The sequence below is a fragment of the Cyprinodon tularosa genome, unplaced genomic scaffold, assembly GCF_016077235.1.
Source record: "Cyprinodon tularosa strain WSP-4 unplaced genomic scaffold, ASM1607723v1 ctg976, whole genome shotgun sequence".
Lineage (NCBI taxonomy): Eukaryota > Metazoa > Chordata > Actinopteri > Cyprinodontiformes > Cyprinodontidae > Cyprinodon > Cyprinodon tularosa.
The window spans coordinates 1-127500 of record NW_024039758.1 but is presented as its reverse complement, the minus strand read 5'-3'; the positions used below and the strand labels follow the sequence as shown (position 1 = coordinate 127500).

The following is a 127500-nucleotide window of genomic DNA, read 5'->3' as shown; positions in this document are numbered from 1 at the left end:
ACCGATAGGGGATTGATTATATCGCGCATCCCTAATATATATATATATATATATATATATATATATATATATATATATATACACACACACATATACATACACACACACACACATCAATTTCAAACAGATGGTATCGGCCAATTCTGCAAAGCCAGGTATCGGGTATCAGGGCCAAAAAAATGGCATCAGTGCAACACTAATTCAAAATAAAGAAAACAATGTGCCATCTTATTATTTATAAAATACTTGTAGCCTTTTACAAAGAAATTTTAAGTTTCTGAATACAAACTTATATTGTGATAATAAAGCAACTGAGTATACAGGTGCTGGTCATAAAATTAGAATATCATGAAAAAGTAGATTGATTTCAGTAATTCCATTTAAAAAGTGAAACTTGTATATTATATTCATACATTACATACAAACTCATATATTTCAGATGTTTATTTTGTTTAATTTTGATGATTACAAATGACAACAAATGAAAATCTCAAATTCATCATATCAGAAAATTAGAATATTGTGAAAAGGTTCAAAATTGATGGCCCCTGGTGCCACACTCTAATCAGCTAATTAACTGAAACCACCTGCAAAAGCCTTTAAATGGTCTTTCAGTCTAGTTCTATAGGCTACACAATCATGGGGAAGACTGCTGACTTGACAGTTGTCCAAAAGACGACCATCGACACCTTGCACAAGGAGGGCAAGACACAAAAGGTCATCGCTAAAGAGGCTGGCTGTTCACAGAGCTCAGTGTCCAAGCACATTAATAGAGAGGCGAAGGGAAGGAAAAGATGTGGTCGAAAAAAGTGTACAAGCAACAGAGATAACCGCACCCTGGAGAGGATTGTGAAACAAAACCCCTTCAAAAATGTGGGGGAGATTCACAAAGAGTGGACTGCAGCTGGAGTGAGTGCTTCAAGAACCACCACACACAGACGTATGAAAGACATGGGTTTCTGCTGTCGCATTCCTTGTGTCAAGCCACTCTTGAACCACAGACAGCGTCAGAAGCGTCTTGCCTGGGCTAAAGAGAAACAAGACTGGACTGCTGGTGAGTGGTCCAAAGTCATGTTCTCTGATGAAAGTAAATTTTGCATTTCCTTTGGAAATCAAGGTCCCAGAGTCTGGAGGAAAAGAAGAGAGGCACTTCATCCACGTTGCTTGAAGTCCAGTGTAAAGTTTCCACAGTCAGTGATGGTTTGGGGTGCCATGTCATCTGCTGGTGTTGGTCCATTGTGTTTTCTGAGGTCCAGGGTCAACGCAGCCACATACCAGGAAGTTTTAGAGCACTTCATGCTTCCTGCAGCTGACCAACTTTTTGGAGATGCAGATTTCATTTTCCAACAGGACTTGGCACCTGCACACAGTGCCAAAGCTACCAGTACCTGGTTGAAGGACCATGGTATCCCTGTTCTTAATTGGCCAGCAAACTCTCCTGACCTTAACCCCATAGAAAATCTATGGGGTATTGTGAAGAAGAAGATGCAATACACCAGACCCAACAATTCAGAAGAGCTAAAAGCCACTATTAGAGCAACCTGGGCTATCATAACACCTGAGCAGTGCCACAGACTGATCGACTCCATGCCACGCCGCATTGCTGCAGTAATACAGGTCAAAGGAGGTCCAACTAAATACTGAGTGCTGTACATGCTCATACTTTTCATGTTCATACTTTTCAGTTGGCCAACATTTCTATAAATCCTTTGTTTTTATTGGTCTTCAGTAATATTCTAATTTTCTGATATGATGAATTTGAGATTTTCATTTGTTGTCATTTGTAATCATCAAAATTAAACAAAATAAACATCTGAAATATATGAGTTTGTATGTAATGTATGAATATAATATACAAGTTTCACTTTTTAAATGGAATTACTGAAATCAATCTACTTTTTCATGATATTCTAATTTTATGACCAGCACCTGTATTTGCATATCTTTGCCAGAGGTTGAGCAACTGCAGCTGCTATAACACTGAGCTTTTCTAGTATTTTATTTGAATAATTTAAACAGTGGAAACACCTCAACATTTGAAAAGCAGAGATGACACAAAACCTCCCTGTAACAAGAACAGGAAACAACAGGAATTTGGGAAGGGGCCTGCGTTTCTGCTGATTTCAGGAAATTTATAGAAAGATTAGTGAGAATAATGACTGAACCAGCAAACTCCACTATCTTATATTGTTAATGTTTATTTAGCGTTGTTATGGCAGCACAGCTAACACCAACAGGAAGTTTTTGGTAGTAGTGCTATATTTTGCAATATTTCAACAGGATAAATGTTTAAGCAAATGTGTTTTTACAGAGCACATCAAGGGTCCAACAGCAGGGACGCTTTTACTTCCAACGTAAACTATTTAAATATTAATATTAGAAAGTTCAGGCTTCTGAAAATCTTACTTTTACTCTTACCCTCTTACTTTTTCTTCATTGTGATTTGTTTGTTGAATTGAAAAACAACAACAATAAAGCAAAAAGCTTTCAGTTTTATGCAGCGACTCTGTTAGAAGTTGCAGGCCTGCACTGCTGGGGAAAAAAATTAGATTATAGAGCAACAGGCTGCCTAAATCCAATTTTCAACTAATGCATAGCGGCTGAACAGAGAGCTTTGGGCGACATTTTTGTTTGGCCATTTGGAAACCAGGTTATAATTTTAGCTCAACACAAAAATACTCTAGTTGTAATGTGAAAGTGAATGCGTCTTCACACATAGGGAGATTAAAAGCATACAGAAGGTGATAATGAGTGCTTTAAATGCAACTATCACAACAAATAGTGCAAGGGTTGTTTAAATAAAAAAAGTCAGATATTTTAGCAGTAATGTGCTTACAGTATACATTCAGACCTACTTCTGTGGATAAGTTTAGCTTTTTCACATATGATCTTTTTATAAAGTCATAACCACTACTCATCCTTTGTGATCAAAATAGAGTGTATATGAATATAAAATGACAATAATCTATGAGGTGTTTTAGCTTCAAATTTTACATACAGTATAACATGTTTCTTCACACAGAAACATGATTTCTTCACGTATGGTAGAGTCTTAACCACAATGCATCCTTTGTGATCTTGTTAACAAGATAGTTAATAGTGGAGTAAAATTCTCCACAGATCAATAAAATCAGTCAATCATTTATTTGTCTTATGTAAATAAAAAATGTGAACAAAAACAAAACTCAGATTTTAGAAAATTATCTTTAGCTTGATAAAAGAAAGAGCTCCTAAATGTCAAAAAGCTGAAGCTAGGTAGAGAAAAAGGAAGATGATTCCAAACATAGCAGCAAATTTATAGCAGCACAGAATGAAGGTGTTTAGCTGCCTCAGGGAAAGTCCACATATTAACTCGAGTAAAATGCTGCTGTGGAACCTTGAGGGGTGGGAAAATTTATGTCTGCAAATCCCAATGAACTGAAGCGTCGCTGGAAAGAAGGGTTCCTACATATAAATGTGGAAAAAAATAATTATTGGTACTTTTTGCTGCTGAAAATGGTTCTCTCAACCCTTTTAACATGAGATGTATTATGTTTTTTCAAATAATTTCATGTTTATGTTGAATTATTTGGCAACATTGTCAGAAAAAACTGTTAAAGTCTTTAAAGTTTGCCACAAGACGTGATTTCTCATAAAAAAGCGCTTTTCATTTGGTCTCTTTCTCCTCATAAAGACTGACTGTGTAGTCTGCTCTGTGTGTTTCTGTAGAATTGAGGTCAGATTTCAATCATTTTAGAACTTCTTGAAACCCAGATTAGATCCTGTAATGTAAAGCTCAAAAGGACCTAAAAAAAATATGATTTTGTAAAATGCATCATACTACAGGGACCCTCCATCCAATACAGAAGGGAAGAGCTGCACTACGGAGACTCAGGTGAACAGAAATCTAATTTAGCGTGTCTCAGCTCTGGATCAGTTGAATTACTCTGGAGGAGTCATATTTGACTGGAGTTGTAATGTCAATACTTGGATTATGATTAAACCTTCTAAACTCCACTGGAAGATAATCTAATTTCAGTCAACATGGACTCTTAATGAAGCATTTCACTCAACTCAAAGGGCAATAAAAAAGAAATTGAGCAGCTCCTTCCATAGATCACAATACATACTGCATCTTTAATGCCTCAATTCACATATAAGGTTTCAGACGACCACAAAAAGGGAACAGTGACCTACAGTATCAGAGCTATAGCTGTCAAATATGGGGTATTGCTTTTTTCTTTAGAGGATCAGCTCAAGTGAGATAAAGTGGATGAAGAGAGTCTGTGAAAAAAACAAAAAAGTTTTTAAATTCCAGTTTAGATTCATACAAAGATCTAGGTCTGGACTTTGACTAGACCATTTGAATCTAAGAATAGCTTTACACTTCAACCATTCCGGTAGGACTGCTACTTTTGTAAATCAATTAATCTGCCTTTTATTTTTCAGATTAATTGATTAATAATCAGATAACAAAAGATTCCTTAAAGAAGACTTTTTATAAAATTAAGCCAAGTGAATCTAACACTCTTCCACTTAAGGAGTTCTTGATAGAACACATTGACAGACATTTTTTTTTCATCTTAAATGGAAAATGTTTATATAATTTTTTACAATTTTGATATAATTACTGCTCTGAGTAATTATACAGTAATTGTCAGCTACAGGCATGTTTTACAGTCTCTATACTCCAGTTAACGATTATTCAATTACCGAGTTAGCTGACAGTTACTTCAATAATTGATTAATCACCATTAATCCGATTAAATGCTTCAGCCCTACATTCAGTTTTCTCTCTGGTTCTATGTTTAAGGTTGTTGTCCACATAGAAGGTAAATCTCCTCTCCAATCTCAAGTTTTGCAACCTAATGGGTCTAAGTCCCATCAATCTGCAGTATGCCACGGCAGCATGCAAATATGAGATGCTTTAGAAATATTTCACTGTTAAGGTTTAGAAATAATATGATTCTGTCTTTCTGTAGTTTAAATCTTATATCTACATCTCCATCTAAAATCCATTACGTTTCCTCTTTTCTAGCAACCTCACAGCATCGTCCAGCGGCGCCTGCTGGAGGGAAACATCACCCGGCTAAGAGGGGAGGCCCGGGACCCCACCAACAGGGTTCGCTCTCCATTGGCCGACACCAAGGATGGACCTACTGATGCTGAGGAGAGGAGTGAGAGCACGGCGGAGGATTCCACCGAGGAGAGGGAGTCTCTGGAGGAGAGCGAGAGGAGCCTCCGATCAGACGAGGAGGATGATAACAGCGAGGCTGGAGCCAGACACTCAGCCGAGAAGCCAGAGAGCACGGACAGCTCCACCCGCCTCACAGCCTTAATTATTCAATGCAAGGTACCACGCACAAACACAGACTGTCGGCATATATTCACCCACATATATCTGCAAGCAAACTGAAAACAAAAGGAGATGGGCCCCATTGTGATCCTGTGACTCATAACTTAGAGCTGATTTTCACCTCAGAACATATGAAAAGCTCTACAGGACCCAGCAGCTTTTCTGACTGCATCAGAATCACAGAATAGTGAGTCACAGTGATTAAAAGACCAAAGTTGTCCAAAATGGAGAAAAATATAACATTTACTGCAGGGGAATAAAAGCACAAATAGTGTGTGGTATAAAATTAACATTTCGTGCAGTTTTTATTGTAAAATAAAAACAAAAAATGATCAGTCAGTAAACCTTGAAGCACCAATTGGCTCCCAATAGATGTGTTCATTAAAATTCATTCAAAGCATGTATCTGGAGCAATGGATTCAAGTTGAATGCAAAATAATTTCTGGTGTTTGGGCTCATAATTTATTCTTTAAATCATTGATTTAAAAAAAAAAACACTTTTGCAAAAATAAACTTGTTATTCAGATTTTTTACTTTTTAGTAACAAAAGGCTCTCATCAGAGAATTAACTTAAAGTTACAACAGTGGTTTACTTGTGATTGCCAACCACCTGCAAAATCCCTTTGACCGCCGTTTGAAAGCTAAAGGTTTGGTTTTATGGCTAAATTGAGGGTTTTAACATATTTTGTATGTCGAATCTTCTTGATTTAAATAGTTGGAGTTCAAAGTACCTTTTTAAAGCATAAATATACATTTTTGTTTTTATGAAGTTATGGAAAATATTTCATGGTTATCAGGCTGAATGATATATGGATCAATTTATTAAAGATAAATTAAATGGATTTTTTAAAGAACAGAAATGGAAAAAAGACCACAGGTATAAATATTAATTTAATATTTTCTATAATTCAAAATAATAGATTTTAGAAGTTAGGATATCTCAGGTTTATACTCATGTTTAATGCACAGCTACAACACGTATCTACTGGCTTCCTAGTCACTACATTAGAATATTTCTTAATTTTATTTTGAAAGCTGCTGATTTACTGATTGTTTTAAAGCTTTTGCCAGAAAGAAACAAAAACCTTGATTTTGCACTACAAGATGGTTTGTCAAAACCTTCGTTTAAAATTTGAAGATATGGGCTTTGTTAATTTTACTTCTTAAAAGTACAATGTTGGGGAAAAAAGTAAGATTTGAAATGACACTTCAAAGTTTGTTCCTTTCATCCATCCTCTTCTGCAAGCAGAGATCTAGTTCTACATAGGTCCAGACTGTAGAGAGCTAGAAAAACCAGATAGGTAGACAATGCCTTTGGATATAGATATATATATATATATATATATATATGGCAGAGAGACACACCCAGCTATCATGGGGAGCTGACTCAGGATTTTCATAAATATCTACAGTTTGCATTGTATTTGCTCCTAAATTTATTATTTTATCTCTATAGATTGAGAATAAATTCTTCAGATATGTTAATTCTAAGATAATGTGCTCTGATTCATATTTTAAATCGCCTCTATATTGAAGGGTATCAGTTTAATTTAAAGACAAAATCACATGGTAAAGTCTGATCTTTTATCTAATTTTTCTTTTTTTGTCTTTGAGCTCTGATAACTTTAAAAACATCGGTAATATATTGAGACTTCAGTCGATTAGTGGGTTCCACTTAAAGCAGAAACATAAAGATCTCATATATATCTATTTCCGTCTTTAAAATAATTCATTGCTAAGATCAAACAGCTGCTTTTTTTCCTAGCTGTGATTAAATAATGCATCACTGTGAATACTGCCGATCTATGAATATCTAAAATAATTCATTCCCTTTTCCAGCAGTCTCAGCATTCCCTGTTACTCTGTCTATCGCCGTGTTTTATCATGAACTCATTAACAGCTCCGTTCCATTCTGTTACTCATTCAGTTGCTATTTTTAAACATCTGGAACTTTAGTGGCACCAGGACTGGGAGAAAAAAAAAAAAAAAACAGCCGGTTTGTGTGTCTTCTCAAGCCTGCAAGAACAAAAGCGTCTTGCCCAGCCGTCTCAGTCTTTTCAAAGTGAGGGAAATTGCAGCAGCGTAGATAGAAAGTCACTGCAGGGATGGTGGATAGATTAATAGATACATACATTTTAATAGAAACAGGGTTTAGAAGATCATCCTAATAAAATTGCACACAAACGTATGTATGTATGGAGACATCTGTGTACCTCCTTTCTATCCATCCTATAGATACCTTGTGCCCTAATGTGTCTGCTTCATATTAGACCTTATAAAAAGAGTAAAAAAGACCAAACAGCTGATCCCTATTTCTAGTTTGTGAAAATTTTTAAATGACATCCCTGCTTATCTCACACGCCTGCAGAGCCACCATATGCTCTGTATTCATCCCACAGTTTCTTTACCGACACTCTTATAGGTGGCAGAGGAAGGACCTCAGAGACGACATTCAACACAAACCATTCCTGTCTGCTGCTGCTCTACAGAAACACATCTTTGTGGCATGAAATGGCTTACAGACAGCAGAGGACTGTGAAAGAAAGAACTAAATAAATCTCTAAATGAAAATAATAAGCTAGGCCTCCTGCAGGAGCAGCTATGTTACAACCTTGGGAAAAATCAATGAAAATAACAAATGTTAATGTCCTGTGTATGCACAGTACACCGTTTTATTTTTGTGGCATCAGATGAAAAATACTTTAGATGAAAAGATAAATTATGAAGTGTAAAACATGCAGCTAAAGGCTATATTGAGGCATATATAAGGTATAATAGGGTATTATATTGATGTACATGTAAGAGGAAGGCTGTCACAATGTTTCCGTGTGCTTATGTCGCCCCAACTAAGCTAAACTGTCATGTTGTTTTGTAGTTTTTTGATGCACATGCAGAATCACACAGAGAACCAGTGATTTTTAATGTTTTATTTACAAAACCAACAAGAATGTGGAAGCAGAGAACTGCAGGAAGTCAGTTCAACTTTCTGGTTGGTTGAGGATGGCTATAAAGCTAGCAAACTATTACAGGTTTCCTGTAGCTATAACTCATTACATTTATTTTATTTTTTTTAATAAATGAAGAATCAAGCAGATATATGTTCCATAGATTTAAAACATTTAAAGAAAATGTTTTTTTTTTTGTTTAGAAAAAGGTATTTAAACAAAAAAAAATCTATATTCTCTTAACTCGCACAATACTGCTAGGCTAATAATTACCATTTATTTAAAGGCACACTGTGTAACTTTTGGCAACTTGGGTGGCTAGACCTTTAGCTTTCACGTCTAGCGCCCCTAGTGGCCACAAGCGCTGCAGCACTGTCCGAAAAGTCAACAATCAGCCGGCCGGCTTCCCGTGTTTTATAGTTGGGGACTGCACTAGGCGTCTAGTTTCAGGTGGGAGGGCATAAGAAATGCTGCTGCTCTCTGGAGAGCACCGCTGGGGCAGGCCGGACTGCACCATGTGTCTCTGTTATCTTTTGTTTGTAGCCTGCTGTCTTTTTCTGTCCATATTTTGCTTCTACTAAAAATAAATAAAGATACATGACCAGTCTGATACCAGTATAATAATAAAGTTGAGAAAAGAGAAACTCCTTTCCAAGATCTACTCTTACTCTTTCACATTTTCTCTTTTTAGCATCCTCAGAAGGTATAGACTTTTTCCTAGCATCAGCCATGACTTGTAATTAAGCAGGCGAAACAATAGTAGAGCTAAAGCCTTAGCTCCATGATTATATAAGAGCCTGTAGCCATAAAGCAATATGTTCTTCCATCACATGACCTGGCCAATGATGGTGCCAGTCCCTAGGGGGAGTGATAGCCTAGTGGTTGTGAGTTTGAATCCTGAAGTTGTGAGTTCAAGCCCCGCTCCCACAGATTGCCACACAATGGCAGCCCAATGCTCCCTAAAGGGATGGGTTAAAATGCAGGGGTAAATTTCTCCAATTTATGATCAATAAAGTTCAATTATTATTCTCCCTTCTTACATCTGTGGTATTTAAAGAGCGGAGCCCAACTTGTAGCATTGATAGTGTCAGGCACTGCATATTATAAGAATCATTAAAATAACTCATATGCATCAACTCTTTAAGTCTACCGGGGAGTGGCGGTCTAGTGATTAGGGCATTGCACTTGGAATCCAGAGGTTCTGAGATCAAGCCCCGCTCCCACAAACTGCCACTCTGAGTCCCGTAGCAAAAACCCTTAACCCCACAGTGCTCCCCTGGTGCCACACAATGGCAGCCCACTGCTCTCCAAGGGGATGGGTTAAATGCAGAGAGTTCATTTCATTGCTTTGTACTTGCGACAGTGTAATCACCTTAAAATGCTGAAAAAAAAGGCACAAGTCCGAAGTGTGCCTTTAAATTTCCATAAAACAGAAGACATTATGACATCAGTAAAGCAGTTGTATCTTTTTGTAATCAACCATGTTCAGTTTTCGAACTTTGGAAGGATCTTGCTTTCCTAATTGCATGTTAAATCCATCTCATAACCGAGCCTCTTTCAGTAACAAACCATCGGAAAACTCAGATCTAGGATGTCTATCAAAAATATGTATTTCTTTTCTCACAGTTAGAAGGTAACAATTCCTAGTTTACCGGTCTAGAAAAATTTTATATCAAACATTGACAGGTTGAAAACGTTGCAGCTGCGTTACTGATACATTATGAGAGAAACTAAATATCTCCTATCTAATAACCATTAGACTGCCATCCAGTTAAGTTTAGAATTTAATATAAAACGCTTGTCCTTGCATATTAGCCAGAGTGTAGTAAGACACTAATATATCTCTGTAATTAATAAGTTTTAAAGTTTTTTTTATCTCTACACATAACTAATAACTTGACCATTCAGGTTGACAGTCCTAAACCACAGTCTACAAAAATAAATGTATTAATTCGAAAATATAGGAATTTTCCATCATTAAAGAAAAATCAGCTTATTTGACTTAACATCTGTCAATAAACAAACACAGCTCAACCATTCAAAACCATATCAGCACATCACATTTGATCATTTTAATAGTGAAAAACGAAGGTTTTCCCTAATGTGTCTCAGTCAATACATTATGTTTTCAGAGTGGATTCTAAAGAAGCTCTCAAAGAAGCATCTCTTTAAATAGCTCTAGAGCTAATGGAGAATTTGCTGCTAATTGTCCACATTTCACTGTAATTTAATCTATTTAGATAAGAATGGTTGTGTGCGTATTGCACCAGAATTAAACGTTATTCTTATTCAAAGAAATGTTCTAAAGTTTTTATAAAGATTTGTACCACAGAGCAAATGATGAATCATGCGAAAAGGTTTTTTTCAATTGTTAAATTTGTTCAAAGCACACCTATGATTCGCTTGCTTAATTTTTCATAGTTAATGGTGCATAAAATGGAAAAATTCTAACTCTATTCAAGATGGAGGAATCAGCATCTGATGTCAGCAGTATCAGTTTTAATACTTAAGCTGAACAGCCAGAAACATCTTTAATCATACACCTATCAGTTATATTTTAACATTTATCCCTTGGCTGTAAACTCTTCACTTCTACGGTTCACATTGTCTTAAAAGCTGGTTACAGTACCAGTGCATTTTATGTTCCAGGTTTCATAAGCACACGAAAGTCATTGATTTGTGTAAAAGACGGAAGATGTGTTAAAAAAAAAACTCCCTACAGCTATATTCATGTGCTGCTGTGACAAACCGTTTCCTAGTGTACAGCAGCATCACTGAAAATTGGAAAATCCCCCTTTGACACCAAACCCTCCTCCTCTCCCTCTTCCTACAGTGCTGTGAAACTGAAGTCAAGGCATCCATCGACACTGGCAATCTACACAACCACATTTCCACCTCCTGCTGCCAGAGGCTGGGGTAAGAAACATTCAGCTTAAAAAGAAAAAACACACACACGCTACTTTTATCACATTACTTGATTTCTTTCAGAACACACAAACCCACCTCTACAAGGTCAAATTCTAATAAAAGGAGCTTTTAAATTGGCCTAAATAATTATTTTTTGAAGATCTTATTTAAGGTAATGCTTTTATATAATGGTGATTGTATTTGGTGGCAACACAGGATTAAAATATTAGCAGGTAAAAGATCTGTTTGTTAAAGAATCAGACCTCTTGCCCTTGGCTGTGCTTAGAAATTCTGTCCATAAAGGTAATGAATCGGACAAGGAACAAGGGCAGCCCTGCCAGGGTCCAACATGTGTCGGAAACAAGTTCACTTAATGCCGGCAATGTGAACCAGACTCTTGCTGCACTTGTTTAGCAACCGGATGGCCCCTAGAGAAAGGCCCTCCCAATGCCTTAATCCTGTAGTGCTCCCCACAGAACATTGGGGAAATGGTCAAAGGCCTTCTACAGGTCCACAAAGGACATGTGGATCTGGGTTAACTCCTATTATCCTTGTGCACCAAGCAGAGGTTGTAGACCTGGTCCCAGCTGTGGGACAAAAAACCACATAGCGTCTCCTAACGCACAAATCCACCATTCAGCTGGATTCGTCTCTCAAGCACCCGGGCAAATGTTTTCTTGGGAAGGCTGAGAAGTGTGATACCACTGTATTTGGAATATACCCTGTGCCCCCATCTTCTTGTGGAAGGGGAACCACTATCCTGGTCTGCCGGTCCAGGGGCACCGTCCTGGACCGCCCTCTAAGAGGCATGTATACCACAACAGCCAAATGAAATCCAGAGCCCTTTAGTATTTAGTGTGGAGCTCGTCCATCTCTATTCTGGAGTGTTTTACCATCTCTGGGACTTTAGAAAGTGTGATTACCAAGCCCGGCTCCAAGTACCAAGTCTCCAGGGTTGAGCTGATCCTCAAAGCATTTTTTCGTCTGTCGGCCAATGTTAATTTCAGCTGCTCCCTTGATTCCTCTTAAACATTCCTTGCAAAGCAGTACTTCCAGAGATGCCAGACAGGTAGCAAAACCTGCTTTGAATGCAGCCAATATGTTTTATTTTCTCCATGGTCTATCCTGAGTTTTTGCCTCCTCAGCTGCCCAGACATAAGGATTCTTGGCCTCACAGTACCTGTTTGCAGCCTCAGTGGCTCCATAAGCCAACTTGGTTCAATAATACTCCCTCAGCTTGACATTAGCTGCGTTCGACTTTATGGGATGCCTCCTCTGAAGGCCGGATTCAAAGACCACTTACGTCATAGCTTGGCGCCGAGGTCTGGTTGGATTCCAAAACTCTTCATTATGCGGCCTACAAATGCATCCGTCTTTTTGCTCGATTTGAAGGACGGGTCCGATGTATCCTATCTATCCTTAGACATCCCAGGATTCATTGCGAGACCAAGCAAGCCGGGTGTTGGGTTCATAAATGTAGGTTTGCAAAAGAAGAACTGAAATACACAATAAGGGATTTATCATACGGCTTCTGCAGAAGGCGAGACAGTTGAACCCCAGACTCAAACACACTGTCTCACATCGGACCTCCTCTGCAGAGCGTTTTATTAACAGAACATGACACATGGTTACAAACAGAGTATTGTTCTGACAGAACAATTGATCAGTTCATAAAGACAGGACGCTCCACTAGAATGACAAGGCAGGATGGTCTCCTGACTGAATCATGAGACAGGAGTGGAGCATCTCATTTCTACAATGTTTCATATGAACACACATTACTTTAATAATCATCATTGAATAAACCTAACACACAAAATAAAAAAATAAAAAAAAGCCTAATAGTTTTTCTAGATGAAAAGTTTTTATCAATCCAGTTAATTGTAATGGCGTTTCTGATTTTAGATGTGTTCTAAAGTACTAAGTTTTTGTTGGAATAATGTGAAATTTACATTTCTTTAAAACGCAATAGAAATGCCACTTAAGATTTTATTTTCAAACTTTTTAGACCCTAAAACATCTATTAGGGAAGCCACCGACTCAGTTCAACTTTTTTAACGTCGCCTAAATTGCAATCATGGCTTGTTTTTAAATCTATTGATTGATGCCTTTTATGCTAACAGTCTCAAAAATATAACATTGTTTTCTCTTTTTAATTTCAAATCCTCATTTATAGTAGCTTACAGACACATATTTTAAATACTTTTTACCAAATTGACTAATTAAAATTGATTAATATTGAGTCAATGTAAACTGAAGACCTTACATCTTTGGCTCTAAACATTCTGATTATTGATGTTATTGTGAAGGATACTATGTGTGTGTTTTCCTAGACTGGTGCCTAGTAAGGACAGTTCACCATGTGGTGTTAGCAGCACAGTGACGGGTCTGCAGCTACAGCTGGGCAGACAGATGGTCCAGTGTTCAGCACATGTGAAAGGTAAGGACATCAGTCACTGAAGTGACATAAACCAGGTTGGAACCACTTTGAGGATTTGAATGCACTTTTGGCTTTTCATAGTATTCATTTTGACAAATTAAGATGTGGATTTACTGTGAGAAAGTATGTCCCCTTAAATATTTCCTCTCTTTCAGAACAATAAGATTTTAATATCAAAGATCCAAAGCAATCTGCATGTAAAAATCACAAATAAGCTGTAATTGACTGCATTATTTAGCTTTATTTTAGCTGTTACAGTCAGGTCTCATTACTGCTACCACAAACAATTAAGTGACACTTGGTATGTAACACATGATGTTCAATAGCCTGCAGTTTATTGGACATTATGCCGTTTAACTTAATGTTCTAGTGTCCAGATAAATTTTAAGATCCTTCTGAAATTTAGAACGATTAACATTAATCCCACATCATCCTGGGGAGTTGCAGCCTAGTGGTTAGGACATAGAGCTTGGAATCCTTGGAATCAAAACCCACTTCCACAAACTGCCACTCTGGGTCTTTGACCAAGACCCCCGATTGCTCCCCGGGCGCCCCACTAATAAGCCCACTGCTCTGCAAGGGTATGGGTTAAATGCAGAGGTAAATTTCTCCAATGTCAGATCAAAAAAATTTCAATTATTATCAAAAATAGCATAATGTAGTCTACATCAGCAAAATAAACCAGTAGTGTTGTAGTCAAGACCACATCAACCAATCCTAGACATTATATGAGACCAAAAAGTACGGAGTTCAAGAAGAAGCCAAGATATTTACAGGTGGAGACCAAGAAAGACCAAAACCACATACACTTTAAAGAAAAATAATTTTTGTGTTTATTGAGACAGATCTCTCTTGTAAATAAGATCTTGGATCTCAATGAGACAACCTGTATAATTTGTAGGTTTCCTTTGTTTTTGTTTTTTTGTTTTTTTTTATTTAAGTTCGCTTTAAAATATATGCAATAAAAAATCTTTGTTTTTGTAAAAGCAACCAACTCTAAATCATATAAAACTGATTTCATTTCTTGAAAAAGGTCACGTTAACTGAACTAAGTCACAATAAACGTTTTATTTCAGAGAGAAAGAATGGATTAATAAAGAGTAAGTACTGGTTAATTTAACACTAAGTCCCAGGGATTGTGAAACTTATCGTCTATCAAATACAAATTGGATGCAAAAAAACGAAGAAAAAAATCAGTGTGATTCCCCCCAGAAGCAAAGCAGAGAACAGACTGTGCTAGTGCTGCGCATCAATTTGAAGTCACTGATGAGCAGCCGTTTTGCATAATAGTAGATATGGCAGATTGCTGCACAGTTGAATGTTTATCTGAATATTGTATGACTCCATCTACCCACTTATCTGTTTAGTTTTATTACTATGACAATAACTTAAAAAATACAGTGTAAATATGTTTCTGTGCATTTTTCTATTATAATTTTTAGCTTTTTTTTAAGTGGACTGAAAATATATGAATCAGGCTGGCAGGTGGCTGCTGCAGCTGGAGGAATCATTACACTACTAATGATTGTAGTTTTTTCTTTAGTGGTTTTTATGAGGGTCATCTTTTAAATATTATCAGTAAACCCTGCTCTTTATGAGACTGAGACAAGATGCTGTTGAAACCAAGACGAGACAAAGAACCCAAAACTCCAGACCAAGACCAATATCGAGTAGTTAAAACACTATAAACCAGTTTCCCCTAAACAATTAGCTTAGCCTCATCTTCATTAAGCTGTTTTCAAATACAATCAATAAAATAAAGCCTATACCCTAATGTAGGTCAGCTGTTTTTGGATAAAAAAGTATGGCTTATTTTGGGCTGAATTTAAAGAGTAAAGGAGTAAAAAAAACAATATATATGCACAGGTGCTGGTCATAAAATTAGAATATCATGAAAAAGTAGATTGATTTCAGTAATTCCATTTAAAAAGTGAAACTTGTATATTATATTCATACATTACATACAAACTCATATATTTCAGATGTTTATTTTGTTTAATTTTGATGATTACAAATGACAACAAATGAAAATCTCAAATTCATCATATCAGAAAATTAGAATATTGTGAAAAGGTTCAAAATTGATGGCCCCTGGTGCCACACTCTAATCAGCTAATTAACTCAAACCACCTGCAAAAGCCTTTAAATGGTCTTTCAGTCTAGTTCTATAGGCTACACAATCATGGGGAAGACTGCTGACTTGACAGTTGTCCAAAAGACGACCATCGACACCTTGCACAAGGAGGGCAAGACACAAAAGGTCATCGCTAAAGAGGTTGGCTGTTCACAGAGCTCAGTGTCCAAGCACATTAATAGAGAGGCGAAGGGAAGGAAAAGATGTGGTCGAAAAAAGTGTACAAGCAAGAGAGATAACCGCACCCTGGAGAGGATTGTGAAACAAAACCCATTCAAAAATGTGGGGGAGATTCACAAAGAGTGGACTGCAGCTGGAGTGAGTGCTTCAAGAACCACCACACACAGACGTATGAAAGACATGGGTTTCTGCTGTCGCATTCCTTGTGTCAAGCCACTCTTGAACCACAGACAGCGTCAGAAGCGTCTTGCCTGGGCTAAAGAGAAACGGGACTGGACTGCTGGTAAGTGGTCCAAAGTCATGTTCTCTGATGAAAGTAAATTTTGCATTTCCTTTGGAAATCAAGGTCCCAGAGTCTGGAGGAAAAGAAGAGAGGCACTTCATCCACGTTGCTTGAAGTCCAGTGTAAAGTTTCCACAGTCAGTGATGGTTTGGGGTGCCATGTCATCTGCTGGTGTTGGTCCATTGTGTTTTCTGAGGTCCAGGGTCAACGCAGCCACATACCAGGAAGTTTTAGAGCACTTCATGCTTCCTGCAGCTGACCAACTTTTTGGAGATGCAGATTTAATTTTCCAACAGGACTTGGCACCTGCACACAGTGCCAAAGCTACCAGTACCTGGTTGAAGGACCATGGTATCCCTGTTCTTAATTGGCCAGCAAACTCTCCTGACCTTAACCCCATAGAAAATCTATGGGGTATTGTGAAGAAGAAGATGCAATACACCAGACCCAACAATTCAGAAGAGCTAAAAGCCACTATTAGAGCAACCTGGGCTATCATAACACCTGAGCAGTGCCACAGACTGATCGACTCCATGCCACGCCGCATTGCTGCAGTAATACAGGCCAAAGGAGGCCCAACTAAATACTGAGTGCTGTACATGCTCATACTTTTCATGTTCATACTTTTCAGTTGGCCAACATTTCTATAAATCCTTTGTTTTTATTGGTCTTCAGTAATATTCTAATTTTCTGATATGATGAATTTGAGATTTTCATTTGTTGTCATTTGTAATCATCAAAATTAAACAAAATAAACATCTGAAATATATGAGTTTGTATGTAATGTATGAATATAATATACAAGTTTCACTTTTTAAATGGAATTACTGAAATCAATCTACTTTTTCATGATATTCTAATTTTATGACCAGCACCTGTATATAATATATATATAAATATATATTTTGTTTTACATATTGTAATGTGGTCATGATACACCCCAGAGCGTTCCCGAGGTGTGAAGGCTGTTCAGACGCATCTACAGTTGTTCTAGTGACCTCTGTTATATAGATTAACCAGAATCTAACTTGGAGAAAAGCATCTGTATAACATTGCTTTTCTATAACAACCCTTTGGGATAAATGGTCAGAAAAGTGAGTACAGGTCTACAGTTTGCAAAGAAAACCTATATTCTAAGGTTTGTTTCATATTTTGCCAAATACCAGCAAGTATTTTTGTAATGAAAAATGCTGCTTTATGTTAAGGACTGACCTGCAGGCATCTATAACCTCGGGAGTTGAGAGAGAAATCTTTATAGAATATGATCCCTTTTTTTCTATGGCACAGAAAAAGATTAGGCATTACACACATGCATGTCAAGAAATGGTTATGAAGCCAAGTTTTTAACAAAATCTTCAGTGGTCTTAATGAAGCCAGATGTAAAATTATGCCACCCTGTAAGGACTTAATCATTGCTAATCAGTGAAACACAGCTAATGCAGGCCAAAAATTCAGCCCAATACCCACACTCTGGGATATTAAGTTTTTATATTACAACACTAACACTCACCCTCAGGAGCACAAGCTTAACAGCTCCCATTATCATGCGAATGAATATTTTTGTAGAGCTTCAGTCTAATTTATGTATGCTAAGGTGAGTTTGTTAATTTGCTTTTAGAAACCAATTCTATTTTATTTTTCATTTTCCCTGCTTGAATTTTCTCTCCTTCTCATTTTTAGAGGATGAGGCGTTTGAACTGTGCCTAGGTCTGCAGACGCTGTTGGAACTGAATGTAAGGTCCTAATTTGCTTTGCAAATATTCTGTGACTTATAGCCAAAATGTTTAAAAAAAACGAGTTAGTCATTTATGAGACTAAAAAGCTAAATGGAAAAAGCATAAACTGCTTAAAAAACATGGAGGGAGAGACAGAGCAAATCCTGTTATCAGCTCCTCGCTCTGCAGCTCTAACCCAGATAAGAGCTAACTTTGGAAATTCTGCTAACTGACATTTCTTTTTTTTTTGTCCCTTTTAAAGCAAATAAAAGAGTGCATTTGAATGCACTGGATGCTCCTGTATTACATGCGCCATGCCTTGTGTTGTGAAAAGTCTAATTAGAAAGGGACACTAGGGTGAAAAGAATATGAATTCAGCAAGAGCTTTTTATGGAGGGTGATTTTACCCTCAGCAGCATTTTCAGAAAAATGTAATTAAACATCATTAAAGGCCTAAAGTACAAGAAGCGCAATTAGAATGTTGTTAAAGAGTGTAAATATGAAATTACTACTGCAGCTCACAGATATAATAAGATTAGAGAATCTATTCTAGAAAACCCCTTTTAGTGCAATGATTGACTGTGAGTGACAAAACAAACAGCACTGGATGATACATTTTGGTGGACCTTTATTGGCCCAGAACATTTTCAGCACTTTTATTAAGTGCCAGCCAGGTGCAGTATATAAAGCGAGTACAGCCCTTATATTTCTGTATAGATTTGTTTCTTTCCATGACACAAAACTAGAGATTTTTAACTTCTATGCACCTAAAATAATGTGAAGCTTGTATAAAAGCAGAAAATCAAACTATTTCTTGTTGCTAGCAGTTTGGATATTATATCCATTCACAAATTTAGACTATTTTAGGTACATATTTTTATTTTTAAAAACAGATTCTAATAATTTTCTTTTCTTATTTAATAAACTAAAGCCAGTTTAACATAAAACTGTTTTACTGCATTTAATTTGAAAAATTAATAGCCATTCACAGCAGGACAGAATGGAAAAATACAGTTTAAAAACTAATTTTACAGATTAAAAAAAAGTCTGAATTTATAATTTAAAGAGCATTTTGCATTTTGGCATTCATAATTATTAGACTACATACTGGTATACTATTTTTTAGGTATTGACACATGAAAAAGAGGGTATATTTTATATAAGGCATTAAAGCAAAAAAACAAATAAGGGTATAAAGGTTTAAACAACATATAACACTTTCACTTTCAGTTGTATATAGTTATACATTTGCTAAATTAAACTAATATTAGTCACTACAACATTTTGAACCATCCCTGGATTAGTCTCCTGAAGTCAGGCTGGCAATCTGTGTAAATTATTTAGTGCACTAATTATGTCTCACCCTGTGAATCCTCCCTCAGTGCTGCTTGGATCTGAACGGTCGGGTTCTGAAGCTTCAAGGCAGCGGCGAGGAGCTGCCCTTCCTGAACACTGTAACCGACGGCCAATGCCAACACGACACCAACGAAAACCTGTGAGCTGACTCCACACCAGCTGCCAAGTGGTCATCGTTAACAGGCTGCAGCTGTGTGAAACGATGCCCTTTGTTTTTTTGGACTGTTCAGTCACAGTGTCCCTCACTGCCAGATCATGGATGAGCATTCACCTCTGTCGTTCTCAAGTTAACATCTTTATGTTTGCTGAATTTTGAAATGATTTTCTGTTATATTTGTCTAGCTAAGTGGATCAAAGCGTGATCTCTGCAGGTTAAATGTATATTTTTAGATTAAGTCAGATTTTCACACTGATTCCTCTGTCCATCTGCTTAACAAAAGAAAAAAACATTTCTTATAAATTAAAGTGATTTTATAAAGAATTAGCTGGGATTTGACTGCTAAAAAATTAATTACCTCAGTCATAAATTAAACGTTTTTCCATTAAGTTTTACGTAAAAATCGGATTAAATATGTCTGTTTCAATGTTTAATAAAAAAGAATAATATTTTGGTGCCATAAAAGAGAGCCTATAAACACATCTGGGATTAAACCAGTGCTTTCCAACTATTTTATAAATCCAATATATTTACAGCTATTCTTAAGTTTTATTTTAAATATTTTTAGTTTAAAGTGGGCTCTTATATACGTGTGTAATCAGTTGGGGCACAAGAAGCACAACATATCCATACAGTGATGGTTTTAAAGCTGTATTTTAAAGCCAAATATTTTTCCTGTGTATGTTATTAAATAAAAACTTTCATCAATACTTCATTTTAACGACAACTCATCAATTATGTTGAGTTATGGTCATTACCGTCATGAAAAACAACTCATCCATTTTAGCAGTTAAAATATTTCTCAGTTTATCCTTCAAGTTGGAACAGCAATTGCATTCCCAAACTGCTGTGCTAAGCAACCAGACCAAATTTTGCAAAAAAATTATAATAAATAAAAAAAGGAAAAAGCTAATAAAAGCATTTTTCATTTTTTAATTCAACTTAGGCATTTATACAGTGAAGGGATAATAATTAAGTACAGGATGACTGTGTGGTTTAAAATGTACAAACACACACATTCCCAGGCTAACATCTATTGCTGCCTTTATATGTAGCAGCCATTTTGGAAAACCCCAAGATATATTATTGCTGCTGAAAAGTCAGTCCCAATATCCAATTACAGTTAATAATTTTAAGGAGCAATCCTTGCATTTTATTTAGAAAACTAAAGCACTTAATATATAAAATATTAACTCATCAATAGTTATTTCCAGTTATATATACAAAAGTACAATCAAACTTTGTATTGCTGTAATCCTCTCGACTTATATAGATCTGCTATGAAAAATATTGGATCCTGTGGTTGGAGATTGAATATTTACTCAAAAGGTAGAACGTCATTATAGGGCACCAAACCCACATTATAGGTGTTAATGTTTTTTCATTGCAGCAGTAGGCTAAACTCTTAAGAAAAAAAAAGTATTGTTTATGAATTCCGTAAAAATTCAAAAAATCCACTGGACTTGGTTTTCAAGATTTGAAGACGTTTCGCCACCTCTCCAGGAAGCTTTCTCAATTCAAATGTCTGGATCCGCAGTGAGTTTGAGTCTTATATCCACTGGACTTGAAAACCAAGTCCAGTGGATTTTTTGAATTTTTACGGAATGACTATGACCTGGATGACTGAGAACCTTCATCAGCATATTGTTTATGAAGTTTAAATTCTTTTTAATTCATCTGAAAATATACAAACTTTTCAATAATTAGCATCAGTTTTAAGCACTTAAATATGTAGGTATAAATGTATCTCTTCAATTATTCATTAGGTTACAGTATGAAACATTTATATCTACAGGTTTGAAATATCTTTAAATGCGCGAAATAATAATTTTGCACGTTTAAAGATTTGGACCTAAGCATTGATATCAAGTTAATCTTCTTGGATTCTTCATTTTTATCAGACTAGCTAGATTTCTTTGCTAATTTCTTTTTCTATTTTTTAATCTCTGAAATATAATATTGTCTCTTTTTGTTGGAAATCACTGGTTTAAGCAATTTAGGAAAGGTCCAAGCAAGTTTCAGAAGACTGTGAGTTTATATTCTTTGCTTTAGTGTGCTTACATCAACCATCATCTGCTACTTTGGAGACACTAAATGATTTGTCGCTACAGCAGGGTAAAAAGTTATCCCAACAAAATTACTAATTAACTAATTATTCTTTAAAGACAGGGTTTGACAAGAATGGCAAAAGGCCCCTACATTTATTTCAAATCTGTAGGAATCAGATGTGGTTTCACTTCATTTTCTAAGTAGAAAAGAACAAATTTGTATTTTTAAATCTTTAGATATCTGTGGACACGATTACAATTCTAACTCTAGCTGTTTTTTTTTTTTAAATATAACATGGCATATTTTTTCCATAAAAAAAACCCTCCCAGTCAACAGTAATATGGATTTTAGGACAGAATTTTCCAGGAAATGCCCTAAAGATGATCAAACATTGATTTGAGTCCCTTCACTGAGAAAAGTCTGAGTCAGATTCACAAGCAACAAAAATACCAAAACATTCCATCTTGCATGACTTTGTCAAGTTCAGCCTTCGTATAAATAAGTCTGCATGTGGTGTTCTAGTCAGAATATGTCACGTCGGAAGTCTGTAGGGGCAGGATGTGAGTATTTTTGTGTGCATGTTTTACATTAAAAGTCATTGCGAGGATTTTGTTCCCTTTTTCAACTCCTGTTTCACACGGGAAAAAAAAAATCTGAATTGTTCCTGTTTTTCCCCCACTGGGTTCCAAACAGAACACGCTGCCAAAAGCCAACCCCAGCTGCCTTCATTATCTGCCTCCTCTATGAGACTTACATCACCTGGCGATGGCTCAGCTCCATGCCAAGGTCTCCTCTCCATGCCTCTATTTATGAATTTCACCTTTTTAGAAATTTTTTTCTGATGCTTAATTTTGACCGATTTGTCCAGCAAAGAGTCATCATCCCTGGTAACCTGAATTGTGTGTTTTAATGGTTCAGTGGACCAAATTTTTTTTACTTTTACGGCCATCATGCTCTGCTTCGAAATTTCATGAGCCCAATCATGCTTGGATTGTGCTAATCCGCACACATTTTGACAATATTTCGTTTTAAATGTAATAGTGACCTTCTTATGCTGTGTGAAAGGAATTGATGTATTAAAAAAAATTATTTTTGGTGTTTTACCTCTTCTGAATAGTATTTTCTCTGCTTAATAAAATCTGTATTCTGGCTACATGTATTTTCTTTTATATTTCTGAAAAGTAGTTACACAATTTGCTGATTTTGTTGTGTGAAAAAGACTATCTGTAGTCAGTAAAATATGACTAAGCAGACTGCTTGTAGGAGGGCTCCACAGGAAAGACAGTCAGAGTGACCCATTACATTGATTCCCATAGACAAGCTATTTGCCCTTCACTGCCATCCTTCTATATAAAGAACAGAGAAAGCAGATGTTCCCACAGGACCGGAGGGACACGGCCATGAGCCGGCTGGAAGAACACAGGATCTCTTCTTGCTGCATGAGATTATTTTTCAGATATTTTTCACAACAGGATACACATCAAGTCCACAGGTTGTTTTCATGCTATGAAAAATTAAGATTGTTTATAAAATGATGACCTTTCACAACAATTCAACTTTCATGTTTCAAAAAGAACAGTCAATGAATTTTAGGTGAGTAGGTTTAAATTTAGAGTGAAATCTTGAGCCAATCCAGGGTTCGGATAACGTATAGGAGGTAAATGAACACACACATTCATCTTAAACCTTTATTAAATGATGCAGTTTTCCAGGGTATATTTAAGCTTTACAAAACCAACCCAGCAACCTTTCTTTATGCCTCATTGCAGCAACTAGATTCTTATTGGTAGAACATAAAAAGATGAATAAGATGGCATTCATTAGGCTGATAAATATTAAGAGATGTGGAAAAATCTAACAAAGTCTGAAGATCCAGGAGAGAAAAATTTAAATTTGGAGAAGCTTGAAAGAATTTTGGAGTCAAATCATAAAAACAATTGATTAGAAAGTGAGTTGAATGTCCTGCTACCTCAATGGATAAGCTATAGACTGTAAAAACTATCTGCATATAAGTAAAATGTCTTATATTAACCATTCTTACCCTTAATTTGAGTAGGACAATATATGATACATATAGGACACACATGATTTGCCAATGAAATTAGTATTTTTACTCTTAAAAATAAGACAATTAGACAATGTGCACTTGAAATAACACAAAATCATTCATTCATTGTTTTTTTTTCTTATTTTAAATGTAAATTTTCTTGTTCCATTGGCAAGGTTTCTCACTTACTGTACCTCCTCAATTCAAAAACAAAGGCAGTTACATGTATTGTGTTTCGATGTTTTGCCATGTTGGCCTTCCCGCAGAGCATTTTTAACCTGACTCCTCCAGATGGATTTGCTCCACATATCCATCTGGAAACCTTCCTTTGAAGTTATTTTAGGAAGGGGCGAAAATACTGGTTAGCTGATTGGCCTATGTTGGTGATAGACGGGCCAAATAAACCAATCAGATCAACGAAGCATATGACGTACTAACAGAGCGACGACGAAAACACAACCACAAGCCAGGCTACTCTTGCCGAAACCAGTCGGGAGAAGAGCAAAAACATCTTTTCCTCTGAGAAAAGCCTCCAGAGCAGTGTTTTGCTCTTCTTTCAGTGAAGAAATACTCTGTAATTCCGATAAAACTTGCTCGATAGCCACGCTAACGCTAGTTTCATCGGCTGAAGCCGCCATGTTCTTTAGACTGAACTGTCGCGCTTCTCGTTGCGTCACACCTCAACCCGCCTCAAAGCCAACGCTGATTGGACGTTCAAATTTTCTTTAACGGAGAGTCTCCAGACTGATTAGCGAGTGAACCCTTGAAAGCTCGCGAGATCAGGATGGTCTCACGAGGCTAGAGCATTTTATCATCAGATGAGACAACGATGAAGGTGTTCACCCACAATGACAAGCAGAAAGTTTGGCTTTTAAAGACAATACACCTCCTTTCAATAGGATAGCAGCAACAGTATCTTATAGTGCTGGGAATGTGTGTTTTTTCCCAAATTCTTTGATTTAATCTCAAATGAAAAGCTGGACAGTTGGAATGTGGACACGCATGGCTGTTCCTAAAGGAAAAATATTGAATCTGTTTATGCAATGATTAAAGCTAATGACAGGCTTCTAGAAAGCCTTTATCAATCACACTGAATATTTTTTGACTGGGTTTAAAAGGAGGGTATGTCCTAGACCTTATTTTAGACCTGGCACAGGGTTAGGATTAAGGCTAGCTCTAACATTTCATACTGTGCTGTTGGATCCAATATAATCTTGTCTGCCTCACCCTCAACTAGCTATAATCAACTAGCCTATAATCTGTGAATTTAGTTGGTAGAATAGAATAGAATAGAACAGAATAAAATAAAATAGAATAGATAGAAAAATCCCTTTATTATCCCACAATGGGGAAATTCTGGTGTTTACAGCAGAAAAAAAGATACACAAATGTGGACCTTAGAAAAATGTATAAGAATAACACAATAGTGAAGAGGTAAAAGATAAACAATAAAATACTGTACTGGAAAGTGTTGTAACAACATAAAACATGGATAACAAATAACCAATATACAGCTATGGACATGTTTACAGCAATGGATATTTGACAATAGCAGCAACATCAAAGATGAAAATGACAGCAGAATGTTATTTAGCTAAGGTAGAAACTTGATGACTTGCATGAATGGAACAATTTATTGAGGTTCTTGGGAACAGTGGTGGTTATAAAGTCTTCCAGCTGCTGGGAGGAAGGATCTGTGATAACATTCCCTGGTGCATTTAGGGTGCTGCAGTCTGTCACTGAAGGAGCTCTCCAGTTCTAAAACAGCTTCATGCATGGAGTGGGAGACATTATCCAACAGAGATTTTAATTTAGTTAGGATCCTTTGGTTTCCCAGCTCCTGTACTGAGCTCAGAGGGCATCCAATCCTGATCAGCTTATCCAGCCACTTTCTCTCAGCTAAAAGCCACTGCCACAACAGACAGCTCCAAAGAAGATGACTGATTCCACAACAGTCACAGAAGGTCTTTAGGAGGAACAATGTTTATTTTTGGGGATGCTTAAAATACCATTATGTCCCAAAAAAATGAATCCAATAAGCAGGAGATAAAACTAACCGGATCGGTTGAAATTTATGACACATTGGTGCCTATTCTGCAAGTGAAAGACCATTCAATTTCTTTCTGGGGAGTAAGTCATTTTATCTCTTTGACACTAGAGTTTCCTAACAATATTCAAACCGCATTTGACTTTCCAGACCTGTCAGTTGATGTGTTATTTCAGTTAGACTCCTGTGACAGCTTGCTAAGCCTGCGAGCCAGGAAATGGGGAGTGGTGAAGGGGGTTTACAGGAACACAAAGTCACAACATTGCAAGAGAAGAGCCCCCCATACCCAACCCCTCTATTGTTTTGAGTCATTTTCTACACCCACATCCTGTTAACACTGCAGTGGATGGAAAGTTCAGTTACTCAGGTATTCTTTAACAAATCACAGTGTAGTTTTATTTTTGCTTTGCAGAGCTGCCTTTCAGATGTAGCTGCTGCAGAGACAAAGTGTCAAAACCACACTGAATAAAAGAACAGGTGCAGAATTGTTTAAACAGGTTTTATGTTTTAGAGCTTCAGAAAATTAAATGTTTCAAACAACTAAGCAAATTTCGGACATAAAAGGGGCAGAAAATACAATAAGCTGTATATAGTATAGTATGCTTATGTTTATAGTATAGCAAATAGTCTGACAGTTTAGGGGGAGAAAGGGGGAAAAGAACATTACCATACACTGACCTGTTACCAGAACTAAAAAATCAAAAAATCCCTTATAGAATGATAACCTAAGTCGGAAAGTTTTTCAAATACAACAGATCTAAAGAAATTCAGTTGAGACATTATCGACATCTGTCAGTCTGGAAATGGTTACAAAGCCATGTTTCAAAAGTAATTAAGTAAATCAAGGTTAGCACCATGATCCAAAATTAGAAAAGACGAGATACAGCAATGAACCTACCTACTAAAGAGTGGTCAAGCTCTCAAAAAACTTCAAGAGGTCATCAGTGACTCATCCAAATGGCCACAGAAGAACACAAAACATCTGGTAGTAAACTAACTGTCAGGATCAGAACAAAAGGACCCAGTATTCGAGGCGGAAAAGCAGTTAGATTCAACAAAACGTTTATTTAAGATGGAACTGCAGAGAACAGCATCAGTGTCTAAGGCGGAGGATGATAATGATGCGTGAGTCACTAACCTGGCCTTATAGTTCAGCCCGAGCCCAGAGGAGGCTTCCAATGATACGCGGTGGGCACCGCCAGCGAGTCCCACGTGCTGTGTCTCAGGGGTCGGGGGACAGGCAGGAGCAAGAAGATGAAGGAAGGCAGGATAATACAGAGGACGAAGCCAAAGCCGGTGTCAAAGACAAGCTCGGTAATCAGTACCAGGAGATCAGAGGTTCGAAGAGGTTCCAAAGGGAAATACAGAACAGAGTCTGGGAACAGTTCCAAGTTCGGTAAACAGGCAGGAAGAAATTAAGTAGGAGTCAAAAATCAGGTCAAGCAAACAGATCAGATCAGGAACAGGCAGGCTCAGAGGTCCAGAGGCAGAACGGGTCAGGATCAGGCAATCACAAAACTCAGGTACTCTAGAGAACTTTCACCAAAGGCTCGAATAATTTGGCACTGATGACTGGTTTGAAGGCTGGTTTAATAGAGGCTGAAGCAGGTGGATCAGATGAATGATAATGAGAATTTGGTGGACAACCAGGTGAATGAAATGAGTAATCAGACCAGACATCAGGGCCAAGATAATGACACTAAAACCAATTCAGAAAAGTCATATTAATAATATTAAATAGTTGAATTGGTTTATGAATGCCCATTTCAAAATGTCCTCATTTGGCATTACTAAAGGACACATAAAGGTCAGTGTGGGCAGAATGACTTTAACTATATTACAGACCTCTGATATAAGCTCAAAGCTTTCTCCTTCTTGAAAACACTAATCACAGGCTGCTTACTCCCACGCCAACAAGTCTGTCATGGATGCATTTTACTTTCCTGCCACCACCTGTATCTCAGAATGTCTATTTGCCCATCATTAAGTGTTGATAGCATCACCTGCTTATTTATAAATTTCCTCCATCTGCTGAAGAGAATAAAACATGGAAAGTATAACCCCTGTGGGGTACAGTAACACCATGGAAATGACTCACAATCCAAGCCCCACGCAGTGTTTTCTGTTAGGGGGGTATCGATCAGATAGGCCTTCTGTGGGGAGGCAGCAGGTTCTGGAACATACAGTTCAAGTGTGAGAGAGATCCTCGATAAGCTATTCAAAATAAAGATTAAGAGAGCACCCTGACCAGACAGGCCTTAAAATTTCTGGCCATATTTGTAATCATGCTTCAGGGGGTTGCGCAGGACTCTGCAAATGGCACATGTACCAGTAGAAGTTTACACACAAATGTTTAAAAAACACACCAAAAGACAATAAAGCACAGTACATTGTGTAAAAATACTGTAAAAAAAAAAAAAAAAAAAATGCAACATTGGCTGCATTTAAGGAAATGTTACTCCTCGCAGCTTGATGTCAGGTTTATTTCTTTATGTTTAAAGCCTTAGCTTAGCATGGTGGCGGCAGTTCAATCTTGTGGACGTGCTTCCTGGTATGACTTCAATCTAGCTAAAACTATATGTATATATATATATATTTATATACCTTTCATAAATGGGTAATAAATGCACCGGGTCCTGCAGAATCTCTAACACTATGCTTTTTCTCATAGTAGCTTCATCTGGTCTGTTCCTGTTTGGCTGAGACAGACAGAGAAATATCAGCTGTGCTTCAATACCTTCAATGCCTTCAATACCTTTCTTTATAGATGTTCAAGCTTGGCCTGTTTTTCAGTGTAGTTCTGTTTCTCTGACTGTGACTAAGTTGATCTGCTCTCTTTCATCCTCTGGCATGGGAGCTGACTCGGAGCTCGTCTGCCTGGCTGTGTGTTTCCTGGACAGGGACGCCTTTTACAGTTGATTTTTGTATCCCTGCTTCTGTCTCCTTGAACCCCAGTCGGCCTCAGCAGATGGCCGCTCACACTGAGCCTGGTTCTGCTGGAGGTTTCTTCCAGTAAAAGGGAGTTTTTCCTCTCCACTGTCGTTACAAGCATGCTTAGTGTGAAGGATTGCCTTTGAGTCAATGAGTCGATGCAATCAGCTGGTTTTCCTTAGATAGAAAACTTTGAATCAATTTGACGTTGTGATCTGGTTGAATTGTTTCTGTAAAGTGTCTAGAGCTGACACATGTTGTGAATTAGCACTACATAAATAACTGAATTGAATTGACGAAAAATGTATCAAAGTAACATAAAAGTAAGTCTAAACTTAAGTAATTTCAGTGTCTGTTTTTTATTTATTTTTTACTCATAGATTAAAGAGTCAGGAGAAGCACCCGCAGGAAGCTAGGACGAACCTAAGTAAGCAAATGGCTTCTAGCAGTTGAGCAATTTTTAAATCTTTCGTAATTATTTCGTGAGATAACTTAGACATAAAACCCCTGAAACAAAACAATAAAACAACCATAAATTTTAAATGATTAAAAAATAGAAATAACTTGAGCTTAATTCACTAATAGTTTTACAAGGGGTTTGTGGCATGATATAAACAATCTTTTTTTTTTTTTTTAGCAAGTTTAAAAATGTCTATAGTTCCTAAAAGACCGAAAATTCAAAACAACATGGCTTCCTAAGAAGATACTAAAAACTTTGCTTCAGAAGCTTCAATAAAAATCAGGAAAGGTTTAAGCTTTCAAATCTAAGTATCTGCCTCTTATCCTAGAAACAAAAGATGCAGCCAAAAAAAAGGAACCTATACTGAATGAGAAAATGCAAACTAGTCAATTTAAATACCTCTTTTTTAAAGGGCTAGCGCTGCTTATCTTGTACTTTGTTAAATACCCTCAAATCAGCGGCAGTGCAACCATGAGGCCAGCTATATTGACACGGCCTGTGCCCTGGTGTGGTCCTGTCACAGTAAGAGACAAATGTATGAAACATATTTCATATTAAAACATGTCTGGGGAAAATAATAGAGCAAAAGTCAAAGTCTCACAGGATTTATCCCTGCAAGCTGGAGAGGTCTCTGCATACTAAACTGACATTTTGACTAGGAGATCAGAATGGAGCCAGGAGAGCATGCACATGAAGCCATGTATAGCACATCTGAGTCTCTATATTAAAAACAACAGCCTGGCCCAGAATGACCATTAAAGGTCATAAATACGAGTCTCAGTGAGCTCACAAAGGAGAAATGCACACCACTTATAAGGGCAGCTGAGGGGAACAACGAGAAGATCTGATAAAACAGCAAATGCTAATATCATAGCAACCTAATAAAATCCATTTATCTACAATAGGTGTCAATCATGTGCTAAAGATGCATATCCTTCAGGGATCCAAACATTTAGTATTATCAAATATTTAATACTGACAAGAAGCTATACAACAACCATTTTTTTTATGGGAATTTTTCATTATCTTTCTGTCCTCCACTAAATAAAATACAAATACAACCAACTAGTTAATTTTTAACCAGTGAATGATGGTTTTTGCTTTCTACAAAAAATCTTAATTCTAATCTCTTACATCTGTTTGAACATATGTGTTTTTTTTTCATCAAACCAATCACTATTGTACGGAAGACGGTTAGGGCAACTGGAAAAAAATTAAATAAGTTAACGCATCTTTTTAATATATTTATAATATGGGAGAAAAAAAAAGTCTGAATTCTGACTTTAATCTCAGAATTCGGAGTTTTTTCCCTCAGAACTCTGACTTTAATCTCAGAAAAAAAAAAAACATTGTTAGCTTTTTTTTCCAGTGGCCATATTGCTGTTCCGTAGAAAAAGGCAGAATTCTGACTTTTTTTTTCCCATATTAAACTCAAATATAATAGAAAATCAATTAACTTTTTTATTTTTTTTTTCCCAGTAGCCCTAATCCTTGTCTGTACTATTGTGACATACTAAACCTAAAACTAAACTTAATCTAAATATACGCCAAAAATCTTTTTTTCTCATGAGGATAGGAGTTCTTAACTGTTAATATTAGCTGAATTAATTAAAAGCAAAACAAGCTTTCTAAGGTAAATAAAATGAAAGAGTTCTATCGCCCAGAGAAAATGAAATCAACAAAACAAGCACCATTATCCTAAAATAAATCATTTTACTTAAAACATTTATTTTCTTTTAAATAACCTCATTTAACTAATAGGACAAAATCAAAATGGAGAGAAATTAAATAATTAAACAGATATTACAAAGCAAGAATAGGATTATATAAGAAAGAGGATTATATGTAAACAAAGCTTAATTTCTCCATGAGTCGTTCACTTTATATAGTAATTCAATTATTATAAATGGTTTTAACTTTCATTAATGTTTGGTTTCCAGCTGAGTCACAACCAGAATATTAATCTCGTTCACATCTGTAATCTCAGCACCATCAATATCTATCAGAATGATGATTTATATACAGTTAAATTCCACAACATTCCTTTATATTTCATCCGTGTTCAACTAAATTTTTATGCTTCGTAAATCCTTTTCAACCACATCCTCATCTAACTGATTTTCACCAGAGTAGAACAAAGTCGTATCATCAGCATAGAGAATAAACTGAAGACATGGATGCATTAAACATTAATGAAACATGATGAGACAGCAGTATTTTTATCTTAACAATCTAATGCTTTAATTATTTCAAGTTAATTAAACAGTTTTAAACAAGCTTTGACATCTTAGCATTAGTGAATTAAACTGTAATATTTCCATATAGTAAGATAATGTTTTCTATGGAAATTGAAGCACTTAATTATTAACGTTATTTTGAGATGAAAATGAAAAGCAGGAACTGACTAGAACAAAACGATACTCCACTTCAAGAAAAAATTGAATCTATTAGATCATCCAAAGCATTATCTGATAGATCAACGTTGTGAAATGCTTAAATTGTGATCATTACAAAACCAGCACTGTTATCTTTATTCAAATGAACGGCAATGACGATCATGAGACAATTAGATAATTAAACCGCCGCTCTGGTAAAACTGGACTTTTCATTTTGATACAATAAGATAACACATTTTTATGACAAAACTGCTGTTTAATGTGTTATTTTCATAGCGAGCAAAAGTGTGATAATCAATGTGAAATGAAAAACCAGACTATTATTTTAAGAAAAAGAAAATGAATGTAAAATTTCTATCGGTAGAATGTCTAAACAAGTGGAAATCTCAGGACAAATTTTTAGACAAATCAAGCCCTTATCTTAAGGTATAATAAAAACTAATCTATAAACACAAGAAAGTTGTAAACGTAATTCGATAAATTATTTTAAGCATACATGTCTGCAAAATGCAATCATTAGTATGGTTATATTTATATAAGGATTTTTCTCTTTCAATTAACTTTAGAATTAGATGTAATGTTGTTCACAACAGAGGAGAAGGTAGAGGGTAGAACTAAACAGTCAGCACTGGTGCAACATCATCCAGGATGCTCAGAAATCAAATATGAATGTGAAATTATAACAATTTGGATTCTAATTATAAAAGTAAAGCTTGCAGAACAATTGAGCGGAAACATTTCTCTAAAGAGCAGACCTACGGGAGATGAGAGGCTGTGGACTCCCAGCACACCTGAACCTTCCCTCAGTTAAACCAGAACATCTCATTTATTTTTCATAGGACAGAGGCAGCCAACATAGGTGGTTATAGGATCCTCTCCAGAGGAACAGTGGGTGATTCCCCCAGCCCTTCCAATCAGCGAAGCCTCCACTGCTGCTCGTCTACAAAACAACACCGCCGTCTTGCTGCCTCCTTTATTACATAACATATGCTGTGATGTAATATCTGTGGGTCTTTATGTATTTGCAAGACTTCACCAGATAAAAGAACATTCTGTAGAGGATGAAAAGGAGGAGGGACCCTGTTTTTCACTAGCTTGTCAGGGCTGATTTAAATGCAGCATCATGGCTTTTCTGATCTCCCTCACTTTAGTAAAAACATCAGGCTGAACAGGGAAGCGTTTCTCCTGCAATGTGCCTCACGCTTTTATCCCCTCGCCGCCCCCGTCTAGTTAGGAAACAACCTGGGCAGACAGAATACCAATGACAGCAGCAATGTGGAGGTCTGAGATTACAACCAGCAGCAGCTTGACTGGTCCTGCTGCAGGTGTCACACATGAAACAAGAGCAACAGCAAGAGAAACACTCTTTATTACAATATTTTTTTACATTGAGAAGAGAATACAGAGAAAATGTGTCGCTATGCTACGTCTGTGCATCCTGGTAGAGAACATTTGCCACCAGATCTCTGACTGCAGCCGAATCTTCCAGATCTGTGAGAACGAAAAGAAAAATATAGAATAGAATTCAACTTTATTGTCATTACACTGTCACAAGTACAAAACAACGAAATGAACTGTATGCATTTAAACCAATTCCCTTGGGAAGCAGTGGGCTGCCACTGTGCAGGGCCTGGGGAGCAGTGTGGGGGTTAAGGGTCTTGCTCAGTGGCAGTCTGTGGGAGTGGGGCTTGAACTCAGAACCTCTGGATTCCAGGCGCAATGCCCTAACCACTAAACCACCACTCCCCCAATAAAATATAGTATTTTCTGTTGACACTGGATGGCAAACACACATCCGAATACAAACAGGAAGCAAAGGTTTTCATATCCTAATAACTTTCAACATATTAAAATCTAGCATTTAGAAAAAAGATTATGTTTTAGCAGGATTGTACTGTATTTGACGAAGTCAGCCGCTTTGACTTTGGAGGTTTGTTAGAAGACAAGGTCAAACAGTAAAGCTTATAAAAAACTTTAAAAGAAGCGAAGCTCTCGATTTACCGGTCGATCTACGCTCCTACCCTCATCTATGGTCATGAACTCTGGGTCATGACCGAAAGAATGAGATCGCGGATACAAGCGGCCGAAATGGGTTTCCTCCGTAGGGTGGCTGGGCTCTCCCTTAGAGATAGGGTGAGAAGCTTGGTCATCCGGGAGGGACTCAGAATAGAGCCGCTGCTCCTCCACGTCGAGAGGAGCCAGTTGAGGTGGCTCGGGCATCTGGTTAGGATGCCTCCTTGACGCCTCCCTGGTGAGGTGTTCCGGGCACATACCACCGGTGGGAGGCCCCGGGGAAGACCCAGTACACGCTAGAGAGACTATGTTTCTCGGCTGGCCTGGGAACGCCTTGGGGTTCCTCCTGAAGAGCTGGAAGAAGTGGCTGAGGAGAGGGAAGTCTGGGCCTCCCTTCTTAAGCTGCTGGCCCCGCGACCCGACCCCGGATAAGCGGAAGAAGATGAATGCATGGATGGAGGAAGTTTTGTTTAAAACAAGCTTTGATTATTTCACAGAGAACAGTTTGGAAGAGCCAATAAAACAGATAAACTGTTAAGATTAGAAAATAAATGTTCCCCAACCATCTCCCTGCTGGAATGATTCTGCATGCTTACATTGACAGGCTGAATTTTTAACATTTGTTCCCAGTGAGAGACATATGAGAGCCCTTTAAACCAATGCAGAACAGGACAACTGATGGAATAAATATTTAAACTACTAATTAATCTCGCCAGTCGGGATTAATGTCACTGGATTAATAATGTAACTCCACTGCTTTAGCAAAACAAGGATCTATAAGCTCAACATCATAAAAAAATCAGTTTCTCAGAGGGTTTGGGCAGAATTTAAATTCCCACTGACCTATTTCTGGGAATTATTGCAGGACCAGAAATATTCATCTTTGATTCATAGAAATAGAAGATAAAATATATACATACATACCCATGAAATCCGAATAAAACCTCTTATTTCAGCAAATATTTGCATCTCTGACCTCATTTTTATGACTTCACCCTTTATGTTTACTTTACTCTGACTTGCATTTCACCATTTCACTGTGCATGAGAGATTTCTATCAATCATCTCAGACACACGACAGCAAAAAACTAACTGCTCTTCACAATCTATTGATTTAGAATCCATTTGGCTTTTATTCATACTAGAAATATTAGCAATTTTTTACTTTTAACATATATAGGAATAGTTAATGACTTTGTTTCTTTCATGATCTTAAATTAGTTTTAATTGGGGCATGTTTATACTTCCTTGTAATATCTAAAAGTCTACTTCATGTTGTCCGACAGGTCCCGTTTAAAAAAACTTGACTCTGCAGGCTTGGCAGTAATTGATGGAATAATTGAAACAGAATCCATAAAATACAGTTGATAGCAGAAAAATTACAATCCTAGCTGAGCTTGGATAACCGTTTTATCCTCTTAAAAATTAAACTATTATTTTAAAACTTGATTTTTATTTACTCAGGTTATTTGTTTCTAAAATTAAAATTAATTTAATTATCTAATATAAGTTATTTAGGCAAAAACAGTGCAGCCTGGAAAATTACCTCAATGCCATAAGCCAATTAAATAATAAAATCGGACTATACTTTTAAAATGTTTGTCTCTTAAATATGTATATTTCTTGTACAAAATAAAACATCGAAGATCATTTTATCAAACAGCATAACTCTTCAACTGAGCAATATCTGTAGCTGCTCTGGTTTTCTAATCCTCGCTTGTGAGACTCTTTTCTCTCTAAGACCAAATCCAATTTTAAGACGAACTCTCAGCGCTGCCTAACAGTTAAAAATATTCCCTATAAGCCCGTCTGATTTCAGCCACTTCTTTTTTCATTGGGTTTTAATTTGAGCATTGACGGCATCATGACCTTTAAAGAGAAGGAAAAAAAACGAAGTTTACAGATTAATATAAACACAAATTAAGAAGTTTTACTTGAGGAGTTTAAAGAGAAAATCTGATGTCTACTGGATTCATTTAAGGAGATTCAGAGGAGGAGCCAAAAGACAAGAGAGAACTTTACAATAGACTTAAAAAGCACTAAACTGATACATTTCAGTCATAATTATGAAGTAGTGATGGAGAATCAATAGATGGAGATAATGATAGATGGAAACATGAAAAAAGGTTAAAAGGAAACTTTTAGGCAATGATTGATGGTTGTAAACCAGGGTCAAGTTTCAAGGTTTCCTAAACTGTAGAAAAATAAGAATCTAAACAATAGACCGAAAAAAAAAGCACTTTTTATAGATCACTGAATGGCAAACTAACCAGATTTTGTGGTGGTGGACAAAAACATAACATTGCAATACCAAGTGACTGCAACATCAGGAAATAAGAACATGAGAAACTAGAGAAATACCAGGGGCTCAGAGAAGAGCTGCAGAAAACCTGGAATGCAAGGCAGCAGTGGTACCAATTGGGGCAATCAGGGCAGTGACCCCCTAAACCTGAAGAGTGGTTACAGCAGATCCATGGAAATACATCAGACATCTCCATCCAGAAAGGTGCAGTTCTAGGAACAGCAAAGATACTGCAAAGAACCCTCCATCCCCCCAGGCCTCTGGTAGAGGAGCCAAGCTTGGGTGAAAAAGAGGGGAAGACCACCCGCTACGGATGAGGAAAAGTTATATACACTCCTGATCAAAATCTTAAGACCAGTGACAAAATTTAAAGAATTTGCATTTTGCACTATTGGATCAAAAAAGGTTCTAAGAAGAGCTTCACAATGTTAAAAGAAGAAATCAGAGTAAGAGACAAAAACTTTTGAGTGGGGAATTAATTGAAGACTGCATTTACACTCAAACATGATTTTTTTGACTGGTCTTAAGTAGGGTTGTCACGATACTAAACTTTTCACCTCGATGCCGATATTCGATACTCGATACCATTTTCGATACCACAAGGATAAAAACAAAGACTCCAAAATTCAACAGAAATTTTCATTAATAATAAAAATATAATAAATAAATACAATAAACAATAAGAAGAATATTTTAAGGTTGTTTGCTGTGCACAATATTAAGCAAGCTTGGTAAAAAACTTACAAAATTAAAATTAAGTGTTCCTTCCTTGGCTATGCTTTGCACACATAACAATGACACTAGCCAAACCGGTTAAGAAATAAAAATAATTCTCAGCAGCTGCACCTGTTACAAAAAAAAGTCTGAAACTGAAAAGTGCACAGAATTATTCAATCACACAGTGTTCTGAAAGTGCATTTTCCTTTATTCTGCACTTTAGATGAATGACTGCTTAGGTTCCACTGGTGGTGGCACCAGAGATGGGAAGTAACGAAGTACAAATACTTCGTTACTGTACTCAAGTAGATTTTTCTGATATTTTTACTTTACTTTACTACTTATTTTTATGGCGACTTTTTACTTCTACTCCTTACATTTTTACACAAATATCTGTACTTTCTACTCCTTACATTTTTAAAAATTGGCTCGTTACTTTAGTTTTGAATCATTTCAATGGAGTTACCGTTATTATTTTTCACGTCATCAATACCAAATTCAATCTAATTGGATGGGAATCTACGTTGCATTTGACGCACCACTACAAGATGAATCGACAGATTCGGCGGTATTCATTCGCGGCAAATCATTGCAGCTTGGTGGCGGTGGCGTTAGCATAGTAGCATGGACGACTAGATGATTGAAAATGAATTTCTATTGGCAGACATCCATTTAAAATGTAGGCAACGGCATGAAAAAAGTGGTTTCTACTTTTACTTATATACTTTAAGTAAATTTACAAGCCTGTACTTTGTTACTTTGACTTGAGTAAAGAAGTTTAATCAGTACTTCCACTTTTACCAGAGTATTTTTTAACATAAGTATCTGTACTTTTACTCAAATATGGAAAGTGAGTACTTTTGCCATCTCTGGGTGGCACTGTATCAATACTTTTAAAAATGAGTATTGTATCCGGATATGTTTCAGTATCAATACTTTTTTGAGTATCAATACTTTTGACAACTCTAGTCTTAAGATTTTGATCAGGAGTGTATATATATATATATATATATATATATATATATATATATTTTATTTATTTATATAGTTTTAACCTTTCAGACCGCTGGCTGCTTCTGCTTCAGGTTTACTGTGCATCCCGAGAACTATTAAGTATTTATATTTAGTTCTAAATATTTAGTTCTTAAGTCTGCTTAATCTGAGATCCCAAAAAAATTTTAAAAATACAAAAATGATGACTTCCATCATATCAATGTAAAAACCCTGTTTTTTTTTTATTAGAGCTGGCTTAAACGGTTCTAGTTAAACAAGAAACTAAAACATTTATTTCTTATTAAAAACCCTGAACTACACTGTAAACCACAGAGATGCTCTGATCTATTTTAGCATTCAGATTGAATACTTATACCTGGTTTTATACACTGGAAAAACGATCTAGAAATAAGTACAAACATTCTTAATTTAAGTGTATTTACCCTTAATTTGAATATTTGAATAAGATGATCTGCCAATGGAATGAGTGTTTTTACTCTTAAAATAAGATATTTAGATAAGATGCACTTGAAATAAGACAATGCAATTGTGTTTTCTTATTTTAAAGGTAAATTGTCTTGTTCCATAATGTCTCTTTTACCTCCTGAATTCAAGAACAAATACACTTATTTTAAGAAAAAATGACTTATCTAGATTTTGATTTTTTTTCCAGTGGGAGTCAGGAGAAAGAAACACGCTGAAAGATTCTATGAGCCATATATTAAATAATAACATAAAAATTACTTATTACTCTGTGTGGAGTTGCTAAATCTGTGTAAAGGAAGCTGATATTTTAAAACATAAGGTTTCTGGAAAATAATACCTTCATAACAAGTCGTTCCCCCATGATCTGTAAATCATTAATGACTTCCCTAAATGTTTGTGAAGTGAATTGTTAGGGGAAAAAAACATTTTTCAGTCAAACGAAGCTGACTGTGACATCTGTAAGCAGGTTGTTTGTAATGCTATTGTTAAAAAGCTAATTTAATTATGGTTGTTTAGTTAAGATTGTGATGAGTGTGACGCTCTAAATCCACTAACTTCAGGGTAAAAATCCTCTCAGGTGAGACGAAAAGGCTGCTTAGCTTTTCATACTACATATCTCTATGTTTTTTTTTTTCGCTTGAGTTGAAACGAGCAGACGACTGAAGTCCTTAATCACACATTAGAAATAAGCGAGAGCAGCTGCCTGGTTTAGAAACCGTTTCAAGTTGCGACAGAAAACCAGAGGCTCTTTATAATCAACATTTGACCAAAGGGCACAAATTAAAGAAAGCTAAAAAAAAAAAAGGAGACAGCGAGAGAAAAACTCGAGGACTGCAGCTGACATTAGTTAGATTAGGGCATTTATAATCCACAGCAGAGTTGAACGTTATTTTTTTTGTGTGACAGCTAATGATATAAAAATATGTATTTTTTTTGCACTGATTCTGAGTATTCTAACTTCTTCCTTTAAAAATGGGTCTCCACTTTATCACACGATGCAGCTGACAGGTCAGTCAACCATGATGACTGAAGAATGGTCTAATTCGCGTTTTAGATAGCTTGAAAATCACTGAGACAGCAGCAAGACTAATGTTTCACCATGAAAGGCAATTAACAACAGGAAAAATAAACGACCGGAGAGGATTCAGAATAATTAACCAAGCGATGACTGAAGGTAAAAGCTGTTATGATGAAGCGGAGAAGGAAAAGCAGTCAGGGAGAACAAGATTCAGAGTTGATGGACAGACTGCAGATTTGTTTGTATCTGGAAAAGATAAATTTCCCTTCTGCCCTCCTCTGTCAGTCAATGTGAAAGTTTTATGAGAGGACTCCATTACCCTCCTATGAGCTGTTAAATGGAAAACTGGCAGCATCAGGTTAGCTTAGCTTCGGTTTGACATGGATGGCTTGAATACAAACAGCTGATGTTGACAACTCTATGCTCCAGCGTCTATTGAAAACATCTTGAAACCAGGATCTATTCTCAGTCATGGATTAAGGCCAATCAGGAAGGAAAAAAAAAATCTTACAATCAATCAGCAGCCATTTTAAAAGCAGATCTCTTTAGTTTAATATAAATCTACTGTTTAATTAGTAAATTAGAGGGTAACTGTAGCCTAATTTATGATCACACACTGGAAAAAACGATCTACAAATAAGTAAAAAATTCCTTAAATTAAGTGTATTTACCCTTAACTTGAGTAGGTAAATCAGCTAGTTTGCCAATGGAATGAGTATTTTTACTCTTAAAATAAGACAATTAGATAATATGCACTTGAAATAAGACAATGTAATCGTTTTTTCTTATTTTAAGTGTAAATTGTCTTGTTCCATTGGCAAAATGTCTCTTTTACCTCCTTAATCCAAGTACAAATGCACTTATTTTAAGAAAAAATTACTTTTCTAGATTTAGATTTTTTCCAGTGCAGACACTGCGCCCAATATATAAACAACCTCATTATAAAATACCTCAATGATGATTATCAGACCTCGAAAATGAGACATTTTTGTCTTTTTTGTCATTTTACAAATTAATGTAATTAATCCTTAATTTTCTGTTTTGGTTTATTATCTTGCTACTTAAATGGATTACAGTTTTTTTCCAACTTTAGAGACCTTTTTTTGTTCATAGTAGGTTTTATCTACATTTAATCAGTCTTAGTTGTGTTTCGGATTATATCTTCTATGATCAAATATCAATGAAGAGGGTTTAATGAAAATTTTGCTCCTGGCTCATAATCTTTGCAGTTTATAAAGTAAATATAACAGAGAACTGAAACCATAAAATACAGTCGATAGCAGAAAAATTACATTCCTAGCTGAGCTTGGATAACCGTTTTATCCACTTAAAAATTAAACTATTATTTTAAAACTTGATTTTTACTTACTCAGGTTATTTGTTTCTGGAATTAAAATTTATTTCATGATCTAATTTAAGTAAGCCTAGAAAATTTGGAAAAAGGTGCTTTAATAGCACCTTTTTCCAGAGATATATGGTAGTGCTTATACATAGAAGTTAAAGAAATATGAAAAGACACATAAAAACAAATTTTTTTTTTTAACTTTGGCAGCAACAAATAGAAATGTTGTAACCTTTTTATAAGGGCGCTGAGGGTAGAAGCAGTTGTGCATTGGAAAGAGAGCTTATTCAATAGCTTAGTAGCATAAACACTGAAGGCTGCTTCTGAACATTTTGCTCTGGAATAAAAAATAGGCCTGATTCATAATTAGGGCTCTGATTAGTGAGTGCTTTACAGAGTATTTATGACATCTTAAACCCAAGGTTGACAGAGTAAAAACCTCAGAGACGGACTAATATGATGATCTTTTTGTGTTTCTGAGGACTCCGGTAGCAGAATAAGTTTTAGTTTTAATAGATTTTTTTAAAGCCCTGTAAAAACAGCATGACGATAATGAAGTTTGCTAACAAAGGAACGGATGAACGTCAGTAGTCTGATTCTGGGAATGTTTTTTATTCTTTTTTTATGGTAAGTTTGATTTAATTTTTCAGATTCAGTCCAGGCTTCATGACAACCAACATTTCTGGGTTTGACAAAAAGTTTTTAAGCCAGTGGATTAAAGGCAAGCACTACTGATAATTTAAGGCGGAGGTCTTTAACAGGGGGTCCCCTAGAGGGGTCGCAGAGGTATTGCATCCCTCTTGCAATTTTTTCCACTAATTGAAATGTCTCTAAATAAACATTAACATGAATTCAACTCACTGTAGTAAACAGATAAATGGAGACAGAAGATGTCTTTCAGTCGTCAATCCACACATTCAGCGACACACAGGAGCTCTTTCAAGCTGGACACCGTTTCATTCACAACACCTGTCCCATCAATGAGCAATTGTAAATACTTAAATAATTCCAGGGCGAAATGACTTTTGTTACATTACTCCAAATATAATAGAGGAACTATAGGACCAGTTTGATATAACACATTATCTATAATTAGGGGGTCCCCGCTCATCTCGCCATCAGTTTGGGGGTCCTTGGCCTGGAAAACATCAAAGACCCCTGATTTAAGGTATTGTGGCTCAAAAACTTTAGTTTGGCCCAAAAACTTTATTTAGTTGAGGAAAATTAAAGATGGATACTATAACTGATCACACTCAGGACATAAACTTATTTAAGTAAAGATTACTATCATTACTAAAATTCAGGGCAGTGGGGCCTAGTGGTTAAGGCAAAGTGTTTGGAAACCAGAGGTTCAGAGTTCAAGCCCCACTCCCACAGACTGCCACTCTGGGTCCCTGAGTAAGACCCTTAACCCCACACTGCTCCCTGGGCGCCGCACAATGTCAGCCCACTGTTCCCCAAGGGATGGGTTAAATGCAGGGAGTTCCTTTTGTATCTCTGTACTTGTGACAGTGGTATGAGAATAAAAAAGCTGAAATTTTCTTTTTTATAACTAAACAATTGTGAATCACTTAGACAGATTTTATTTCTAATTTTGTTTAAACAAGTGTAAAACAAAATAAATTTCGTTTGGATCAGCTCTCTGGACAATTTCATGTGCAGCCTTGAAAAATAGTAAAAAAAATAAATAAATATACAAAAACAGTAATAAACATGTGACTGTAAATTTACAGTTATACATTTTTTTTTGTTTTTTCATATACATCATACATACATCATTTTCTATATACATCACTTATTACCTAAATAAAGAAATTAAAAGTATTTAACTTTTAGAATGTCCCATTTTGGGTTTTTTTTATCTCTTTTTTTTTGTTCATCAAAAGTAAACAAATTCTATGTATGATCCTCCACATCTGGTGGCTGAAGGCCTGAGTTGGAGACTCGTCTCCTGCATTTTTTGTTTGTGCAGCTGGTTTTGATTGGGAATTTTCTGGTTAGATCTTTGATTTTAACCCGATTTTTAGCAGAGATGTCAGTCCTGTTATGTCTCTCTGCATCAAAGCACATGAACACATTTCTGAAACTGTGAAGGAAAGTGGGCTGTAAACCCACTGCAAAGCAAGATTTACTCTCCTCCTCCTCATTACCATTCATGTCAGAGTCAGGCTGCCAGATTCAGGAACGTTTCTTGGTTACAAGCAGACAGAGTTGGTCTCCTGTTTAAATAAAACTTCCAACTGAGCCGATGTTGGCTGAATTTAATGAAGGACAATCTCATGTGAATTTGCTTCCTCGAGATGACCCCCCCGAAAACCCCCCAGTTGTTAGAGCACTCACCGACTCCAAGAGCCTTTAGCTGGCTTTTAAATTCAGGTCTCTCCTCAAGAACTCGCAACAGGTTGGTGGACTCCATCCTCTCCAGCTCCACGTTCCAGTAGATGTAGATTTTCTGGTTGAAACTGACGTAGACCAGACAGGGGCTATTTTTACCATCCTTACACGTGTACTGACCTGAAAGTACACCATTTTTAATCCACAGTTTGAACCTAAAGTTTATTTAAGACAGTACAAATACAACCTTTAAGGTTATTTAGGGACATTTTATGATGGACCAAGAAAAAGTAGATTATAAATAAAAAGAAGCTTACAAGATTTATAGTCTTAAAGGTAAAACCTGTATTCAGGCATCACTTAGTAAAAACTCTACTATTAGCTATAGTTAAAACTCTGGCTGATGTTAGCAGACAAGCTGCTACTAGAATATTATATTTGTTATTATCTGTAGCTTTATCCCTGCATTGGGTCACTGAGGGGCCGGTGCCTATGTCCAGCTGTCAATGTTGCCGGTCTACCGCAGGGCAAGACAGAGACAGACAGGACAAACAACAATTCACGCACACACTCACACCTAAGGAGAACTTGGAGAAGCCAATTAACCTAACAGTCATATTTTTGGACTGTGGGAGGAAGCCGGAGAGAACCCACACATGCAAACTCCCTGCAGAAAGACCCTGGGCCGGGAATCAAACCCAGACCCTTCTTGCTGCAAGGCAGCAGTGCTACCCATTGCTCCACTGAGCAGCACTGGTAGAAACAGTCCACTAATATTAGTCAACATACAAAAGTGTAGAATTTGCTGTTAGTATTTCATCTATTGATAGCATAAGCTAACCTTAAAGGTTATGTGGAGGATTTTCAATTTTTTTTTAAAAGACACGTTCTCTCCACTGTACAAAAACAAAAAGAAAAACAATGCACACGCACAACCCTGTAACTGCTCTCAGGAGGGAACGCCTACTTAACACGTGGGAAACCGTGCACAAGCCCATTGCTCCTCATGCACGCTCTGTTTAAAAGTTTGCATTGCTCATTCAAGCTTATTTTCCAAAAGAAGATTTGAATTTTTTTCCCTATGTCAGACTCACCAACGTGTAATGCTGAGAAAAAACCTACCTGCTGAGAAACACCTCCCCTCTCGCACACTGATGAGAAAACAGACTGAATTATGAATGAAAAGGGAACTTTTAAACATATTCTTAATATTTTCATAATTCTTATGCATGGATGCCCTAAAATTAAGAGGTTTGGTGGACAGATGAATGCAGAGAAATTCTTGCCTACTGAGAATTTTCTCCCCTGTCACGGGAGCGTGAATCACTCCAAACTCTCGCATTTTGATAAGAAAACAGATTGAAATATGAACGAAAAAATAACTTTTAAACATATTCTTAATGTTTTGTGAAAAATGATATAGAATGATGTTGATAGCAAAAGAGGGAAAAGCATCCACTGAGCAGAGAATATATTCATCGGACACTGACTGTAGCACATCGACTAAAACTTATCTCCATACAAGTAAAAATCGTATTTATTCGACCTTATCTTTCCATCAAAACTCTTAATTTTAGGGCAACCATGCATTAGAAATATGAAAACATTAATATTATATTTAAAAGTTCCCTTTTTGTTTATATTTCAATCTGTTTTCAGTGTTTTTCAGTCAATCAGAGTGCAGGAGGGGAGCTAATTCTCGCCATAGGGTTAGGTGAAAACATATCACCAGAATGATTGACAATTAGGGAGCCCATTTATTTTGATGATCCACCCGGAAAAAGAACATCTTCTATACATCTAACATATTGGCTAAAGCGCGTTAAATAGAGATCTGGATGCATGTCAGGTTGCATGTGTGCAAATAAGGTCATGTCACAGATTATGCTACTGGGACAGATTAGTACTGACGGCGCCAGGGGAACCTCAGAGGCAGCGAGGGTGTGGTTAGAATGAGAAAGGCAGCTAGCTCAGTCTAGCCTAGCTTTTATGAAGCATGGAGAATGGGCAGAAGTATGTCTCTATTAAATCATGGAAATATCTTTGGAGGTGGCAGACTTTTTATCCTCTTTTAAATCAGGCGTGGAGGGAGGCCTCATAGCTTCCAGTGGGTCAGAGCGTTATCAGTTCAAGTCACTGCCAGGATGTCTGAATGAGTTGTATGAATACCTAAATGCATTACCATCATGCTAAACACCTGTATGTACATTATGAAGCAATAGAAAAATTCAACTGCATTCATGTTTAACCGTTCAAGGCAACACTAAGGTGGTTTTGAGACAAATACTGCAGAACTACAATAAAGTCTCTCATAAAAACGTAATAAATACACAGCTTTATTAAAATGGCGCCCAATAGAACTAGTTCAAACAGTTTATCTGTCAAAAAAACAAACAAAAAAACATTGATTTTGGGGTGAGTTCCACTTTAAGTACAGTGGTTAATAGATGCAACTATTAATACAGAACATACAAAGAAATGCCCTAAAAATACACGAATGATGCAAAATCCAAAATAGACAAAAACAAAAACAGAAAATCACTTCACAAAATCTGAAACTATAGAAAATAGCTAGAAGCCTAAATGCTACAACAAACCAAGCAAATGCAAAGGAAACATCTTACTTTTAGGCACAGTTTCTACAGCTGAGAGGGTCTACAGTAGAAAGCGACTTTAAGGATTTGATCTTCATACCAGAGATGAAATAAATCTGAGATAAATGTTATTTCTTATAGATGAACTAAGATTTCTGCAAATCGGGAAACAGGTTGAACCAGGCACAAAGACTGAAGCCCAATACTGCCATCTGGTGGTCTATTTCTATTAAATAAAAGAAGATTCTACCCCTGAAACAGCACAATACCAAATCAAAATCAGCTCAAATTTGTGTGCAAAGAAAAGGAAGTCAAATTTCTTTTTTTTAGCACACAAATTTGTCCAATTAAGCTGATTCGGATTTGGTATTGTGCTGTTTCAGGTGTAGCACTCCAAACACCAAAATACAGTATTGATCTTTTTATTTTTTCCTATGACAAAGATTAAACCAAATATAATTGAAAAATTGTTTGAATTATTTCATGGCAAAATTTCTAATGATTCTCAATATTTCAGTTGATCTTTTCTGTTCATCTCCATTAAAAAAGCCAAAAGAAAATGAATACATCTACTTTAATCTGCATAGCCATTTGGGAGGATTAGATGTGTTTGTGATTAGCTGCTTATTACCCCACTCAGCAGCTACAGAGCAACTTTATTATAACTCTTATTAAAAAGTGAGCCTCAGGTTTGCTTTCAATTGCTTTTTCATTTCCAAATGTTTCCGATTGTGATGATCTGCAACTTTAATTGCACCCCTTTGGAAAGATGTCTGTAAACTAGAGAGATTAAAGTGATCCAAACCAGATGATGTTATTTGAGCTAAAAGGTTTAGAGCACACAGATCGAAGCCTCATGCAAATCATACCAAACTCTTTCTTTGTTTTCTGGGCACCAGAACCAAGATGATCTCTGGAGTTTTATATAAGCTTTAAGAAAGCTGGCTGTCTTTACTTGCAGCCATCTTGATGTAAAAAAAACTGTGCAAACATTTAGGGCCATCTCTTATTTGCTATTATTTTTTCTGAGAAGCCTTTCTGAAAATAGTGTCAGGATTGTTTTTTTTAAATAAACATGACATCTATAGCTTAAGCAGGCATTTTTGAAAAAAAAAAAAAAAAAGAACAATCAAATGAATGAAACTTGTCTGTCCCTCGCCAATAAATACAATATATAAATGAATAAAATGGCCTTAGTTTATGCTTTTATTTTAATAAGAAAATATTTCAATTAGTCACAAAAGGACACAAAATGCTGCCTCCCTTTGCTGCTTTTGTTTAAATGCTTTCTAAGCCATTTTAGTGTGGAAAACTTTAAATACAACACGGTTGTTCACCTGAGGGGCTAAACTGAGCTTTTTTTCTTTCTTTAAAAGTTTGATTGTTTGATTTGAACTTTACTAAATCCAGCTGAATACTAATTTCATATACTGACTTTAGCTTTTAGCACCAAACAAGCTAACTTATTTTCTATATGCATTTAGCCAGGGGAAATGTTAGCCCTCTGTCTCACTGTTCCCACGAAGATCCACTCAGTGACTATTAGGGACTGATGTCATGTGATGTCATTGGCATATAAAGTTGAGCCATCACCACAGATATAGTAAAAGTTGTAAAAAAAAATGTTTGGGGTAACATTTACATATTGAATAGAATTTAGCTGAGAGCAGACCCCTGAGGAACACCAAGGTTTCTAATTGGTCTTTTTTTAAATTTTGATTTATACTTGATAAATAGCACAAAGCAGTTTGTTTATCAAGTAAGATCTGAACCAATGTGTTCATTTTATGTTTGCTGACATTTAATGATTCAGAAAAGCCATAAAATAACTGAAACATCGCAGTAAAGAAACATAAGGAAAGCATATTTATGAAAATGAAACTTGATGACGAGGATGTCTTAGTACCTGCACAGAAAGCATTGACGTTCTCGTCAAACTGGAAGCGCACCACGGTCCTGTTGTGATCAATAATGTAGGTCTGACCATCCCAGGCACAGGCCACAACCTCCTCTCTACCGTCTCCCTGCAAGTTAACATCCAGGTGAACGTATTTCAATACATGGCATGGAATTGGAAGGTGGTTTATAATTGTTTTATTTAGCAGAACAACAAAACAGTCAATAACACTTGATTATTTAACATAAATTGATTCAATATATTATCACCTCATTAACATGAGTAAACATTGTTTGTTCATGCAATAAAAATCATCTCTTTAAAAAAAAAATCTGATTTATTTGGATTCAAATGGATGCTTCTGCGGTTAGAAAGTATAACTCTGGTATGATAAAGAGGAAGTGGAGGTGAGAAAAAGGCTGCAGTCGACCCTGAGTCTCTGATCTGTGAAAAACATGAAAAGTGATGCATTTCCTGCTTTTTCAGATTTCTCCAGTGCCAGAAATCCTCGTTCTACTGATGACACAGTTTGATGGAGGGCCTCTCGTTTGATTGAACATCTCGAGGCACAGGGAAGTTAAGGTCAAGCCCAAACCATCACCCCTCCAACACCATGCTTCACAGTTTGCAGATGCTTTTGCCGAAACACTGCATTTGTATTTTACAAACAGCTTAGTTTTAGACTTAACGAATGACAGAAGCGTTGTTGCTAATTCATCTGGTAGCTAACAAATAAAAATAAAGCTTTAATCTAAACCTAAGCTTAGCCGCTGTTCAAAAGGTTTTCCACTTGAGAATAATCCTGCTCCAAATGGCTCCAGTCCCTTAGTAATGTTATAGCTGTTTCTATAGCTTGGTAATGTGTTGAACATTTTTACACAGGTTGGTCACTTAATGCTTTAAATACTTTGTATAGAGGTGTACTTATTTTATTATTCTTTGCGCCCAAATGACTAAAACATGTAATATAATCTGTTAGATACTAACAGGAATCTTGCAAACTGACCACCAGCCTTCAGAGGCCAACAGATCATTTTTTTAAAGTTTAAATGGTTTGATTTTCACTACGTGTTTACCAGAGATAGAACTGGTTCATTGAGAGATTTGTAATTAAAAAAAGTGATCCAAAATGAAACTAATTATTGGTTTAACACAAATACACAAAGACTCACAGTGACATCGAGTTTCTGCAGAGCAAAGAGCTGATGATCGACCTGAACCGACCACAAGAGCTGCTCTGAGCTGTCCATCAGCTTCAGGGTTCCTGGGTACAGAAGAGGATTAAGGCAAAACATAAAAAACAGCGAGGTTTAACATGAATGACATCAATTATAGATGGTCTGATCCTTTTTTTTTTGTTTTTTGTTTTTTGTACTTTATTTTTGATAAGATTTCCCAGAATACAACACCAACACAAAAAAGAAAGAAACAAAAAAAGAAGAAAAAAAAAAAGAAAGAGGCAATATAACGATAATAAAAATAAGTGTTAACATGTATATATATAGAGAGAGAGAAAAAAAGGAAAATATATAAACAAAATTGTAAAGAGCACAGTGAAAAGCAATCGAAATAGAGAGGTCAGTGTGATCCTTTAAGGCAGGGCTAATGCCAGCTGTTTTAACATCAGTCTATCTGATATGTGATTTTCTGGAGCCGACTCTTGAAACAGATTTGACTTCTTCCATCTTGTACATGATCAAAATAAAAATGATAACCAATCTTAAAAAAGTCTCAATCAAAAAAAATCATAAAAAAACAACACAAAACATTTAACAATTGGATAACAAATGCGGCAATACATGCACCTCACAGGATCTTAAAGGAATAGTACACCCAAAACATGATTAGCCTTCATTTTCTACTCACCCCCATGCTGAACAACACTCTGGAGTACTTTTTTGATATCTCAAATGCATCTGGAGATCTGGGAGGCTTCTTGCTGTCTGCTGACATTCAAATAATGGAGGTCTATGGCGCCCGAGACAGAAAGGTCCATAAAAGTCCACAAAAAAACGTGTCAATATTCCTCCATACTGCTCGTCCAATGTATTCCAAGTGTCCTGAGTGGGTAGCATCCAGAATTTACTCGAAACGAAGTCATTTAGAATGTTTTTAGAGCATAAACAGTAGTGTATAGGATTTCCTGAAAGTGCGTTCACGGCGCTACGGAAACCGTGGCAGACCAAACCAGATGAAAGTGCGCATTCAGCTCAGCAAAGAACTCATGCTCTTCCTCAACACTGAAGTCCTCAGACATTTTTCTTTCGTTGTTTCTTTCTTTGCACAGGTAAACAGCACATTTCTTCTTCTACGCTTGCATTATCTGCAGAGCAGACGCTGAATGCGCACTTTCATCTGGTTTGGTCTGCCGGCTTCCGTAGCGTCGTGAACGCGCATGTGCGCGTTTTCAGGAAATCCTATACACTACTGTTTATGCTCTAAAAACATTCTAAATGACTTCGTTTCGAGTAAATTATGGACGCTACCCACTCAGGACACTTGGAATACATTGGACGAGCAGTATGGAGGAATATTGACACGTTTTTTGTGGACTTTTATGGACCTTTCTGTCTCGGGCACCATAGACCTCCATTATTTGAATGTCAGCAGACAGCAAGAAGCCTCCCAGATCTCCAGATGCATTTGAGATATCAAAAAAGTACTCCAGAGTTTTGTTCAGCATGGGGGTGAGTAGAAAATGAAGGCTAATCATGTTTTGGGTGTACTATTCCTTTAAAGCATGGCTGCAGTAAGCGCTAAAGAACTGGCAAAGCCTTAAATATATCAGCCAAAGCAAGAAAAACCCCACATATGTCAGCCGGGTGATGTATCAGTCTAGCTCTACTTTAAATACTACTACTATCAAGCCTCTTCAGATGATATATAATAGATCTATAAAAATCTTAGATAAAAACAGTCAGGTCCCATCACTGTGTTAGTCTGAACAATTCAAAAATGCTAAATTTTGAAAACTTGCTTGCACAATCAGGCCCCTAAGGTTTTGAGTGACTGTGTAGTTCCTCTCAGAGCTGTGGGCTCAGTCACAAGAGGAGCTAACAGTGGAAAATGTCAGGTACCTAGATGCAAAGCCTCCTTCGGACGATCAGCTTTCACTGTACAAGGCACCAAAACATGGAATTGAACTGAAGGGAGGGTCTAAGTGGGTCATTTTTAAACATAAACTTAAAGACTTTTTATTGAGAGGTCAGACATGTCAACATTAATAATCTAACTGACCTGATCTTGTATCTGTGATGTTTTAGTGTGTAATTTGTTCTGTTTATTGTGTACAGTCACCATGTTTTGTGCACAAGCCTAACTGGTGACAGGCATTGAGAATTAGCCTTAGCTAAAATGTTGTAGTGTGTGACATGATTCATGAAACATACTTGTCCCTATCAAATAAACGAATTAAAATTTTTTTTAAATAAAAATAAATAAATAAATACAAAACCAAAGCCTTGTAGATGCCTTCTAATAAGCCATTCATTTAACTCTGGTGGTTGGATTTCAGGGCAAAGCTGAAATCTCCTGCTCTTCACTAAAGTATCTAATATCTCATGATACTTTACTGGTGAACTTTGTTTGGTCAAAAAGAACAAAAATAGGTATTTACCGTCTAACGTGCAAAGTGCAAACAGTCCACGTTTAGAGGATTCCTCTTTTGAACCTGGTAAAAAAAGGAAAAACCTTAGCTAAAGAAAACAAATGCAATTAAAGTTTAAATATATATATATATATTTTCCATTTCCATCTTATTAAGGTAATCCACTTCAACAAGCTAGAATAAAAAAAAAGTGATGCGCTTTGACTCGGACAATTACCAGCGATGACAAAGTAAAATGGAAAAACAGAGAAAAGATTAAATAATCTATTATAATCCAAGATAATAGTGAATTTTTTTAAAATAATTTGATCTGTTTATTACCTTTGCTTATGCTGCCAATAAGATGAGTGGAAACATTCTTGTTGTGTATCCGCCCGCTGGTCAGGTGGAGAACTACATCTCTGGAAGGTCCCTCACTGTGGGAACACAACATGCGGCTTACCCTACAACCAACAGCTGCCCTTTCAATCTCAGGCTGACCGAGTTTACCTGCCGGGCGTGGCGGGGTCGTCATCCTCAGACTCGGTGGAGTCCTGCTGGGTCCAGGTGCAGAGCAGGATGGCGTATCCGCAGCCCGGCTGGGACACCATGAGCTCCGGTAAACCCTCAGGACCCGGGTTCACTGACAGACTGTCCACCTGCAGAACAAACACCAAAGTTCCAAACATTTCTTTTGGAAAACTTAATAAAGTAGAAGGTTTCCAAACTGGTTTGCTTTGTGTTTCTTGTAGAGAAAACAAGGAGCAAGTATATAATGCATCAGAACCAGAATGTAGATTAGAAGATAGGAAATAGCTATGAGCACAACCTGTTTGCTTTTAGTCAGTATAAAAAAAAAAAAAAAAAAAAAAAAACAATCATGAAAAGTGATTCCTAAAACTTAAACCCTAGTGTTTGACAATTATATTGATTATTTAGGCAGTTTCTTTTCAAAAGGTAAAGTAAAAATTTTACTTTTCTTTCCCTGACTGAAGGATTGCAATTGCAAAAGTTTTGGCTCAAAAATTGCCTGACTGCACTGCAAATTATTCGGATCTCACCAAGATAAGAAAACAAAAACATATATTTAGAAGTGTTCAATCATATATATTGTAATAGAATGATTCTATAGGGTATCTGGTGCTGGTCCTTAAGGTCTCTGAATAGGGTGTGTAACATTGGTTGGGCTGAAAATGGCATATTTGCTGTTCTATGAGCCCTAATGCAAGCCGGGTTAAAAGCCCTAGAATGAAACAACAGGTTTTCTTCCTTTTATAGTATGCTCATGAATATTTAGATGAGCTGTGCTCTGATTGGTTGGTTTACAAGAACTAAGCTGCTGAGCAAAGACGCATCATAGCAACAAGCACTCACTCACTGAAACATCAAATTGTTTATATGGTAGGGTGACCAGACGTCCTCTTTTTCCCGGACATGTCCTACTTTTCATACCTGAAAAAATGTCCGGGGGAATTTAAATATCACCCAGGATTTTGGTTGACTACAATGCAGCACGTAGTCGAAACACACTGAACAGAGCCGTAAGCTCCGGGGCTGGTCCGGGAACCCCAGCAGACGGGGGCAGGGTGCCAGCGGGAGACGGAGCGTCTGAACTCAACCCGGTGATGGTAGCCTGGACACAGGCGGCCCCGGGCTTCCACCCCTGCCTTACCGGCCCCCAGTCCCACTCCTCTGGCTGAGGACGGGCGGCTAATGGCTCTCTGCTGAGGTTCCATCCAGTAAGCGGCCCAGCCGTCGAAACTTCATACTCCCCTCCCTAGGAACCCCCTCCCAGTGAACCAGCGGGCCGGTCTGTCAATTTCGGGGGGTGACAAACCTACAGGCCAGAACCAAACAAGGCAAAATCCCCGAATTTATTTCGTTTGCATTTGCCCGTTTTATGGTGAAAGTTTAGAATTGTGAGATTTGCAGAGAAAAGAGGTGTTGATGGGGTTTGAACTTCTCTGTACGTCTATTTCACCCATTGAAAAATCATTATTCATCTATGACAATGTAAACTCGGATTTGCATTCTATGAACCCTTTAAGACACAGGTGTCAAAGTCGTTCCAGAAAGGGCCGTGTGGCTGCTGGTTTTCTTTCCACCCAAGCAGTAGCACACCAGACTCCATTCATCTCATCAAGGTGAGTCTAGTCTTAACCTGATGACTTGATGGGATGAATGGAGTCTGGTGTGCTACTGCTTGGGTGGAAAGAAAACCAGCAGCCACACAGCCCTTTCTGGAATGACTTTGACACCCCTGCTTTAAGACGTCGTTTCTAATTTTAAGTGTTAAACATGCTTATTTCTAGATTTAAAAAATCTTAAATCAAGAAATATTGTCAAGTAAAATGATCTTCCTGCTTGAACAGATACCTTTACTTGGTTTGAGTAGCTTTTCCCTGAGAATTATTACAGTTTTTTCTTTATTTTAGGCACCCCTATTTTGCAATATAAATCTCAGAAGTAAAACTATGAACACTGATGCATTATAAATAATGTTTAAAAGCAGTTATGTGGACCTGTCCCTCTAGGAGCCATTTCTTTAGGAGAACCAGCTGACCGAATCCTCCATCCGAGCCGTCGGACGGCTCCTCCCAGCGGAACGCTCTGACTACTCGGTCTGTGTATCCCACCACCAACTCACAGCGGCCATCTCCATCTGCGCACACAGAGATGAATACATCATGATAACATTTTGCATGAGACATGGTTTGAGTGAGACATTAAATAAAAGCAAGGGCTGTACCAATATCACTAATGAGGATGACTTTAGTGTTTGCAGGAATGTGTTGGGTGAAGAAGGGCCTCTGATCATCATGAGACAGGGATTCATGCTGGCTGGAGGAGTCTAATTTACTGGAACTGGCAGCAGTCAGATCAAAGAGGTGAAACCATCCTTCTGCTCCCACAGCGACGACAAGATTCTGGAAAAGAACTGGAGAAGCTTAAATCACCTGCAAACCTTTCAGCATCCAGCTGCCTCTGATTTTAACCTGCTTACCTTTCCCTTGTTGCAGACATCTCCAACTGCAACACAAGTTAGCTAAAAAACAAACAAAACAAAGCAAGTTAAAACATGCAAAAGATCAAACCCTTTCCCTGCACTTTTGCTATTTAATACCAACCATTCCCACACAGGTTCTTGTGATCCTAGGTTTGGATTCATCATTCTTGTAAACAAGTAGCTTTCCACTTGTATCTCCAACAATTAGCTCGTTTAGCTGTATGGACAGAAACACAACAACAAAAAAAGTTTAATTATGGATTTCCAAAAAAGTTGAAAAACAATCCACTGGAGTTTGTTTCCAAGTTTGAAGACGTTTCGCTTCCCATCCATAAAACTTTTCAACATTCAAAATGTCAGAAAAAGCTTTGAGTTTTTAACTTTTTTGCAATGAATATGACCTGGATGATTGAGAATCATCATCAGCATAATCATGAATTAGCCTCTCTCATTTCAATTTAAGAGCTGTAGTTATAAATGTTATAAGTTAAAAATCAGATTTTATTAAATAAATAAAAAGCCTAGTACTTGCATTGCACCTCAGATAAAAAAACAAACAAAACAAAAACAAGATGATATGATGAATAAAGGGGTTTGTATTATACGTCTAAATACATAAAAGTATTTCAAACAACTAATCTGTTATCACTGTTAGGTTTCTTGAGCTGTCAGTTTTGTAAATAAATAGCATTTCCTTTTTTAAACTGTAGTAATTAAAGAAATGTATATTTCCTATTTAGTATGAACACTGAACAAAAATTAGGTATTTATAAGAAATATTAGGAATGATGATCTGGAGAAAGATGAAGAGGTTTATTACTGAGTCGTTGTCTGCGTCGCCCAGGCAGATGGCGTGAGGAAACATGGTTCCTGTAAAGTCCAAACTGACCCGGTGAACAAAGTTCAACGACCGCATCGTTGTTGGGCTTTAACCCGCTCAGCTTATATGTAGAAAACTTATATTATACTTCACTAAAAGCTAAAAAATCAGGTACTGAGCCCAACTCGTCTAACGGAGGCTCTACTTCCGGGTAAACAAACCCACGTGACCCAAAACCAACGGAAGCTCGAAAGAGACAGAATAATCGAAATCGCAGAATAACTTTCGTGCTAAAGAACGATTCTGGGTGATTCTTAAACTAAAGGCACTTTTTAAAACAATGTTTTTTGTTTCTGCATTTTTTTTTTTTTTTTTATCTAATTATTTTTTCCCTTCTTGCTTTGATTCTGTTTTATTTTCCTACGTTTTAATCCTGTAAAGCACTTTGCATTGTCTTTGCACTGAATTGTGCTATACAAATAAATTTGCCTTGCCTTGCCTTTCTATTGGCCTTGCAAACTTGAAGAGAAAAAGTATAATAAAATATAAATTCTCACAATGTAATTGGTTAGCATAACTAGTCTAGTTTAAAGAGTCATAAGAAAACACACAGATTTTTTAAGACAAATTGATGTTTTTTTCCCAACTCGGCTGACACAAATGGAATTTCCATCACATAAATATTTTTCATTAATTCTAAAATACTACGATACACATAATGTTTTTTTCACTGGAAGAAAAATTTCATATATAGTTTTAACTGTTTATGCCTTTATTGTAAAACACATTTATGGATTAAATAAATTAATTGTGATGAGGACAAGACGCGAATCTTATGTCCGCCATAACTTGAGATATAGCAATGGAATCACAAGATACATTTTAAGGTGTAAATACTTGTGTTTTTAATTAAAGTGGGAAAGTATCTCCTAAGTTATGAAGAAGGTTTTAATGAGTGATTAGAATTTTGCAACAATTTATTTAAAAACAAATGGTGTGGTGGAAATTACTGGTTGTTGTGGAAATTACAATGAATGGACCATACAGACAACAAACCTTTCTTTTTAAAAATTTTATGGAACATAATAATAAATAATAATGATAAATATATTATTAAATAATAATAAATTAATTGCAGTTGTGCATAGGTGGTACTAAGGGTGGGAGAGAGGGGGTTTGCACCACCGCAAAATGCTTAAAGTTGTCTAAAAGAGTGTTATTTTATAGTATTACCACATTGTTGTAATAATAAAATGAGATACATAAAATGTGAGGGAACAAGGGCCTTGTATGTGTATCTATGAATTACGCCCACACACATAATTGTAATTTCCACCCTAGAATGCAATGTGGTGGAAGTTACAATCTGACAGAAATTGGCAGGAAAATCTATGCTAGCATCACATAATAGCTAAGAAAGGGTCTCTAGCATTTTATGTTTACAAAATACATCTATGTGTGTTAAAATAACAATTAATTTCCAAACTGAGTTGATGTTACGGCATGTTTGGAAATTACATACAATAAAAATATTTTCATTTCAGGCAATATTTACCTTGGCTTTACTTCAAAAGTTGATGGATGAAGTCAACATTTCCACCATGTCAGACTTGTGCTGTGATGTCACTGTTCATCTCCATAGCAACTACCCAAACAATCTTTCATACAAACTTTTTAAAGCGACATTACAGTGTTGTGGTGGAAATTAGGCCACTAGTGTGGGACAACTACAATTGGTTTAGAAAATCACATAAACAGTTGTATGACATTAAATACTCCAATTATAGTTAGATTTCTTTACTGATATTTTATTCAATGATATTTTAAAACATTGGAAAAAATGTTTTTTTTTAACCACTTTTATTATTAAAGATGAAAAGTCTGGGTGTGGGACAAGCACAAAACGGTAATATTTACATATAAATAAGGCTGAAAAAAAGGTGAAAAATTCCTCACAGACTACTAAGACAATGTCTTAAAACAGTTTCTTTGTAAAGATAACTATAAAGGTATGAAAAGTCCTTGTTTAAAAATTTTTCATGAAATATGATCAAAGGACATAAAAGAATCATCCTTCTACATTTTTCACAGAAAATAAATAAAACTAATAACTTGTTACCGTACATGCTTTTCTACAATTCCTATTATCATAAAATTGGGAAAAACATAATTCAAAAACTATATCAGAAGGTCTCAACATATTTTAGTACGTTTTAGTGAGTAAGAATCAAAATATAGAACAGTTCAATCTCACAACAACAACAAAAAAACACTTAAAAAAATATATTTTGAACGGTTATATCAACTTTGTTATAGCATTTTAAGTTGAAATGAGGACATCTAGTGGTCACAAGGTGTTAAAGCACGCAAACGAATATTTTTCCTTTTCATTTCCATCCTATCTCTTTCAGTAATCTAGGACAGTATATAAATTCAGCATAAATGTCACATTTGATTCATAGCTAAAGAGGATTAAACTAATTCCAAACTGCAGTCCCCTTGCAGGTCTCAAAATCCTTACATGGTTGAAATAACATAACAAAAAATAAAGTTATATACGAGATGCTTCTATTCACACCACAAAGACACACATAGACAGTTAATGGTTACATATGAGCCCAGTTTTTTTTTTTTTGTATTTATTAATTAATTATTTTTTAAAAGCATCTTTGATTGGGTTTAAATAGGTTTAGAACAAAATAAGTAAATGTTTTTCTAATATCTATTATTCTATTTGTGACCTGAATCAATTTAAAATGATCAAATCATAAATTTTCTAAACTAGCTTATTCCTAAAAGGCAAATGTAAACAGATGAGTAAATTTTTATAAAGACAAATGCAAAACCCATGGTCAAACAAATCAAATTATAAAAAACAAGAAAAAGTTATGATTCTGCAAAAGGTTAGAATCCATTGGCTTCCAGTGGAACAGTATGTGTTAGAAAACATGTAACAGTGTGCTCCTTTCCCAAGAGTGTTTGGCCCACAGCAATTAGATTAAGATGACATGAGCTACTCTTCCTGGAGGTGACTAATGACCCACTGCTTGTGAAGCTCTGTTAAGGCCAGTGTTCAACATGATTAAAAGAAAAAGACTGAAAGAAGCCACTACTTCAAAAACAGCACCTTCAAACTTATCCAGTATTTGCACATGAAAAATCCAAAAGCTTCTGGAGAAAAGAGAGCTTTAGTTTTAAAGAGTTTTATTAGAAGCTTGTACTTCCTACAGAGGATGAGGAGAGCCCACCTGCCCCCACCCATCCTCACCACCTTCTATAGGAGCACCATAGCGTTCTGTCCAGCTGTCTCACTGTATGGAGTGGAGGCTGCAGCGCCTCAGACTGGAAGAACGTTAGAGTGGTGAGAACTGCAAAAAGGATAATGGGCGATCCTCCTCCCTCCATTAAGACATTTCATCCCAGCTCTGCGTGTCCCGAGCCGGTATCATCATAACTGACGTGTGAAAAAAAGGAGTCCTGAATATTTGAAAACTGTAAATCATATACCAATCTTATGTTTACATTCGATCACCATGCTTACATTTTATGACTGCTGCACTTTAAAGTTGGAAATGTCTTGGGAGCTGTACTGAAGGAAATTTCTTTTTGCATACACTCTGTGTGTACAAAATGTCAATTTAAGCTCTCTAAGTCTAAGTTTAGCTCCTTAGCTGTATTGGCATGAATAAAGTTCGGAAGAGTCGGTTGTGGCCTTTGAATCTAAGCGCACTGCACCACTGACAGCATCCTGCTGTGGGGCTGCAAACGGATCTACTGCACATAGTGGATTGAGTTGGAAATTCCTGATCTTCTGCTTAGAGCAGCATTCAGCCAGTGGAATGTTCTAATAGGACAGGCATCCCCAAAGTCGGTCCTCGAGGGCCGCTGTCCTGCAGGTTTTAGAGGTTTCCCTGCTCCAGCACAGCTGATTTACATTGATAGTTGATTAACATGCTTTTGCTGAACTGCAATCATCAGAATCAACTGTGCTGAAGCAGCGAAACCTCTAAAACCTGCAGGACAGCGGCCCTCGAGGACCGACTTTGGGGATGCCTGTAATTGATCTGATACCAACATCCAAACTGGTTTGAAAGGAAAAAAATAGGCTTACATATAGGATTTGGTAAACCTTCCAAACAACGCAACATAAACCTTTTTGAAAACTTGAAAGCTATGTTTCAAAGACATTTCAGAATGCAACCATCACAAAGGAACTCTTTAATATGCAGCTATAATTACCTGCTGATGCCAAAAAGGATTTTTCTCAAGTACAACTAAAAAAAAAAAAAATCCATAAAATCAATGTTTTATAAGCTCGCTGTGGTTCTGATGTATAAATTGTTTTATCGTGTAAAATAAAACATTCAAAGGCATCTTTAAAAGTCCAAAATAACAAATCAGGAAAATATACCGCTAGAGGGCAGTATTCTATTATATCTTATCCTGCCAAGCAGAATGGAAAAGTTTTCCCCTAGATGAGAAGAGTACAAGTTTTTGCCTAAAGCTTTATGCATATATCTACATTTATTTTATGCATATACACATTTGTGAGATAATAAAGTGATGATAATTTTTTATGTTACAAAATATATTAATTGGCTCATCAGATTTCCTCTGTTTTTTAAAGGATTTTTTTATTTATTTATGAGAAACCAATTGGAGGGTAATCCTTCCATCCCCAACAAATTAGTTTTGGTGCTTATAACTTCCTTTGTTTATTATTATTCTCCTGGACAGTGAACCCCTCGAACAAAAGCAGGGAAAAAAACACTAAGTGGTTAAATGGGAACCTGTGCGCCCGGATGTCATAATAATTATTACACTCAGCCTTGACTGGAAAGCCTCTTCAAGTAAAGCGAGCGCCCTCCCAACCTCTGGAAGACCCACAAAGTCCGCACAAAGCGCTAATTGGAGCCTGGAAGCAGGCTGACAAGGGGGCATGGATAGGTTTCAGAAAGGCTGCTGATGGGGAAGGGGTGTGGGGGGGAAACCCGGGGACGCTGAATAGAACCCACGCCTCTTTTTCTAAACTCTCTTGCTGAGCCAAAAGGGGGGAGGAGGGGGAGAGCGAGGGGGAGGAAAGAAAAGAAAGTATAAAAGTGCATACAGGAGTGGGGGTCGCCCAATTGATCCTGAATGCCACTGCCAACAGAAAATGTGCGCAATTTTACAATTCAACTCAACAATGCGTGCGTGCACAGGCGCGCGCGCGCAGAAGCATAAAGAAAGAAAATAGAAGAAGGGGAGCATGCACATCTTATTTTAGGGAGGGGGAGTTATGCGTAAAAACAGGCTGGAAAACCTGCGCTGTTTTTTTTCTGTCTTATTTTATTCCTTGTCGTTTCTTCGGTGATGAGCACAGACCCTCCACTGAAACCCGGGTGTGTCAAATCAGACACAAAAAGGTGGATTCTCTGCGCCTTCCTGCAGATTTGCGCCTCGGTGTTCCGCCCGTGTATCTCAGAGCGATTTGCTCCCGTCAAAGATGACAATTTGGCATCTGATGCACAATTTATACTTTAATGAGGCATGTCTGGAAAAATAGTAAATGTGATTGAAGCAGCTGCCCTCAGATTAACCTGAAGGTGAGCTTCGTTTTGGAAAAAAAAAACACATCCCCAGAAACCTAAAAAATAAAATAAAATAATAAATCCCCGCTCATCTTCACTGCTGACCCGATGGATGGAGGAACAAAGTTGACTCTTGAGTCCCCCACGCCACCAGCAGGGGGCCCCAAAGAGCAGACATTCCCTCATAAATTAACCTAAAAACTTTGTAATCATGTTTATTGGAATAAAATCAACTTTCCAGTTAAATATTTTCATTAAAAAACAAAACTATATTTAATTATACTTTAGAATATAAAAACATCATTTAAGTACACGATTTTGGTTCATTTGAGTTCTGCCTGAAATAACTTACTTTTTTAAAACTTTGCATAATTATTCACATAAATAGCCAAAAACGAATCGAACTCAATTTAGAAAATGTTTCCCCTATAGAAAATAGTCAGTTTCTTCTCCCTTTTCCCCATCATCGACTCTGGAAACTTGCTGAACCTCAAACAACATGGATTCCTTTTCTTCTTACTGTCCCTCGTTATTCTGGATCTTTAATTTCCACATGAAATTAAAATTTAAATGGAGGAAAACAGTTGAGACATTTTTCTTCTTACTCGTTTAAGATACCTTTACATCATCTGTCAAAAAACAAAGTCTTGAAACAAGGAAACCCTCCTAATGGGGGGTGTAAAGGACAGTCAGATCAGTAGACACCCCGAGGTTTTTAAAGGACGAAATACTTTGGTGTTATAGGATATCAAATACTGTGATTTTTGATTTTGGTTAAATTAAAAAAGCCATAAATAATACAGAGAATCCTAAAATGACCTAATCTTTTGAATTAGTCTCTTCTGAATTAAATGAAACAAATTAACTTTTCAAATATGTTTACATTTTTGACATTTAATACTTTTATAAAAGGAAATTAGTATCTGGTGTTGATACATTTTTAACTATTCCTTATAACTTAAACATTTCAATAGGTTTCTGATGCGCAGACTTTTCATGGACACCTGCTCATCATCACAATCTTTCCTTTAAAAAGCTTTTTATGGACATCCTTCAAAATGAAGAAAAGTCTCACATTCAAAACACAAACTGTTGTTTTTGTGAAAAGGTTTCCTTCGTTTCGCCTCCTGCCAAGAAACAAACCTCTCCACCGCTGTTTGTTTAGTACTTGAAGTGGCACGCGTCAGGCGCGCGCGACGCACCGGTACCCAACGCAGGAGCCCAAGGTGTATCCACGCGACCAGTGGGCGTGGCCAGCCCTCATCCCAACGCATTGAAAAGCAGTGGTGTCTCTCTTCCAGGACACATTTCAGCTCTCAGAGGCAGACTGCCCCCACTGGAGCAAGTGCGGTCGAACCACGTGAACGGCACGAGCGGGACGCACCGCCAGGAGACTTAAAGTTTGACCGATTACCGAACTTTCTGGAGATGGACATTACAGCGAAAATGGAAATTAACGTCAGTGAGCAGCAGCTGATTCCTTCTTCCTGCTACTTTTCGGCGCAGAGCATCCAGCTGAGCCCCAGCAGCGGGAGCAGCAGCAGCGGGAAGTCCAAGCAGCCCAAGCGCCAGCGCTCCTCTTCACCGGAGCTGCTGCGCTGCAAGCGGCGGCTGAACTTCGCGGGGTTCGGCTACACGCTCCCGCAACAGCAGCCGCACGCGGTGGCGCGCAGGAACGAGCGGGAGCGCAACAGGGTAAAGCTGGTCAACAACGGCTTCGCCACGCTGAGGGAGCACGTCCCGAACGGCGCCGCCAACAAGAAGATGAGCAAAGTGGAGACGCTGCGCTCCGCGGTGGAGTACATCCGCGCCTTGCAGCAGCTTCTGGACGAGCACGACGCGGTGAGCGCGGCCTTCCAGTCCGGCGTCCTGTCGCCCAGCATGTCGCAGGGATACTCTGCGGACATGAACTCCATGGCAGGGTCACCCATGTCCTCCTATTCATCCGATGAGGGCTCCTATGACCCGCTGAGTCCGGAGGAGCAGGAGCTGCTGGACTTCACCAACTGGTTCTGAGCATCTCTGAGGTAAGATGAGGCAATTATTTCTAAAACAATAAAAGTTGTTTTTTCTTTTAAAACTCTTTTCTAACTTTCTTTCATTCTTTCTCTCAGAATTACGGATCAACTCATCCTGCTGTTGTCCGGTGCTAGGGATGGCCCCTGGAGGAGAACAAGATGCGCTGTTTAAATCCTGCGTCCTCACAGACTGACTGAAAAGTCCGCAAAGTCCTGAGAACTTTGCAAAAAAGCGCCAAAGGATTGAAGGAGACAGTGTGGGAAAACCTCAGTTCCTGTGCATCTAATAAAAAAAAAAGACCCTAACGTGAATTCATGCTCTTCAGAAAACAAAAACATTATTTAATACGCCGCTCTTCATCTATGCTAATCCAATCACATCAAGCCTTTTTTGGTTAAACTCTTAGAAGCTGAATTGAGTTCAAATGCTTCCAAGTCGTGGATTTATTCTATTAAATTCTATATCAGACGTTTTGGGAATATATTAAGATATTTTTGTATGTAAGAGATTAATAGATGTTTTGTACACATCATTTTTGTATATATTTTGTCTATATATTGCGAAGTTATTTCTAATACCTCCTGCCAACGTTGACGTGGTCTATTATTCTCTGGCTCTTCTGTTCACGAGGTTTCCAGCAGGGGTTTGACACTCCGATGTTTTTTATTATATAGCACCAATGTGTCTTATTTAACAGCAAAACCATGTTATTGCATTATATCATGTCACGATGATCAAACTTATGCAGCTATTGTCCAAAAAGAGAGTGCAATAGCCATGCATTGTGTCTTTATACTGCCAGCTCTTTATTTTCTATTCACAAGCAGATGTTAAATAATTGTTATATCCATATTTTCTACAATCTAGTCCATTAATAAAGAGATTTACTGAATTTCTTTGATGTCTTATTTGTTTGGTGTATTAAAAATGGCTCTTAGTCTTTGTGAAAACTTAATTAATAACTATATAAAGAGAATAAAAAAAGAATCGCATTAGTACAAAAGGGATTGTTTTATGTTTTACTTTTGCGCAAACTGTTGCGCACTATTTTATGACTTTAGGTTGGTGGGCGTGATACAATTAAAGCTCATTAAGGGGTCATTAAGTGAGTAAAACCCAAACATATCAGGTACAAGGAGAAAAGACCAAGCTTGGCCTCTGTTTTTAACTTACCCTTCATACAAAGTTATGCACATAGAGGGTTGGGTAGAAAAAAGTAAAAGTATTGGAGGCCAGGAATTATACGAAGAGAAAAAAAAATGGAAAGGAGGGATCGACAAGAGGAGGAGCAAGGATTGGACTTCGTTTGAGGAGAAACTTGTGCGCAAAATAACGCACACTTTACGCACAACTTTTTTTTTGATTTTCGAGGCAGGAAAGCAATAGTGAAGGCTTCAGAAATTCAGAGATAAGTAGGCTATAGTGAGTAACTAAAACAAAGGCAAAACGAAATAAAATCTGTTGTAAACTCAAAGGGGTCCACAACTGACCTTTTATTAGAAGAGAAAAACATTTTTACGGACAGCTTTGCCCCTTTGTAGACATAGTTTTGTCCTTAAGCAACCAGTGAATGGGAGAATGCAAGAAACATGAATGGAAATCCCCCCCCCCCCCCCCCCCCCCCGAATAATAATAAAAAAAACAAAACACAAAAGCACAGACTTTTTAAACATTTCCAATAAAAAACACGCAATGGCGCAGGTTTCCTTTTACTTTCCAAGAGAAAACATTTCAAACCATTTAGTAAAAAACTTTTTGTTCCTCCATCTCAAATCTTGTTTGTCTTTAGCAACACATCTGCACAAAAACAACAGCCTCCTTAATAATAATATATATAAAATAATATAAGATATTTTGATCCAACACAATTCGGGATGTTATAAAATCATGTGAAAAAAGTATTTTTAAATAGCCTATAAACATAATTATCGCTGTTATTCTGAATGCTTTAGGCAGTGTATCGTTGCAAAATATTCCATTATTCATCAGAAAACCCAACTTTAGGCTAAAATAATCTAACATCCTGTTATTCCAATTGCTGAAATCCAACAGCGGCCATAAAAGGAGGGAAAGAAGGTCGCCTGCAGTCCGCAGATGGAGGCGGTGGGAGGTTAGGTGGGGGTTCAGTTAGTTAGGTGGTCTGTGCGTTTCGGGACAACTGAGTTTGACAGGCAGGGCGGAGGCCGCAGCCAGGACGCGTGTCCGCTGTAATGAGTGAATGGGCTCTGGATGGCGGTGGAGTGGAGACACAGTGCTGAGCTGACTGACGGCGTGTGCCTCCAGTCCTGACAGCAGAAGCTGGTCTCTGAACACAGCCACTACCTGGAGATAAAAAACAAAACGCTTCTGTGTGTCTATGGACAAGTGCTTTTCAACTTTCTGTTTTAAACGTTAGATAAAACGTGTTGATAAGGTGCATTATGTTTTATAGTAGTAGGTCTAGTAATATATATATATATATATATATATATATATATATATATATATATATATATATATATATATATATATATATATATATACATATATATATAAACAGCAGAGGTGTCAAGTAACGAAGTACAAATACTTCAGTACTGTACTTAAGTACACGTTTTATTTATCTATACTTTACTCCATTACTTATTTTTCTTCCTATTTCTGACTTCTACTATTTACATATTTACACAAGTATCTGTATTTTCTATTCCTTAATTTTTTTTTAAACAAACGTTACTCGTTACTCTTGGCTTTAGTTTAATGTCTATGATTTTTTTTCCCCACGTCATGTGCGCCAACCAATGCAGATCATTGGCGCCATCCACATCTATTGAAAACTGGTGTAACTGGATGAGTCATGTAACGCAAACAATCATTGGTTAGCTAAAGGAAATCATCAGAAGCAAGCAGGTGTTCTTCAAACTGCTAACGTGAATTATCTATACCATGCTACAATGTCGGATTCACGCATTCACGCACACACTCACACACTAATGGTGGCAAGCTACATTGTAGCCACAGCTACCCTGGGGCACACTGACAGTAGTGGGGCTGCCATACACTGGCGCCACCTGGCCCTCTGACCACCATCAGTAGACAATGCAGGTGAAGTGTCTTGCCCAAGGACACAACGACACTGAAAGTTGGAGCCAAGGCTTGAACCGTCAACCCTTCGATTTCAGGGCAAACTCCTACATCCGACGCCACTGTCGCCCCACGAGTGGCGGCATTTGGCTGTTTTTTTTTTAAAGGTTACTTCATACTTTTATACTTTAAGTAGTTTTTGTAGCACATACTTGTTCACTTTTACTTGAGTAAAGAGGTCAAGTTGATACTTCAACTTTTACCAGAGTGTTTTTAAACTGCAGTATCTATACTTCTACTTAAGTAAGAAATGTATGTATACTTTTGACACCACTGAAAAACAGATATAAACTCAACCTAATATTTGAGTATAGCCTGTATTTATTCAGAAGAGTTTATAACATACAATTTGGAACAATGGTCGTAGAACAGCCTTTAGTTTTCTCCTGTTCCGAAGTTGTCCTCATTTAAATTGATTGATGTCTTGAGATCTAACTTCCAAATATGCTTTTTTTCTTTAAAATGTCCTACATTTTGGTAAACATGGATTTATTGACATACAGTGGATAGATTGTTGGTCCGTTGATGTGACAGAGATGGATAACAGACTATGTAGATGGATGCCAAGATAGACTAATAATGGGCATTGGATTGATGCAATGATGGAGGGACTCTTTATGGATATATAAGTTGAAAAGGGCCAGAAGAACAACAGATGAATGGATGATGGATGGATTAATATAGCTCAATTTAAACAAAATAAATCCTTTTATAAATGTTTTGAAACAAAAGATTGTGAAAATTCTTGGATTCTCAAACAACTTCCCAGGCAGGATTTATAAACACCTGCTGTTTGCATTGAAATCAGACATTTTTACATTTAGTTTTAAGCCAAAGATCAAAGTTCTGTCTTTACTATTGACTGATATCATATGAAAAAGTGGGATGAATGTCTTTTAACATAAACTTTTATTAGTCTTAGGACTTGTCCAAGTCTTAAACTAAATAAATGAGAAATTAAACTAAATTAAAGTTTCACTTTCTTAACAAACACTGTACAAAACTGCACCTTTAGCATTTTGTATTTGGGAACACTTCAGCCAGCAGCAGATCCAGCTCGTTATATATTCTTCACTGTAATATAAAACCAGCATGGTAATGCCTTCAGTTTAACATGCAGCTGCGGAGCTCAGAGGTGGCTGGAGTTATCGAGCGGGTTGGAGATCACAGACTTGTGGATGAGCATGAAAAGAGGCAGGTAGGCCAGGAAGTCCAGCAGATCTAGTGGGGGAATGCGCTGCAGCTCCATCCTGATGGCCGCCTCCTGCTCCATATGGATACCTCCAGCCTTCAGCTCCAGAAAGAGCTGCTCCCTGCTGATGAAGCCCTGCTGAGCTCCAGACACGTCCTGCTGGTCCTCCAGGAGTAACAGGAACAGCTGCTGCAGAGTTCAGAATACGGATTTTACATTAAAACTCTGGTTCTTTTTGGGGTTTTACTTCCAGTTTTCCTTCAGAGGTTTAGTTGTGGTTTAAAATGAACCTAAAATATGGAAAACTGGATCTGGATCTTCTCTCCCTGCTGTTTGCTGTGCGAATATGCTCCTGTGTGTTATTGTATAGCGGCCTCAGATTACCACAGTCCTGTTTGGCGCACCTGTTTGCACAGTTAATGCAGTCTAGGTAATAATTGTTGAGCAGAGGGCGGGGACAGGGAATAGTCCTTCTGGTAATTAGCCCACAGCCTCCCCCAGCAGCCTCTCCAGTTAACAACCCTATCCCTAACAGCTCTGTAATTACAAAGCCTCCCCTACCTGGTCTGGGGCTCAGTTTTCCACACCCACAGGCTTTCATGTTCCGCCAGCCTTTGAGTTGCCTGCTACCTCCTCACTCTCCCATAGACAGCTGGTATTGGCTCGTCCCAGTCCATCCAAGGAGAGCCGTGTGTCTGAGGCTGATTACAGGCTGGGGCGGAGTGGACGGCATGTTCACTGCTGGGCACTTTAATGAGAATAAGTCCGTGCTAATCTATGAAAAAGGAAAAGCGCCCCTCTTCCCTTCCCTTGCTTGTTTCCCTCATTTCCATGCATGAGGGCCGAGTGGCTCTCCAGAAAAACGCTTTCAGATCGCTCTTTAAAGAGTCAGCCTGCTTGTCTTATTGCAACTGTACCAGCAGAGCCACAGGAGTGAGGCTAAGGTGAACCGGGAGGTGATGTCTGAGGCATGAATGTCAATCTGAGGTGTTGTTGTGTTATCAAGTTCAAGAGCACAAACAAGTGGAAAGGACGGACTTGAGGGTGTCAATACCTTTGCTTTAAAGAGACGCACTTCAAGGGAGCGGAGGTCCATGTTGCTGATCAGTGATCGCATAAACTCGCTGGAAGAGAGAGGAAAGTATAACTAAGTCGAACAGAAGCTTAAAAAATATAATTTAGAGAAGACGTGACATATCTTCAAAATGTCTTATGTGCAAATGAGGGAGGAGATCTATGGGAGCTTTTTAACTGGAGTATTTTACATGTCTTCATGTAAAAAATAAAGTTTATAATAGAGTCTTTGACACTAGATTCATCTCAGTCAGACAGAAGGGAAGGTGGTGCGGACGTTGATTTTAGAAATTTGACTAAAACTCTCTTGGTCTTTGCTTTGATTAGGCCATTCTAACACATTTTCAACTTTTTGTGTTGCTTTGCTTTATTTCAACATTTCTTCTCTCTGGTCCTGAATGGCCTTTATGTTTTATATGCTTCTCTTCTCTTTGAAAAGTGATCACAGTGGTTGGATTTTCTCCTTAGCTTTAGTTCAAGTTCTGGAGAAAACAGTTGATCATTCTTTGATCAAGTCTGGAGCGCTGGCACAGGGAAAGACCCAAAACATGGAGGACAGTGACCCACTGAAATTCTATACACAGTCCTGGTTTGAGAAGTTTCTGACGAGGTGAAGATGTCTGACCTTGAAGCCATTAGTTAGTTTCCATGTACTTATACAGTGATCAAAATACAGACAGACTACTTTTGAATGCAATTAGTCGTTTCTGCCTTTATATTAGCCTGTTAATCTAACCAGGGCGGAAAAAGGTTATGAACCATGCACAATTTTCCATCTGTTGTATGGTATTTCTTAACTGGTCAATAAAAAGAAAAACGTTTGTTAAAATTATGCAAAGCCCTGACTGTGGAAAAGCTCTCTTGAAAACACAGAAGGTATTTGTGGAAACCAACACTTCTGACTTCTTTAAAGAAATAGTACACCCAAAACATGATTAGCCTTCATTTTCTACTCACCCCCATGCTGAACAACACTCTGGAGTACTTTTTTGATATCTCAAATGCATCTGGAGATCTGGGAGGCTTCTTGATGTCTGCTGACATTCAAATAATGGAGGTCTATGGCGCCCGAGGCAGAAAGGTCCATAAAAGTCCACAAAAAACGTGTCAATATTCCTCCATACTGCTCGTCCAATGTATTCCAAGTGTCCTGAGTGGGTAGCATCCAGAATTTACTCGAAACGAAGTCATTTAGAATGTTTTTAGAGCATAAACAGTAGTGTATAGGATTTCCTAAAAGCGAGTTCACGAGTCTACGGAAACCGCGGCAGACCAAACCGGAAGAAAGTGCGCATTCAGCGTCTGCTCTGCCGATAATGCAAGCGTAGAAGAAGAAATGTGCCGTTTACCTGTGCAAAGAAAGAAACAACGAAAGAAAAATGTCTGAGGACTTCAGTGTTGAGGAAGAGCATGAGTTCTTAACCGAGCTGAATGCGCACTTTCATCTGGTTTGGTCCGCCGCGGTTTCCGTAGCGTCGTGAGCTCACAGGCGTGTGCTTTCAGGAAATCCTATACACTACTGTTTATGCTCTAAAAACATTCTAAATGACTTGCCTGTGAGCAAGTCATTTAGATGGCGCGCCTGTGAGCTCACGACGCTACGGAAACCGCGGCAGACCAAACCAGATGAAAGTGCGCATTCAACTCGGCAAAGAACTCATGCTCTTCCTCAACACTGAAGTCCTCAGACATTTTTCTTTCGTTGTTTCTTTCTTTGCACAGGTAAACAGCACATTTCTTCTTCTACGCTTGCATTATCGGCAGAGCAGACACTGAATGCGCACTTTCGTCTGGTTTGGTCTGCCGCGGTTTCCGTAGACTCGTGAACTCGCTTTTAGGAAATCCTATACACTACTGTTTATGCTCTAAAAACATTCTAAATGACTTCGTTTCGAGTAAATTCTGGATGCTACCCACTCAGGACACTTGGAATACATTGGACGAGCAGTATGGAGGAATATTGACACATTTTTTGTGGACTTTTATGGACCTTTCTGCCTCGGGCGCCATAGACCTCCATTATTTGAATGTCAGCAGACATCAAGAAGCCTCCCAGATCTCCAGATGCATTTGAGATATCAAAAAAGTACTCCAGAGTGTTGTTCAGCATGGGGGTGAGTAGAAAATGAAGGCTAATCGTGTTTTGGGTGTACTATTCCTTTAAGTGGAGTGTTTGTAAATATAAGTCATGCCATGGCGGGTAATTTTTGGCGGGTTACTCCCCGGTGACCCCCTGTTTGCCAACCAGTGATGCTAAAGTGTTTTGAGTTCATTGTGGTTGCTCACAGACAAACAATGCGTCGGCACACTGAGACATCCCGCCACATTAACGGATAAAACTGATTTGGGGGACAGTGGGCGTGGAGTGGGGGGGGGGGGGGGGGGGGGGGGGAGCAGCAGGATGAGCGGGATTCGAGCGGAGAGGAATGAGCGGTCCGAGCACACTTTGGTGCAATGTGACCACTTTCAGGCCGACTAAATCTGGATCCACATAGATAATTAGAGGCAGAGTGGAGCGATTGTGTTGGGACGGACCTCTCCAGTCCAGCGTGTGGCACAGCGACGGTCATCCCATCTCTAACGAGCTCCTGGTGTTAATGAGCCCCTCCTCGCTGAACGCTCAATGGCCTGTTAGAGCAAAGAATGGCCAAGCACTAGGCCATCAAGTGCACGCCTGAGTGCTTCCAGCACTGCAATTGGACCTTGTCCTCCAAACTACGCAGCAGTCCGAGCTTTGATGAGGATGAGGCAGGACAGGGCAGCTAATGATTATTAATTGCACTTCGTTTGCAGTAAAAGAGTCCAAATCCTGGTGCACAAGCACACCGGCGTGTAAATGGCAAGAACCAACCAGCCAGGGTTTGGGGGAAGCAGCGATGATGAACTGCTGGGAGGATAATAACAGCCTAACCCATTTTCTTTTGTTGGCCCCCCACTGTGGCCAACACAGAAGACTTCTCACTTATGTTGAGCTCAACATTTTGGCGGCTAACTCACTGCAGATCCTGCAGACGGTGATGCAAACAGATTCTGACCCAGTTTGATCTGACAAAGCTTGGAGTTGTTTGGGGATATTTAAGCGGGCTGGTTGAAATCTAGTGGATGAGGAGGGGCTCAAAATGGCTCCTACTTAACTAAAAGGTCAAAATTAAACTCCTAATGTTTCAATGGAACAAGGAGCGATCTTTACATTTACATGAGATAAATCAGTGCAATTCTTTTGAGCTTCTGAGGTTTTTCTTCAGACACTTTAAAAAAAATGTAACAAGGAAAGGATTTGACTTCAGGATTGATGATAAACATCAAAATTATTTATCTTCTAGCTGGAACCAGGGGTCTTTACTGGACTTATCTCTTTCTATTTGCTTGTGCCTGGAGCCTTAGACTCCACCACCCCCAACCCAACCCAACCTACACATGTTTTCCACAAATCTGCCAAAAAAAGGCAATCAGGTTTAGAAATCAAGTATTTGCAAAAAGAGCTTTTAAATATCTTTTTGAGTTGATGTTATAATAAATTAATTCAATTAGCCACATATAAAGTTCAACTATCCTGTAAAAAATGTCCCTATATTTATATAATTTGTTAATTTAATCCTTTATTATTATATATATATCACTGCTTTACTCAGTTGTGCCGAAACACTTAATGTTTTAATTAAACTACCAAAAAAAAAAAAAAAAAAAAAGCTGAATGAAAACTGATCAAACTAATAAATACTGAAAAAACTATAAAAATATTGGTCGGGTTGTACTTTTTTTAGGCCGGTCTAAAATTCCCATATCATTGTCGGAAAATTTGCTCGTTTTTCATTTGCCATCATCACAATAAATCATCACAATAAAAATCAAGCAGTTATCCATTACATTTGTGTCACGCTTATCCCAAGCAGGGTTGCGAGGGGTGCTGGTGCTTCTCTCAATTCAATTCAGTTTATTTATATAGCGCCAAATTCACAACACATGTCATCTCAAGGCACTTTACAGTTCAACCAGATCATACAGTCAAATTGATACAAAGTTTGTGTATCTAAGGAAAACCAGTTGATTGCATTGACTCAAATACAATCCCTCACACTAAGCATGCTTGTAGCAACAGTGGAGAGGAAAAACTCCCCTTTAACAGGACGAAACCTCCAGCAGAACCAGGCTCAGTGTGAGCGGCCATCTGCCGAGGCCGACTGGAGTTCAAGGAGACAGAAGCAGCCGTCTACGGATGAAAGGCAGGGTCCACCCTGGACAGGTCGCCCGTCCATCGCAGGGCAACACAGAGACAAACAGGAGACGCACACACTCACACCTAAGGAGAATTTAGAGAAGCCAATTAACCTAACAGTCATGTTTTTGGACTGTATGAGGAAGCCAGAGTACCCGGAGAGAACCCACGCATGCTCAGGGAGAACATGCAAACTCCATGCAGAAAGACCCCGGGGCAGGAATTGAACCCAGAACCTTCTTGCTGCAAGGCAGCAGTGCTACCCAATGTGCTCCACTAACCAGCCCCAAGCACTTATCCTAATCAATAATCCTATAAACAAAACTAATGGCCTAAGTAGAGTCCAGATTTAAATCTAACAACATATGTAGCATTGCCTGAAGAGGGCTACAAATAGATTTTCATTTAATGTTTTAGGTTTGAAGAAAATATGTTAGTAGTTTTATAATGTGGGTTTTTTAATCTGAAAGACTGCAACAAAACAGGGCTGAACTATCAAAGGAAATCTTGATTCTATTCTTGTGTGTTGCAGTACTGCATGGTATTAAAGACCCATAGTTTCCTCATTCTTACTTTCTTTATTTATTTTATACCATCAACATATGCCCATAGCTATCAGAGAGCTTTAGCATTTTTAAGGTGAACGTAAAAAAAAAAAAAAGAGAAACTTTATCCCATTGGACAAATAAATGATTGGAAGAAGTTTTTCCTCTTCTGCCGTCTCACATAGATAGGAGGGACATCCAGCTCTCAACCCTTTGGGAGGGTTTTCCACAATGTTTGTCCATCCTGTGCTAATAGATTCATTTGGGTCCAAGTTAGGCAATTTCCTCCCCATCAAACTTACTCATAAAAGGTCTTTAGAGACCTTACAGTGCTTGTTCATTGTTGTATGGTCAAACTGTCTCACAAACAGTAACTGCTTCAAATGTCTCTGAATATATATGAACCCAGAAATGTTTCTGTTTTGGCATTTTTTTTTGGTTACCTCCTTTTCGTTCCGTTAAAATCCTAACCCAAACAGAGAGATGTGGTCTTTTCTACCAAGTTTATCTGCTTGCAGCTCGGTTATTCCACATGAATGCTTGCTGATTCATTCAACAGCAACAACAAGACTTGCAGTAACGCCAAACGACGATGGCTCCACTGATGGTATTTGCAAGCATCATGTCCTGCCAAACCATGTGACGCGCCCTGAGGGAATGTGACGCCGTGTGAGGGGCACAATGCAACGCGGGGACAGATGGGCCACAAGGAGCACAGAAAGGTGAACAGGAGGCGACATGACATGAAAGACATGCGACAGGTAAAGCTGGGAAGAAAGGAGGAGACATAAAAGAAATGAGAGTTGAAATAGCCAGAAACAAAAACAGGGACACCCCTCCTCAGATCTCCACATGATCAGAACGGCTGATTGTGTAACTACTGTAGCGGCTCATTTCTAAAGCAGGATTAGAGACAACAGGATTAAGTGAAACAGGTAAGAGGATCAGTTCAGTTCAGTTTGGAGGAGATGACAGAGGGATGCTTTTGTTTTCGCCTTGTTTGGGACACGGCATTCTACACGCTGATGGATCCCTTCTTATTATTGAAATTGCAAAGAGGATTTTTGTGTAAAGAGGTTTAATACGAACATTCATTATCATTACGATAATTGCCTCCACACAGAGCAGACACCCTGGTCTTTTAGTGCCAGCGCAGCAGTAAGCCTACAGACCTCCTCCAATGAACGCCACAAAGAACTGGCCGTAAATCAGGAGACCCGTGACCCTGCCCCGGCCTCGCTGAGAGGCAGCTCTCAGTCCAGGGTGAGGGCTTCGGGTGCAGGCCTTGACCTCCAAAGACCTCCACAGTGAGCTTGGCTCCACTTGCTCCTGTCTGTAGGAAGCCTTAGACCCCGGGGCGAGGACAAGGAAAAACAAAACGCTGTGTGTGGGAATCTGTGGCATATGGAGCATAACGTTGGGACACAGGGACGCTGAGGCCAAAGTTTGCCCCAGAAGAGTTCAGCCTTTTCAAAGCTGATTCCCTCGAAGTGCTTTTCTTAGAATATCGGAGAAACAGAATGTTTGAGTAACATCTGAACAACTCAAAACTATAAAGTGAAAGCAGCAGATATCTGTTCACTTCCATCTAAAAACTAAAAATGTTGATGACAAGAAAGGAGAACTTTAATTAGTAATTTATATTTTTCTCATTCATGCATCCAGGCCTTAGGCTTGATCTCCTGAAGTGGTCTGCTTTCAAGTTTACCTATTTTAACTACTTTATTTCGATCAGGTTTGCATATCTTTTCCTTTTGCTGTCGAAATAAACCCCTTAAGATTAAGACTCATCTAGATGGATAGAAAACAACCAAAACGTCAAATGTTTTCTGTGTCTTTCTTCACACATCCCATTCTTAATTTGCCATTAGTTTAAGAATGAAATGCTATCAGATGTTTATGTTATCCAACTGTCTTTAGAGCTACAGTAGCTGCAACTGTTCTCAAAAGCCTGAAAGTTTTCAGTTTATTTTTTTTATTAATTTTTTTTTTTAAACCATTTTTCCACTCCTCAAATTCCCAAATTTCAGGAAAGTTGTTAACTGGATCAGTAGATATCCAAAACAGTTTTATGAAGATGTCTATTTATTTATTTATTTATTTATTCAGATGTTTTATTTTGGTGGGATAGTGTTTTACTTTATGTGTGTTGTGGTTTATTTGAATAAAAATGACAATTAATAAAATATATTGTGTGAAATAGAATTTCACACAATATATTTAACTTTACTTTCATATAATCTGACAATTTACAAAACTTTAATTTGAATATATTTATTTTTAGGGGCCACAACAATATTATTATTTGACTGCTATCACTCATTCGCACCCTTCATCATTAACGATGCTTCCCTTTTTCCTGACAAATGAATATGATGCAATTCTAAAGCTTTTTTTCTCTTTAGCCCCTTTTTAAAGTAGTAAACGACAAGAAAATCAAAGTATTTCTTTGGTAAAAAAAAAATTAGTTAGTCAGCCTTTTCTGTCAAGCATGATAAGCTAATTAAACTCTACTGGGACTTGAACTGGGACAAGTGATTTAGTCAGATGAGGCTGAGATTGAATATCTAGAGAAATCTGATGTAAAAAAAAAAAAAAAAGTTTTTATATGTAGAAAAGCCCTCCATGCCACTCTGTTCAGTAAAGAGGAGGCTGGTGATGCTATGGGCTGTTTATCTGAACTATCTGATCTTTGAGCAGAAAAGTGATCCAAAAGATATGTTTCTATGAACAAAGAAATGGTAAACCATAAAATATAACCTCCTTCTATGGCCATCTCATCTGAAGAGTGGAGATATGTATAAAGAGAAAAGTTGCCCCATTCACCAAACGGGTTCAACAAAAAATATTACAAGCAGGCATTCCAAAAAGTCTGTCTTTTGTGCAAAAAAATATTATACCAAAGTATTTTTCCCATATCAATAAAAAAGAAAAAAAAATCTAGGGTTGGAGTTTCTTTATCTTTCTTTTTTTCTCTTTTCGTTTCAAAGAGTAAACCTTTAAAGCATTCATAACCTAATATTTTAGACATACAATCCCTTTGAAATAGTCTTTCTTTAGAATAGAAAAGTTAAATTAATACAAAAATAAATTAGTTAAATAAGCTTGAACAAATTAATACCACTTCATTTTTTCAAGAGTGAACACGCAAGAATTTGACTTATCTATATGCACGCTCATGTGTGAGGTAGCATAAGCAAGATTAGCAATTAGCCATTGTTTGTTTATCATCGTTACCCAGTTTCTTAGAAAACAAGTTAATATCACCCTTATAGAAATAACTAAATTGATGCTTTGTAGAGCAAACTCTACATAGTTAATAAAAAGATTTCCACTTTTTATATGAAACAAATTTCAAGCAGACATCGATCCTCGATTTAAACACATTTCATTCAGAGGTGGTCTAATCGGTTTACTAATATCACTACCTTTCACTGCATGTAATTCATGCTGATAGAAGCTCGTCGTTCTGTTAAGATTTTATTGCTTTGACACAGAGTGTCCAAATGATTTATGATTTCAATGACTGGTTCTGCACATAGAATGAAGTGAAATAGTTTTTTTAAAGCCTTGACCTCTAATGTAGCCTAAAGAAAAGGAAAGAAAAAATGAAAAAGAATCAAAGAGTCCCACACATGATGCTAGAATCAGTGAAACAGAGATGCATACACTCTCCCTTTCTTATTTATGGCAGTGACACTGACTCTTCCCCCAGCTTTACTGAAGATGGTGTTTGCCTTTTTCACTTACTCCATGGAGGCTATTTTCTGTGCCAGACTCGCAATCACAGCAAACAGCCTCAGGTCCACGAGTCCGTCTGTCACTCTGAAGTCCACCATCTCCAGGATCTGAATCACAGCGTTCATGTTATAGGATGGTGTGAAAAACTGCTGGAATGCATGTGATCAGGGCTCTCATCTACCCTGTAGACGTAGATCTCTTCTTTTTCGGACAGCAGCTCAGGAGGAATGATGGTTTTGAGGGCGAGGAGAACCTGCAGGCAGGAGAGGTAGCCATCCTCGTCGTTGTCCTCCTGTAAACAAACACCAAACTCCTCATACATGTCTGTTGGTTTTATTGAAACGAGCCACCATGGGGATATAAAGGGGTGATAAAAGGAAAAAATTATGCTGATTACTTTAAATACTGTAAAGCAAATCTATAAATTAGTAAAAATATCTCAAAATGAGTGTATTTACCCTTAATTAAGGAGATGATCTATGGTAAATTATAAAAAATAAATCCCTTTTTTGTCCCAAAATGGGGTAATTGTGATGTTACAGCAGCCAACGGTTATAGCAAAAGTAGTCACATAATGTGGACCTTGGAAAAGTGTATAAAAATAACAATAAGTGACAGAGTTAAGAAAATAAATAAAATGCTGTACTGTACAGTGTTTTTACAATATAAATACTCTGTATCTGGTGAATTGATAATCAATAGCAGCAACACCAGAGATGTGCAAAAAATGAAAGCAGCATTTTTTACTAAGGCAGAAACTGCAAATATCAGCCTCAGTGTAAGAACATATTGAGGTTGTTTTTAACATCGATGGTTATAAAGTCTTACAGCTGCTGGGAGGTGGGATCTGCCACTTGAAGGAGAGTTTTCACCCTTAAAATTAAATATTTGTATACTACGCAATTGAAAGTCTGCCTCTACAGATGTCCGCTCACACTGAGCCTGGTTCTGCTGGAGGTTTCTTCCTGTTAATAGGGATTTTTTCCTCTCCACTGTCGCTACAAGCATGCTTAGTGTGAGGAATTGCATTCGAGCAATGAGTTGATGCAATCAACTGGTTTCCCTTAGATAGAAAACTTTGAATCAATATGACTAGATTAACTGGTGAACTGTAAAGTGCCTTGAGATGACATGTGTTGTGAATTGGCGCTATAGAAATAAACTGAATTGAATTGAAATAAGAGCCTGCAGCTGTTTTGCTCTCATTTTACATGTAAATTGTTTTAATCCAATGTAAATGTGTCCAATATACCTATGCAATTTAAGAAAACAAATAAACACTTATTTTAAGAAAATATGACCTACTACGGTACCTTTTACCTAAATCTACCAAAAGGCCATATCATTTTATATGGGACCCCCCATTTGCTTCATTCTCTCTCTATTCTCCTATTCTGCAAAATTCTGTTAGCTCAATCTCTAACGTTATGCTCTCTCTGCTTTTCCTCAGAGTAGCTTTGCCTCATCTGTTCCTGTTTGGCTGTGACTCCATCCTGGAAAGAAACATCAGCTGTGCTGCTTCCATCAACACCCTTGTTAACAGATGCTGGAGATCGGCCTGTTTTCCAGTGTAGTCCTGTTTCTCTGACCGTGACTGAGTGGATGTGCCCTCTTCATCCTCTGGCATGGGAGCTGGCTCGGAGCTTGTCTGCCTGCCCTAATTTTCTCACAGTGTGAGTTATTTAAAGCCTAATTAAAATCAAAACCTTTTTCTTCAAGTGGGACCTGAAAAGAGCAACAAAAACAAACGAATGCATTTATACCATTATATAAAATAATCAAGTATTTTTTTTTTTTTTTTACAATAAATCGATTATTCTAAAGAGAAATAGAGAGAAACACCTTGTTCTGGTGTTTTCCACAGCTTTGAATGTGTGAACTTGCAATTATTGCAGGAGGTGGTTAATCACTTAAGGCCAACTGGTTCTCCAGATGATGTTATTTCGCCCCAATTATTTAAAGAAGCTTTCTCTGCTATAGGTCCTTCTGTCCTTGCTCTTGTAAATAGTAGCTTGTCCTCAGGCGTTGTTCCTAAAGCTCTGAAGCATGCAGATCTGCAGCCTCTACTTAAGAAACCAGCTTTGGATCCTACTGTTCTGGCAAATTATCGACCTATCTCTAAATTGCCTTTTATTTCAAAAATTCTTGAGAAGGTAGTCTGTAATCAGCTAATGGCCTATCTTAATGAACATAATATATTAGAGGTTTTTCAGTCCGGTTTTAAACCATTTCATGGCACAGAGTCAGCCCTTTTAAAAGTTTTTAATGATATACTTTTAGCAACTGATTCAGGTGACGTTGTTGTTTTGGTGCTGTTGGATTTATCATCTGCTTTTGACACAGTTGATCATGTCATTTTACTTTCCCATCTGGAACAGTGGGTGGGCGTCGGTCACATAGCTCTAGATTGGTTTAGATCATATTTGGCTGAACGTACTTTTTGTGTCTGTCTTGATGGCCATAGGTCCCCCTCTGCTCCACTGTCGTGTGGTGTCCCACAGGGCTCAGTTCTAGGCCCGCTCCTTTTCTCACTTTACCTTCTTCCGCTCGGCTCTATTTTCAGAAAACATGGGATTGCCTTTCACTGCTATGCAGATGACACACAGATATACTTACCGCTAAAGAATGTAAACTCCACCTCTCTTTGGTCTCTGTTTTTATGTCTTGAAGATGTGAAGGCCTGGGTGGCCCTAAATTTTTTAAAACTCAATGAGGACAAGACGGACGTAATGATCTTTGGCAGATCCACTGCTGATTCCGTGACCAGTCTTGGCTCCTTGGCTCAGTACGTTAAGCCGGTTATTACAAATTTAGGGGTTAAGATGGATGCTGGTCTTAAAATGGAAGCGCACATCAGAGCCGTTATAAAGTCCAGCTTTTTCCACTTCAGGCAGCTAGCAAAAGTAAAACCCATTCTTTCCAGACAGCATTTTGAAACAGTGATACATGCATTTGTGACCACACGGCTGGATTACTGTAACTTACTTTATACAGGGGTCAGTGACTTGTATATTTCTCATCTTCAGAGGGTTAAAAATGCTGCTGCACGTCTTTTAACAGGTACACGAAAATTCGACCACATTTCCCCTGTTTTAGCTTCCTTACACTGGCTGCCAGTACATTTTAGGATTAATTTTAAAATTCTTTTATTTGTTTTTAAAACTCTTAATGGCCTTGCTCCTTCTTATCTGTCTGAGCTGTTACATTCTTATACACCCTCCCGTTCCCTCAGGTCAGCTGATCAGTTGCTTCTGAGGGTCCCAAAGACAAAATGCAGCTCAGAGGAGACCGTGCTTTTTCTGTGGCAGCTCCTAAGCTGTGGAATGATCTGCCTCTGAGCATAAGACAGGCCTCTTCTCTTGCTGTTTTTAAGTCCCTTCTTAAGACTCATCTTTTTTCCTTGGCTTTTGGCACAATTTGAGAGGTTTTACTTTGTTTTATTATTTTTGTATACTAATATGTATTTTACACTCGTTTTTTCTCTATTTTATAATTTTATTGTATTTTATGATTGTGTACAGCACTTTGGTCCTGTTCGGTGTATAAAGTGCTTCATAAATAAAGTTGGTATGGTATGGTAATACTTTTAGTAAATTAACATCCCTTAATTAACATGTTTCAACTTAAAAAAATAAAACTTTTTAAATGAAATATAAATAGCAAAAGTATAACTAAATCCAGTGGATTGTTTTAAAAAAAAAAAAACTTTTTGGTATGAACTAAAACATCGTTTTAAAAGATAACGTATGAGTTACTCCAATATTTAATTTGCCTTTGGATTTAATAAAACATTTATGATTAATTGATTCACATTGATTCAAAATCATTTTTGGTGATTTTAGTTTAGCCAGTTAACTGGTTAAGATTTACTTGTCGGCCAACTTGATTTACTTTCTTCTGGGCATCCTGCAAATCCAGATGGACTCATGTCTTTGTAGGCTTAAAGTTTTTTTTTTAAACTCTTTCTATTATCAGATTGTAGAATGAGGCCACAATTGAAAATCTGAATTAATAATGAAATAAAATTATATGCAGGTTAACGCTACAAACTAGACAATTTTTGAAGTGATTTTATTTAGAGGCATCTAATTAAAAAAGAGGTAAAAACAACCAAACACTGAAGTTTGTGTTGTTTTGTGTTTTGCGTTTTGTGAAAGGTGAATAGGTTCAATTCGTCTGCAGACTCCACACCTTCTCTGTGACTGGAAGAGCAACACATACCAATGAGTGAAACAGAATCTCCTGAAAGAGAAAGAACAAAAAGGGTTTAAATCGCCCTTCACTTACTGCTTCAAAAGCCCTTTTGTACTCCTCCAACTTCTCCTGACTGAAAATGCAATACTTTGCCAGAAAGTCGACTGGAAAAGACAAAAGAAGAAAACAACATGGGAAAGGTCAAAGTGTGAGGAAGCCTTTTTGGATGTACACGTCATTTCTGTAACATGCATATAGAGCAGTGGATTGTCCCATTTAAAATTAGATGTCCACCTCTAATAATGATATTAAGTCTGTGTGTGTGTGTGTGTCTCTTTGGGGTTAGGGAGGAGGGGAAATACAAAAGAAGTCCATTTGGATGGAAAATCTAAAGTGCATGGGGGCTGGGAAGAGTCACACTTGGCTGCTGAGTTCTGTAACAAAGAAGAAAATATTGTTTTTCTTCTCATGTTTTTTTTACCTTTAACAATATATAATAAATGAAGAAGTTAATGTATTTCAGACATTCCAGTATATACATTTAGCACATACAGACATTATGCATAATAAATTATATATATAATTCCTTTTTATTTATAATTCAGTGTTTATGACTGAAACGAGGTCTGTAACTTTTTAATCATATAACATCTCCGTCATTTAGTCTTTAACATCAACGATCATCTCGATTCTTCTTTACCTCTATTCTAGTCCATTAAGTGAGCCGATAAATTTATTTCTCGACATATAAACATACATTTACACATTCACATGTGCCCACATACATCTTCATTCATACAATTATTACCCACATGACCACAACCATTAAAAAAACATCTATACACCCATGTACAGAAAGTGAAATACCTATTCATGTTCACCTTCCCCCATCCACCTTGTATAATACTCTTTCAAACCACATGCACCTGCTTACACATTTCGGGAAAAAAAGAATGTATTTTTCCTTCATCATCTGCGTACCTTTAATGATGCATTTTTCAAATTTAGTGAGCATAAGAATTGGGTTTATAACTTTGAATTTATTGTTTTTTTCCCCCTTTTTTCCATCTCATGGTTCAAATTTTACATCAAGGCAAGGCAAGGCAAGGCAAGGCAAGGCAAATTTATTTGTATAGCACAATTCAGTACAAAGACAATGCAAAGTGCTTTACATGATTAAAATACAGGAAGATAAAACAGAATCAAAGCAAGTAGGAAAAAATAAAAATAAAAATAAATAAATAAAAAATAAATAAAATAAAAAATGCATAAACAAAAAAAGAATATTAAAAACAGTTGGAAGTTTTTGTTAGATTACATTTATTTATTGGATGATTTTTTTTTTATGGAGAAGAAGAGGACTTTGTTTGGGCTAATTTTCCAGTATTTGATTTCTAATTATTTGTATGTATATTCTTTATTATTATACTAATGGTAATGCTTTTGAAATGATTAATTTAAAGAAAATATGTTTTAGTTGAACTGTTTAACTAGAACAGTCGAAGGCAATCCTAAACAATTTTCAGTCTTGATTTAAAGGAACTCAGACTTTCCGCACTTTTACACTTTTCTGGAAGTTTGTTCCAGATAAGTGGAGCATAGGAACTAAATGCTGCTTCTCCATGTTTAGTTCTGGTTCTAGGTATGCAGAGCAGGCTGGAGCCAGAAGACCTGAGTGGTCTGGAGGGTTGATACACTGATAGCAAGTATTCAAGGCTCAGTTACACACATACACCCTCACTAACAGAGTCTATAAACTCTATAAACTACTGACGGAATTACAGCTGACACTTTGATTAGTGTACTTAATAATAATAATGATAATTTGGTACAAATACTTTAAACTGACTGGTTTCCTGGTTAATCGCAGGCTTTTGAAGAGTCCTGAATTCTTGAAAGGGGTTTAGTTTGCTTTTCGTTTCCATACTACTATGCTAGAATACAATAGGTAAATAAACTATGAAATAATTACTTAATTCATATTTAGAAGAAAAGTAATTCAGGGAAGGAAAAATAGGGGAAACTGCAGGCTTTTAATTACAGTTTGTTGACTTCCGGACAGTAAAAAATTACAATGGTCCAGCTTTAAAGTAGCAAATGCATGGACTAGATTCTCAACATCACCCATGGACAAGATATTGCTGATTGTAGCAGTACTCCCGGGATTAAAGAAGGAAATCTAGAAACCTGTTGAATATCAGATTTAAATGAAAGTTCCTGATCAGAAATAACAGCAAAGTTTTTTACTTTATTATCGGAGATCAAGCTGTATGCTAATAGAACGAGTCATTGACTCGCTGATCCACACCACCAGAATCATAAGCAGGGACGTCAGAATGTCTGGAGAAATGTGGCCGAATGGGGACAAGGAGAGGGAAGGTATTCCACACAGAGGGGATCATACTTCCAGAATGCGGAATAGCAGATGTAGAAGATATCAACAAGTACCTTGGAATACCAGAGGCAAATGGCAACCAAAAGAGGCTACAAAGAAAGCTGCAACAGCCAAATAGCTGCAACAAGTAAGGCCAATTCCTAGAAATCAGCTCTATGGAAAGAACAAGGTTCAGGCAATCAACAATAAGTTGATAATAATATTAAGTTAATAAGACCAATAATAAGACCAAATAATAAGTTTGCCTAGGGAGGAAATTCCGGCTACTGATGTTAAAACAGGGAAACTACTCACCATGCATGGTGGATTCCACTTCTATTCCATTATCCACAAACTATATACTGAGCACAAAGACAGAGACATAGGCCTAGTTAGTGTCAGAGCCACCAATGACAATGAAACATCCAAGCTCCAAGAATACATCATGGAGATGTAGAGAGGGCTGGGCTGAAGGACAGCACAGAAGCACTGATCATGGCAGCACAGGAACCAGCCTCAAGGACTAGAGAAACAGAGGCCCAGATCTACCATACCAGGCAAGATCCCAGGTGAAGGCTTTGTAAAGAGGCCCCAAAAAACAATCAAACAATGTAAGATATTGGCAGGAAAGGAATACATGATCACCATACCAGGTGGCTGGTTTAGTGTACAGAAACATCTGTGCAGAATGCAACCTGGAAACACCCAGGTCAAAATGAAAGCAAACTCCCAAGATGTTGGAGAATAAAAGAGTTAAGATCCTGAGGGACTTAGAGATCCAAACAGATGAAATGGTTGTTGCCAACCAACCAGACATTGTGATCATTGATGAGCAGACATCCAAAATAATGCAAACATCAGGAAAAAAAAATGAGGAATTGAAAAAATACCAAGCCAGGAAGGTGCAGGCAACTGTAGTGCCCGTGGTCATTATAGCACTGGGGGCAGTAACCCCCACACTGGAGAAGTGGCTCCAACAAGCACCTGCAGAAACATCAGAGATCTCAGTTCAATAGCGTGGAGTTCAAAGGACAACTAAGATACTACAAAGTACCCTCAATCTTCCAGGCCTCTGGTAGAGAAGCCACTGCTTAGAAGTACAAGGGGGGAGTGAGACAGCAGTTTTTATAGTAAAATGAATTTGCCTTAAATCTATTATCTGAGGCCCTGAGAATATCATTAGTTACTTTCGCCAGTGTTGTTTCAATGTTATGATGACAGCAGACTGAAACTGTTCAAAAACATTTTTATGATGCAAGTGTTCACCCACGTGATTAGCAACTGCTTTGATTAAAATTTTAGATATAGGTCTATAAGGGGAGGTGGCAGCCTAGTAGTTAGTGCTCACACTGAGCCTGGTACTGCTGGAGGTTTCTTCCTGTTAAAAGGGAGTTTTTCCTCTCTACTGTCACTGCAAACATGCTTAGTGTGAGGGATTGTATCTGAGTCAACGAGTCAATGCAATCAACTGGTTTTCCTTAGATAGAAAACTTTGAATCAATTTGACTGAATGATATGGTGAACTGTAAAGTGCCTTGAGATGACTTGTGTTGTGAATTGGCGCTATATAAATAAACTGAATTGAATTGAAGTTAGATATTTGAATCCTGAGGTTCTGAGTTCGAGCCCCGCAGGTTGCCACTCTGGCTCTCTGAGTAAGACCCTTAACCCCAGACTGCACCTCTGGCACATTAGCTGGCAGCCTTAAGAAAAAACACAAAAACTATTTAAAAAAATGCTTGCTTGCTTTTAGGGGAGAGTGGCTGCCTGGTGGATATGGCATAGACCTTGGAATCCTGCGGTTTGGAGTTCTAGCCCCACAGGTTGCCACTTTGGCTCTCTGAACAAGAACCTCTACCCCACACTGCTCCCTGAGCACCCCATGATGGCAGCCCACTGCAGAGGTAAATTTGTCCAATGTGAGATCAATAGAGTTCAATTATTATTATAAGTGATCAATAGAAGGATCAAGAGGCAGTTTCCTAAGGGAAGGCTTAATTACAGCTACCTTAAAGGCCTGAGGTACATATCCCTGTAACAGGAATAGATAAATCACATCTAAAATGAAGGAGGAAATCATAGAGGATACTTCCTTAAATAGATTGGTTGGAACTGGATGTGAAATACAGGTTGAAGGCTAAAGTGAAAATAATTATTTTGCTAACTTTAAAAGCTAAACTGCATCAAAACAGCCAGTGTATTCTCATTATGAGTTCGTATGAAATCGTACGAAAAGTTATGCACCGTAATTTCGTACGTTTTGGACGTTTTTTTCGGTGTATGCGCATGCATATCTGAAGCACCATTCACGAACATAGAATATAAATTACAATTAGCCCTAACCCTGACCATAACCCTAAGATATAAAACAGCAAGCAACGTAGTTGGAGACATGAATAAGTGATGATTGCACTGTTTTTCTGGGTTTTTTTTCTCTCTGCCAGCGCATGCGCACTAATGTGGGTTTTTGAGGAAAAACGTCCAAAACGTACAAAATAGTGTGCATAACTTTTCGTACGATTTCATACGAACTGATAATGAGAATATGTTGAAACAGCCCAAACACAGTTCTGGTGCTATAGTAATATAAATATGATTGAATTGCTTATCCTTTGGACTGTTAACTCATTAGCTGTAAACCACAGAAAAAATATGCCCTTTTGTAATATTAATATTAGATTTTCCTCTCTGTACAACTTAATGCCACCCACCTACCCTCAGCAGTATTTGTACCATAGTTTCTATGTATCAGTTTGTAACTATAATTTTAAATTCAAACTCGTGTACAGAGTTCATATAAAAGGTTACAGTCATATAATATCCTACTATTAAAAAATAATGACTTTTTAATTGTTATAACATGAGTGGATAATTGGATTTGAAATGAATTATTTAAATAGTTAACCTTAACATCAAATGCTTAAAAAAAGATTGAAATACTCAAATAACTGCCTGAGAAAATCAGGTAATAGAGGGAATGTGGTAGATACTTATGTACAGAGCAAAACAAAATCTTTATAATTGTCCATAAATATATCTAATGAGAAAAAAATGCTAAATGTGAGGAAAACTGCAAATTTATTTCACCATCTGTCTGATAAAAAAGTCTTCAAAATAAAAGATTACAAGAGGAGGGCAAACTGAGACAGAGCATGAATATTTCATTAAGGCAAATTTGGGAGGGAGGAAAGAAATGGCTGCTTTAAAAAGGGTATTTTAAGCTGCTGCCACTTCAATTTAGGAGATGAGAATGAATCTGCTGGATAATGGATCTATTCATGGCTTTGCTGAAAAAAGAAGAGCAACAGAGTTGATATCAGTCTGGACTTAAACCTCTGGACCTCTGGGGTTTCTCTGCAATAGCAGGGGGGCCTGTTTGAATCTGCCATTTATCAGCTTAGGCCTAATCAAAACCAGGCCTCGTCTTTTCACATGCAAAATGTTACATTCGCAGCCAGTCAACTTGACTTGTTAAAGCTTGATTGATCAAAAACCTGCAGGCTGCTTTCATAGCATCTGTTTGCAAATGTCCAAGATGGGACGAGGCAAACGTGAAGCCGTAGTGCAACCTGCATGCTAACGTGACGGGATCTAAAGCTCTGACTTCTCCCTGGTGGCTGGATCAGTGGTCAGTCTGCCACAGTGAACTGAAGCCTTGTTAGAGGCAGTGAATAGATTCCCCTCATTTTAAATATGTTAGAGCTGCAGTTCACTAAACATCTGCAAGTCTTGGCAGTTGACCTGTGTTGGGTTTCAGCAGCCAGAAACACAAATATGGACACAGAAACCCTTACATATCTTTAATTTTGTCATTGATACATCTATTAAGCGTATTCTGGCTGCTAGTCATTTAGTCTTTCTCCTGGTTAGTTTTCCTTCTCGTCTTGGTCTTTGCAGGGAAACAAACAACGAAGGAGGTGCTAAATTTGAAAGACACCACAGAGGTGTGCACCTTGTTGGATAAAGTGCAAGGCTTCTGTGAGCACACTAAATTCCCTTATGTATTATTAACTGTGCTCTTATATGCTTAGATAAATGAGGCCCATTTGCCATTGGTCTACCTTTGTTGGTATGAAAATCCATTGCAGAAGTTGCAATGAAAGCTGTTTTCCCCACGCCAAAGAATTTCAACGAATCCTTACAGTAATTCATTTATAAATAAATCTATATATTTTAAACACTTCATCATTATTTCAAACAGTATTTACATTGTCCTTATTATATATTTATTACACATTCTGAGTAATGTCCAGGTTTGGTAAGAGAGAGATTTTAATCCAATTTCCTAACAATTTTTCAACATATAAAGTACCTTTTTGAGCTAATAACAATACGTACCTCGAGTTTCCACTGTGTTAAAGGGGGTAAAAAAAAAAAAAAAAAAAGCATGAGAAATAGAACTAAAGGTATAGTGGAGGATTTTCGCGAATTTTTGAAATGACCCGCCATCTCCACTTAAAAAAAGAACATGCACAACTCTGTACCCACTCCCAGGAGGAAACGCCTATTAAACACGTATGAGAGCGTGCATGAGCCCATTTCTACTTGGCAACGCTGTTTAAAAGTTGCTGTTTGCATCGTTTATAAAAGCTTACTTTCCAAAATAAGGATGAGCATGTAGGACGGCCTTATTTAAACATATCACCAGAATGATTGACAATCAGGAGGACCACTTATTTTGATGATCCATCTGGAAAGAGAAGATCCTCCACTATACCTTAAACTTAAAACATAATGCTGACAATTTTTATAATTAAAGCTAGTGTTGAACCAATACTGATACCAGTACTGGGAAGGGCCCCGACCCAGCATTAAAATGGTGGTATCGGTATCAACAAGTACCAACAAATAGGGCACAGATACCATTTTGAGAGCCAAAAGTTTATTCAACTATTGTCACCCATTCCAGGTAGGCAATAAAAAGTTCTACTGGATTCACTTTCTATTAGTATTTTTCCTGCTACACAAAGGTAGGCAGCAGCTTGACAAAGCCATGATGGCAATTATTTTACATCCAAGTAGTATAAAGTTCTTCATATATACACACACACATCAATTTCACACAGATGGTATCAGTATGGTATCGGTATCGGCCAATACTGCACAGTCGGGTATCGAGTATCGGGGCCAAAAAATGGCATCGGCGCATCACTAATTAACACTTACTAGATAAAAGATTGTATTAAAGTTCAGTAGTGACTTCAGACATTCAGTTGAAAATGGTAGTACTGTATTTTTTTTCTTTGTATTTGTTGTAGTTACTAATAAAAGAGTTTAGCTGTCAATTAATGTGTCATTCCTAGGTCTGAAACACTACTCTTGTGATTTTTTCAACCAAACAGCCAGTCATGTTTTCAATTGGCATGTTGGAGATTCCATTGAGAAGAATGTGCTTTATCTGCTGCTCATTTGGACCGATGTTGAATCAGGATCTGCTCTCAACATCAGGCCTTTCTGCTCTCTCTGCAGCTGTGTAGGGTCCCTCTCACCCAGTAGAGAGGTTCTGGAGGTGGTCCCAGGCAGAGGGTAGCGATCCGTCAGGGAATTAGTCAGACAAAAGGTGCAGTGGAGTGAGAGACTGGTGGAGGAAGCAAGGGCGGGTGGAGGAGACGGACAAAGGCAGGCAGCAAAGCCTCCTGCCTGATAGCCTTATCTGATTCCACTCCAGCGCTTGATGGCTTTTTTTCCACCCTGCCTTTAAAGCGCGCAGGTTGGGCCTTTGGTGTGAAGCCTAGCAGAAAATGTTAATCAAGAGAGGGGCTGTGAGGAGAAAGGCGAGAGAAAGGGGAGAGTCACTCTGCCAAGGCTGTAATCTGTAATGAGACCGAGGCGATTCAGTTGCAATGGAGAGAGGAAGAATAGAGCTGTGATGATGATGATGAGCAGGGAGGTTCATGCTTTCAGCAGGCGTTTGTTTTTATGTTTTGTTCCTGTTTACTCAGACTCGCTGCTTCTGCGTCCGTCTGCGGGCTGCAAAAAGCAGCAGGTCACATCTCATTTAACACACACTTGGACCTCGTTTTAAAAACCGCAACTGAAAAACAGAAAACTGCTCGTCTGAGAAGAACATTCCTCCGATCATGATTCATATTTTCCTTTTTATGGGGGCAGCGCTATTCATGCCATGTCACATCTGGCACCTGCAACTTCTAAGTATTGTATTTTTGTGTGATATCGCTTCATACCTTGTTATTATTGTAAATAATCTAAGCGTGTTAGTTGGAAAATATTTAGGCATGTTTTCACCTTGTGTCCTGCTGCTTGAAGTCCATATTTAATCGTTTTCAGACTGATAAATGTCAATATAGTTGTTTTCTATTGGTTTTGATAAACATGTCTAAATTAGTGATCAGATCTGCAAATTAATGTTTAACTGAACATTAATAAATGTTATCAAGCTAAAAAAAAATCTCAGGTTTAGTGTAATGTAATTAAAATAATATAATCTTAGTTATTTTCTCCTGTGTTTTTCTTAGAAAATGATTGAAATATTTGGAAACTCCTTTGTTTTGAATCTGTCTTAATCCTGAAAGCCTACCGAGGGACAGGGGTTACATATCAGCTTTAGATTCAGATAGAATCAGATCAGATTCTAGGAGGCAATGTTCAATGTATCTTTACCTGTTGGACAAGAAAAAGAAGTAGATGAATAAAAACACCAATCTGTACCTCTTTGATTTCTATTATAAGGCATTAACTAGCTGGTAATACTGTTTCAAACACTATGAAAAGGCTTAAAAGCAAAAGAATGTCTCTTAAGATGTTATTCGTCCAGCTCAGTATTTACCTTCACCTTGTCTGACATATCTAAGGTCCCTTTGCTTCAGTATGTGCAGGTTTCAATGATTTGATGCTTCTCTTCTCACCTGTTTTTTTTCTTTTATAGAAAGTAGGCTAAATGTGATTCCCCCTGAGTCAAAGCTCAGCCACATTCACTTCTGCTTGTAACCTCTGATGTATTTAAGTCTGCCATTCACTTTATTCCTTGTTTTTCTTTTTTTAGACCCCAGGTCCAATGCTTACATTTTTCGCTGTATCTTAACCCTGATTGGAAAAAATATTGGAGCTATTGCTTCCATTTAAGTTTTTACCTTTTCTTCTTTTTCTTGTCCTTAAAAAGCACCGCTAGGCAACTGCTTCCATTGTCAACTATGTTTTTTTGTACCACTCAAAATGACATCATGGAACAATATCGGCGCCGTTACAGCAGTTGGATTATTAAAGTTAAATGTTATTTGAAACTTAAAAGCAATTCATGATTGCTCAGATCGGGGGTGTCTCTTCTGGCATCATCAAGAATGTTTCCGGCTGTATAAATGAAACCTTTGATTTAATCATTTTATTTACAAAGAGCACACTGCTCTGTAGGGATGGGAATCGAAAACCGGTTCCTGTTCAGAACCGGTTCCGTATTTTTCGATTCCATGGCATCGTTTGGCAGCTCGCTGAATGATTCTTTTTTCGATTCCCGCAGCACCAGAGCCGAGAGCGCCAGCTCTGGGGAGCACGACTTACGTCACGTTTTTTACGTAAGTTACGCAAGTTGGAAGAACTATTCGAGGAGGAAGACAACGTGCTGCGGTCACTTTGTGAATCAAAGCCCCGTCTTTCCTTAGCCCAGAGGGTAGATCAGGAAATCCAGCTCTATAAAAGCTTGCCCTCCATCCCCTGCAGGGATAGCGCCACACTGTGGTGGTGGAACAAGCAAGATGTGCTGCCCTTGCTATCTGGACTGGCTGAAAACTACCTCTGTGTGCAGGCTTCCTCCACCCCATCTGAGAGGGTGTTCTCCACGGCTGGAGACACCATAAGCGCTGAAAGATCCCGTATCCTTCCAGAAAAAGCAGATATGCTCATCTTTCTGCAAAAGAACTGTTAATTTTCCCTACTACTGTTTTATAATTAGTATTTTTTGTTATTTAAAATAGGTTATTATCCCATCATTTGTTATTAGACATGGTTGGTTATTAAGTTTGTTCTTGTATTCATTTTTCATTTAAACACAGATGTTACTCCAGTTTCACATTTCCTGTGGACATCTTGATCTTTTTGAGTTTGTAAGATTGTGCAATAGTTAAGTAAACAAAGTTGATTCTGATAATCAAACTGTTTGTTCTCCTTTTTCCCCCAAATTGGAATCGAAAAAAGAATCGATTAAGAATCGAATCGTTTCATAGAATCGAAAAGGGAATCGGAATCGTGAAAATCTTTTCAATTCCCAACCCTACTGCTCTGGCTCTTATTTATTTATTTATTGCATGGCCATTCAGATCTACTACTTAATGTGTCATTAATAGACTCCTGTCTGGATAATTCATGGTCCTAACTAAACCAGAATACGCAGAAGGACATTGTTTCACAACTATGTAAATGGTAAGTGGCTGGTACATATGTAACGCTTCTTTAAGTCAGTTTTAAGTTGTTGAGATACATATCAGATTTAGAGCCCCATATAGAAGAGGCACAATTTAGATTTCTTTGCAAGCGAAAAAAAAACATCAGAACTTAGTCGTTCTGACAGGCATGAGAAATCGAACACTGGGAGGGGAATTAATATGTCGTGTTTGGCTGCAGGATGAATGTAGCCTCTTCTGTGAAGCTTGAGATGCAAGTGATTGGAAGTAATCTCTGTGCAGGCTTTTTATTTCTGAAACCTGGATTGTCCACCTCTGGTTTTAACATTGCATTAAGAGGAAAGATAAATCACTTTAAAGCAGAGCTAACAGCAAAAAGCATCACTCCAACAGCTGATTATTAAATTGCCCCGAAAACAATGAGTTATATCACATTTACCCCTCAATTTATTTCAGTCTGGCCGAATGTCTTTAAATGATAGTTTTATATTTCTCTTAAAAGTGTTTCAGGTATTTTATTCTGTGAACATTTTGATAAACTGTTTTATAATTAATTTAGCTGGATCTTAGGTTTATTGATACTTTTTAATGTAACCCAAATATCTCTAATGTCATTTTTATTCTTAGACAGTAGTTTGTAATTGCACCTTTATTATAGCAATGGCTAATTTTTTCAGTCTATAATCAGCTTGGACAGGACAATTGTGTAAATTGTTGATTTGTAGTCAAATTAAATCAAATATAGATAACTAACATTCCTTTAAAAAAAAAAGAAGCAATATTTTACATGATTTTTTGTCCCTTTTAAAATGAAAAACCGAAATTTTCTAAAATTCTAAAAGAGGTTGCTTATTTTTAAATCAAAGACACACTTTATACGTGCACCTATAAAACAACACAACCCTTATGCACACACAGGGAACTCTTTGTGTTTTGAAGTGTTCATTTGTTTGTTGCTCTTTCCCGCTTAATTCAAGACTTTTTTTTACATGCTCATCAACACACTGTATGTGGTGTCACATAATTCCCTCAACAAAGATTGCATTGAGCAGCAGAGAGGAGGTGACCCCCTTTTTTAATAGCCAAAGAAGGATGGAGCGTATGGCCCACATACACACAAAAAGTACATTCACATACAGAAAGATTAAGTGAATTCAATGAGTATAAAGTCTATAAGAAATGGGTTTATGGGATGGTTTATCATTAATGATAATCCAGTAGATCTGCTGCTTTAATGCAGTGAAAAAAGGGAAGAACTCAGAATGCAAATAAAAACCTGCATCGGTCAATTTAACATTTACATCAAATTTATATGTTTTTATCTTGAAAAGCCAAATGTAGATAGAAAACAACGCTAGAGGAGGCCAGCAGGAGGAGCACTAGAAGAGTCTGTGCAGACTGAAAACCATGGCAGCAAAGGAGTGATGGATGTTTAGGTTAATGTACTGAAGAAGCTTTAAAATCAAGTCAAGAGCAACAATATACATCCTTCAGTCAATTAATACAGCCAATAAAGATGGAGCTCCTGCAATAAGCTGGACAGCTAAGGGTTAATTTAATCTTTAATCTTCAACAGAAATTAAACTAAAAGTGCAGCTTGACAAATTAAGGAATTATTTGGTTAATTTCACTGCAAACATATAGATTCACACAGAATGGAACATTTCCAGAATTCATTTTTTTCTGGTGAAGTTAAAGTTTAGTTAAATTACATCTTTATGACTCGCAGGAGTTTTTTGAAAATTTAAAAATAACACGCTTCTAATCCAAGAAAGGATTTTAATGTTTGTTTTGGTTAACACCTGCCCTGAAGAGCTGTTGAACACTGATAACCTCTTCGAAGAGGATAAACCACAGAAGGTCATCCCTAAAGAAGCTGGTTGTTCAGAGTGATGTGTCCAAAATTATTGGAAATTGAGGTGGAATCAAAGTTTTCAGACAATATGAACAGGAATTATATGAAAATATATATATGTTTTAGTATTTAAGTTTAAAATCCTTAAATTAAAAGCCTTAAAATCAGCAGTTCTGCAGTCTGACCTAAAAGCATGCAGAACACTTCAGTTTTTAAAGTGGATCCTTGAGGAAGGATCTGATGAAGGAAAATTAGCTTGTTAGGTTGTTGTTAAAGGACAAACATTAGGAGGAGTTCTTATCAGCCTGGTTTGGTGAAGCAAATAAATGTAATTGGTGCAGAATTTGGCAGACCTCTCATCAATCGGCACAATATGATAGGGGGATAACTGTGTTTGGAAGCATTCTCCTGCACCCAGTGTTTTCCTGAAACAAGCATACAACTCTCCACCCCACCTCTTTAGACTTTCTCTATAAAACAGAAGAGTGTGTGTGTGCTGAGTGGGTGGAGGGGGGGTAAGTCTCTGCTAGGAAAACAAACAAAGACACACGTAACAGCCACACTCCTGTCTCTGGCCGCATGCCATCCACCTAACCACAAACCACAGCTTACGCTCACTGTACACACACGTACACATGTTGTACCAATCAGCTCTGATCCTCGCTGATATGACCCCCAGGGGCCCATCATCTGCTTTAATGCGAGAACAGATCTCCAGAGATAACCTCACAAAGAAAAATCATCCGCTATTATCGCCGTGCCGCTCCTTGACATTGTCCCATTAATAAGGCCATTGTGGAGGGCGCTCTCTGTTTGGACACCACATAATGGACTCTTTGACAGATTTACTTTGCTGTCCCTCCGTCTCTGAATGCGGCGGGCATATTCCACGCTGCCGCTCATCAATAGACAGGCTGTTTGTTTGGAGTTATTCTGGCCTGCTGGTAAACACATGATTGCAGACCATAGGCTGAGCAAACAGGAGTTGCATAAAGGCACTGTACCTGAACACACACTCAGTGTGAGGCGTTTTTGTGTTCAGGAGGATGTACCTTTACTCCTACATCCTCTCATCTCTGCTAAATCGACTTGGCTTTGTTGTTGGTGGTTGTTTATTTTTGTTTTTACTGCTTCGAAACAACTGTTAGCCTTAGTCTACGCCACTGCCTGTGCTGCAGGGTGGGGTTGAGGTGGAGTTGGCTCCAAGGCGACAGGTGCAACTTATCAGCAATGATATTCATCACCAAACCTCGAGTCCCTCATGTCTCTGCACAGCCCCGCTCTGTCCTGACGAAGCACAATGGAAACCACAGCCTCATTTTTTGCATTTAACAGAGAAAAACTAGGAACCTTCCACAAAAACAACAAACATTAGGTTTGCACTTTAGGAGAATATGGACTTTAGGTTTAATAAGGAGTTTAAGTATCAAAGTTTTTGTGCTTGGCGGAGCAGATAGCAGATAGTAGTCAGAATAAATATTGCTCCTGGTGTTCCACACATAATCAATGCGCTCCTCTGAGGACTTCTACATGCTCCTACATGACTGTTAGCATGTTTTATCAGTTCTAGATTAGTGTTGGACAGGTAATTCATATTTTTGCAATGATACTAAGAAATTCTATCATCAACTGATTCAGTGATATCAAAATTTTTTACAAATATTTTTGATTCCCTGTATTCATCTTCTTTTCATAACAATATACAAAATAACCTGATCTGATTCCTTTACTGTATATGAGCTCAATTTTCAAAAACTTGGTCCTTTTTTAACCTCATGAATCCATCGAGATAATAACGATAATAATTTTACTTTATTAATCTCACACTGGAGAAATTTACCTCTGCATTAAACCCATCCCCTTGGGGAGCAGTGGGCTTCCATTGTGGGGCGCCTGAGGAGCAATCAGGGGTTAAGGGTCTTGTTCAGAGATCCAGAGTGGCGGTCCGTGGGAGTAGGGCTTGAACTCAGAACCTCAGGATTTCAAGGATTCTATCCCCTAACCACTAGGACGCCACTCCCCCATAAAAAAAAAGTTATTATTTTGAGTCTGCCAGCTAATGTGCAGCACCAGAGGAGCAGTCTGGGATTAAGGGTCTGGCTCAAGGACCCTGAGAGGCAACCTTTGGGGCTCCAACTCAGAACCTCAGGATTCAAAGCTCTATGCATTAACCACTAGGCTGCCACCTCCTCTATAGATAGAGTCTTCTTAACATCCTCACTTTCCGCTGGAGGGGAAGATTCCTGTAAAACATTTTTCTTTGGAAAATCAATGAAAATCAGAAAAACTTCCAGCTTATTCACAATACTAACCCTAAAATGTTTTAACTCATCGATCCCTTCTTGAAATCTCTTCCCTGGATTCCATTTAAACAAATCAATCACTATGTTTATATCTCCACTAATAATTGGATTGAAGGCCTGATCAGATCAGAAATGTTTTATGTAAAAATGTCAGATTGAAGTTTCTAATCCTATCGGAAAGAAATTTAATACTGAAAGAGGAGGTGATTGTTCGTCATTCCGATTGGTGTCCATATGCGCATACGTTTGAATCTTTGGATTAAAATAATCTCCACTCTGCATGTGTGCAACGTCAACAAGATTTTTTTATGCCATTTTTCTGAAAAATTAGATAGTTAAATGATTTAATCTGATTGAATGCTTGGTATATGTATAAACACATTATGATTGGATCATTATATTTAGAATATTTAGTGTCCTAGTAAACAGAGATTTTGATCTCAATCAAGGTTAAGACCAGATCAGGGAAATTTTGGGCTTGTTAACACAGTGAAAGTTTCTAAAAATAAAGTTTAAAATGACATTTTCTGTAAGTAAAGTGCTTTCTTTGACATAAACTGATGTAAACAACCAGAAGCAGAGTCAGTAGCTATGAGCTTAACCAGGGGTCTTCAACATTTTCCAGGCCAAGGACCCCCAAACTGATGGCGAGAAGGAGCGGGGACCCCCTAATTATATATATATATAATTGTGTTATATCAAACTGGTCCTAGAGTCACTCTATTACAGATAGAGTCATGTAATGAAAGTAATTCCTCCCTGGGATTATTAAAGTATTTCTGATTCTGATTCCTGGTTGATGGGACAGGTGTTGTGAATTAAACGGTGCCCAGTTTGAAAGAGCTCCTGTGTGTCGCTGAATGTGTGCATTGATGACTGAAAGACATCTTTTGCCTCCATTTATCTGTTTACTACAGTGTGTTGAATTCATGTTATTGTGGATTTAAAGACATTTCAATTAGTGGAAAATATTGAAGGGGGAATATAAAAAAAAAGTCTAATCAACCAACACTTTTGTGACCCCCATGCAGTACCTCTGTGGCCCCCCTAGGGGTCACGGACCCCCTGTTGGAGACCTCCGAGCTAAACCATTAGTTGGATGCTTCTGCTTCATCATTAGATCTAACAAAGACAACTGGTTTTGTTTATAATTACATTAATTATCAACACTTTCGCACTTAATCTTGATACACTTCTTTGTGGATGCTAAAAATACAAATATACATAAAGAAATCATCACTTTTTCATGCATATCACTTAACCCACAACAGCAGACTGAGTTTAGTCCTGAAGCAATTTCATAATAGTAGGGATGAGGATCTGTAGATGTGTAAAAAATGGCATTTGACACATTCATTCATGAATAAACTCATTAAGATTTTAAATAAGTCTTTATTTTATTGGTTCCTAACCCAATTTAATGGATGCATGGTCATGTTGACTTTTTAAGTGAAAGAACATCATAATGTTAGCTTGAAAATCACTGAAGATAGCAGAAGTCATTGTAGGGTCACTGAAATGGAATCAAAGACCAGCTCATTCATGGGTCACTGTTCCTCCATGAAGGCAGCAGCTTTGAACCACCTCATAATGAGCAAATTATTCAATCTGCTCTTTGTCCTTGGGTACATACACACTTTACTCTTTCTCTTCCTTACATGAATGACTGCTGACTTCAAACACGAGCCACATGGCAGCTCCCACTAACTCATCGTGACCTGGAAGGTCACTGTCCTGAATGGAAGATGGGTGGCCGAGCTCAGGAAGCTACTGGCATGTGGATGTGTATGAGGAGGGGAGAGAATTTAGGGAATCCACTGGCAAAGCAGTCAGTGTTGGATGAAACCAGACCAATTAAAAGCAGTGAGTCCTTTTCAGGGCCTAATGAGGGGCCACAAGAGTCTGGACGGGTGGCAGACGGTGGATTGAAAGACAGAAGCACTTTAATGAACCAAATGAAAGGGGCTTGGTGAACAATCAGAGGCAAAAATAAACTACAGATTGTGTAATGGCCAGCTTTAAAAATACCACCTCAATTAAACACATGAAGAGATTCTACATCTCCTGCAAATAACCTCAATCCTAGATTATTTTTCTCTTATTAGTGACATTTAGGTTTTAAATATGTGCAGATTTAAAGCCCATCAGTTTTAATTAGATTTAAACTGAGGAAATGAAAATTAGGGCTTTGATTGGCTGAAAGCATCAACCATCTGACTTAACTGAAAAAAGCAACTGGATATTTTTAATCTTCCAACCATTTTCCTTAAATATGTTTTACCTTTGGGCTGATGGTAATAGACTTAGTTTTAGTCAGAACGATTAAACAAATTGGGCCACTAAGGTCACTAATGGGGCCAATATGGGACCTGTTAGCCGTTGGCTTTACTCTACATTTAGTTTAATATTTGGGTCATATTACTGCTGCATATTTTTTTTCCTGCCATCCTCTGTTGCGCATATATTTCATTTTTCTACAGGGTAAAACTGTAAAATCTTTCACCAACCAATAGGGTTTTTGGAGAAAGTTACAATGGAAGATTTTTTAAACATCATTACAAATGTATTTTAAAAAGTGTATAAGTTACTATAAACAACCAAAGAAAACCTAATAATATATTGAGCAAATATTTTCATATGTAGCTTAGTAACTCTGTTGAGACAGCTCAGGGAAGCTGAAGCACGATCGTGCTGTTCTGCTTGGTTGTAAAAATGACTCGATGACCAACCTTTAAAGCAAATACACACATCTGGTCATGTAAAAAGAGATGGTAGATTAATTTAGATTTTTTATGGAAATATAATCAAAAAGGTTTATCATGTTAAAGCAGAATTTGATTGAATCATTGATTTAGATTCAGGGAAGCATAAATTAAATAATTTCTTTATGTCCTATCAAAATATTCAGGTAGAAAATTCAGATGCACACAAAATATTTTAGTAATCATGTTTTTATTTATTTATCATCAGATCATTTCAGAATGCCAGACTTCAGATAGAAGATTTAAATGATTAGAAATCTTGCTTTAGAATATCTGATTTTGTGCTGCAATCATAAAACTGTACAGTAAGCAATGCTTAAACCACTATTTACACTGCATCATATTTTTTCTTTGATAATAGCAAAATATCTAAAATTGAGGAACTGATAAATGTATATTATAGACACATTTACCATGCATTTGTGTTTCCTTAACAAACATGGAGGCTGTTGCTCCATTCAGCTTTCCGAGGTTTGATTCCAGACCTTAGGGTCTTGTAGTTCTCTCTCTATCCATTTCTATTCTAAAACTCTAAATAAAGACCAATAGCACCAAAAAAAATAATAACTAGCACCACCTTCCTAATAAACTGATTATCAACCTGTGCAATCAGTCCCATTCATCAGATAGGTTTGGCCCAACTGGCGCATACAGAGGGCCGGCCTCTTCAGCTGTGATCTTCAGTGTTTGGTCTTAGTGTTGCAGCCATCAGGCTCAGCGCTGCCAGAAATTAGCCACTTGATGGAAACTAGAGGCTGAAATTGCTGCTGTTTTAGAAATAAAGGCTATTCTGACATCAAGTGGCATAATTGCGGCTAATTTTTCTGCGTTCTGACTGGTGAACACATCAAGTGTCTGAGTTTCTTCAAAAGTTGTTTAAACATAAGGTAAAGGAACCGGCTACGGTAATAGGAAGATGTGACATTAAACCACGTTAGCAATATTACTCTAACTTGCCGATGTAGAAGATGGTTTTCTATTATTTATAGTAAGTCAGAAGAAAATAATGTAGAACTTGGGCCTTGGTTAGACATACAAGGGTTTGACTTTAAGTTAAACATAGAAAAAGATGGATAAAAACCTATTAGGGATTACAAACGTAAAAATTAAGGATGAAGGGTCACTGTAATCTGGCATATACTGTAAACATACACGATTACAGCACCTAAAAGAAAAGGAAAGACGACAGGAAGAAATTCATAGAGGATAACAGGTAATAAACACACAGGGATATTAATAGGAAAACAGAAAAATAAGTGACTGAGGGAAAGAAATACAAAAACAACCAATAAATTAAGGACAATGGAAGGAAGAATATAAAGAAAGGGAGAACTGAAAGGACACAAAGAAGTTAAGGCAACAAATAAAACAAGTAAGAACATAAGAAAAGGCGAGAATGAGGTAAAGTGGCATACAAATAAAACCGAAGGAAAACATAAAAAGCAAAATGAAAAATAAACCAGGCTCTGACTGGTACTCTTGGGGCCGGTATAACAGGTAGGCCAAAGCTTCTACCTGTTACAGTAAATAACTGAAGGAGTTCAAGAAGTAATACAATGTTAACTATCTAAATGATGCAAGCAGTATGTACGGTTTGCACGGTTTGCATATGGTGTAATTTTCTATTTCTTCAAATTGTAAAATCCTTGCAACAAACTAAATTATAATAAAACTAAAAGGCTTTCTTTAAACCAAACTACCATGTTCCTCTTATATTTGGCGAATTTATGTTAGAATATTTTGCAAAAATATGTTGTGGTGCATGGTGGGGTTCTGCATCTAAAGGATAATCATTCTAATGTGAATAAGCAATGCAAACATAATCTATGGCTTGTTAGCAGTGCTATCTGGGTGTGTTAAAGCGTGTGGATTGAACTGGAATCTGGAATAATTTGCAACTTGCAAAAAGTCCCGCAAGGGACTTTGGAAGGCATTCAACTGACTGTGACTGCTGTGTGTCAAGGTGTACAATTCACCACTTCACCACTACTACTCTTAATAGTAATAGTATCAGTAGGACTGCTGGTTTCGTTGATTTCGGTCTGTTGACTGATGGAACCATGTTGTTTAATTTATTCCATTTCATTTCCCACATGCCACCTAGACTGGCATGTGGACTGAATGCTTACACACCACTGAGCTTTCATGTATTCATTCTTGAAGAACTGCCTGTCTGCCTCTATATTGTATAGTTTTATGTTGGTGTTTTTACAACACTAGGGCTTACGTTATAGATTGGTTAATCCACAGTGTGTATATGTGTTGTGTTTCACATTTGAGACGGCCGTGTTTGATTGTGCTTTTTTTGCGGAGGGTGGGGTGGGGTGGGGGTGGTAGATGGAAAAATATTGACATGATATTGATATTATGATATTTTTAAAACACTGATTTCCCACCTTGTTATTAGTTTGGTTGTGGTAAAGAAATGTAGCTAGTGTAATTGAATCTCTGGACAGTGCTGGCTCCGTTATTTAGTTCAGAATTAGAAATGATTTAACTGTTTACATTAAACTTACAGTCCTCAAAGTTGGAGCGGCCCCTGCCGCTTTTGCTGTGACGTGGGGTGCTGTCCTGCAGTTTGGAGAGCATGATTAACGCCTTGCTTTTCCTCTCCTCCATCCCCTGGTTCTTCTCTTCAGGTCGTTCTCCATCAGAACGCAGAGCTACGCTGTTACTTTCTGTTGGATGGGTTTCCTCCTCACCAGTGTTCCCATTATCTGTTAGGGTAAAATTAAAGCCTTAATGTTAACTTGTCCTTTAATTTAATATAAAGCTTAAATTATTGCAATATTGATTCGTTAGAACTGCAATTACACAGAACACCAAATAGGCACTAAAATGCATGGCAAAAAAACAGAATTGAATGTGCAATAGGTGAGCACATTGTAGATGATCAACAAAGATTGCAAAGGATAATGAAAACAGGTCCCCCCCCCCCCATATTAATAAGCAAATCGTGTGTGCTACTTTTTTACAATGGCCAGAAAACAAAGAGAAAAAAGAGATTAAAGAATAAAAGTTTTTAAAAAAATCATAAAACCTGGAAGAATTGACTATGTCAGCTGATCTCTCTGAAGCCCCTTTGACAGAGAAGGATTTGCACATCTGCTAGCTTTTTATTCCAACAAATCTATAATAATACAGCAGCAAATTATCAAAGTTTTTCAAAGGCCTGTTTAAAATCTCCAAATGAGGCTTCAGATCATACAGTGTCAATTGCGCTGTCATTGTTTTACAGGGCAGAATATGCATTTGCTGATCCTTGTACTTTAACTGATGGATATACAGGAATACAGTGTCAACTCCTCTGAGCTAGCACAGGATGCAATTTTTGGCAATTTCTATTTTATTATTTTATTTAAAAATTCAGCGTATAACATGAATGCTTAAATACCTCATTTTATTTCAGTGTAAAATTCTGTTTGAGGTAACAGATCATTAAAAATGTCTCCGGACCTTTACTGGTTGATGATTTTCTTAATTCGGACTCCACTGATTTTTAATTGGTTACCCCTGATTTAATGTTTATAAATATTTATTTCACATCATGTGCGCCATCCAATGCAGATCATTGGCTCCATCCACATCTAGTGAAAACTAGTGTGATTGGATGAGTCATATAACGCAAACACTCATTGGTTAGCTCAAGGAAATCATCAGAAGCAAGCAGGTGTTCTTCAAAGTGCAAAAGCGAATTGTCTATGCCATGCTACAATGTGGGATTCAGAAAAAGATGTTGAAATGTCTGAAAGGTCGGACACAGGCGAGAGCGTATCGGGAGATGGAGACCAACAAGACCTCCCTCATCCTTGGCTCTATCTCAGACAATTTTTCGAAAAAGTTGAAAAATTTAGCTTTCAATTCATATAGTGGCATCTGGCTGTTTTTTTTTTAAAGGTTACTTTATACTTTATACTCAGTGGTATATGCTGAGTGGTATATGCTGTTCAGTGCAGTGAGGAATGCTCTGATCTTTATATTGGAGAAACCAAACAACCTCTCCACAGACGCATGGCCCAACACAGAAGAGCGGCCTCCTCTGGACAAGACTCCGCAGTACATCTACACCTTGTGGAAAAAGGACATTCTTTTGTGGACCAGAATGTTCACATTCTAGACAAAGAAAATAGGTGGTTTGAGAGGGGCGTGAAGGAAGCCATCTATGTTAAGAGAGAAAAAATAACTTTAAACAGAGGTGGTGGACTCCAAAAACATACAATTCAATCATAGACATGATCCCTTCCACATATCACCAAACCCCCCACCCCATCACAGAGGAACGAGGGACCTACCCGCTCCAGCCGGTGAACAATAACTCCTTACCGACTCTTAACAATCATAGACAGGTTTCAGGTATTACAGGAGACAACCCCCCACCCCCCCCCTTAACGGCAACCCCCCCCCCCCCCCACTTTAACGACCGACCCTCAGAATCATAGACAGGTTTCAGATATTACAGGCTAACAATGGAACCAAACGACCGATTCATCGGTTACCATTTGCATGTTTCCAAGCGATACAAGGCCTTGTCTATATAAGGCCCCGTCCACACGAAGCCGAACCCTGGCCTAAACGCACAAAGTTTTCACCAAACCACCCTCTCATCCACACGAAGCCGGCGTTTCGGGGGTCTGTAAACAATCTTTTTTTTATTCAGCCTTCAGAGTGGGAAGATTCTGAAACGCCGTTTTGGCGTTTCCATCTTTAAGCTCTAACTGCATTTTTTTTTTACACGCACGCGTCATAGCGTCGCCTCTAAACACGCATGCGTGACACAGTATCACAACAACAATGGCGCCGTACTGTGTTGAATGGTTGCTGCTAATGCTACTCACCCTGCTGTCGGGCTTACAACAGAATCATCTTCTTCTGGAATATCTCCAGGAAGAACAGAGCAATATCGACGACAAAGTTCAGCACCTGAATTTGACTTAACCACGAAAATGGACCCGCAGGGCAACCATGTATAAATATTAGTGCGCATGCCCAACATTTCGTCGCTTATTTTTGCTTTGGCACCAAAGCGCCACTTACAGGCCTGGCATACATTTTGCAGCGTTTTCATGCATTCGTGTGGTCGATCACATTTATTTTAAGTCTCAGTCTTTACGACAAACGTTTTGGAAAATATCAGCGTTTCGTGTTCGTTTTGACTTTGTGTGGACGGGGCCTAAGACTCAAACTCACTGCGGATCCAGACATTTGAATTGAGAAAGCTTCCTGGAGAGGTGGCGAAACGTCTTCAAATCTTGGAAACCAAGTCCAGTGGATATTTTTTGAATTGTTACGGAAGTACGTCATGATACCTGATCTTTCGTCCCACGTCCTTCATCTTTCACTGCTACCCTCTTCATCCTTTTTTTTTCTTCCTTCTTCCTTATTACGTACTTCATCCTACATACCTTGTTCCTCATTTCTAAACTCTAGATCCCTCATCCCTCTCTTCTTCATCCAAATCTCCTTAATTCTTTATTCCTACCTTAACTGTTCCCATCCCCTTCCTTCCTCCTAACAATCCACTTCCTCCTTCGTCCTGCTATACATTTTTGTCCCCTTGACTAAGTAGTAATTCTAAGCTCTATATAGTATCTTGGGGTTACTCAATCAACTTCCAGAGACAGAATCCTCCCCTCCCTAAATCTGCAGCTCCAAATACTCTCGCAGCAAGTCCCTCAAAAAGATTCTGTCATAATCTAACCCTCTTTTTTCCTACAACATTGGGAAATACCTCCAATAAACCTATTAAACTTAAACGTTTGCATGTTCCTTGTTACCAAAACCCTAAGGAATGCAGGACATTTACCGCTCTATCTCTAAGCTATTTTTAAATTAAACCCAACAATGAAGAAAGTCCAGATCAAGAAAAACACATTTGTATTCATGATCATCTGCAAGTAAGCAGCCCCTAGAGCCAATTTCTTTTCTCATCTCATTGTTGCTTTAGATGCAGGAGTTACATTTCCATTCAGGCCTTTCAGAGCGAGGCTATGGAGCAAGCTCTGCCCTTGAAAACTTAAACAGCCATCTACTTTGTAAAAGCCCAGCCAATTAAGAGTCCCATTATCTCCCAATTCAACCTCCACAGAATCCACTTCTTGGTGCAGAAAAGTGGAGACAAAAAGCTCCATCAATGCAGACTTGAGACTAAAGAAGGGTAACATTGTCTTCTTCAACAGTTTCTATACGTTTTTTTTTTGCAAGATGACTGTTTCTTGCATAAGAGAATGTGCATTAATACTAAGTATATTTGAGATGTTTGCATTCATTGGGACAAGCAGTTGAGAAGCAGCATCGGTTGAAATTGATTGAGCTTTCTGAAAACGGTGGAGGGAATTCATTTATTCAGACGGCGAGTGTGCAAAGGTCAGCGGCACAGATTGATGGAGCCATGTCTCATTTGACAGGACGTCTTCCACCACACTGCACACAATCACACACCTCCATATCCTGCAGCGGCTCCGGTGTCACCAAAACGGACGATGGGAGGTGGAATTTATTCATCTTCACAGCATAAAATTCATCATTCCTTCTGCTGTGCAACACAAGACATCTTCCTGACATCATGATGAAGGACAAGCAGAGGTATCAATTTTCAAAGACCTGAAACTTTGGTTGAACAGGGTGCATTTCAATAAATGTGATTTTTTTTTTACTTTTTTCAATTCAAAAAGTAAACTTTGTATATAAAGATAGATTATTCACAGAAAGATTATTGTAATGTAATTGGAATATTATTTCTGATTATTTTCAGTAGAAAATATTTCTAATTTAAAAATGTGACGTTATAGTCTTCACTTTTTTGAAGATTAAAGCGATCAGCAAAGCAGATTTAGCTTCATATAAGTGCTTTATTCAAGCATAAAGGAAAAAATATGATAGGAAAGATTTTCAAAAGCCAGAAGGATTTGCTTTGAACTGTTGCTTGATTATTTATTGAGAAGTCTGCAAGTTATCCACCATTTCCCATCACTTTCAAACACTTTTACTAAGCTTTGAAGATTCAAGCCACACCATGTTTTTTTTTTTTTACTCCAAAGCAACAGAAACAGATCAATACTTTTAATTGAACTTTAATTCATAATGTGACTGATAGATTCACCAGAAAAAAAGTTAGTTTTTCAGAAACAACGATTGTGTTTGGTTATTTGTTGGGATGGGGGTGCCCCTGCTCATCGTCCTAGTATGGCTGACTGCCAATCCTCAATGATGCTCATTGGAAATTGTAAAAGTTTGATAAATCACAGTTATATTTCAAAGAGGTGCACACAACTTTAAAGACCAGGTCCCAATCCTGAGATGTTCTGGTTGGTGTTAGCTCATGTTAGAATTTAATTTCTATTTTCATTGATAGAATGAACTGGAAGTCAACAAAACTTCTTAATTAGGCTTCCTCTTTTAGCTTGATTTCTGACTCAGCCGCTCCACATTTCCTATTACTTGGCCGAAACATAATTTTTTTTCAAATATGGAGGTAGAGACAGTCAGATCTGATTCTCTCCTCTAGTCTTTATTTATAGAACTTGTAGGGTTTGGTTTGTCATAAATGGACAGATAATCCTGTTAAAGGGAAGCTCTGTTTCTGCACCTTGAAGCTCTCTCTCTCCGGTTCTTTTCCCTGAAAATAGATCACTAAGGACAAACTCTTTAAATAACAATTCATAACTTATATGTATTAAATAATCATGAGACATGACAACAGATTCCGATAGAAATTGTAATCTTACTCAGATCAGAGAAGTTGCTTAGGGTTACAAAAGGCAGCTGCTTACCAACCGGGCTCATTTCTCAGGAAGTGGCCCAGATAAACGGTTAAAGAAGCATTTCATACAACTCCAGTCTGCCACATCATCACATTTTACATCAAACAGGTTTGCAGAGGAGGAAACATCCATGGCTCCAGCCTTATCAAAATAATACACTTTGTTCTTGGCTGAAGGACACCGCTCTCATTCCATTTCCAAATATTTGCCACGTACAGAATGAAGATTATAACTTTATATAGCCAGACTGAGGAACTGGCCTAATTAGATAAACTTCTGGGGAAAACATCAGTTCTGACACGCAACAGAAAGGTAAGATTAAGGTGTAATAAACTTCACACATCATCAATGATAATTATCCTAACAGCTACTCTCTTGGTTTGCTTGTCTTCTCCACTGCACCTCAGTATACAAACTCATAGAAAATCATTTTTCCTTGCTGGATTCCTCCTTGTCCTGCCTGTTTCATGACCTTTTCGTTTCCTTGTCTGTCTAAGGGCCAGAACACACCGAATCTGATTTTGTGTCTGTGTCGGGTTAGGTCACGGCATTTAGCGCTCATTGAAAGTCAATGGGGATGATCACACCAACACATCTTTCTGCAGGGGACTGCGTAGCACCAACTGAGATAGAGCCCAGGTCTATTTTACTCGGACTATGCGGCGATTTAGCAGCAATTTCATGAGTCTGACAGGAAGAGAGATGCAGTTACAAAGTAAAACACATCCACTTTGGAGGAAAATACAAAATTAAAATCTGTTAATCGCAAGGGGAAAGAGTCGGTTTTGGAGTTGCACATCGCGTATATGGTAAGCGGAACAGACTTATGCAGAAACAATCAATGAAACATAAAAAAAAAACTTTACCCATGAACTGATTTCAGTAGGACAGAAAACATAAGAATTGATCCTCCTTGAGCCTTGCAAATAACTTAATCTGTCCAAGTCAAAAGGGAAATTGTTGTAATTTGTGTGCCACAGAGATAGAATTGAAAACAAATCTGCACAGATTTGCTCACCCTGCCTAGTCGGAGCATCTCTATATGCAGTCAGTGCTGCATGCAAAAAAAAAAATCAGATCAGAGATTAAAAGTCGTATGCAACGGGATTGTTCAGACCTTAAGACCACCTTGTTATGTTATGTTTATCATTGTTGTCATGGTTTTGGTTATGTTGTGCTTTACTTTGCTCCTTGTTTTCTAGGTTCATTGGTTTAATTCCTATTTTGTTGTAGTTTCTAGACTTATGTTAGTTCTCTAGTTTTTCTGTTTTCCTCTGTTGCCCTCTTGTGTGTGTGTGTGTTCCTTTCCCCTTGGCTCCCTCGTTGTCTCCTCACACCTGCTCCTTGTCAGCTCGTTAGCCCTGCCATTGTCTGTCAGCTACATATGCTCTTCCTCTGCAGTCACTTCTTGTTGGTTCCTTGTTGTTGCTGGTCCTGTCATCGCTGTTGTTGTCTCACCTCGTCTCTCCCTGGCTCCTTGTACGTGTTTTCCCTTGATGTCTCCATGGGTCTGGTTCATTACATTTTTAGTTGGATTTTTGGATTCCTGCCTTTTTTAACAATTTTCATCATTAAATCTACAAGTATTCACCTCAGCCTCTCTGCCTCTGTATTTGGGTCCTCCAAACCACAACCAAAACATGACAATTGTAGGCATAAATGTATCTTTAAAATGAATCCTTCATCAAACCATAATATGACAACTATTGGTCTACTGTCCACATGTTTTTGTGGTATTTTGGCCTTTCGTAGGACTGATCGCAACTTTTTTTGATCTCATGAATGCTTGTTTTGCTCACATTGAAATTGATAAGAGATTTAGTCAAATTTTCTTCTTTTAAATACGCAAACGGCAGAATGACTGGAAAGGACATGACTAATTAAAGAAAGTGCTTTTAAAGCCTTAATATGATTGCTTAAAACAGATTTTACTCCAATATTCTTTAGTAATATATATGTACATTTACTGCCATCTAATCTATGCCAGGTCTAACTTAGAATAGGTTTCCAATTTCTATGTGCTCCAGTCTTAGAAAATTAGATTAAAATTAGTTAGATAAATAACAGGGGCGTACAGTAGTGTTGCTGTATGTCTGAGGCTACAAATTGGTGACACTTCTTCACCAAAGAGTTTAAAAAGCAAACAATGTTCCAACATAGCTTTTGATCACAAATAAACATTTTTATTGTGCGCTGCATTTAGTCATGTGTCCTTAAAGCAGCAAATTGTTTTTTTTTTTTTTAAAGTGGAATTGTAGGAGATCTAAAAATGAAGGCTGATGATAAATATAATCTATTGATTTCAGCTTTGACTAAAATTATTCAGGATTTGAAAGCCTTTTTTTTCAGAACCGTTCCATCCAAACCTCCAGCAGGGTCTAATCCATGAATGCACATCAGTGATTGCCATTGAGGTCAAGCTGGAAACAAGAGCTCATCTAAAACCACAGCAAGCAGGTTTCCATACCAACCGCAGCATCTGAGCACAGCAGATATCTGGATTTGGCTGCAAGCGGCCGAGTCAAATCCCCTCCCTGATCTCTGAAAGGCCACCAGGGACAAAAAACAAAAAACACAGCCACCCACCCCTTAACACCCAGCGCACCAGGCAGAGGCAAGAAGGTTGGACTTGTATCTTTTTCTTTGCGTGTTTGAGAAAGGGATGAGCATCAGCGAGACAATCAGCGTGTTGAGGCTTTTCAGTGAAGCCTCCGTGAACCTTAATGGCAGAACAGGAGGAAGGAGGAGTAAAAGAGAAAATCCTTCAAATTATTATTCATGGTTAGGGGATTTTCCTTTCAGGCCTTCTTCATTGATGCCTTTCTCCAACATGTCACCCTCTCTATCAGCGCTGACAAGTGCCAATCATGGGCCTTGACTCCAGGTTTTGGGGGATATGTTGGAGGATTTCTGAGACAATAGCCTGCGAGTTCACTATGGTGGTGGCTTAGGGACAATAGTGACATGGCTACACTGTCAGTGTGTGGTCCTCTGGGGGGGGAAACGATCCTTGCTCACTACATGACTAATCTCTACAAGAATCATCTCTCTTATAGGAGCCTAATCGGTCCCGTAGCTTCCTCAGCTTCCCCGGAACAACTCAGCAGGGTCATTTCAGATTAGCTGCCCCGCACATCGCTACATTCATTCGGACGGTGACGTCTTCAGTAAGCAGCTGAATGCTAAACCGAGCAGGGAGTGATCAATCTGAGGACTAACAACCATGAAACAAATATGGGGGGGGGGGGGGGGGGGGGGGGGGATTATTTCAGCTATGAATGGCCGATGAGCAAACATGGACAAAGCGGTTATCATGGGGTTGGCTGGGGAGCAGCAACTTATCGCAGCTGGTTTCTTTAATCTTCTGATCACTCAAACAGCTTCCATCGATCCAAAGAAAGCGACTCACGGCAGTGAAATTATAGCTCGTTCGAGTTAATTCCTTTATTTTAAAAATATGAATCTTCATATTTCAGTAAATATGAAAACAAGAGGAGCCTTTAAAATAATTATTCTTTGTATTTTAACTTTTAAGCTTAATCCATTCCTCATTGGGTTCTTTCCTTTTACTAGCAGCTTAGAGACTGAGGTCTAATTTGAATTGAGCATTGCCCAGCAGCCTTATTGAGGGGCTGAACTCTTCACACCTTCTGAGCGAACAATCTTCACCTTTCCACACAAAGACACGCCACACACTGGGCATCTTTTAGAGGCAGCATGACCTCAATAGTGACCTCCCCACGCCCTGTCGATGACCCCCTCCTCCAGAGGGTGACCATGCCTTTGGCCTCTAAAAGCTCAATGCTTAGAAGCGGTCACAGGGGTGCTCCGGTTGATGTCTCTTTCTCCAGGTTCGCATAATTTCTGCAGGGTATTGAAACTAGTGATGACTTGGTTTTAAAATGTGTTGCTGAAAAAAAGCTGTGTGTTAAAGCTAAAAAAGGAACCCACTTATTTTTCTGGATAATCTGTTTACATTATGCACCTTTAACAAGAAGATGCAGTCAAGTTACTTCACCTTCTATACCTAAAATTGGAGGTAAAGAAATGTGCTGAACATGGATTTGAGCAGTGTTGTCAAAAGTACACACCTGTTACTTAAAGGGGAACACCGTTTTTTTTTTTTTTTTTTTTTTTTTTTTACATTGGGCCCTTGATTTGATGTTATTAGGCTACATCATGTTCTGCTCACCCATAACAGTGGAGCTGTTCTGAAGATATTCGTTTTTTGTAATATCCAAGTCTTCCTATGGCCAACGAGCTGAAGTCACAAACTAATCAGTTCATAATTTATTCTATATGGTATGCAAGCATTTATTACATGTAGGCAAATAACTCTCCCCAAGACATCCGCAGACAGAATAAGACAGCAGAGCTTCTACATATCTTGAAAATTTCATTTCTGGCATCATTATATTAGTAAAGAAGTTCATAAATCTATTTAAACAGAGCACAGAGAGAAGCAGGGAGAGTCGCAGATTTGTAAGTATAAATTTATACATTTATATTTACTGATATTTATAAATATAAATATCAGTGTATTGTGGTTCTCTTGTGTTCTCAGCAATAGGGAAGCAATATATGTTTGAGCTAATTTTTGGAAAATACGTACAAAAATCCTATTGAAAGCGTTCGGGTCAAGTAACTGTAGATCCATCAGCCACCACCCGAGGATCACCACCAACTATCATTACAAAGTTAATGCAAGATGGCATTAAAGATAAAAAATACAACAGACAACAATAAAAGAGGGTATATAGTACAAAAAAGCATTAAAAAAGAGAAAAAAGTTGTACTGTCCTGGAAGAGGTTTCCCTTAAATGTAAAGATATCTGCCCAGTAGAGAGCAGGGTCAAAGTAGCCTTGCGAGACCATCCTGATCTCGCGAGCTTTCAAGGTTTCACTCGCTAATCAGTCTGGAGACTCTCGGTTGAACAAATTTGGAGCCGTTCACCAAACGAACGTCCAATCAGCGTTGGCTTTGAGGCGGGTTGAGGTGTGATGCGACGAGAAGCGCGACAGTTCAGTCTAAAGAACATGGCGGCTTCAGCCGATGAAACTAGCGTTAGCGTGGCCATGGAGCAAGTTTTATCGGAATTACAGAGTATTTCTTCACTGAAAGAAGAGCAAAACACTGCTCTGGAGGCTTTTCTCAGAGGAAAAGATGTTTTTGCTCTTCTCCCGACTGGTTTCGGCAAGAGTAGCCTGGCTGTTACGTCATATGCTTCGTGGATCTGATTGGTTTATTGGGCCCGTCTATCACCAACATAGGCCAATCAGCTAACCAGTATTTTCGCCCCTTCCCAAAATTACTTCAACCGAAGGTTTCCAGATGGATATGCGGAGCAAATCCATCTGGCGGAGTCAGGTTAGGGCCAAAGGGGTGCACATGCCAATGATGACACAATAATGCCAACCAGAGATGGCAAAAGTACTCACTTTCCGTACTTGAGTAAAAGTACAGATACTTGTGTTAAAAAATACTCTGGTAAAAGTGGAAGTACTGCTTAAACTTCTTTACTCAAGTAAAAGTAACAAAGTACAGGCTTGTAAATTTACTTAAAGTATAAAAGTAAAAGTAGAAACCACTTTTTTCATGCCGTTGCCTACATTTTAAATGGATGTCTGCCAATAGGACTAGATCTCCGTTGTGTTCATTTTCAATCATCTCGTCGTCCATACTACTATGCTAACACCACCGCCACCAAGCTGAAATGATTTGCCGGGAATGAATACCACAGAATCTGTCGATTCATCTTGTAGTGGTGCGTCAAATGCAACGTAGATTCCCATCCAATTAGATTGAATTTGGTATTGATGACGTGAAAAATAATAACGGTAACTCCATTGAAATGATTCAAAACTAAAGTAACGAGCCATTTTTTTTAAATGTAAGCAGTAGAAAGTACAGATATTTGTGTAAAAATGTAAGGAGTAGAAGTAAAAAGTCGCCATAAAAATAAGTAGTAAAGTAAAGTAAAAATATCAGAAAAATCTACTTGAGTACAGTAACGAAGTATTTGTACTTCGTTACTTCCCATCTCTGATGCCAACCCCCTCCACACAATGTTGCAGTGCCTGGTCAAGCATCTCACAAGTATTTTAGTCTTTTATTGTTAGAGTAAGAAACTTTATCTTGTTTTTTTTTAGATCATTTACAGAGAAGTCAAAATGTTGTTTTATTTGAAACTATCCTAGAAACAGTATTATCTTAAAGGTAGTGTGGAAGATCTTCACAAATTTTTGAAAAGAGCCGCCCTCTCCACTTTAAAAAAAATGCAAATGAACAACCCTGCACTCGCTCCTGAGAGGGAACGCCTATCAAACTCATGCAAGAGCCAATCTCTACTCGTGCATGCTCTTTTTTAAAGCTGATGTGTGCATCGCTTTACTTTCCAAAAGAAGTGCAAATTCCCACTATGTCAGACTCACCAGCGGTAAGTGAAAATGGGGACGAGCACATAGGACGGCCTTACGTAAACATATAACCTGAGTGATTGACAATTAAGAGGACCACTTATTTTGATGATGCAAAAACAAACGCCACTATACCTTTAATACAGTAAGTAATATTTTTGATAGAGGACTCAGACAGTTGAATCTGAAGCATTTCCTTTCTTTTTTAACACATAACTGGTCATGTGGTGTACTGTCCCCTGTGTTCAGTCCTGAATATAAACAGCTGACATTGGCTTAGCGTTTACCTACAGATTTCTTCCCACTGCTCCATAAAGGATGGTTTAAATTCAGGGAACACATTTTGCTTTGATGTGTATAATTGATTAGTTTTATTTCAAGGTCTCTGAGCTGATATTCTATAGGATCGGAGTTTTATTTGAATCGTGACTCCATGACGTAGCCTTTGTTGTCCTTAAACTGCATTGTATCTAATTTGGGGGTGTGCTAATGGTCTTCAAAAATTGCTTTAACATTTCCTCGTAATTCTTATGTTATCCATTTGGTGAAATGCACCAGTCTCTTCCAATTTCCACAACATGATGCTGCCACTAGCAGCGTTAGGATGGTGCTGCACATATGCTGACATCTGACTGCTTTCTTGTTCTTTTTTTTTTTTATTAAAACATAATTTAATGTAGGACTTCTGCTCAAAGTCCTCCTCTTACATTGTCATTGTTTCTCTTAAATTCAAATAACTACTGACAGATTTATATTTATTTTCATGTATCTCGTTCATAATCAGAATCTAACTGTAAAGTCCTGGGGTATGTTTTTCTTTTTTCCGATATGTTTTTCAAATAAATTTGACCTTGGCTTTTACTCTTTTTCATGCTACACAGAAATATCTGGGCACGAAGCATTTCTGCATCACTGCTCGTGTGATCTAACATTTTAGCTGCAAAGTGAAACTAACACACATTCATCTCAAGTATGATGGATGCAGAAACACAGCAGGCAGAAACACGCATCATTAGAGTCAGAGCAAAATGACTGATCCTGGTCAAGCTGGAGGAAAATAAATAGAAAGTGGTAATGGTCAGATTGATGTGGCTGAATGATAGCAGCAGGGAGAGATTTCCAGGGTTAGTGGTTCATACTGTAAATGCTGCTGAGGACCCATTGCTCATGAATCTACACTAGACGGTTGTAAAGGTGACGGGAAACTGGACAGGCCAGCTGGCCCTTGCAAGGATTAGCAGGCTTAAGTGTACCGGAGGCAATGGAACACCAAACACAGCACTGACAGTGAGGAGACAATGGCTCCTAGTAAAGCAGAACTGACAAGGTCTCGCCAGGCTTTTATCGGATCAAACGCTAATGGTGAAGATGGGTTCTTGCATTGATTAAGTATTGTTGTTAAGCTCTGCAGTGGAGGCCTCAGCACTGAGGAGATACAGTGACAAATGTGCTTTCAGGACGAAAATAAAGAAAAAACCTACCAAGGTTTGACTGGATGGAGGAATCTGAGGATCTGGGTGTTTCTAAGGATGGACTCAGGTCTATGATGCAAGATGACGGCGACCCAGAATCTCCTTCAGACTGATTCTGTAGAAAAACAGAGAAAATGTTCTGTATAACAATAACATCAGCTTTATTTTCTACACATTCTGTCAGGTCAATCTGGTATTTCTGTATCCAGGGAAATTATTGCACCAAGCCAAATATTATCTGCAGGCTATGAAATTAAATTAGATGAACCATAAAGTTTTGACAGTGGCAGGCATGTCAGCTTTTTTGGTTTTATGTTATCGTGCAGCCTAATCAGACACTTAAGGGAAAGAGCCATCAAATACACTCACCGGCCACTTTATTAGGTACCCCATGCTAGTAACGGGTTGGACCCCCTTTTGCCTTCAGAACTGCCTCAATTCTTCGTGGCATAGATTCAACAAGGTGCTGGAAGCATTCCTCAGGGAGTTTGGTCCTTATTGACATGATGGCATCACACAGTTGCCGCAGATTTGTCGGCTGCACATCCATGATGCGAATCTCCAGTTCCACCACATCCCAAAGATGCTCTATTGGATTGAGATCTGGTGACTGTGGAGGCCATTTGAGTACAGTGAACTCATTGTCATGTTCAAGAAACCAGTCTGAGATGATTCCAGCTTTATGACATGGCGCATTATCCTGCTGAAAGTAGCCATCAGAAGTTGGGTACATTGTGGTCATAAAGGGATGGAAATGGTCAGCAACAATACTCAGGTAGGCTGTGGCGTTGCAACGATGCTCAATTGGTACCAAGGGGCCCAAAGAGTGCCAAGAAAATATGCCCACACCATGACACCACCACCACCAGCCTGAACCGTTGATACAAGGCAGGATGGATCCCTGCTTTCATGTTGTAGACGCCAAATTCTGACCCTACCATCCGAATGTCGCAGCAGAAATCGAGACTCATTAGACCAGGCAACGTTTTTCCAATCTTCTATTGTCCAATATTGATGAGCTTGTGCAAATTGTAGCCTCAGTTTCCTGTTCTTAGCTGAAAGGAGTGGCACCCGGTGTGGTCTTCTGCTGCTGTAGCCCATCTGCCTCAAAGTTCGACGTACTGTGCGTTCAGAGATGCTCTTCTGCCCACCTTGGTTGTAACGGGGGGTTATTTGAGTCACTGTTGCCCTTCTATCAGCTCGAACCAGTCTGGCCATTCTCCTCTGACCTCTGGCATCAACAAGGTATTTCCGCCCACAGAACTGCCGCTCACTGGATGTTTTTTCTTTTTTGGACCATTCTCTGTAAACCCTAGAGATGGTTGTGCGTGAAAATCCCAGTAGATCAGCAGTTTCTGAAATACTCAGACCAGCCCTTCTGGCACCAACCATCATGCCACGTTCAAAGTCACTCAAATCACCTTTCTTCCCCATACTGATGCTCGGTTTGAACTGCAGGAGATTGTCTTGACCATGTCTACATGCCTAAATGCACTGAGTTGCCGCCTTGTGATTGGCTGCTTAGAAATTAAGTGTTAACGAGCAGTTGGACAGGTGTACCTAATAAAGTGGCCGGTGAGTGTAAATTTCAATAGTGAACAGAGGTAACAGGGTCTGCTCTGACTGACGTTAGCACTTCTACCTGCATATGAAAGCAGAATGATTAGACTTTGAAATTCAACTGTATTGTCATTAAAATTGTCACGAGTACAAAGCAACGAAATTCACTCTCTGCATTTAACCCATCCTCTTGGGGAGCAGTGTGGGGTTTACGGTATTGCTCAGGAACCCAAAGTGGAAGCTGTGGGGTTCAAACTGAGTACTATCAGGGCTCCAGTCTGTGTGTTTGTTTTTTTGTGTTTGTCTCCCTTCCTCCAACAGGAGGCGCCTGGTTCTGGTCCGCCTCCTCACACTCCTGCTGATGGTTACCTCGTTAACGGAGTGCTCTTAAGCTGCTGATTGCCACTACCTCGATGTCAGAGTGTTTGCCAATTTTGGGTACTCTAACCAAGCTGAGTTTTTGCTGAATAAGACTGAGTTCTTGTCAACCTGAGTTTAAACTTTGTTTTTTGTCTTTGCCTCTTGGCAGGAAGTCATCCTGCAAACTGGATATTTAGGACCTTCACTCCCTGGAGGGATCAACTGAGCCTCAAACTGTGCTGGGGATTCAAACTGGAGGTTTGGATCCAGTTTCCCAGAGAGGACGTTGAGTTTACACACTGAGCAAGGGAATCGTCTCCACTACGACCTGTTCAAGTACCGCAGGAAATCTGAGTGGCAGTCAGTTTCTCCGTTCACCTACAACCGACCGTGTTCTGGGTAAACCCTATTCCGCCCTCCACCGAATCAGACTAACACTGAATACAACACACAGATTGGAGTCAAAGATTCTACAACTTCTCTGGAAATGTGAGTCTACAATCAGATCCTCTCTAGTTCCGGCTGAGCAGAGTTCAGAGCAACACTGCACCGTGCTTCATCTCTTCAATAAAATCTGTTAAACCTTTTCCCCTGGTCTCTCTGAATTGGTTTCTCTGCATGTGGGTCCGAGCTTTAGATAAAACCATGACAGGTACTTGCATCCTTCTCAGAGCACAGTGCACTGCTCTAACCACTACGCCAACACTCCCCAGCTAATATACATGCATCTATTAACCCTTTGCAAAAATAAATTTTAGAATATTGTTGGTCAAAGAAGAAAAACTTCAGAGAGAAATGGGTCGCTAATGTGAAGAAGGCCTCAGGAGGTTCAGGAGTCATGGTTTTAATCATTAGCCAAACTTTAAAAACATCTTTAAAAGGAGTTAAAACGTGGATCATTTAGATATTTAAACCTAAAACAACCTTTAAATCACACTTCTTCTGGCTGGAACTAATATTTTTATATTTTGGAGCTTGATTCATTAGTTCAGTATAATATAGTGTAGTAACTTTGTCGGGAGATAAAGATTAGGTTAGTTAGGATTGATTAGGAGCAAATTTTTCAGCATAAATCAAAACATTGCCTAGAAATTACATTAAGGGTTTGACAGCTACAATTACCAAAATCCACCCGATCGACTGCGACCGTATTTATAGCGTTTATGTCAGGGTTCCTGTGTGTTAGTGAGTGCGAGTTAGGAATCTCCCTACAGAGAGGATCTTTGGGGAGAACCTGTGTAGCCTACACAGGTGAAGATAATGTTTCTGGGCTTGAAAGAGCAGCAGAAAGTTCAATTAGTGCTGGTTTCTGGTGTGTTGTTGAAGTCGTTTACCTGCTTTCTAGTTTCTTGCTTCGTCAATGGATTTTCCCTGACATTTATTGGTTCTTGTTTGGTTTTCAGTATTTTTGTATTTTGGATGTTTGCCTCTGTTCATCTTGTACTTTCATTAAATCATCACAAACTCATCTGTTCCTACTCCTCAAAGCCTCCACCCAACCTGACAGTTTACAACTAACAACTCAGAAAACAGGAAAACTAAAACGGTACATTTTTTACCAATGTAGACATATTTACATCGTTAAAATCTTAGATTCTCCACGTTTCAACTAGCAAGTTCATTTTATGGACACCGCGAAACACCAAAGCACAATTTACACAGATATAGCTGCATGGTTAGCTGTCCAGAAGCTGTTTTAAAAAATCCAATCTTCAATTGTTTAATTTCCATTCGTCCATAAAGGTAAATAGATTAAAAGTATTTCAGCATATTTGTAATAAAAACATTCCATGATGAGAAAATTGCCACATAGAGAAGTTAGCGGGTCATAGTTAATGCTTAGCATTTGGTTAATAAGGCTTAGTTCCTGAAGGATTAGCCTGCAATGTTTTTTTCTTTTTTTTTTTTTTTTACATCGTCTTCCTACCTACAAGACAAAAGTGTCCGCATCAATGTATGATTTGGTTTGAGTCAGGGACAGCCAATGAAGCCTCACAAGCTCTCCTTGCCTGTGAGCCAATGACGCACCGAGTAGAGCGATATTACACCTCATAGAGTCCTGCTGTCATTGGTTAAGACCCCGCGAGCTGTTTGGCTTTGTAGCAAATTAAAAAAAGTTTTCAAAGAAGGGTAGACATTTCTGGGTTGCATAAAGCAGAGCCATGTTACTGGCTTGTGTAAAAGTGAAACACACAGCTAAGGCTGGATAAGTGCATAAAGTTCAAAGCTGTTTACTAACAACGCTCCGATATTTTTGAAGTTTGGACGCTGCTTATGTTTTATTACAATGCCTAAGGCCAAATAAACAAAATACAGCTCAGAAAAGGCACTGTGGCTTATTTTAGCCTGAAAAGCAGCAGTTTCACTATTTTCTATAGATGTTTATGTTATTTTAGGTTTATAGATGAAAAATTTTGTTATATACACTGTTTATGAAAAAAATTGGAAAATACTTGCTTCATAAATGTTTTGTGGCCATCAAAATGCTTCAGTGTTATTCTAAGGGGGAAATAGTTGAGTAAAAGCATTTGGCACAATTTGGCTGGTTTGCAGAGGTTTGGAGATGCTGGTGACACCAAAAGTTCAACGCCCCACAGCTCTGGAACTGTTGTAGCTAAATGTCTGATATTCTCTGCATTTGTGGTTGACATGATATAGAGCAAATGTAATAAAATGAGACTCTCAAGCATGTCGTTATTACTGCTGTTCAAAAAAGACCTTATTTTCGAGAAGAAAAAAAACAACTTTGAATTGATTCAGCAAATAAAGAAAAATAGAATGTTTTAGCTTTCAAATGATGTATCACACATGTAATTTGGGCTTATAGTTCCTCAGTTATTTGCTTTTCCATTTGGGTATGTAAAATAGGCGTGGATTACTTTAAATTAGGTGAGTGTTTAAGTTTCCCCCACTGATTAATGAGAGGATATAGAATTCAAAATCAATTTTTTTTTTTTTTTTATCAAAAACAAGGTTTTTGGATAAATTAGAATAATTTATCACCTACATCTTACAATAATTAGAATAATATGTGCCTAAATGTAATTTTTTTTACTAAATAACTGTAAATATAACAGGTGACAAAGTGAATCCTGGGACTGACACTTTTTTTAGGAAGATCAGATCAAATCTGATCTAAAAGCTGCTTTAAAACATTGATTTTCAAATCATATTTCATCCATTTGAATCCTCTGCGTCTTAATATCTTCTATTAGTTTGGGATCTACTTATTACTTTCTTTAGCCAGATTACCACAGTACAATGCATTGAAAGCTATAGTCTTCTTTTTACATTTCCTGATCTGTGTATAAAAAAAAAAAAAAAAAAAAAACTAAATGGCTACCATGTGTAGTTGATAATAATTCAGTTCAGGTCCTAAATGTCCATCTAAAAAAACTAGAATATTGCTTAAAAGTGCAAAACATTTTGTTGGTCATTTAAGACACAGTTATTTTATAGAGATTAATTCATTAAATATTCTCATTAAATATGCTCCTTCTTGTCATTTGGATAACTATGGCTTCTAGCTCAAGAAAACAAAAAACTCAGCGTATCTGAAAATTAGAACGTCACATTAGACCAAATTAGAAAAAATGTCAGATTTCTAAAAGGTAAGGTAAGGCAAGGCAAATTTATTTGTATAGCACAATTCAGTACAAAGACAATGCAAAGTGCTTTACATGATTAAAATACAGGAAGATAAAACAGAATCAAAGCAAGTAGGAAAAAAAAAATATATAAATAAAATAAAATAAAAAATGTAGAAACAAAACAAGACAGTTGGAAGTTTTTGTTAGATTACATTTATTTATTTGATGATTTTTTTTTTTTTAATGGAGAAGAAGAGGACTTTGTTTGAGCTAATTTTCCAGTATTTGATTTCTAATTATCTTTAAAGCTGTTAGCATTTGATCAAAAATTTCTCCTTGGGCAGTTGACAATTCCCCAGAACCTTGCCTTTAGTTCTACTACCATAGAACTGCAAAACCTTTCCCAATATCTACAGGTAATTTAACTCTGCCCGATATGCAATTTAACTCTGCCCAATCCTATGGTGCCAACCTGGATAAATGGGGGGATCCCACTCTAGATTACCGACGTCTCAGTAAAATTAAGTACCTTCTGGTGGCACCTGCAACCTTCCTCTCACTCTTAGAGAGAGCCTCACGTTCAGGTAAGCTCATTTCCCTCCCTCCCTGTGCTTATACATTAATATCAAAGTCTGAAGCTCAACTAAATAAATAATTTAAATAGAAAAACAGAAAAAAATAATTCTGTTCGTATGTTCTCTATACCCTACTTATATATTATTTTTATGCCTCTTTTCTATAACAAAATAATATTGGTGTAATACCAGTGTTATAGAGCAGACAAACAACAGTATATTGAATATGGTGTCTGAGATGACTTGTAAAAATATAATTTTTATACAGTTTTCAATTTTTATTTTTTATTTTTTTAGATGTACCAATATTTTTTCTGTCACAAATATGCTCAAATTAGCTAAAGATAATTCACTGCTATGGTTTCCTTCCAACAATACTGTTCATTCATAAATGTAAACATCTGGTCTGTGGTTATGTTTTACATTTCCCCACAAGATTTAGTCAAAACAATGTGGAGCTTCCTGGATTTCTCTTCAATAGAAATAATCAAATACAAACATTTGATTTATGCAAAATATTTAGGGGGGGTTACCAAACTCATTCAGGCTTTTCAGAGGCCCTCTCTCTTCTGTCATAAAGAGATTAATCTGAACCCTCGCTGAATACTTCCACCCATTCCACAGCAGGACAGTGGCTGACCCCTCCTGATCCATTCGCTGGTGCATCCTCCAATTGAAGCCCACCATCCTGACCCACCTCTCTCTGACCGGCCCAGGAGGCTGTGTTTAACGCCATGCATTGCCCCTCCTGCGACCCATGACTGATTAACCACACACCTGCTGCACTCGCGTGTCCCCTGTTATATTGCCCCACAATCAATCATGTGGCTCGTTTGCCCAGACTAACGGTTGCAAATACGCACCAGTGCACATCTGTGAGTGGGAGGATTTGCATGTTTTGATGTGATTATGTAATAAGACTTCGTACCTGTGTGTTTTTTTAAGAAGGTGCAAGATATGAACAGAGAAAGTCGAGGCCGAGCCACTCACCCATTTATTTCCCTGAAAACTGCCTGCAGAGTTGAACCTTTCAGAGCCGCTGCCAGCTGTGGGAGATCTTGAATGACCTGTCCAAAAACACAGAGAAATCGTCATCAGGGCGACAGTGGCAGAGGAAGTGCTTCTGTTTACAGTTGTGCTGCAGCAGGCAACAAGGCATTCGTGGGTGTATTTTGCACATAATGGTAAAACGTGGAGCAACAGAGGAGCACCTGTCTGCAACCCAGCTGCAGATATTGTTAAAAAAGACTGATGAGAAAATAAGCTTTAAGTAAAATCAGACCCATTAAGTTGCACTGTAAATATTCATGGATGCCTGAAAAGAAAACTATGATGACCATCACATATCCTTTAAGTGCCTTTAAGATACTAAGGTCTTTAAAGAGAAAAACAAAAAAGGTTCACTAAAACGTCTTCTCAATAAAAGGTAGCGTTTACTCTAATTAGGGGGATGTTTTTTCTTGTATACGTCAACATTTTTACAACAATAAATATTCAATCTTGCTCAAAGTATTCTTCAACTAATTTAACCCCGACACAAACTCCCATGAATTTTATTTGGGACTTTTAATCCTGAATCAGAGCAAATATTTTAGAATTAATTGGAAGCAAAATGATGAATGGGTCTGAAAAGATCTGACAGAGCCTGGATGCATCTGAGAAGAATATCTGGACGTAAAATGTAGTAAAGTTTGTGGTTGATCTGAAACAAAATGGGAAGAAACAGTAAAACAGTAGCAGTAATAGGATTCTTTTTTTGTTCACTTGCTGCATATTGAGTTAGTGTTGAGCATACAAAGTAGCTACGTGGTTGGAGGAGAGACACACAGCAGCACTCAGTGAATTTAACTGGCAGCTACTTTGATGTTTAAGTAAAGGTAAAAAAAAAAAAATTAGAGATGCCTCAGAAAAATCCATTTGTTAGACATGCAGGGCTTTTTACACAAAAACGGCAAAAGTTTGTAAGTTTATACAAGTTAGTATTATAATGCAAGAAGCTTGAGAAAATATAGTTTAAATGTTATGTTCTTTACGATAAAAGCTTGGCTTCTCAGAGAATCATGACTCACATTTACAGGTTAAAATTAACACGTTTTCTGATTGAACAGACAGAATCAGACTGCAGAGCTTCTACATATCTTGAAATTTTGTTTCTGGCATCATTATATCAGCAAAGAGGTTCATAAATCTTTTTAAACAGAGCACAAAGAGAAGTAGGGAGAGCTGCAGATTTTAAGGTGAAACAGATTTACCTGGATATGCAACATGCAATAAAGTATATGTGCAAGTTAAAACAAGACAAACATAGCAAAAAAATATCACACTGTTTTTTTCCCTTATTTTATTGGTTTAAAAGTAATTTAACAAAAAAAACATATTAAATAAGAATTATTTGTGACTGATTTGAGGGATTTCTTGTTCAGCTGAAGGGAACCTTCAAACTCCTGCTCTGTTTATCTCCTCTTTGCTGCCTTATCAGCCTTTAAACAACAGACGATGAACTAATTGAGTGATCTACACACTCTTCGCCTCTTATCCGTTGTTATGTGTGCTGTGATTGGTTTAAAGTGTCTCCTGCTATCTGGGTTGGAGTTCCCCGGTTAATGATCCACTGCAGCAGTTTGATCTTTATTAATATGACACATCCTGATATCCCCGTATACCTCTCCTATGAGCGGCCGCACCTTCGAGACAGAAGCGGTTAAGAGCATGCAGGCATGCGGCTGATTGACAGTCTGTTCTGCTGCTTGTAAAAAGAAAAAAGCCGCTCAGTGTCATAAAGGTCGCTCAGAAATCAGAGAGTCATGTTTTTCCCCCTTAAGTCAAATAGATTTTCTCCAACAGATTTGCACACAAACACACCTGTCTGATGCCTTCCAGTCATGTCAGTGACCGTTTCTACATATGAAGGGATCTATGTGTGTCAAAGTGAGTCAGAATAGCAGTTGCACCCCACCAGGCATTTTTGGGACCCGTGACGAAAACGTAAAATTTGCAAAAAATGGGCTTGATGTCATCTTGCTTTTCAAAGTTAAATCTTCCAGCAAACTGCTAATCCAACATTTATCATACAGTTTGCAAATCACTATTTTAAACAAGATCATAGAAAGTGTGCACAAGACCATGTTTTACACTCTTTAAGAGTTACGATTAAGAAATGAACTATTGTTGTTAAAATTATGCAAAGATTAAAACCTAAAAACGAATAACCTAAAATATACAACTTCTCAATCAAAATGCATTGTAAAATGAATTAACGCAATCATCTCAAAAAGTGAAAGTTGTTTTTATAAAGAAGATAAAAAGATAAAAACTCAGATATGCCGTTGAACATCTGTTACTGATCTGTTGCCAATCCAGACTCACCTGGAGCCTTTAGCTTGCAAATTTATTAAACAAACAAAAACAAACAATAGCATCAACTGCATTATTTAAATTTATAATATCCTTGATATCTTAATATATTATAATAATATAATGTTTTTTATCGTTATTTCACGAAGATCGTTTTAGATAAAAGGCGTGTTTGAGTTTGTTTCCAAAAATATTCCCTCTATAATGGTAAAAAGAACAAAAGCAGTTTTGTTCCTCTTTTTCCTTAAACTACCTAAAACGATGCTAACCGTCCTGTCATTAAAGACGTTTGCCCTTTAGTGGGACATGGAGGAGGATTTATGTTGGGTTCCAGAGTCAGGGCAGCTGCTGACTTAGACTCATCTATTGTTAAGAGTAGTAAAATGCTCAGGGAAAGCTTATTTAAATGTATGATTATCTTGCTAAATATTTATCTTAAGTGATTAACTGCTATTTAGTCTTTAGCTAACCTAGTATGTTATTTTATTGTTGACATTAAGCCAACAAGTTAACACTCACTGCAGTCTGCCCACCTCTTTTGGAGCGAAACTGGCATGAAAATAAAAAATGTCTTGTTTTTAGTATTTTCCTCTGTTTTCTCTCTTTGCTTTTATTAAAAAACATGATATTATTCTTTCTAAGCAGCATGGTTATAATTGCATTTTCAAGGCGCTGTTCGTTAATGCTTACCTTTGGTCTAAACTTAAAAAAAAGAAAAACATAAAACCAAAATATAATAATTTAATTGACATTTAATATTTATGCTATGTATGTATGTATGGAATCTTCTTTTCTTCCCTCTATATCTAGACAACTGAGCTAATTTAAGTAAAAGTTTATAACCCATTTGTTTAGAATGGCCTTGGCTGTTGAAGTTTAACTGTTTACTGTGATGTTATTAGTTTAAGCTTGTGGCCCAACCTTTTTACCAGCTTAAAAAGCTTATTTAATAATAAAAAAAAATGTTTTACTTTCTTTTATTTCCCTTCAATTTTACTGTTGAATTCATGTAAAGCACTTTGAATTGTCTCAGTACTGAAATGCAAATGCCTTGCCTATACAACACCCCTGAAGGGAGGCTCCTCTGCAAAGGAAAGCTAAACATAGATATTATATTTAGGCTTCTTTAAAAAAAAAAATAAATAATTTGTGTGTATTAAACTCATTTATACGGAAGAGGATTAGGGCCACTGGAAAAAAAAAAAAAAGTTAACTGATTTTTAGATTTTATTTCAGTTTAACATGGGGAAAAATAGTCAGAATTCTGACTTTTTCTCAGAATTCTGACTTTAATCTCAGAATTCGGACTTTAATCTCAGAATTCTGACTTTTTTCTCAGAATTCTGACTTTAATCTCAGAATTCTGACTTTTTTCTCAGAATTCTGACTTTAATCTCAGAATTCTGACTTTTTTCTCAGAATATTGGATGTCAATGTCGATGGGCACCCTGATGGAAGATATGTGGGAGCACTCAGCTTCACTGACAAAGATGTGAGTTGTTTGAGGTGGCCAGTGACACATAGGTGGAAAATGATGGAACTAGGCGACTTTTTACGTGCCCGAGGGGTCCCCTCATTAATGGAGGAGCAGAAGGTCATTAAAACAAGAGAGCTAGTCTCTAAAACAGACATGGCTATGGCTTGATGCTAACATTGTTATCTGTCAGAATTCTGAGATTAAAGTCAGAATTCTGAGAAAAAAGTCAGAATTCTGAGATTAAAGTCAGAATTCTGAGAAAAAAGTCAGAATTCTGAGATTAAAGTCAGAATTCTGAGAAAAAAATCAGAATTCTGACTTTAATCTTAGAATTCTGATTTTAATCTCACAATTCTGATTTTTTTCTCAGAATTCTGAGATTAAAATCAGAATTCTAAGATTAAAGTCAGAATTTTGAGAAAAAAGTCAGAATTCTGAGATTAAAGTTAGAATTCTGAGAAAAAAGTCAGAATTCTGAGATTAAAATCAGAATTCTAAGATTAAAGTCAGAATTTTGAGAAAAAAGTCAGAATTCTGACTTTTTTCCCCATATTAAACTGAAATAAAGTTTAAAAATCAGTTAACTTTTTCTTTTTCCAGTGGCCCTAATCCTCTTCCGTACATTTACTTGAAGATATCAGATTAAACTTTTTTTTTTTTCCTGCCAACATTTACCTGTCCAAATCCACTCAGGGCTGTCGTATGGTGCCGTCAGGTCAGACCATTCCTGAACGGGGGAAAAAGCATCCTCCAAAGTGGTCTCTTGAACTGGACGATCCAAGAGGAGCAGCTGGACCCGGGATATGGAGCCCAGATTCCCAGAATCACAGCTCACTGTGAGCGCTGCAAGTCCAGGAGAAAGCTCTACACAAAGAGAATAGTAGCAATGAAAGAAGCTGAAGGCCAGTGTCTGTGCAACTGTTTCACACCATTACATATTTCACCTTCCAGAATCACCATTAGTGCATATACACTATGAGGATACTGAAATAATTTACTGATCTATGGACAGACCTAGTTGAACAGGAAAAGGAAAGGTTTGCTCTACAGATGACAAAAATACAATTGTTTGGGTTAAAAAAAGTCACAAACACAAGTATAAAAAAAAAAAGCTACATCATTTATAAAGCCCAGATAGATAATAAAATTATAAAGAATATTTCCATAGTTTATCAAGTCTAAGGTAATCTTTTGTTATATATAAAGGTAACACATAATCCAGTAGGACCCATAATGAAGCTTTTATTATGCCTGGTTTCTGTTGAAAAAATAAAATAAAACTTTTGACAAGTTAATAGTGCATAACACCTTTAAAATCCCCGTCCATCCCAACAAAGCCTTAGTCTTTTCTTTCAATTAAACCTCTTAACTAAACGGTAAGAAAGGAGTAAGAAAAAAGCTAAAACAGCTGAAGAACAGATGTTCAACACACGTGGGTAGAGCTAGAATAACTGTGATCTAGGCATAATTTAACAAAATGGGCACAAATTGTGGCATTTTATTTATTTATTTTTTTTATCTTATGAAAGAGAATGTTTTCAAATTAACATGATCAAAGGGCTGATTTTATGGTAGGGGCAACGGTTCTGTCATGAGATTTAGCTTCTTTATCATCAAAATGGACCACTGTGAATGGCTTAAAAATCAAGAGAAAATAAAATTAAGTAATAAACAAAAGAGAAAATAAGCTTAATTAAAAAATATTTTTCTATGGCTCCAGGTCAGATAAATAATTATATTTTTGTAAAGTGCTTTATGAACAGCTGAACAGTGAACAGAACAGTAATCTATATAACTTATCAAGTGCTTATGCATTCCCACTTATTGTTTTTCTGTTTATATTTATTATTGTGTGAATGCTGTAGGCATTCACACTATTGAGATCCTGTTTCTCTTTACTGTGTGAATGCTGTAGGCATTCACACTATTGAGATCCTGTTTCTCTTTATTGTGTGAATGCTGTAGGCATTCACACTATTGAGATCCTGTTTCTCTTTATTGTGTGAATGCTGTAGGCATTCACACTATTGAGATCCTGTTTCTCTTTATTCTTTATTTATTTTTTTTATTATTTTTATTCTTCCGACCATTTTTTGTAACGCTACTACTTCTGCATACTTTGTGCTATTTCAACCATTCAAATTTCACAATATTCAGCTCATTTAGGACATGTCGGCTATGTCTTTTTGTACTTCTACCTCTTTTGCTTTTTAAATTATTCTGCTTTTTCTGCAAATTTTTGCTTCATTGAAATGAATGGCATTTTGCTAAAATTCTGCTAAATCTTCTGCTATTTTGCTCTTTAACTACTTCTGCATACTTTCAGCTAGAAACACCATTCAACTTTTAAAATATTTCCGTATCTTTCTGCTATTACTGTTTAACTCGGCTTTTTGCTAGCTTTTACAGTTTTGCTTCAGTGAAGCTTCAAACTTTTAAACATTTTTTACAGATTTTCAAATTTATAATGGAAGTCTATGGACGGAATGTTCAGCTGCTAGAGTGTGCCACTCTAGCGTTTTCAAACATTTCACTCATGCCGAACAGCTTCAACTCACTCGCTCATTTTTTACCCTATCTAGATAAATTTTACATCAAAACGTAGGGATTTTTGTCAGGATTCAGGAAATGTAACCCTCATCTGTGTGGCATTTACGGTTTTCCGACAGTTTGGCCCAGACCACGAAGAAGTCCACACTTCTCCAATAGAAATCCAATGAGAGCTCTCTGAAAATCTGAAGTGAAAATTCAAAAAAACAGACTTTTTCGTATCGCTCCCATTCGGGAACCGTTTGACGTAGCAACACGAGCCTTGCTGAAGTTGTTCCTCAGACCTTCCTAGCACTCACATTGAAGGAAGTGTGTCGATATCTTTTATCATTTAGCTAGGAACAAGGTTTGTTTGGGGGTAACAAATCTGTCCGAACCCCAAAATCAAGATTTTGACAATTATACACTTTTTTACATCGTCACCACACCATGAAAGTTACCCCAATCGGAGACAAAGGATAGCTCTCGCTTAGACTGAAAGAATTTTTTAGATACCATTTAAGGTTTGTCTTCAGCACTCGTTTGTTCGGAGCTGATAAACCCATTCAAAAAAGCCTGAGAACTAAGGAACG

The 127500-nt window shown here is 37.7% G+C and overlaps 4 protein-coding genes across 4 annotated transcripts in view; 2 read left to right on the top strand and 2 right to left on the bottom strand.

The window, feature by feature from the left end:
- Window positions 1-20004, top strand: part of nrip2 (nuclear receptor interacting protein 2) — a 42706-nt gene extending 22702 nt beyond the window's left edge. Inside the window, exons 2-6 of the mRNA XM_038275722.1 lie at window positions 5018-5332; window positions 11114-11196; window positions 13521-13627; window positions 17905-17957; window positions 19322-20004. Of these exons, the coding sequence (XP_038131650.1) occupies window positions 5018-5332; window positions 11114-11196; window positions 13521-13627; window positions 17905-17957; window positions 19322-19438 (675 nt within the window). The 3' untranslated portion in view covers window positions 19439-20004. The remainder of the gene's footprint in view (window positions 1-5017; window positions 5333-11113; window positions 11197-13520; window positions 13628-17904; window positions 17958-19321) is intronic.
- A 12728-nt stretch (window positions 20005-32732) lies between these two features.
- Window positions 32733-54727, bottom strand: itfg2 (integrin alpha FG-GAP repeat containing 2). The gene is made up of 12 exons (XM_038275721.1): window positions 54492-54727; window positions 53793-53888; window positions 53669-53710; window positions 53414-53591; window positions 53187-53326; window positions 51175-51323; window positions 51007-51101; window positions 50695-50748; window positions 48251-48342; window positions 47088-47205; window positions 42594-42767; window positions 32733-32873 (listed from the first exon to the last, which is right to left on the bottom strand). The coding sequence occupies exons 1-12, from the start codon at window positions 54585-54587 to the stop codon at window positions 32806-32808; spliced, it is 1302 nt and encodes a 433-aa protein (XP_038131649.1). The 5' UTR covers window positions 54588-54727; the 3' UTR covers window positions 32733-32805.
- A 6624-nt stretch (window positions 54728-61351) lies between these two features.
- ascl1a (achaete-scute family bHLH transcription factor 1a) lies at window positions 61352-62972 on the top strand. The gene is made up of 2 exons (XM_038275729.1): window positions 61352-62088; window positions 62176-62972. The coding sequence occupies exon 1, from the start codon at window positions 61490-61492 to the stop codon at window positions 62075-62077; it is 588 nt and encodes a 195-aa protein (XP_038131657.1). The 5' UTR covers window positions 61352-61489; the 3' UTR covers window positions 62078-62088; window positions 62176-62972.
- A 2437-nt stretch (window positions 62973-65409) lies between these two features.
- LOC119776999 lies at window positions 65410-125338 on the bottom strand. The gene is made up of 10 exons (XM_038275723.1): window positions 125323-125338; window positions 125054-125242; window positions 120538-120614; window positions 113472-113577; window positions 100330-100530; window positions 80259-80329; window positions 76153-76263; window positions 75981-76078; window positions 67450-67519; window positions 65410-66584 (listed from the first exon to the last, which is right to left on the bottom strand). The coding sequence occupies exons 1-10, from the start codon at window positions 125336-125338 to the stop codon at window positions 66333-66335; spliced, it is 1191 nt and encodes a 396-aa protein (XP_038131651.1). The 3' UTR covers window positions 65410-66332.
- Between the last annotated feature and the right edge of the window lie 2162 nt (window positions 125339-127500).

What these genes read in the sequence shown, in the direction of transcription:
- itfg2 (XM_038275721.1), bottom strand. Translation starts at nt 54,587, where the DNA reads ATGCGGTCGTTGAACTTTGTTCACCGGGTCAGTTTGGACTTTACAGGA. An exon ending in CAAGAACCTGTGTGGGAATG is followed by an intron (nt 53,711 to 53,792) that starts GTTGGTATTAAA and finishes TTTGTTTTTTAG; the next exon opens with CTAACTTGTGTTGCAGTTGG. An exon ending in GACCCCGCCACGCCCGGCAG is followed by an intron (nt 51,102 to 51,174) that starts GTAAACTCGGTC and finishes GTGTTCCCACAG; the next exon opens with TGAGGGACCTTCCAGAGATG.
- ascl1a (XM_038275729.1), top strand. Translation starts at nt 61,490, where the DNA reads ATGGACATTACAGCGAAAATGGAAATTAACGTCAGTGAGCAGCAGCTG.
- LOC119776999 (XM_038275723.1), bottom strand. An exon ending in CCCTGAGTGGATTTGGACAG is followed by an intron (nt 120,615 to 125,053) that starts GTAAATGTTGGC and finishes GTTTTTGGACAG; the next exon opens with GTCATTCAAGATCTCCCACA. An exon ending in TGCGTCTCTTTAAAGCAAAG is followed by an intron (nt 66,585 to 67,449) that starts GTATTGACACCC and finishes TGAACTCTGCAG; the next exon opens with CAGCTGTTCCTGTTACTCCT.